The sequence below is a fragment of the Phodopus roborovskii genome, unplaced genomic scaffold, assembly GCF_943737965.1.
Source record: "Phodopus roborovskii unplaced genomic scaffold, PHOROB, whole genome shotgun sequence".
Classification (NCBI taxonomy): domain Eukaryota; kingdom Metazoa; phylum Chordata; class Mammalia; order Rodentia; family Cricetidae; genus Phodopus; species Phodopus roborovskii.
The window spans coordinates 29996270-30126784 of record NW_026126459.1 but is presented as its reverse complement, the minus strand read 5'-3'; the positions used below and the strand labels follow the sequence as shown (position 1 = coordinate 30126784).

The 130515-nt window shown below is 39.5% G+C and overlaps 2 protein-coding genes across 4 annotated transcripts; one reads left to right on the top strand and one right to left on the bottom strand.

The window, feature by feature from the left end:
* The first annotated feature begins 10519 nt into the window (after window positions 1-10519).
* On the top strand, window positions 10520-51458 carry Stat1 (signal transducer and activator of transcription 1). The gene is made up of 24 exons (XM_051190143.1): window positions 10520-10627; window positions 13754-13884; window positions 14329-14473; window positions 19316-19414; window positions 24380-24469; window positions 26673-26751; window positions 28021-28112; window positions 28472-28623; window positions 30902-31060; window positions 31753-31845; window positions 33385-33444; window positions 36217-36246; window positions 36330-36423; window positions 37854-37895; window positions 39532-39615; window positions 40147-40245; window positions 41181-41316; window positions 42959-43008; window positions 43626-43720; window positions 44515-44660; window positions 45930-46115; window positions 47062-47137; window positions 48029-48128; window positions 51270-51458. The coding sequence occupies exons 2-24, from the start codon at window positions 13757-13759 to the stop codon at window positions 51282-51284; spliced, it is 2250 nt and encodes a 749-aa protein (XP_051046100.1). The 5' UTR covers window positions 10520-10627; window positions 13754-13756; the 3' UTR covers window positions 51285-51458.
* Window positions 51459-55609: 4151 nt separating this feature from the next.
* Gls (glutaminase) lies at window positions 55610-122770 on the bottom strand. Of its 3 annotated transcripts, XM_051190139.1 has the most exons (18): window positions 122249-122770; window positions 111378-111474; window positions 110921-111042; window positions 106976-107105; window positions 106124-106203; window positions 104058-104221; window positions 96681-96739; window positions 89113-89145; window positions 88968-89026; window positions 85915-85981; window positions 85372-85422; window positions 82992-83168; window positions 80771-80902; window positions 79754-79846; window positions 61365-61426; window positions 60536-60612; window positions 60385-60448; window positions 55610-58161 (listed from the first exon to the last, which is right to left on the bottom strand). In XM_051190139.1, the coding sequence occupies exons 1-18, from the start codon at window positions 122638-122640 to the stop codon at window positions 58005-58007; spliced, it is 2016 nt and encodes a 671-aa protein (XP_051046096.1). In that variant the 5' UTR covers window positions 122641-122770; the 3' UTR covers window positions 55610-58004. The 3 variants fall into 3 exon arrangements, with proteins under 3 accessions (XP_051046096.1, XP_051046098.1, XP_051046099.1); XM_051190141.1 differs by lacking the exons at window positions 55610-58161; window positions 60385-60448; window positions 60536-60612; window positions 61365-61426 and adding an exon at window positions 76412-78901; XM_051190142.1 differs by lacking the exons at window positions 55610-58161; window positions 60385-60448; window positions 60536-60612; window positions 61365-61426 and adding an exon at window positions 78823-78960.
* Between the last annotated feature and the right edge of the window lie 7745 nt (window positions 122771-130515).

The window sequence follows — 130515 nt, the reverse complement described above, 5'->3', positions numbered from 1 at the left end:
TCCTACCAGAAAATGCTGCATTGGACTAAGAAGTCAAACAGTATTTTAGAAGCTTCTCAATCCCTGGAATTTATCAGAAATATCACAAACTCTTTTCTACCTGAAGACAGAAGTTCTATTTCACATGGCTCCACAGTCATGTAGTCCCAAATAAACAGATGGAGGCTTATATTAATTATAAACTGTTTGGCCAATGGCTCAGACTTCTTATTGGCTATGTCTCTCTTAATTATTAACTCGTTTCTATTAACCTGTTTATCTTCACATGCTCACGGCTTATTGTGATACCTGGGTCTCTTGCTTCCTCAGCAGCTACATTCTCTCTGACTCTGCCTACAACCTTTCTCTATCCCTGTTTGGACTTCCTGCCTGGCTAAATCCTGTCTGTTCATTGGCTGAAACAGCTTTATTTACTCATCTACCAATAAGAGAAACATATATTCAGAGCATACAGAAGGACATCACCCATCACCTACCTAGCAGAGACTGTAAAAAGTTTTCAAAGTAGAGCTTGGTGACAGAATGCCAAGGTCCCCTATGTGTTCATAGCATGTATCATGTGCTGTTTGCGCTGGACTAGATGATACATGGAAGCTGGTGGTTTGCTTTCTTAATAGAGACAATATGAGTTCAATAAGTAGTTATTTTATTTACATCCAGAAAAAATCAAAATAAGTTCTCTTGTTAAGCTTAGTTTGTATTATTTTTAATCATCTGTAGGGCAAGCTTGTATACATATGTGTGAGCACCCTCAGGCTCTCTCTAGGGGTATTGGTCCTCCCTGAAGCTGTGGTTATAGGCAGTTGTAAGCCACCAGGGTCCTTTGTGAGTGCAGTACATGCCCTTAACCACTAGCCCCTAAGACCAAGTTCTTGAGTCTAGCTAGGGTAGTGACATACTTCTTCAAGTGAGGCTTGTACTTCAGAGGTCATCTTTTTTTGGGTGATAAGATTTGGCCAGAGGTGCCCTGGAAATACTTGTTTAGTCCAATTGAAATGGCTACATGAGCTGGAAATGCAATGCAATGGAATGGAATGGAATTTAGACCATAATTCCTTCCACCAAAGACAATCACCACTGAAGCTTAGCGTAGACTGCCATAAAAGTACCATGACTGTACAGCTCCAGCAACAGGAACTTATTTCTCACTGTTCCAAAAGTACAAGATCAGGTATGAGAAAGAGCAGGGTCTTCTTCTTCCAGGCTGCAGAGAGGCAATGTTTTGTTGTCTTGGGTCATCAAACAACAGAGAGTGTACTGGGGGGCTCATGTGAGTGTGACAGTCCCATTCCTGACAGCAGGTTAGAGCCTCTGTGACCAAATGCCTGATAGAAGCATGGAGGAAGTATTTCAGTCCATTGCAAGTGGGGACACATGGGGGGGGCAGCTCCAAAGGGACAAAAGGGCCAGGCTGTTCTCATTGTAGCAGACTGACAGAAGAAAGGACAAGCCAGAGTGAAGAGTAGATTTAAACTTCAAAGGCTGCTAAGAGTCGATTTAGCCTTCAAAGGCTGGAACCTACTTCCTCTAGTTAGGCTCTGCCTTCTAAAAGATCCATAACCTTCAAAACTGTGGCCAGAACCAAGCATTCAAAGTATAAGTCATCGGGGATGTTTCTGACTTAAACCTGCATTTCAGCACATGAACTTGGGAGACACAAACCTTCAGCCCATGACAAGCTGATGGCAAATACGGATGTTTTTAATGAAATAAGATACAGATTTGATTTCAAAATATTTCCCTTCTCCTCTCACTGGTCCCATACCAATAACAGATACACATTTTCCAAATCATTTTTAGTATCACTTAAACTAGGGAGATACTTCAGTCAGTAAACTTTGTCTTGCCAGCACCAGGGCCCTAGTTTACAGCTAAAAATCCACATTAAACACACACACACACACACACACACACACACTCCTCCAACTGCAACCCCAGAGCTGGGGAGGCAGCATCTCTGACAGCCTCACCTAGTAGGTTAACTCCAGGCTATCAAGAGACCGTATCTTAAGGGAAAGATAGGCAGCACCTGAGGAATGACACTCTGGCCTCCACATTCGTGTGTAATCAAGGAGTTTTTCTCCACCTCACATGTTTCAGGAGGCCTGTATACTCACTGAAGTAGAGGTGATAGAATTTTAGGGTCAAGCATAGGACTTTTCTGTACCAGTGAGTAGATAACAACACAGTCCAGACTTAGCAAATTGGGAATTGTTCACACTTGCTCCAATTTCTGACAAAGGGCAGGTACCTTTTAAAAGTTGAACCTGAACATTTAGTGATTCAACTGAGTGCATTTTTTAAAATCTGGCTTGTCAATTAATTACTATACAGCAAGATTTCTTTTTAGTGTGAAGGTGTGAATTCTAACAAATCCATAGAGTCATAATATCACAAAGGGGATGCTGTGATAAAGCTACAAATAATCCACTCACCACAAAAGCCCAACAATCTGAGTTTGGCCCCAAGAACACACATAAGTAACAAGATGCAGCAGCTTGCATCTGTGACCTATGGTGAGACAGAGAGCAGAGGCAGAAGAATTGTGAAGAAACTCAAAGGTCAGCCAAGCTGGAGGATGCAGCCTGGCAGAAGCAAGAAATCTTCCTCAAACATCAGGTAGGAAGAGAAAACTCAGTCCTGATGGTTGGTCTCTGACCTCCGCACGGGCTCTGTGCTCATATGTGACTGCACTCAAACATGCAAATATCATACAATAATAAAACCAAAAATGGAATCCTTTCATCTGGCTTGAAATCTTAGGGTGACTTGTAACACTCCACATTTTTTTTTCTTCAGTAGAGAGATAGAACTCAGGGGCTTGTGAATTTGAACAGCATTAATCAGAAACTGCATTAATCAGGCTTGCTGCTAGAGCCTATATAAGGCCACTCTTGAAGCACTTGCTCTATGTCACAAAGGTCGTTTCAGTCTGGTTTGAGGCATCACCAAGTTCACTAGGTATATTTCAATATAACTGGTTTCCTTTTCAATCTTATGAATTTTACTAACTAAAGACATTATTCTCAGAAGATGTTCTTAGGTTTTGTCAGACTGCCAAAAAGGTCCATAATATAAAAGTGTATTTAACATTAAACTCTGAATAAGGACAGCAAACCTTAACATATCGCTCCAAAATCTGTGAGGCCCATACTACCTCGCCTCCCTCGGCTATTTGTCTCAATTCTCCAGTCTGTGGACCCTCTCCCCTGGATAACGTTCACACATGCTTCAGGCTCCGAATAGCCTTCCAGCCAAATGTGCAGGTGTGTCAGCACAGGGGAGAAGGCCCAGGTTGTGGCTTTTCCATAGCTTTCTCCTAGTCCCCCAGCACATGTCATGTGTCTTCTGCATGCATGGGACAAAGACAGTCCTGTTAGAATGATCCCTAGAGGCCAGCACAATCTAATCTTAATAGACAGCTAATGACACCGTGTTTGAACACAAAAAGAACAATGGCTTCATTCCTTTTCTGCTTCTTGGTTGGCCTGCGAGACCAAGTTAGAATTCTCTATAATATCTACAACCTCTAAACTCAAGGAAGTCTCCTTTACCCACCCTTTCTAACCACAACACACCTGCTTTTCATATAGCATAGAACGGACTTCCTCTCAACTTTTACAGCAAGTTGAACTTTAAAGCTCTGATAATTGATCTAAAATCATATGTGTTATTAACTTCCAACTTAGCTTTGACTTAGGGATCTCCCATGTGTACCTAACAGCCCCCATGTCTGCCCACTGGCAGATGAACCCAGTGTCCCTGAAATATTCCCTAACCCTGCCTTTGTTAAACCCATGCCCATTGCTTTTTGTGCAAGGTGAACACGACTTTTTTCCAAGACTGGCAGTCATTATCTTAAACATCTTACATGATACAAATGTAAAGAATATAGAAACCATAGACAGGCTAAAAGGGTAGTATGTGTTAGGGTGGTACAAAGGACTAGCCCCATTTACATTCTGTAGGGAAGCTTTCAGAATACATATGCACAGCCAGTAAGCCTAAGGGCCTATATAGGGTCTGAATAGTTGAATTAACCCCCAGTGTTAATGATAGTAATGCATTAAAAATAATTCTGAGAACTGCTCTGTATCCTGCCTTTCTCATGCAGGATTTTTCACTTGAGTCACATGGACACAAAGTGATTTCTGTGTCTATTTGCTCAGTTCTCCCATGGTGAGCATAGAGTGTCATTCCATGTATTTACAGGAGAGAAGGTGACTGTTACACAGAGATGCATTGGGACTCTAGGTTTCTTTCATGAAATGTGGGTCAAGCAAAGTTGTAGCACAGTAAAGGTCTCTCCTGAAAGTACTATGCTCTTGTGAGGATAAATGAAAACCGATGATAATACAGAGGGGCAGATTTAGTGTTACCGGGGTTATAAAACGTTATTGGAAGAAATGGCCAGAGAAGGCCTTTCCAAGTAGCTGAGCCAGCTAAACATGGCAGAAGGTCAGTCCATGAACTCAGCCAGTTAGCAGTATCCCAAGGACCGTGAGGTAAAAACCTTGGAGTATTTCAGGAACCCAAGAAGCCAAGGGTGAAGGGAGATGGGCTTGGTGAAGTATGGACAGAGTGAGATAAAATGAGAGAAAAAGAAAAAAACGAGGCAAATGGAACCAAATTATGTAGGGCCCTCTATGGGGAAAACTAAAGGCTCTGGATTCTATTGCCAATGCTGTAGACAAGCTAAGAGAATTAAACGTAGGCGTGGTGGAACAAAATAAGTTTGTGTTCAAACAAACATCTATCAAAGACTCTTATGAAATGAAGACATCCCCTCTCACCCCCACCCTTGTCCTGTCCCGCGTCCCTCCCTGTGGAAAGACTTCTACAGGACAGGACATTTATGACTCTCTTCTTGGGTTGCTGCACAACTGTTGCCTTAAATCCCTTAGTAGGCTTTAAACTTAGTCGCACATTTTCATTTTGCCCTGGGCTCTGCATATTATCCTGCTGGTCCAGTGTTCTAACGTGGGGAAGAAACGTGGTATTGCTTTGCGGGGTTTTATGTACAAACTGCATGTTGGGATGTGGAAATCGGGTGTGTGTGGGGGGGTCCTCTGTGAAGAGGCCTGACGCTGTGCGCCAGTGAGGCAGGTCCTTTACTCTTTCCTAGACTTCTGCCAACTTCACCTACATGCAGAACTCAATCCCTCTGCCTCCCGGATTCAGTTAATTCATAAAAACGGCAGGCAGGGCCCAGTACTTTTTTCTTTGTCAGCCAAAGTCAGAATCATTTCCAGTGACTGAACTATTCTCCCGCCTTTGTTGTTCTTCCAAAATTCTTTTGTGATCACCCTTGGTGTCAGGAGGGGGGCGGGATGAGGCGCCCACACCCCCATCACTGACTCAGGACCTGGGGTAGCCCGTGTGCAGGAGGAGGAGGGAGGGTGACCAGAAGGAAGGACGAGGAGAACGAGCACCCTGAGCTCCCTCCAAGTTCCCAGACGTCCACTCAACCTCGGCTTTGCTCGCACGGGACAGCCTTCCTCGTTCTTGCAAAGCCTGCCCAGTGCGCGTGGTGGCGCATGGCGGGGCGGGGTGGACGGGGTGGGCTGGCTGTGGGAAAGCCCCGGGACAGCGCCTGCGCACTGCCTGCCGCAGGTGCTTTCGCTTTTCGGTTTCCTCTCAGGGCAGCAGCTTCTCGGTGCAGGCTGGTTTCCCCGAAAGCACGTGATGCGGCTGTTCCCAGTAGCCGCCTCCCCCCTCCGCGTGCAGCAGCCCGCAGACCGCAAGGCGCTGCGCCCCTAGCGGCGATCACAGAAAGGCCGCGCAAGGTCCTAAAGCCCGGCCAGGGAGCTGCTTTGGTGGGAGAATTCGTGGACATTTAACAACGTATGTGAACGTGATCCACTACCTTCACATAGCATTTAGCGTATACTCCCTGGGTTTTATTTATTTATATTTGCAGGACCCTTACAATACAGGCTACCTTTTATCCTTTTTTAAAATTTATCTATTAATTGTATGTTTTCCAATGCAATTAGTCTTTGTCAGGATAACTTTGATATTCTGTCACATGAATTGTGCTTTAATTTGTCAGCTAAAAGACTTTTCACTGACGTAAATGGAGCTTTGGCAACAGTGCCCTCCAGCACAAACCTTTCACACATATCTGGTCATTTCTTTATGGCAGATTTCCTGTAAGTCCAAGAATATTGTACAAGTTTTCACAAATTATATTTATTGTTTTTATGTGAGTATGTGTGTTCCTACATGAGTTTATGCGCACCACATGCATGCAGGGCCCTCAGAGGCCAGAGGGTATGGGATTCTCTGGAACTAAAATGGGTTACAGGTGGTTGTGTGTTGCCTAATGTCGGTACTCAAGCCCAGCCTTCCCTAAAGGCAGAAAATAGTCTTAACCACTAAGCCACCTCTCCATTCTCAGCATTTTAATGTTTAGCAGAATTTTGCATGAAGAACCACTTGTAATTAATGAAAAGAATTTGGTTTGGCAGTACGTGGCCATTCTCCCAAAAGTGTTTTAGGAAGAAACATATCGTGCACACACAGCAAGTTTAAAATGTGACATGTACCTTGTATTTTAACAAGTTGCAAGGTACAGGGGTTCCTACAGAGTTGCTATTAGTTGAGAAGGAAACACATACCAAGATAAGGGGCTATGTAAAATCTAAACCCAAATAATTAGAATAATTTTTAAAACAATGTATTTCCATTGTGATCAATTATGTTCTAGACAAACAAAGGGTGCATATCCAAGGAAGTGACATTCTGGGGACTGCATAGCGGCAAGACTTACAGGTGGCAAGGAGACTTGAGAAAGCACTGTCAGGCAATTTTAGGAATTCCAATGGATAGACATTTGGATTATGGCAATACTACTGACGAGAAGAATAGCTTAATTTGAATGTCAGTGGAGAGGCAAGAAGTCTGTGAATATTTTACTCTAATTATTTGTTGGATATTTATATCTGCCATTTTGAAACAGAGGCTGTGAAAAAATATTCCAAACCTAGCAAGTTTTTTGATGAATGTCTTAAACACACACAGGATAAAGCATTCCTTGAAGAGATGCTCCAGGGTAATGCCTCGGGAAAGAGAAATAGGCCTGTTCCACTTGAGAGTTTTTGCTTTAGAATTTAGTTCTTAGGTGTTCTGCTCCTCACCTCTCCATGCGATCTGTATCAGTGATCTGGTATATAACATATGTACAATAAATGCGAATTTTCCCCCAACTAAACATGGCAGAACAGTCATTTACCACTGCTGGATAAAGACTAGCCAATGCTCTGCTCATCTGGATCAGGACCATCTGATCTTGCCTCCTTACAAATCTAAGGCCTAACTCCGGAGAACAGCACGGACCCCACAGTGGCCCATATGGATGTCCTTCCTCCCTCCCTCCAAAGGCTAGCCTGATTTGTCCAGACATAGCAGGGCTTTAATACTATGTAATTCTAGCCTCTAAGTGATACAATGTAGTATCTGTTGCTTAATATTGTTCAAAGCAAGTCACAGGTCAGTCCAGATTCAAAGATTAAGGAAAGCAGTCCCATCTGTCTGTTAAGGAAGTAAGCATACAGCCAGCACTGCAGAAAGAAATAGAGAAGAGGTAAGCATGGTCATAGCTGAAAGTCACACATTGGAAGAAGGACTGTGGAAATGATAGTATCCATTTGCCTTACCTGGTTGCATTTCTATTTGCATGTTTCTATTTCTAGTTATTGTGAAGATGTATTTAATAACTTAATGCTATAAATACTTGGTGCAATAAGATAAGTATAGCCAATTAATATAAGTGGGTGACTGGAGAGTACAGGAAGGGGTGAGTATAAAATAGGAATAATCTTGGTTGTTGTTTTTTCCCAAGGAAAAATGAATGTTCTCCAAATGAGAGATTCAGAATGCTTTCTGAGAGCCTTTCCCCACAACATCAGGAATCATGAGTTATCCCAGTGTCTTCATTACTTGTTGTACAATGTGGGTGCTAGGTTTTTTGTTTTTGTTTTTTGTTTTGTTTTGTTTTTACCACTAAGGGCTTCCTTTTGTCTACATACAAGTTCAGGCATGGTAAAGCATAACTTCACCATTCCCAGTGATTAAAGGAAATACCCTAGCTTTTTCTTTCAAATCCCATGCAAGTATTTGTATTTATTGTTTTAAATTTTACCCCATTGCTAAAATGGCCAGCAGCTTTCTAACCTGTTAACATTAGTTAGAATGGTTGTAAAGTAGTTGTTTCAGAGGGGTGGGACAATCTCAGATACACAATGGTAGTGAACATTGTAGCAGGCTCCAGAGGGTGGCACAAGCCTTTTTCCTGGGTTAGGCTGTAGGAGCAGCTGAACTGGGGACATCATTTCCTGGCAAGGGAATGAGAGAACAGTAACAAATTGATGCTAAAGAGCATGGCAAGTTTCAGGTCCTACCTGGACAGCAGCACTGCCAACAATCCCTTTTGCTGGAAGAGTCACAAGCTTGAGTCAGGGCACAGAGAGGAATGTTCTACTATCAGAGAACCCATGACAAGTTAGGAAGGAAAAAGAAAGATCTGAAAATTATAACTTACCACATATGACATTTTTTTAAATGTCTTTTGCATATTTGATATTTGATTCAGCTTCATGTGTTGAATGCTGTAGGGTAGGTTCTGTTTAGCAGCTGATATCTTACATGGTAGTACCTATAAAATAAGAAAGTGATTTCTCTCCAAAACTGTAACTTTTAAAGATAATAGGATGTGGGCACTTCAAAAAACATGAGAGAGCTAAATAAAATCTTTGAGGGCAAGATTAGACAGATTTACTTGAGTAATTAGACAGAGAGACCAGACAGGAAGAAAGGCAAGGACATTTGTGGAGGATGTCAACTAGGAGTCAGGTCTGGGCTAGCTTTGTGAGGGTGGATGTGTGACAAGAAAATAGGCTAGACAGATGGAGAAAGAATAACAGCTATAATATACATGCACATAGGCACACCCCCAGGAAGTTACTCAGATCCTTGCTGTGCTCGATTCAATTTCCATCTACTGGAAGGAGCCAACTGATTCTACAGGTGAACATTTCAAGAAGATCTAGTTGGGCCTCGGTTATACCTATGTAGAGAAGTGACATTTGATTTGAGACCGTTAAGATGAGTTACCCATCAAATAATTTGGAGAGCACAGATGTTGGCTCAGGGGACTTTCCAAAGAGAGTACTGGTGAGAGGATTGTGAGTTTGGGGAAAGAGTTTGGCTTATTCAAAGAATAAAAACGCTGAAGCAAGCAATGAAATAGAGGCACAAGTTGTTTGGAGAAAGTGATAGGGGAACATGGCTTTATAAAATATATTGAGGAACTGAATTGTATAAGAGCAAGCAAGAAAGGCCATTGTTGTTGTTGTTGTTGTTGTTATAGATTAGAATGACATGATCAGCTTTGCAATTAGATTTTTAAAAAAAAATCACTAAAATGGCTACATGGGGAATGAATTAAGAGGGAGCGAAGAGCTGAGGCAAGGCAGTCTTTTGGGAAACTCTGCAGTAATCCAGGCAAGAGGACAGGGGTGGTGCAAGAGGTAAACTTGGGAAACAGGAGTGAGACCCAGCAAGGCTCAAGGACCAAGCGCTGGGGACAGGGAGAAGGCACATAGCTTCTGTGACTCTTCATACATCATCCCCAAACTAAGAACAGGTATAAGGAGAAAGCTGGTGGCTTTTGTTTGTAATGTAATTGGCTTACAGAGTCAATTACAGAGTATCCGAAGACAGGGAACTGTGAGCTTGGAGGAAAGCCAAGGGTTGGTATACATCCAGGACATGGAAGCTACAGGGGAGAAGGTCCTGACATTGGCATTTAGTGGTTTGCTAAAGGAGATGGGGGTCATAGAGAAGTCCAAAGAAGCACGAAAGGGCAAGCGGTTCTGGGTCATGATGACTAAGGGGGAAAAGCTTGAACAACAGAGGTGTCAATTGTGTTAAAGCTTTATTTTTCATAACTTCTTAATTAGATTTATTCATTTGATTTCATGTGAGTTATGTATATTATGTATACATGCATATTATATATGTGCACTGCATGCATACTTAGTGCCAGTAGATATCAGGGGCACCAGATCTCCTGGCAGCTCAGGTGGGCACTGGGGATCCAATCTCCGTCCTCTGCAAGAGCAAGTTCTCTTAACTGCTGAGTTTTTAAACATTAAGGTTTTTAAACATTAAGTTAAGCTGACATCCTCTGGGTTTAGTGACACGAAGGTTAATCGCTAGTCCCCAGTTCTGTGTTCTCAGCGATGCGGCTAGTTAATGCAGGATCTTCCCTTTCGTTGTTCTCCAAACTTGTAAACAGAACCCCCAGACTGAGGTTCGCACGGCTCAGCAGAGTCCCAGGTTCTCACACGGGGTGGGGAGCTGGGGACAGGAAGGGAGAGCAGCTGCCACGCAGAGCAGAGGGAGGCGATGCGTCCGCGGAACAGCCGGCTAAATCCCGCCGCTGATTGGCTGGTGCGAAAGGAGGCGGGATGCCCTCCGTCCTTTTCTCCAGCTTAGTGCTTTCGTTTTTCAGCACAGTCTGTAGAGTCGGCCGGGCTACCGCCGGGACCGCGCCCCTCAGACCCTCTTGGGACTCAGTTGAGCGGCGCAGGGAGATCTGCCCAGACTCCGGCACCCGCGTGCAGTAAGTGAGCGCCGGGTGCGGTTGCGGGCGGGAATGGGGCGCCCCTCCCATGGCCTGGGGTCTGCTGCCTTTGGATGACCTGTCACCCCACGACCACCGACTAGCCCTTACCCCGGCCATTCGCACTGCTTGCGGAATAGAAATAGACTTGTGCAATAGAAATCTCCCCCTCGGAAGACTCCGCACCTTCCCCCTGAACTCTTGCTCGCCTCACCTCATGGCCACTTTCCAACACTATAACATTTTCTTTTTTCCACAGTTGTATTAGTACTGTCCCAACCCCAGAGCGGCTGCCAGCCTGTGCGTGCAACAGGCACCTAGCTTGCTGTGTGTGGTGGTTGCTTGTGTCTCCAGCTTATATCTGGAGACAGTCCAGTAAGTGTGCTTGGGAACGAATGCGTTTGGAACCCCAATATGTAGCAGCCTGTTATTCAGTTACTGCAGAAACATTAACGGTATAATTATTATTTAAAAATAATTCCTGGGCACTACCAAAGAGTCCTGGGGTAAGTGTACAGGTGGGCGAAAATTGCTTTTATCTGATAGAAGTGACTTGAGCCCTAACTGCTCAGTGAGGATGCCAGACTCAAACTTGTAGGATCATCATGGGGTTTGCCTTTTGCTTTCCATTGCCTACTGAAACATACAAGGTTCAGTTGAACACATTGTTCTGTACACAATAATACTTATGATTTAGGTCATATACCGGGCACTGTTCAGGGTCCAGAGGATGCAAATAGCAAAACTATCCCCTCTGAGGCTCTGATGCTTACAATGCTGTGGGAGACAGCCATATACTACACAGGGAAGACACATGCTCATGTGGAATAGCAGAGCAAAATGCTACAAGGCTCGGCCAAAAGAAGCTAGATGTGGGTGTGACAGACAGCTTTAGGGAGAAGAGTCATTTATGTAGAACTTTGATTGTTGGCAGCAATGTGGTCCAGTCTGAGTGCAGGCTAGATTGGGAGGGTAGGATGTTTGTAGGAGGCATGGAGACAGGAGTGGAAGGAGTCACCCCCAAATTCGGTTTGAGCTAATTGGTTGAGGGTCTTGCCAGGCCCAGGTTTAATGAGACTATGAACTTGATTCTGGGTTTGTTAAGATGAACCTGTTGATGCACAGGTTGGTATCCGGTGCTGTGTATGTTTAGCACACCGAGTCCCAGCAAGCACCTGTGCAGAGGAGTAAGTTGTCTGAGCACTTGGCTAAGAGGTTATACAGGCACTGAGTGAGGCCTGATAGTCCATCACATGTGCTTTAGGCAATGCCCCTATTGTGGGGTGGGTGTGGGGAGGAGGCACTGATTTGAACAGCAATTTAACTAAATAAACCAGATGTAAAAAAATCAAATTGCTATACAGACATGCCACAATAATGGCTTTGAGTCTTTTTAAATGGTATTTGAAATTCATAGTCCAGACATGGAGGGACATTTGTACAACAGGCATGACTATTCCTGCACCCGAGTGTTTGAAAACAGGTATCTATCCACACACCTCCATACCCCACCTGACAACCCTAGAGGTCTGACAGGACTAGATTAGCTTCACCACTCTGAATGTGACAAAGCCGGTGGGCACTGGTTTATGTCCTGTTACATTATGGTCTTGCAAAATTTGTTCTTAAGACTTCTTTCAGCTAGGGATTGCCATAATTTTTAACCTTTAGGGTTCCAATATAAAAAGCGGCTTCATAGCTACCCACTTTATTCTTTCCAATGGCATTTAGCAATGCTGTTTGAGTATTTCTTTTTCTGACACAGTGACTCACTGTGTAACCTATAGACTAGGTTTGCGCTCAGTATGCAGCTCAGGCTGACCTTGAACTCATGGCCTTTTTGGCTCAGCTTTCCCAAGTGCTGTGATTTCAGGCATGGCCATGCAGTCCTGGCTGTTGTTTCCATCTGTGGAGATGGTTTCACTACACCTAGTTCCTGCTTTGCATGCATGAGGGCCAGGGTTTAGATCACCAACACCCGCATAAGTTAACAAACAAACAGGTGTAATGACTTGCGACTATGGTTCAGTGCTGGGGAGCGCATGGCTTGCTGGTGAGAATGTCTAATCAAAATAGATAGCGTTCCTGTTTCCAAAAAAAATGGAGAAAGGATTGAGGCCAATACCCTGGTGTTAACCTTGACCTCTACACATACCTGCCAGCACATATACAAAGGACAGTTTACCTCTTTTAAAACCGGTTTAACAAAAATACTTTACCATATGAATCATAAATAGAAAATACCAACGTAAGTCAGAGAGATGGTTCTGTGGCTAAAGCTCTTGCTGCCAAGCCAGAGAGACTTGAGCTGTGTTCCCAGGACCTGCATGGTAGATGGAGAGAACCAACTCCTGACCTCTGACCTTCAATCACATACAATAAACAAAGTGAAACAACCATAAAATAAAATACTGGCTTCAAAATATACTGTAATTTTCAGAAAAAGTTTTAGGAAGTGCTTCTAATATCTTAATTCTAATAATGTTTTCTACTTGATTGATACAAAGTAGAAATTCATTTTAAAATATTTATTGGATACCCAGTTTGTACCCGACATTGTTCCCTCTCTTTTTCTTCAGGTGAAAAAAAAAAAAGAATGAAGTAAAAAGAAAGAAAATGCTGAGTCTGGGTAGTAAGCACTCTGAAGAAAAATATGTCAAGGGAAGGGTAGTGTCTTCCGGGGAGAGGTGGTTACCTCTGAACTAAGACAGCTGGAGTAGGCTGCCTTGACCTTTGAATGAAGATTTGAGGAAATATTCTGCAAAAGAAAAAATAATAATTCCAAAATTCAATAAAAAACAAATATTGGGTATAGATACCATTCAGGTCATGTTTTTCAGAGACCAACAGGATAGAGCAGTTGTTTTTAGCCTGTGGGTCATAACCCCTTTGCCAATCCTCTATCTCCAAAAATAAATAAATAAATAAATAAATAAATAAATACATTACAATTCATAACAATAACAAAATTACAGTTATGAAGTAACAATGAAAATAATTTTATGTTTGGGGGTCACCACAGCATGAAGAGTTGTATTAAAGGGTCACAGCATTAAGAAGGGTGAGAAGCGCTGGTATAGAAGCTTCTCCTGGAGCTGTTTGTTCACTCGTGTGTTCCTTCTGCAGAGGATGTCTCAGTGGTACGAACTTCAGCAGCTGGACTCCAAGTTCTTGGAGCAGGTTCACCAGCTGTATGATGACAGTTTTCCCATGGAAATCAGACAGTACCTGGCCCAGTGGCTAGAAAAGCAAGACTGGTAAGCAAAACTCACTGGTTAGGGAATGGAGTTTGTGTTTTAAAGATGTTTGTTGATGGACTAACTTGGAGCTGTGTTTACAGATGATGATTCTCCGCGGTGGCCATAAAACCAAATTCATTAGTCATTGTTCACTAATGCCAAAAGTTTTAAACTTTTGAAAGTATTTGACGTAAAAACTCCAGGCTCCTGTTGACTGTATTTCTTTCTGGACATAAATACCAGAATAGTTTTTCTGTACAATCGCTGATGCTTTCTGTAATTTTTCATGTCAGTTGTATGAGATAGAAATACTATGCAAATTGCTAATAGATACAATGTCAACTTAAAGAGAAAAAAAAATGAATCTAAGAAGCTGGTTATCTTTTGATAATCTCAGTAGGGAAAGCAGCTTTTGTGTGTTTGAAGTAGTCTCTAGAATGAGATGTAAATTCCATCTCCTAGGGAGCACGCTGCCAACGATGATTCCTTTGCCACCATCCGTTTCCATGACCTCCTTTCTCAGCTGGATGATCAATATAGCCGCTTTTCTTTGGAGAATAATTTTTTGTTGCAGCATAACATAAGGAAAAGCAAGCGCAATCTTCAGGTATGAACCAGCTTTGTGCTTTACCGGAAGTATCTCAGTGCTTACTTAAAATCTTATTTATTTCCACTCAGCAGATGCTACTCAGTACTCACTCACTAGCATTTAGAGAAGTTACAGGAACAAAGACACTCGCTTTATGTGGCTAATGTTTATAAAGCGTAAATAAATACAATTTAAATTCATTTTAAACACAAGTTTTCAGGTTTAAGTGTGATGCTGTAAAAACTTTATTTTGCTAAAATTTGTTAATTTATATCAAAGCAGTGAGCTATGGAACACATTAAGTCCCAAGAAATTTTAGTGATCAAGTACATCTTAAGCCTTGTGGGTCTAGGTGAAGATATCCCAGGAAGGTTTGGCTCTTGTTTTAATAAAAACAAAAGGTTTCATGTGACACAACCAAACATTTCACTTAAGGTAACTGGAAGCCTTCTCTTCCGTTTTCTTTTTGAACATAGCAGGGAAAATGAAAATCATATTAAGTTTATAAAATTTGCTCTTATTCAGATTGCTTAATAGTAACTTGTTATAAGAACATGGTCACCAGAACTTTGCAAAAAAGCTTTGACAGTAGAAACAGAAAAATTGAGGGAACTGTTTTTATTCTAGTTAAAAGTATAGCTGTACTTCAGTTCCTGTGTTGAGGAATTAGTCGAAGACTATCATGAATAGTTCTTACATCATTTGTAATGTCTCCATATCCTAACATGTTACAAGTAGTTTTCCCACCAGCCTGATCTCAGATCTGTGCCAGCCCCAAATAACACGAAGAGACGCTGTCTTAGATAGAAAACTGTTGGCCTGTTACTAGTATTTGTTATTAGCTAGCTTTGTCTTAAATATTAACCCATTTCTATTCATCTAAGTGTTTCCATGTGGTCTTATCTTACCGAAGAGAGGGTGTGGACCTGTGTTCTCTTGATCCTACATGTTGACTCTCCTCCTACCTCTTCCTGAATCTTCCTTGTCTCCTAGTCTTGCCTATCTCGATTTCCTGTTGGCCAACAGGACTTTATTCATTAACCAATAAGAGAAACATATTTACAGAATGACATCTCCCATCTTCTCCTCTTTTCTGTCTAAAATAAAAAGAAACATTTAACCTTAACATAGAAAAATATATAACAAAACAGTTATCAAATAAGAACCATAGTTAACAATATGTAGTCCATTAACACTTAGCAAGATATAAAGAAAATATTTCATCATTATTCTATCTTTGTGCATCTAAAGTCCTATATGTAACTTATCTTTAATCCTAATTAAGGAAAACTATAACCATAACTATCTGTCTTCAATTCCATCAAAGACCACAGAAGGATAATATGTAAACTCTAGAAATGTCAGAGACAACTCACTGTCTGGTCAGTTACCCGAAGTTCTTCTATAATGTTCCATCTTCAGCCTATAGGCAATAGTGTGTCTGGAAGACTCCTCAGCAAAGCAGGAAACTTTAAACTGTCCACCTGTATTGGCAGTTTGTCAGTCATTTTTCTCTGTGTCATGCAGAATGTCTAGCAGATTCTTTTTCCATGAAGCAAGAATCCTACAGCAATGTCCATCTTGTATCAGCAGTCACTTTCTTGTGGGCCCTGCATGTCCAATTTATACAGCATAAAGTTAAACAGTCCAGACAAGAGCAGTATCTTGCCCAAATGGCTAGTTTTACCATATTGGAAGTAAACTCCATAATGAGTTTCTTCAATGTCCATCTTCCTTTCTGATGCAGGTGGTGTTGCCAGGAGCAGTTATGTCTCCTTGTCAAGAAAAACCCTAAACCATTTTAAATGCCATATTTTGTACGTCTTTTAAAGGTTTGAAGAATGCCTGTTTATCTCAAATACATCTCTGTATATCTAGAAATCCTAACTAACTTAACTATAAGTTTTGACTATTATAGGTAACTATCTATAATCTGTACTAAATTATACATTACATTTTTAAATGAGCTATATAAACACAATACCCAAACTAGAGGAGAAATATACATATCACAAAATTGACCTTAAATTTGTATCAATAAATGAAAAGCCCATTCCAAAACAAAGTATTCATATGTATACCATAATCTCCCTTTTACCTTTAAAGAGATTGGTTGTGGTCAGTAACCATTTATAACCAACCCCATTTAAATGAAAACAAACATTTATAGACAATATTTGGGAATTTTGGCATTGTTCTTTCCAAACTGTTTCTTGCTGGTAGAGAGTGCTGTCATGGGGATCCTAAGAAGACACAGAAATCCTGGCTGTAGTGGTCTGCAAGGCTGCCTTGTCCCAGCTGTTTTGAATGTTGGATCACCTGGGACACTGCTTGGGGGGGGGGTCTTGCTTGATCAAACCATGTTGGTCTGGAAGGAATCCACAGCTTTTCATTTTCTGTGGAAACAAAAATAGAAATTCTTTTCTCCAGTAACCTGTCCTTAGACTTAAATTTGGAAGTCAAAGCATTTTTAAAATATATAAATTGAATTAATCCAACAGAATTTCTTTTAACAGTTGTTGCTATTTCCTTAGTAGTCCAACAACACAAAGACAACAGAACAGTATCCAGACTCTTTTTGTGCTTCCTGTCTTATGGCTTTTTTATTACCCTATTTCTTTTACTTCTGTTTTTTTTTTTTTTTTTTGAGACAGAGTTTCTCTGTGTAATTTTGGCTACCCTGGAATTTACTCCGTACACCAGGTTCAGTTTGAAATCACAGAGATCTGCTTGCTTCTGCCTCCCAGTGCTGGAATTAAAGGTGTGTGCCACCACACCCAGCTACTCTCTTTTTCTTAATTTTTTTTAAACCATTTTATCCTGTTTCCTTTTCTCTCCCAAGCCTATATATGTTTTAAAACACATTACAAACCTTTAGAGGTTTTTCTTAACCTGAATCTGTCTTTATTGTAAATCTTTTTTTGGCCATGAGTCTTTTATCTGCTAAACAACATTGTTAAAATTAAAGCTACAGCTCTTTTAGCCTCGGCCTATCAAAGATGGCAGGGAGTACGTTTACTGCCAGAACTGAGAGCTGTGCTCACTGCCTTGGTCTACGCTACCATTCAGCAGGATGCTGCCAGCTTGGAGATGTGGTTACTGCCATTGCCAGCTCTCGTACATACCATTAAGTTGTTAGTAGAGCTGTTTAAAAGCTGTGTGGTTTTTTGCCGCTTATGCTGAGTCAGGAAACTTCCTTTAGAGGAGCCACGCAAATCTCTGCTTTTCTCTGGCAAAACAAGAGTCCCATCGAGAAAAATGCTGTTACTAAGAAGCCTTGCTTATCTTTGTTCTTTTGTTTCTAAAACCCATTTTTAAGCTTTTGTCAAGTTTTAAGTGAAAGTTCTTGTGTCCCATGGTACAGGCGCCATTTTGTTACAAGTAGTTTTCCTGCCAGCCTTGTTCCAGAGCCGCATCAGCCCCAAATAATGCACAGAGACACTGTATTAGATATAAAGCTGTTGGCCTGTTACTAGCATTTCTTATTGGCTAGCTCTATCTTAAACATTAACCCATTTCTATCTATCTAAGTGTTTCCACCTGGTCTTATCTTATGGGAGAGAGGGTCTGGACCTCTGCTCTCTTGGTCCTACATGTTGACTCTCCTCCTACCTCTCCCTGAATCTTCCTTGTCTCCTAGTCCCACCTATCTTGCTTTCCTATTGACCAACAGGGCTTTATTCATTAACCAATAAGAGAAACATATTTACAGAATGACATCTCCCATCACTAACACAAGACAACTAGCTTCAAGATTGTGGGAGGATAGAAACTACAGCATTTATGAAGAGGTGTGGGTGTGGCTCAGTGGTCAGAGTGCATGCTGGGCCTGCCTGAAGCCCTGGATGTTACACTTAATACTGCCCCAAGCCCTTATGATCCACATGTGAAAATATTTTCCCTTTAAACCAAATTGCTAAAATTTGGTAAGTTAAAGTAATTTTGCCCTAATTTATGAAAGGAGTATTTGTTTTAATAAAAAAATCTATTTCTGAGTGTGGTGGCATATAACTTTAATCCCAACACTCAGGAGTCAAAGGTAGGAAGATCTCTGTGAGTTCCAGGACAGTGTGACTATATAGAGAGAGCCCGTCTCAACCAAAAACCAAACCAAAACAACAGCAAAACAATTCCTTAAGTTAGATTCAGTAGATAGAAAGTAAGTTCGAGGAATAGAAAAAATTGTATTAATTGAGGATTTTATAGACTTTATACTCATGACTTCTTTTTACCCAAGAAAAATTTTTCCACAACTCCATGCATATCAGTATAGAAAATAGTTGTACGCACATCAGGTATTTATTGATGATAAATAAAAACAAATTTATTTTAAAACAATTATTTGATATACTTGTATATTACTATTTATTAAAGATTAAATCAAATTTACCTAGGCATTACTGGAGTCTTTGTTTAATATGATAAAATTCAAAGATCTATTAATTTTATTCAGATTTGGAATGACAATAGGAAAATATCAAAGGCCCTGTTTTCCATAAGTAAGCCATTATGTTACCAAAAGAACAGAAACTGTGTATGTAGTCTCAAACCCTGAATTAATTACATGCAGTCCTCTGCAATCTGAGCCAGGCTATTTTAGACCCCATGGCATATGCTGTGTGGAGACAGGTACTGTGCACAGCACCCATGCTTGTGTGCTCAGAAGCAAGGCTGCGTAGGAGTAGAACGGTGTCACACAGGAAGAGGTGCCAGAATCCACTTCAGATTCGGATGTATCTGACTTTTAACTTACTTGTAGTTTGGGAGCCTTTCACTGTTGCCAAAATGTCTGTAATCCTCCTGTTCTGTTCTGTACAGTTACTCTGAAACATAACTTTTATCCTAACCACCTGTGTCTAGGATAACTTCCAGGAAGATCCCGTACAGATGTCCATGATCATCTATAATTGTCTGAAGGAAGAGAGAAAGATTCTGGAAAATGCCCAAAGATATAATCAGGTACTTTTTTCTAAGCGGGTACTAATGGTTGGATTAGAAACATGTTGTGTATTTCACAGATATTACTACCATGGGCTCTCCTAAGTCACTGATGCATACACGTCCGCCTTTATAACTTCAAGAAGCAGAGATGGTCATATCCAGGACTTTTCTAGAACTATGCTTTAAGAGGTGTCATTGTGTAGTGGAGGTGGTACCCAGTGAAACACACAGCACATAGTGAGGTGCTTGCAGGTAGCGGTGAAGATAGCATGATGCGTTGTGACATGGCTTGGGCAGAGCCTGTGTCTTCAGGTCAGGTCAGGAGTGGAAGCAGGCAGAAGCATTGGGTTCTGGCAGCCTCGCCGGGGTGGCCATGGAAGGTATACTCAGAGTTTGTGAAGGCAGGGCATAGCAGGTTTGCGAGGAGAAGGAAAAATCAATAGGGAAATAAGCTTCGTTTTGAATGGGACAAAGACGCCAGTTAAATGTTCAGATGTCAAGCAGTGGATGAGTCAGAGTTGTAATATTACTGTGTTTGGGGTAATGGCTTTGCTAGATGCCGTGTAGGCCATCCCACCAACTGGGTCAGCGAGGGAGGCTTTGCAGTTATGGCGGTATTTTCAGTCTTTTCTCGAGAAGTGCTGTGGCATGAGAGCAAGGCAGGCAGGCAGGTAGCTGTGGAACCATTGTTGGATGAGTTCTAGCCAAACATCCCAGCCCTAGAAGGAGAATGCAGAGAACAGTGCATTTCACCCACAGATAACCAAGTGAACTGTGCCCCTGTGGGACTGGTGAAGGCCTCTCTCCTTGCTTTCACGAGTGTTTGTCACATTCCTGGAGAACCTGTTCTTTCCTTGGGCATTTAGTTACTATACCCTTATGTCAGTAAAAACACCTGATGTGCTAAGTATGTAAATGTTACTTGTCCTAAACTCAAGCTGGATGGTTCACTTAGTACCTACCCTAATGTATGTCAGCATTAGAGTGAAATCTGGCTTTGACTCCTAGCAGAGAACTCCTGCCTCCCAGCTAGCATGCGTGTAAGAAACCCACAGAGGAAGGTTTTATTTATGTGGGATTCTCATGCAAGCGGCAGCATGTAGTGGGTCTCTTTGTATGTCAGATTCACTGGCTTGGCAGAAGGACAAACTGCCCATCTTTGCACACCGGTACACCACACTTCACGTTTGACCTCTAGTTTAGAGAAGGCATTGCAGGCACCAGGGTCAATCTCTGCACTGCCATACCAGCCCCGCCCTCTAGCTAGTCACAAGGGCATGAAGGCTTGCCCACTTTTGAGCTCCTGTTAAAGTGCATAGGACTTGGGGAGAGGTTCATTTTGAGCCTCCCAGATGACACCTGAGGGTGGATGCTTTGGCAAGGCCTCTTCGGGTGTGAAGGAAAGTCCAGTGGGGTGGGGAGACTTTGGGGAAAGTGAAAAGCACAACAGGCATCGTAGCCATGGCGCTCTAGTCTAACATTTCTTTGCTGTCTCCCCCTTTCTTTTCATTGTTAAGTGTGTATGAGTAGGGTGACCAGTCTGGTATGCGTTTGAAAATAATGCAGTTTGGGAGACAGTGGAATCCGTGGGATGTGGATGAAATGTCCTTATAAGTGTGCATGGCTCCAGCAGCTTCAACAAGTCAAATGTGCAACGTTCAGAATTGTATAGATATATTGTTGTCCCTGTTGTTTTTCTTCTGTGTATCTGTGCCGGTGTGTATATGCCTATGCATGAGCACGTTGAGGCCAGAGGAGGACATGGTAAGTTTTTTGTTGTTGTTTTTTGTTTGTTTTAACCTTTCCTTGGGCTTGGCTGGCTGGCTGTGACTTCTCAGAATCTGCCCTGGGGTTCTAGGAATACTCTGACAGGCCCAGGCTTTACAGTGCTAGGTATCTGAACTCAGGTCCTCTTGCATTCACAGCAAGGGCTTTTACCCACTGAGCCATCTCCCCAGCCTGCCTCACCCTCCCATTGTTTTAGAAAATATTATTTTTAGAAAAACTATTTTACATTACATGCATGTAAATGTTTTATCTTCTGCCTTTGCTGCTTCTGTGGTCACAGTGTCCCTGGGTTGTTAAAAGCTTTAGTTGTCTTAGTGATATTACCATTAAATGAGTGCCAGTGTGGTCCCAAAGAAACAGTGGGGCTAGGGTAGAGGAGTGGAGGGAGGGCAAGAGGGAAATCCCAGAGTCACATGAATGGATTGAGGCAGGAGGGTCTTGGCTCCGCCTCAGTTGCCAGGCTTTTCCATTAAGCAAGACAGTTGTGAGGGAGTGTATCCCATTCTTAACATTTCTGTCCACACCCCAGGTCACCTGACTAGCCTTTGATAGCTTGAGAGTGGACCAGGAAGTCAGGATCCTTCAGTGACTTCTCCCTCCATATGCTTTAGCGGAGTACATACAGCATGGCACCCACATCTGGGGCTTTGTTGAAGGAGATCGAAGCGTATCTCCTCGGGTGGACAGGAGCTTCCTTAGGCAGCTACTCAAGGAAGTGGCTCGTTCAGAATGGAAAGAAGCTCCGTTTATCAGTGTTGCGATGTGACACATGGGACTGAGGACACCAGTCCTTTCCACATACTTCTGATACTGCCAGCAGTCAGATGTTTCAAACTTCTGCTGCGGTGCTTGGTAAAAATAGGGCAGGAAATGGTTACAGACCAGATTTGCTTATGGATGTCGGTGTAATATCTACATGAAAACCCTAAGTAAAAGGGCATGGAACAGAATTAAGTACTGTACTCTAAAAATGACCAAGTAGGATTTATAAGAGCTTACAAAGGTAGACTCTGTTTGGGAAATCTATTAGTATAATTCCCCGACTTACTAGATATGAAGAAAAAAAGGCCTTTGCTTTGCCAAAAAGATTCCAGAAGGTACTGATAAAGTTCTGATCCCATTCTTGATAAAATACCTTATAAATAAGAACTGATGGATTTGTCATTGATACGCATGCCACCGTGTTTTAGGGACATTTCTCTAAAAATTTACAGTATGTCAGAAACACATGGTAAGGGTGGCTGCAGTTTCCACTGTGATCTAGTACCACATGTGTGGTATTGGCCAATACAGTTATGAAGAAGAAGACAATAATTAAAGTGGATGTGGTGGTGTGCAACCTGTGGTTCCATAATTGGGAGAGAGGTCAGAGGGTCAGGAGCACCACACGGAATGTTAAAGGCCAGCCTTGTCTGTGTGAAACTATTCTAAAAATTGCAAAATCAGAACGAAACAAACAAACAAACAAACAAAAAAGCTTAAGAATCAAGAACATTAAATATGAGCTTTCCCTGAGTTAACTAGTAATTTTAATGTGATCCCAGTGAAATTGTAATCTATTTTCTAAAGATGATTCTGAAATCCATGTGAAAAATGAATGAAAAAATAATGGCAAGGAATGGTTGGGAAACCAAGATAGTGAATGGGATAGCCCTGGCAGCATTGCCTGAGAAACCAAGATAGTAACACCCTGGAAGCATACTATAAACCATCCATAATGAAACATGGCTCAGAGGGTCCAGCTTAAGAGTGGGTAATGAGAAGGAACAGGAAAACTGAGAAATAAACTCTGATAGAAATTTGTGTTATTAAGACTTGATGTCCTTGAAGGACTGGGAAATTGCAGACCTCCTACTAGATGTAGTGAAGGTGACCATATGATCACATTAAATGTAAGAATAAACATCCAGTGTGGTGTGGTGGTGTATACCTATAATCTCAGGACTTGAGGGGGTTAGATGGCTCAGGAGTTCAAGGTCATGCTCAGTTACCATTCAAGGCTTCTCTGTTTACAAAAGACTGTCTCAGGACAAAAGAATACATTCCAAATGTTTTATAGATCTTAGGTTTTAAAAGGGCAGCTCTGGGGTGCTGCTTCACCATAGCGTAATTGTTCCATTGGTTACTGTATAGCCCAGAAAGCCAGTGGTGCTAAACTGTACATGAAGCTCAATGGTTTACCAGGAAGAAGTAATTCATATGCTTGCTCTGACTAAAGCACTACACAATGGTTGATAAACTCAAGTGTCAAGTCAGCATCACTATGTGCAATTTTTATGTTGTTTTCTGTTAGTTTAAAAAAGATAAAATGTAAGATATCTTAAGAGGTAATAAATGAAGAACCAGAATCACAAGGGGGAAATATGTTGGCTTACGTCTTTCAACAGGGCCAGCTTTCCTAATGTGAGATAAAGTCTAGGTACAGTTGTGAAGGACATGGCAAGCACGGCTGATGGTCATGGCTTTTGTTAGGATCTCCATGAATGTGGGCACTATTTTACTACTCACAGCTAGGTCCAGAACACTGTCTGGCATTTACCTAGCATAACTATGCTAGGTGAACAACCAGGTTTACCCAAGGTGATGAACAGGTGTGCTGATTTCTGAATCTTCTGTCAGGGTTGGTGACTCCCTTGAGATCCCAGGTCTGTATTTCCTGTAGGTTTTTTACTGAGCAGCAGCTCCATTAGTCCTGAATGGCAGCAGTACCTTTTAATTTTGGTGTACCCCTGAATCGCTAGGATGGAGATTTAGCCGCCAGATGAGGACCTGAGTATGCATTTCCAGAAAGCTGTCAGAAGAAGGTGTTGCTGTTGTAGAGAGATATTGATTCACAAGATCGATCGTGGGGTGCTAGTTATGGGCCATGTGCATACCCTGTGTGCAGATTGTGACAAGTCTGAAGTAATACCTGCATGCTCCATCAAACTACATGCATTAATGGCAACTGCACAAGCCCTTGACGTGGATGTGCTTACACTTCTGTAGCTTTAGTAGTTTATCAGCATCTTTCAGGGCCTTGGGAAAGGAGGGGGTTTGTTGTTGTTTGGATTCCCATATGGGAAATCTGTAGTAAGATTTGCGATGTCTTAGAGGTAGGTAGGCTACAAGTACGGATTTGGTTTTGGAATATAACCAAGTGAGTAAATACAGCAGAGAAAATGATGGCTATTAACAATGCATTTCCCATTCAAGACGCAGGAGGGGAATATTCAGAACACTGTGATGTTAGATAAACAGAAGGAACTGGACGGCAAAGTCAGAAACGTGAAGGACCAAGTCATGGTGAGTACTGCACGAATTCACTAATCTCTCAATACCTTTTGACGGGAAACACTTCGGTTTCTCCAAGTGTAAACCTGCTGTAATAACTAATCTAAGTTGAAAAAAGTGGTTCTAAACAGAAGTAAGTAGATCGGGCAGCTCCAAGCCTATGGCCTCTGTTCTGTCTTCTAAACCCTGAGCTTCTTTTTCTTCTTTGTGGTTCATGCAGTCAAGGTTGACTTTGTCCTCATTGTCCAACAGACTAAGTGTTGCACTCACTGGCCCTTTGTATCCACATTTCTCACAGGGTGTCCCTGGAGTTACGGGGCCTCCCGGGTAAATGTGACCTGTCTTCTAGAGCAGTTTACTCTAGGACTTGGAAGATGAACAGAACCATTTCATTCAAATACATCTCAATACACTGGATGAGAATGAGAGGCCTACAGCAACTTTTAAGATGAGGCCCCAAGACAGTTGATGGAAGAAAATGACCAAGGGGACCCCTGTCTACCCCAGCTGTAAGGTTCAGTAGTGCCATAGGTCAGGGTTACAGGAGCAGAGCCTAGATTCGGGCTTTAGGCAGCATCCTGCTGAACCCCAGATTCTTGCAGCAGCTTTATTCTGTGGTCTGTTAGGGAGTTGCTCCACTGAAGTAGAAATAGAAGACCTTAATGAGAAAATAACTAGGGAAATCCAGAGGGGGAAGATGTAGAAATATGGCCAGATCTCAAAAACTCAAGGCTCGTCTGTAGGGTGAACATACAATTTCTTGCTCAAGCTGAGCTGTGTCAGAGTAGGAGGACCCTGATAATCAAACCAGGACTGCTGCACGCACCTAATCACGACTGCAAGCATACAGAGAAATCAAAATTTAGACCCTGAACCAGGTGATGTAAGTTTGAAATTTTTACATTTATTTTTTTTGTTTTGAGAAATGTTCTTCTTAAAATTATAAATCTCTCTTAATATTAAAATACAAGGGACTGGAGAGCTGGCTCAGCAGGATTAATTACTACAACACTTAGAAATTAATTTTATTTCTGCTTTAGGCTAACTTGTTGTAGGACACTGGGGAAGTATAGAAATACAGCCAAGACCAGCAGCATTCTTTTTGAGGACTTAACACAACTAAAGAAAGGTGCCGAGCAGCTTTCTGGTGGTGAAAGAGTGAGGTGGCTGGTTCTTACTGGAGGTTGCCCTGAAAAGGTGTCCTTACACCCACTGAGTGAAGGGGTGCCCTGGCTCACATCACAGGGCTGCAGTTTCAGAGTTACCCACCGCAATTAATGTTTCTTGGCGTAGAAGCCAAAGGGTATATTTCATAAGAAGCTTCATAATAGTTTGCTTCTTGTGAAAGCTGACACGCCTGCAAGCATTCATATCTCAGAAGAGGAACTCACTCTGAGCATCAGCTTCTTCCCAGGCAGTTCAAATAGAAGTTCAAAAGTTTGGAATTAGATGACCCACTGTTTGCCAAAATCCATAAAGTATTCCCAACAGATGGATCAAGATTAACTCCCCAAGCATTCCTGACAGCATGAAACATATTTTTTTTCTTTCCTTTGGAAGACTGTGTGAGGGTTGACAGCGCTCAGATGAATATAGAACACATTTCATTCATGACATCTCATTCCGGGGTCTGAATACAGTGCTGGGGAGTAATTGTTTTCCCATCTGGGTACTTGGGGTATAGAGGCAATCTAGAATCAAGGTAGCTACAAAACACATGGATGGTGATAGCAGAATTGGTGGGTTGGTCTGTACCCGCTTGTGTCCTTTGAAGTCTCCACTCCTGTTCTGTCTGAATGAACTCATATAGCTTTCCTGAGAAAGTTCTTGGACTCTTTGAAACAAGTATTCCTGATTTGGTGTTGGGTCTAAATACTGCACAATTGTATTTTTAGTCAGGAGGAGCTTGAGCAGGGCAGCTTGTTATAATATGCTCTAATCAACTTTCCAGGCATCTCAGTGTGTATCATTCCAGACATAGCTAAAGTCCCATGCTAGAGCCACATTTCCTGGATTTTGTTTCCTTTCTTGTCTGATGGTTCTGTCAGTATGAGATGCATCAGGCATGATGTTCAGCTGGAAGCCACAGGCTTGTTTCACCCTCTGAAAAATGTTGTTACATTCTTATTATAGAAATATTTTGTATAGAAGATTAGAGTTCTGTAAGGCTGGTTCATCTTTCAGGATGTTAGAAAACTTATATCTCTATTTGCAGTGCATAGAACATGAAATCAAGACGCTAGAAGATTTACAAGACGAATATGACTTTAAGTGCAAAACCTCGCAGAACAGAGGTAAGAATTAAGACACTATCAGTTGGCTGCATTTCTCCCCTGTCTATAGCAGTGACATTTGCCAGATGTTTTCCGATAGGTTGACTGCCATGGGCTCCTTGATGACTCGAGCCAGTATGTTTTAAGAGCTCAGTTCTGCTGACAGTTTAGGCCAGATGTTTGTCTTTGCAGCACTGTCTCATGCCTTGTAGTGTGTTTAACAGCATCTGTGATTCAATCACCAGATGCTCATAGTGCTACCCACCAACCCCCAGTAGTGACAATCAAAATTGCTCCCAGCCATTGTCAGATGTTTTAAGGGAGGAGGACAAAATACTTGTTGGCAAAGGTAGAATGTACACAAATGGAGTTTTTGTATCCCAACACCCATAGACACTGCCATAGCACAGCATTTCTCAAATGTGACAGCAGCATCACCTGTGTTATTGTTACCGCTTTTTAAAAGATGATGATAGAAACTTAAATGGCCCCAGAAGGCCAGTCTGCAGAACACAAGAGCACAATACCCTCGTGATCGTCTGGTCACGAGGGAGAGATTATTAGTGTAGCTGTGAGAAGATGTGTGGGGAAAAGGAACCTGAGCTGCTTGCCCACTTCTCCCTCAAGGCCACACTCATGCTTTGTATTCACTTATGTGAAGTTTTGCACTTCTTTATAATCATTTAAGCAAACTTTGGACCACGACATGAATAGTAGATTTCCAATTTTACATGGAAATTTACAATTTTCCAGTTCACATGAGTTGCTGATACATGGTACTTGGTTAAGTGTGAATGCATTTAACTGTTTTTATACTTAGGCTATTTTTTCCTCATTTTTTTTTCCAGCAATTGTTGTCTTGTATCTTTCCCTGATGCTGGGAGAAAATACTCTAACAAGAGCAGCTTACAGGAGAAGGCCTTTGTTTTAGCTTACAATTCAAGTGCAGTTCTTTACGGTGGGGTAGTCAGTCAGCTTGGAGCAGCTGTCACATTGCATCTACAGGCAGGCAGCAGAGAGAGACAAAAGCATGCTGTAATTAAGTCCCCTGTCTCCATTGTACAGTCCAGGGTCCCTGTCCAGGGACGAGTCTGTCCACAGTCCAGGTGGGTTTTCAGTCACTGTAAACACTAATTCCTCACAGGCATGCAGATTCTGTCAAGTTTAGAATTAACACCAAACAAGAGTCAGACTTTGCATGTTGCCTTGTTTTGCCTAAGTTTGTATGAATCCTGGATTTAGTTGGATTTATCTTCTTGCACGTTTATGCTCCTGTACCTTCATTCACAGAAAGTGAAGCCAATGGTGTGGCAAAGAATGACCAGAAACAAGAACAGCTACTGCTCCACAAGATGTTTCTAATGCTTGACAATAAGAGAAAGGTAGCAACTGCTTCCCACCTTGAAAGAGAAAAGAACTTTCATTCTTCAGTTGCATTGTATGTAGTTTGTGGGGAGGGAGACCAGAGGACGGCTTTCAGGAGTCACTACTGTCCTCCCACTCTGTGAGCCCTGGGAATCAAGCATGGGCTTGGCAAGCACGTTTCCCTGCTGAGCAGACCCATCACCAGCCTAGAAAAATGATATCTAAGACCACTTTGCTTAGAATTGTAGATGTGCTTTGCTCAAAAACAAAACAAAACAAAAAAACCAAACAAACAAACCAAAAACAAAACAAAACCTTTGAAAGTTAAGTAGTTACAAATGCACTTATTTCCCCTTGGTTCTTCCTTTTCCTCCAGGAGATAATCCACAAAATAAGAGAGTTGTTGAATGCCATTGAGCTCACACAGAACAACCTGATTAACGATGAGCTGGTGGATTGGAAGCGAAGACAGCAGAGTGCCTGCATCGGGGGACCACCCAACGCTTGCCTTGACCAGCTGCAGAGCTGGTAAGATTTTCCTGCAGCGGAGTATTGCAGCTAGTAGTTGAACAGACCCTGTCAACACTGCACTGGAGATTTTATGTAGCTCAGCTTCTTGCCCTAGAACATTTGGGAAAGGCTGTTGCCACATGTTCAGTCACATCTGCTTAGTTTGGACGTTCATCATCTGACTGTACCAAGACCCAAATGACGTAGTTGTTGCCTACCCCATTTTCCAACTTGAGACCTGAATCTTATTAAAAGTGAAATATCTTAAGGGCTTTTCCAGGCTTAAATGAAATAATAGTTTCTTATGGGCCATCCTTTTGGTCATCCATCTGCTAAATAGTGTTGACTGGATGGTAAACACTTTTCTGAGATTGGACACCCAAGGAAGATTGATGTTTGGGGCTTTCTTCTTAGAGCTTTGCACTGTCTGAGAGTGAATGGGTACTTTAGGAAAATGGAGAGGAATTTTTTCCAGCAAGAGGCTCATGTGATGGAGGCACAGAAGTCTCCATGGCTCCATGGCTGGAGAGGAGCACAGATGGGCCATGGCAGTAAGAGTTGCTACTGCCGACTCTGGAAGATCTCACCCTGTCTTGAACTGACTTTGCCCTGTTGGCCTTGAAATAAAACAGGCTTCTCCCTTAGGGTCTGCATGTTCTCTCATTTGTTGTTTAGAAAGATCACCCTGGCAGCAGGCTGGAAGACAGAATAGAGACAGAAGTCAGTCAGTCAGTTTACTGCTAGTCTGTAATCGTGGTCCAAGGGATGGCCTTGAGAACTGCTGAGGATGGAGCAGAGGGATCCTGGAATGGAAGTAAGGGGATGGAGGTCTAAGATGGAGGTCTAAGTCACCAGGCACCCCAAGGCCAGAGGTCTAGTGGGGTTATTGTCTTGAGATTGAACTATTTTTTAAGTTAACATGCAGCCATTTATCTTCATCTGTAAATTGTCTGTATATATCCCAAATTGCTTATGGGTAGAGAAGAGTTCCCCCCGCCCTGCTTGGCCCTTGTACCTTGAGGGTACTGCTCCCTAGGCCCTCAGCTGGTGAGCCCTAGGCTCTCTGGAACATAGTGGCTGCCATATGTCCCAAAGCCTCTTTTGGTGGCCCTGACTCTCAGTATGTATATTGCCACTTTCTTTGTGAGTCACCATTGGAAGGGGTCTTCTGAGAGACTCTGGGCAGACTCTCCTCAGCAAGGCACCCAGCCACCATCATACTCTCTCATGTCATGGTGAGGAGCCCCCTGATGATGTGTAAAGCCACCAGGAGAAGTAGGTATTTTCAGTGTTTTTCAAAGATTTTCTGCCCTGGTCCTCTGAATAACGTAGCACTCTAGCATGCCTGGCTAGAAGCTGTGATGTTAGCACTTGACCATCAGGAAGGAAGAGAGCAGTCACTAGCTTCCTCCTTACTCAGGTTTGTGGGTGCAGCCTGTGTCACTTCTCCTTTCTTCCCTCTCTGCCTCTAGGCTCTCCCAACCCCAGCCCTTCATAGTGTCCCTAGGCGACCTTGTCGTGTCTGCCTCCCTTAAAGCACGTCAGTGGCTCCTCAGTGCCTTGTGTCACCTGCAGGCATCTGCTTTGCTGGTCCCCTTTCTATCCTTCATGCTCTATCTTTTTGAAATCTTAGATCCTTGGAAGTCAGAGATCACCTGGAGCCCTGCCTTGCCCTGGAAGACTTGCTTTGCATGACTGTCCTAGGGTTTTTATTGCTGTGATTTTTTTTTTTTAATGACTAAAAGCAACTTGAGGAGGAAAGGGTTTATTTCAGCTTACAACTCTCAGCTCACACTCCATCATTGAGGGGAGTCAGGGCAGGAACCCAAAGCAGGAACCTGGACTCAGGAAGCCATATAGGGGTGCTGCTTGCTGGATTGTTCCCCTTGGCTTGTCAGCCTGCTTGTCATTCACCCCAGGATAACCTGCCCAGGGTTGATACCATCCACAGTGGGCTGGGTCCTCTCACATCAGTCACTAATTGAGAAAAATGCCCACCAGCTTCCCTAGGGCAGTCCGATGGAGGCTTTTTTCAATTGAGGTTCCTTTTCCAAGAAAACTATAGCTTGTGTCAAGTTCACAAAACATCCAGGACAGAGGCTCTCAGAACCATGTTGTAATTCTTCAGTGCATGCTAGTCTTTACAAGTAGCTGTGCTCAATGTTACCACAGGCCTCCATCTCGCATGGCTCCCTGAGTGTGAGGTATAGTACCACATGCCGATTCTGTGATTTCCTTTAAGCCAGGCTGCTTTGGGACTGTGGCTCACTGAGACTCATGCCTTGTACCTTCCCAGGTTCACCATTGTTGCAGAGAGTCTGCAGCAGGCCCGTCAGCAGCTTAAAAAGCTGGAGGAGTTGGAGCAGAAATTCACCTACGAACCGGACCCTATTACAAAAAACAAGCAGGTGCTGTCAGATCGCACCTTTGTACTCTTCCAGCAGCTCATTCAGAGGTAAGCCCAGGAGGGCTGGCTTTGTCCAGAACACCTGTGGCCATTCAGTTTGGAAGGGTTTGATGGGCTGTGCAACTTTTTAATGGCACTTGATTCTACCTGAATGCATGGCTTGTGCCAATACCTCTTCCTTCTTTTGGCTTCCTAGAGGAAATGTAGTAATTTTTACTCCTTCTGCCCCTCAAGCTAGTCTATGTCTAGCCCAGCAAGTCTGACCCCAGAATCCTGTCTTCTTCTCCCTGTACTGTGGCCTCACAGTATGCCAGGCTCTCATATCCAGTTTTGATCTCCCGCAGCAGCCTGCCAACCAGCCCTTCACAGTCTCCCCATCAAGGCTCTGAGACCCACAGCAGGCTTTTGGTCTGGTCCTTTCATTACCTGCTAGCCACATGGATCTCTCAGGCTACACCTTCATTCATGGCCGCTTTCCCCAGTGACCTGGAGGCTGCTCTACACTTAGAGCAGACAGTACTTTTCTTTTTTGTTTTTTCTTTCTTTCTTTCTTTTTTTTTTTTTTCAGACAGTACTTTTCTTACCCAGTTTGTCAGATTCTCAAAATAATTTTCAGGGCTCCAGTGTTTTCAGTCCTTCAATTTTTCCATCTATTTCCTCTTTGGGAAAAGTCAATTTTTTTATACTGCGTTAACTTGTATTGAAATGCTATTTATCTATACTTTGCTGAATGTTGACAGCTCATTTGTGGTGGAACGGCAGCCGTGTATGCCAACTCATCCTCAGAGGCCACTGGTTTTGAAGACTGGGGTACAGTTCACTGTGAAATTGAGGTAATGAAGACATAATCCCATATGCTGCCGGTCCCAGAATTTGTGTCTTTAATTCCGCTACCCCCCTTAAACCCTGACTTGCTTTAGATTATTTAGATTATAAACTCCTGCCTCAGCTTTCTAAGTGGTGGAATAATAGGTGCGTGCACCACCACATCTAGCCCTTTCATTTTCTTTTATAAAATGGTTATATAAAGCACTCTAGAGAATAGTTTTTTAGTAGGCATTTTAATATGAATTCTTACTTTAAAGAGCCAAGGATTATACTCAAAATAGAACTATAACTAGTGTAGCTGCATATATGTGCATGTGCCTATTTTTTTTTAATTGTAAGAGGGATTTGGAATTTCGAAATGTGTATAACAGGCAAAGTTCCCAGCAGCCTCCCCCGTGATGAACATAGGCTCATAATGGAGCTTTATGACTCCGAGATGGACACTGAAATAGTGTGTGTGAGTGTAGATTATGGTATGTACAGTTAGTTTCCTGTGAGTGAATGTATATCCTTCACCAGGCTGAACCAGTGGTCTGTGATCTAAATATCTGTGGACATATGTAATAAACATTCTATGCTTATTCTGCTATAATTTTGTCCATAAATATAAAAACACATGTGTGCACGTTTCACACGCAGACATATGTATGCAAATATATGGCACACAGCATTTCAGTTGTTAAAACTAGGATTACATTTGTATGTCACCTGCTTTTCTCCTTGCTGCGGTTGTTGAGATGCTCTGTATGTGCTTTGGTGTATTCTAGGGAGTGGCTGCATTCAACACGAATTGCTCTGGGGAGGAGCAGCTAGACCCCGCAGAGCTGGCTTGTCTGCTGCAGGGTGCTGCTGTGTGTACATAGGAGCTATTTCTCTGGCAGGCAGTGTCTCAGCAGGCCACATAAGCACAGTGAAACCTAGAACTCACAACTGATAGGAAAGGAAATTCCCTATCACCTGCACCTCATCAGAGGCTGCAAGCTCCCCCACTCCCATAGTCTCTAGCTATCAGAGCAGAGACTCACGGAGTCTCTGTCTACTCTCCTGTTCTACATCACCAGTGTTTGGGTGCCACCCTGCTCTTTTCTGGTTATGGGTGATAGTTGTAATTTACTTTCTTGGTGGTGCTTTATATTTTCTCCCAGTAGCACAGGAAATTAAACACAAGTTTTATAAAGAGTGATGTTTACTTTTTTCCCTATATAGTATTGATCAAAAGTGGGCCCTGGGGTTAGAGCTGTGTTGCTGGGTTACATACGAAAGCACGGCTTTCACTAACGTTTGTTGGAAGGTAAAGTCAGGGCTGTGTTCCGCTAGAGATTAGGGTTAGAATTTGTCCCAGCATCCTCAGCTAGGAATTGGTTCTACAGACCCACGTAAGAAGACGAGCCAATTAGATATACAAACTTGTCAGTTCATTGTGATAACCCTAATCCAAAAGTGAAGAGAGTGTTTATATAAATGCTTACAGTTGGGGAATTTGCATAATAAATAAATTTTAGCCAATATTTTTTTAAGGTAATGACTGTTATTTTTCTTTCCAGATTGCTGGTGAAATTACAAGAGCTGAATTATAATTTGAAAGTGAAAGTCTCATTTGATAAGTAAGATTTCTTTATCTCATCTAAGATACTATTTTAAATATAGGAGGCTTTGTTAACCTACCTACCAAATAAGCAGATTAGAAATTCTTCCCAGGACCCATGACCCAGGACTGGACTGCATGCAGGTCCTGAGACTGGACAGTGAGGAGAGGCTCCTCGTGAGCTACCCCAGGGCCATTCGTCACAGGCCTTCCTAGCACACTTAAATCACTGGCTCCTTTTCTGAGGGCCAAGAGCTTGTGTAGAGCAGGTACTGTCCTGGCTAGAATAAACAAAAGCACAGAGGAGAGGACATTGCCGTCCTCAGGTCTAAAGCAGTTGGACTTTGCACATTGCACCTGTTAGGAGAGCTCTAGAGAGGAGGCCCTTAGTGCAGCACACACCCAAAGAAAGATCCGGGCTGTGGTCTGCACAGTTGGGTTGGGAGGTTGTTTCTGGAGTGACGTGAGAGACATCAGGACTGGGGTGAGGTGGTGCTATGTAGCCTGCTGTATTCACTTGTGTCTCCTCGGGCAGTGGTGGGAACCTAGCAATGGACAGGATCTTTTATGGCAGTCCAAGTGAAGGAGCCTCATCCTGCTTACGCTCAGTTCCTACATCTCAGTTAGCACTGACCCAGCCACACCACTTACACTTAAGAAACATTCTCCCCACCCCAGACACCTACTGCTTTTGTTAGACTGTGTTATGTGCTGATTTACCTTGTTTCAGAATGACTTGTGATGAGTCAAATCAGCTTTCTCTGGCTTTCTGTTTCTTCCCAACACTTTAAGAGCATTCTTCACTGTGCTCTGTGTCTTTCCTTTCCCTGTGGTTATCCTTAGTTTTTCCTGAGTATCAGTCAGTTTTTGCCGTGTAGCAAATCATCCCCCAAATTCAGTGGCTTCAAACCTCAAAGCTTATTACTGCTCACATTGTATATGCTGTGAGTAGTCCTTTGGTATAGTTGGATTGGGACTGGCTGCCCGTGCATGGCCTCCCTACCTATCTGGGGTCTCAGCGAGTGGGACTGACTGTTCTGTTATGGCCTCGTTCCTGTCTGGGTCTCAGCTGGGACTACTGGGTTCATCTTCATGGACCTAACCTTTCTACAAATGGCAAGCATCAAGACCTGTAGAGGTTCACTTGGGAATGTACACAGTACCACTGCCTTCCCTTGTGCTGCTGGAAGCTAGTCTAGGCCCTCTGAGGTGCTGGGGTACTTCCTGTGCCACACACTCTGCTGAGGCTCAGTTCTCTTCCTTGTGTGCCCCTTGTCTTTTCTGTGTAACCCAGTTGTGCTTTTCTTCTGAGACTTCACACGGCAGCTTTGTAGCACAAAGCTTTTTCTGTGCAGAGGAGGAAATAGGTTACTTTTGTAGAACTTTTTATTCCTAAAAACACTGACCTCCTAGTTGAGGTAGAAAGAGTAGTGAACTTTTGGGAGTGAACTGTACATATATATAGTACTTTATACATGCTGTTTGGTGAGAACATGACTATCATAGTCCACTTTGTGTTGCTGTAACAAAATACTTAACTTGGGTATTTTATAAAGAAATGAGGTTTATTTATCTCACATTTCTGGAGTTTAGGAGACTCAAGATCTCATGGCAGGAAACTGACAAGGGCCTTGTGGATGACATCTCATGGCAGAATTGCCTGTGACAATCACATAGAAGAAGCAAGTTGAGAAAGCCACTGTCCTTACAAAGACCACTCCTGTCCTACAATGCAAACTGTGGTTCCCTGGGGCCTGGTGACCTGACCCCCTTTCTTCAGGACCTAGCACTATCACTCAGCTTGGTCCCCGCAGTGAGGACCAAGCCTTCAGAAATGGTCTCTGTAGCAGGGCAGAGCGTGACAGGAATCACTGGATTTATATTTATGTGAACTCTTCCGCGGTTCTGACTTCAGGTTTTAGTGAGGCCCTGAGCTTAGTTGCCAGTATTGAAAGAGAAGAGGGAAAAAATTTAATCTCGAGCTTAAAACCTAAACTGTCCCGTTTACCCAGGTGGTTGAGTATCTTGGTATTTTTTCCAGATCTTCCAAAACAACAGAGAATAGTAAGATAGAGATTGGTCTCTTTGGAATGCCCTCTCGACTGCTGAGGCAGCAGAGCGTTGCTGTGTGTGGATCGCTGGCGCCACAGAGAGAGTCTGTGACGTGCAGAGGGAGTTTGAGATGTGCAGTAGTTTATTGAGTTCCTCACACCTGTTAACAGTTCTCTCCCCTCAATGTGCAGTGGTTTAGGACTGATAGCAGGCTGTGCGAGAGAGGAGTGCAAAACAGTGCCTGCGATCATTCGGCCTTACTTGGCCTCACTGGTGCAAGGGGGAAGGGAATGAGCGAACAAAAGGCCAGGAGACCTGCAGGCATAGAACAGTTGTTGTTCTGTGTGTCTTATATTCTTTCAAGACCAGTTGTGCTTTAATAGCGCAGGCTGGCCTGGAACCCATGGCCTTCCTGCCTCCAGCTTCTGCATGCCACCACCCCTGCTCATACGTGTGTTTCTTTCTTCTTCACTCCTTTTCCTCTCTTTCCCCTCCCTTCTCTTCCTTTCCCCTCCCCTCCCATTCCTGTTTTAGAGGAAGAAGACACACTGCGTAAGCTGTAAGAGGGCAGTGGGCTGGGAAGTAACTACAGTTCTGCTTGCAGCAGCCTGTGCATTGACTTTTTATCTTGTATTTATACATCTGTGTAACCATGTGCATCTGTTTTGTATCTATTGAAACTTATTTCAAATTTACTTGTTTCTGTTTTGTTTTGTTTTGTTTTTTTTTTTTTTTACAGAGATGTGAACGAGAAAAACACAGTGAAGGGGTAGGTGAGACATCTTCTTTGTACCTTGCTGGCTTGTCTAGTAGTTTGAAGCATTTTGAGGACCTGTGTCTTGCATTGTATAGATTCCGGAAGTTCAACATTTTGGGCACGCACACAAAAGTGATGAACATGGAAGAGTCCACCAACGGAAGCCTGGCGGCCGAGTTCCGACACCTGGTAGGCGGGGCACTTTGCCGTCTTACAGCTGCCTCTGGTCCTTTGGAACTCTTGTAGTGCGGTGGACCCTATACGTTCCCTGCTGTCGCACCCTGGTCCCTTGTCCATATCCCACATCTCCTCGCTGTGTTTCTGACAGGCTCTCTCCCAGAAACACTCTTGGGGCTGATCTCAGTAAAGTACTTCATAAACTGGCATACATATTAATTATATAAACAATTGCCATCTCTGTCTGAGGGCCATTGCCATGGCTCCTGCAGTGTTCTCCGGGAAACCATCCCCATGTTCCTCTACACCTCTCCCATCTTCCCAGTGTGTAGCAGCCAGTCCCCTGGTGGAGAGAAGCAGTACTTCCCTTCTGCCTCTGTGAACCCAGTGCTGGGCCTGAGCCACAGACCTCTTCACTAGGGAGCTACAGATGAGGCAAGAGCCTGTCCAGCTTGGGCATCCGAGGGTGTCTAAAATAGCCCTTTAAACCTCAAGGATTGAAGTGTGAACTAAGTCTGCCTGGGGCTCTGAGCCCAGCCTGGGAGACTGAGTGGGCCTGGGGCTCTGAGCCTAGCCTGGGAGACTGAGTGGGCCTGGGGCTCTGAGCCTAGCCTGGGAGACTGAGTGGGCCTGGGGCTCTGAGCCTAGCCTGGGAGACTCAGTCTCCTGGGGCTCTGAGCCTAGCCTGGGAGACTGAGTGGACCTGGGGCTCTGAGCCTAGCCTGGGAGACCCAGTCTCCTGGGGCTCTGAGCCTAGCCTGGGAGACTGAGTGGACCTGGGGCTCTGAGCCTAGCCTGGGAGACTGAGTGGACCTGGGGCTCTGAGCCTAGCCTGGGAGACTCAGTCTCCTGGGGCTCTGGGCCTAGCCTGGGAGACTGAGTGGGCCTGGGGCTCTGAGCCTAGCCTGGGAGACTGAGTGGGCCTGGGGCTCTGAGCCTAGCCTGGGAGACTGAGTGGACCTGGGGCTCTGAGCCTAGCCTGGGAGACTGAGTGGGCCTGGGGCTCTGAGCCTAGCCTGGGAGACTGAGTGGGCCTGGGGCTCTGAGCCTAGCCTGGGAGACTGAGTGGGCCTGGGGCTCTGAGCCTAGCCTGGGAGACTGAGTGGGCCTGGGGCTCTGAGCCTAGCCTGGGAGACTGAGTGGGTCTGGGGTGCCTAGCCCAGCCTGGCAGACTGCTGGAGCAGACAAAGCTTCCTTGTGATCTTGGGGCCATCAAAGAACTGCTGAAGGTGCTTGATGTACCATTGCACACAGATGGGCCTTGGGGCTGGGGCATCATCTGCATCAGCATGCCCACAACCTACCAGGCTGCTGGAAGAGTCACTTCCCTCTTGTTCTATGGAGATGAGCACGTCTTTCTGTCAAGTCCTGACTCATGACCGATTTGTGAATAAAGATATTGACTGTGATGATTAACTTGCCTTTTGTTTCTTCTTTTATAGCAACTGAAAGAACAGAAAAATGCTGGTAACAGAACTAATGAGGTAAGCATCTCTGGGTTGTGAGTGGGTCCTAACCAGACTGATGTGTTTGGAGGGGACACACCACACAGGTCCTCAGGGTGTCTGTGGGGATGGTGAAACGCAGTGCCTTTGTACTTTCTGGGTGGGAGGCAATTTAACCCACAGTCTCATTGGACCCACAAACACAGCCAACTGGATGGAGCATGATGGGCTTTTGTATTGTTCATATCTGGGTGAAGAAATGAGACCCAGAAGTTAGCATGTTTTAGCAAAGTATACACAGAAAAGCTGGAGTGAGAGACTGAACGTGACTATCTTAGTTATGTTTACTAACTATGATGAAACATATGTTTCATACATGATGAAACACCATGAACTAAAAACAAGCTGGGGAGGAAAGGGTTTATTTGGCTTACACTTCCACATTGTAGTCCATCACTGAAGGAAGCCAGGACAGGAACTCACAAAGGACAGAGCCACAGAGGAGTGCTGCTTGTTTCCCATGGCTTGCTCAGCCTGCTCTCTTCTAGAACCCAGGACCACCAGCTCAGGGGTGGCACCACCCACCATGGGCTGGGCCCTCCCCCATTATCATTAATTAAGAAAAGAAAATGCCCTACAACCAGACCTTATGTAGGTTTTTTTTTCTCTCTCTCTCAATTGAAGTTCCTTCCTCTTAAATGACTATAGCTTGTGTCAGGTTGACAGCAAATGAGCTGTCACGTGACTGCTACTGGAGACCTAGTGTTGCAGAGGGCTCCCTGCCACCGTCTCCTCCACAGTAGCATTGCCTTGTCACAGGTCCCCTTTCACAGCCCGAGCCTAGAATTTATGTTTGTGGTGACTGAGAAATGAGAGACAGTTGGGCGTAGTAACGCATGCTTTTAATCCCAGCATTTGGGAGGCAGAGGCAGGTGGATCTCTGTGAGTTGGCCAGCCTGGTCTGTGAAGGGAGATCCAGGATAGCCAGGGTTGTTAACACAAAGAAACCCTGCATCAAAAAAAAAACCACACACACACAGAAAGAAAAGGGAAAATGAGAGATGGATAGATGGCACAATGTGTCTGGCTTGGTTTGAAATTGTCTTTGGTGCACACATCATTTGCTGTCATTCCATGTCACGACCAGTAGAGGTCACTGAAGCCATGAGGCAAATGCTGGACTGTGCAGCATAGACACCTTTGTCGACTCCTAGGTCTAGCAGCTACCTCTGCAATTCCAACATGGTAATGATGGTTACAGGACAGATGTGTACAAAGGCACTTTGAAAACGATTCCTTCCTGCCATACCAATGCACCTATGACCGCCAAGCTTCCGTGGGTTAGGCAGTCCTTTCAGTGGAGGCTCTCACTTGGGAGACATGCACTCTGCCTTCGCCTCTACCGCCACGGGAGGTGTGCGGTCCACGTGAGCAGACGGATGGCTGGAGGGCAAACCCATTTGTAGCTGCCGCTTCCCCACTGCTGCTTCTTTCTCTAAATAGATCTGCCATAGTTACAAACGCCTTTGAAAGAGCACCAAGAAGCGGGGGATGTCAAAATGTGGGGTAGACTATTGCATTCTGGAGTACAGTTGATTTTAGGATCTCTGCAACCTGTTTGGGTTTTGAGAGTTGCAGGATCAGTGATCAGTGTGTTTTCTTTTCCTTTTCCAAGGGGCCTCTCATTGTCACCGAAGAACTTCACTCCCTTAGCTTTGAGACCCAGCTGTGCCAGCCAGGCTTGGTAATTGACCTTGAGGTAAGATTTACAGCTTCCCAAGGGAGAATGCATTTCATGTTTACTTCCACAAAGTTTTGTTTCTCAGTTTTTCTTTCAGAGTTACTTACCTAATTGTTAAAAAAAAAAAAAAAAAAGATGATCCCTTAAAAGATTTTTTTTTTATTATTTTAAAAATTCTATGTGTTTTATGGATAAAACATCAATAGATTATGTATGTATATATGTATACCACATGTATGTCTGGTGCTTGCAGAGCCCAGAAAAGGGTATCAGATTCCCCTGGGACCCAAACTATAGACAGTTGTGAGCCACCATGTGGGGGTGGGAATCAAACCTGGGTCCTCCGAAAGAGCAACCAGTGCCCTTGACTGCTGAGCCACTGCTCACTCCCAAGGTGATCTTTTCCAGCTAATACTAGGTTGACATTAGTGATCCAGGAAAGTAGAGACTTAAATTAACCTTAAAGCTTTATAAAGGGAATGTTCTGATTGAGATAGCCAGTGTTACAACTGTGGTTCAGACAGCCTCATGGTCTCTGTTCACTTTCAGACCACCTCCCTGCCTGTCGTGGTGATCTCCAATGTCAGCCAGCTCCCCAGTGGTTGGGCTTCTATTCTGTGGTACAACATGCTGGTGACAGAACCCAGGGTATGGAAAATGCTTTTGCTTTCTTGCAGTTATCCAGGACTGACACTGCTGGCTGCTTCCGATGACCCTGAGGCGTCACTAAGGAGCTAGAGTGACTGGGGAAGGAAGTAGCCAGGCATGCATGCAGACCAGTGGTTTTCCTCCCATGTGGGCAGCCCACGATTTTATATTTCTCTGGTGTAAAGTGAATCCCTTGGTGCTGCTCGTTTTTAAAATGTATGCATCTGTTAAGTGAGCATGAATGGAGAGCGACTGGTTAGTTGACTCTCATTAGATGAAATACTCCTGTTCTCAAAAGGAGCCAGAATTCCCGTTATACACAGAATCATTGCTTACAGGGCAAATGCAGAGTTCAGCTTCTGTCTGCCTCTGGTCACAGTGTTTCTGTCAGCCCATCTGTATATAACTTCGTGTCTTTCTTTTTAAAGGCACCTGATCTAATGCATTTGTCCACTAGTTAACACTGACTATAAACCGTGCCTGCATGAAGCTTATCTAACACACATTCTTTCTATATGGACCCCTGACTTGCTTGTGCTTAGGCACATCATACCATACACCATTAGCACAGTACTTGGCACCATTTTAAACAATAAAGTCACCAACAAAAAAAAAATCACAAAAATTTAAAAATCAGAGAGGCCAAAATAATTGTGAGCTGCAGTAAATAAAAAGCCAGAACGTTGCTTTGTCCCATCTTGCTTGGGAACACCAGTGTGTGACCACAAAGTTGCCTCAAGTATTGATTTTGGAGTTACAAGTAAATGTTAGTGAGTAAATAGATTCTAATAATCCCGACTCTGGGACGCTCATCCCCAGCTATGACTGCCTGTGTGTCGCATAAGCTAGCGCTGAGCTCTGGGGCGGGCTGCTTCTGTGCTGCTAGTGGCTGGTGGCTTCCCGTGTGACCCCAGCCTCTGGGTGTTTCTTTCTAGAACCTGTCCTTCTTCCTGAACCCACCGTGTGCACGCTGGTCCCAGCTCTCCGAGGTCCTGAGCTGGCAGTTTTCATCAGTCACCAAGAGAGGTCTCAATGCAGACCAGCTGAGCATGCTGGGAGAGAAACTTCTGGGTATGGTGGACATGTTTACCATGTCAGCTTTCTCTTTTGATCTTTCTTCATTCTGTTTCTTAAAGGTAGGCGAATGTTAATGATTAGCTGGCTTTTTAATTACAGCCAGCTATAGCCAAGTGAGATTTAGTGCTTTGAAAATAAAAAGAAATGAAGTCCCAGTAAAGGAGGAAGTGAATCCCCTCCATGCCCTCCCCACCCCTTAACATTTTGAGATGGGATCTTAGGGGGAGTTTTTAGATTATAAAAATATGTTACATGAGCCTGAAATAAGTTATTGATGAGACAGATAAGAGCATACCTGTCCTCAGGGAGAGGAGGACAGTCCCTGACACAGAATAAAGTTCTAAGCTTAAAATTCCCAGAGTCTTGGATCAGGTGGACCCATATTGCAGGAGGCAGGCCCAGTTCTGGTGGTCCAGCTGAGTCTGGACTGTAGTAGGTAATTCTCTTTCAGTGGCTGATGTCAGAGGACTTACTCGTCTTCTACAGTGAAACAGCAAAGACTCACATCACTGACAGACCTTCCAGTGAGCAGGAGTATCTGAACCATATCTACATATTTCCATCGATACTGTTATCCAAATTTGCTGTCTGTGTAGCAAGGTGGCGTAGACTGCAGCCGAATTGGGCCCTTGTCAACCAGGTGGTCCTTAGGAGTGCCTTCTCTCAAATGTGCACGCTAACGAAGGCCTAAGATCTTGTTCTGTTTGATGAGATGCAAGGATTTTTTTTTTTTCCTGCTGGTTGCTTATCTGTGGGTTTCCTTAACTGAAGGCAGTATTCCTAACATAGCTCAGATCATGTACTGTTTTAATTTCTATGGCTAATTGTGATTTTGTTGGCATCAGTCTGAGCCAGTGTCCATTTAGTGAGAGAGTAGAGGGAAATAACTAAACTCCAAAGTCAACTTATGAAATCAAGTAGCAGTTAACTGATCAGTAGGGGTGATCTTGGTCTTACTTTGAACTGTCCAATTAATCTGCAGGGTTTTGGTGGGGGAAGACTTCGTGTGGGCAGTTACAGGAGCAACATGCTGGATGGGGATGAGAGAGAGAGCTTCTCCAGAGAGCCTTGCAGTGGCTGTGGCCACCAACAGATCATGCCAGAGTGAGATCAGCTTGGAAGGCAGTGCCATGTGTAGAGATTTAGTCCTCTCTGAGAAGAGGAGCTAAAAGGCAGCACATGGCAGGGCGTTCTAATGCCTCAGCCTTTTGTGTACTTTCATAGCCAGATGCCCAATAACCCTACCGGTTCCTCCATGCTGCTAAAATCAAGGCAGCAGGCAGGCGAGGTGGTGCCCATCTGTAATCTCAGTGCTGGTGGAGGGCTGTGATGAGTTTGAGGCTAGGGTAAGCTACATAGGGAGATCCTGTCTTACAAGAGGAAGAAATGAGTGAAATAAAACCACCATTTATAGGGTTTAGACTACTTGGTGGTGTCCACTTAGTCTGTGTAACTGATGATCAACTCCACTTAGTGTAGCAGAGACATAGTCAACCGTGAAGTAGTTGCCCTTTGCAGCAAATTTCTTCCATCTTCAGGAGCCACACAAAGTATACAAAGCTGTCAGTCTGGCTAGAGCATCAGATCAATTTCAGTCTGATAAAAAGGCTCTTTTCTTTCTTTCTTTTTTTTTTAGGTCCTAATGCTGGCCCTGATGGTCTTATTCCATGGACAAGGTTCTGTAAGGTGGGTGCTTGCTGCCAGGGTATTAACATCTGTGACCCTGTGTCCTTCCACTCTGGGGAGGCTTTCCTATTTCTCGCTGTGGTAGTTCACTGTTTGCTTGTTCTGCCATGTTTATCTGTCCTCAACAAACTGCCTAGGGCAAGTTGTTTATTTTCCTTCAGTTCAGGAGGTTGTCTCCAAGCAAAGCCCGACAGGACAGGAAGCACCTGCCTGGGCGATAACATTCTCCCACATCCGAAAGTCTTCAGTTCTCAGGCTGCCTCTTGGTCAGCAGGGTTTTGGCTAAGGCCGTGTGAAATGTGTGCAGTGCCTGGTGCAGAACATTGCACAGGATGTTGGCACCCCGCCAGCTGGAGCTGAGCTGCTCACACTAACCTCCACTAGTGTGAGGGCACCTCTAGTTTTCCAGTCATCCGGGAAACAATCCCTGCTGGGATGGTGCAGTTGGGAGAGGGAGCCAGGGAAAGGAAGAGCACCAGTAAGCCAGTCAGAGGCAGGGGACCCATGCGTGCCCCACTCAGGGACAGCTGCCACTAGTGCCTGTGCTGGGGCCTCTTTGGAAGGGGCAGGGCAAGCCACTGCTTTAGTTAACAGGTTGTACATTTGTATACTTGCAGGAAAATATTAATGATAAAAATTTTTCCTTCTGGCCTTGGATCGACACCATCCTAGAACTCATTAAGAAGCACCTTCTCTGCCTCTGGAATGATGGGTAATGGTCACCGAGCCCCGAATGCGGAAACATAGTTTTGGCATGTGCTCTTAAGACTGAGACAAGGTCTGAGCTGGGATCATTATTTGAGAGGAGTTCTGTCTTCCTCACAGAGATGCACACTTACATGGGGTCAAGGCTTTATGAGAGGAGACCCCCCCATGAGATTAAGCATATCTCAGAATATATGTATATATTTTAAAAGCTAAAATAAAAACAAAAGCCCCCGAGTGCCATTATTGTATTCACTTATTCCTACAAAAACTGTAACTATTTACTGAAGGCAGAGGCAGGCTGATCTCTGTGATCATAACAAGTTCCAGGCCAGTCAAGGCTACACAGTGGGACTCTGTCTTAAAAACAATAGTAATAATAAAAGAAAAGGTGTTTAGCTCATTTGTTCCCAGGATCAACTGATACCTCAACAATATCTTTCAATTGATAAGAAATGCTGGTGTATAAAACTATATCAGCCGAGGCTGCATCTCCAGTATGAGATGCATATGCAGACATTTTTCATGGTGTCCAAAATCAGCAAGTAATAGTAGAAGATCCATCATTTATTTATTTATGGCAATGCCATGTTCATCTTGATTCTTAACTAAGCATATCCATGGGTAAGTGGAGGAGGCTTCTTTTAGTCTCAGTTAAGCATTTTGGAAGTATACATTTTAATAATAGGTTCTATTTCCAAGTGGCAGCAGTTTTCTTAGATTGTAAGTAAAAATGAGAATTAGATTCATGATTGAAATACAACATGTTTCCATTTTGTTTTCCATCTCTTGAATGTCCAGGTGCATCATGGGCTTTATCAGCAAGGAGCGAGAGCGTGCTCTGCTCAAGGACCAGCAGCCAGGGACATTCCTGCTTAGGTTCAGCGAGAGTTCCCGGGAAGGGGCCATCACATTCACGTGGGTGGAGCGGTCCCAGAATGGAGGCGGTGAGTGAGGCGAGTGTGCACACAGGCCAGCCTGCCAGGAGTGTCTGAGACACATCACTGCAGATCAGTCCATTTGAGTAGCTTTGGCACTGAAATGGCATCCCCTATAATTACACAGCTAAGTCTCCACGAGAGCCTCAAAACACCAAGAGTACTGGTGACAAGCTGCCTTGGAGCATGCTGTGGAAGTGATGCATCTCAAAGCACGAGGCCGAGTTTTTCCTTTCTCTCAGGTTGTTGCCTGTAGATCAAGGATATGAGTTAACACTATCTGTGCCCAGTTGTTGGAAGAGATCACATGCCCCACAGTGTAAGATTTCAGACTCAACTTGCTCCAGGGTAGTGTGCCTGGGTGAGGTCCTGTAGGTTTCTCCACACTATTACAGGACCACTAGCATGAAGTGCAGCCCCGCCCACCTTCAGGTAGAGGAGCTGCGCATTCTCTGCCTGCCATATATTAGATTTCTGTTTAGCTAAATGACTAAAATGCTTCAAAACCTCAGTGTTACACAGCAGGCTTCCTGTGATAAAAACAGAACAGATAGCTACTTATGGCTTGCTATTGGAGGGTCAGCTGGATTACCCTAGGTGGTGGGTGCTGAGGTCGCCCAGTTTATTTTCCTGGTAGCTCATCTCCCAAGCCCACTGAGAGATGGGGCTAGGAGACTGGTTGAAGAGGAGGACACTTGGCAGCTGGGAAAGCTTAAGCCCAGCAGTGTTGGCTGTAGGATAGTCAGAAACCCAAGGGAGGGTCCAAGTTTGGAGCAGCAGGGCAAGCTCAGAGGCATCCTGGGCTCCAAACACAGAGGACTGGAGCACAGCTTATACCGGGGAGGGGGGGGTAATAGGGAAGAAGTAGCTTGCAGCATCTTTGTTTTGTTTCAAGAGATGTTTGTTTTAATAAAACAGGGTTTTTCAGTCTGAAAGGAAAACTAGGAAGGGAGCCGATCTTTAATAACACGATCTGCAGCCTGAACCCAGTGACCCAAGCAGAGGTTAGTTATCTACAACAGGCATTGCTTTGTTAAGGATGCAAGCTTTGGATTAGAACTAGACCCTGACCAGAGAGCAACAAGTGCAATGTTACCAGTCAAGGCAGTTCTTGCTTTTCCTCCTTTAAGGCAGGATTACTGTCTGTAGAATACAGAGGCCCTGGGTGTACAGACCTTGCAGGCTGTACCTGGGTCTCACCGGGAGCTGTCTGTAAATCTTTAGTCCTCTCTGTGGGGCTAGGTACGCAGTGAGCCTCACTGAATTTTCTCCTTTTAGAACCCGACTTCCATGCGGTTGAACCCTACACGAAGAAAGAACTTTCAGCTGTTACTTTTCCAGATATTATTCGAAATTACAAAGTGATGGCTGCTGAGAATATTCCAGAGAATCCCCTGAAGTATCTGTACCCCAATATAGACAAAGACCATGCCTTTGGGAAGTATTACTCCAGGCCGAAGGAAGGTGAGTGTGAAGCAAGCTGTGGCGCCCCAGTGAGGGACAGTGCAAAAAGGTCCTTCCCGGTGCTCAGTTGCTCCCAGACAAGTTCAGTGACTCACACTTCGTGAGGGCACAAATGCCAACCCATGTTGTCAGTGTTTCCAACCCTTTGTGTGTGAATCGATGAAGCAGGCTTTTAAAAAACAGCATAAACTCAGTAAATTGAAATGAAGTATATTGCTTGGCTTGATGTGGCTAATAAGAAATGAATACACATTTCTATTTTAAGGATATTGGAAAAGTCCATTTCTGGTTTTGTATATTTGTTACTGCTTTTTCCACATGGAAGGGTGAGGGATAAGAACCAAGGCTAACTAATTTCTAGCCTGCTTGAGTTAAATGGAAGAAACCAAGGTCCAGGGCAAGTGAGTGTGGTCCATTCAGGTGGACTTAGTTACTTATTAGGGCCTATTGTCCTTACTATTATGAACAGGAATCCTCTTTGGATACAAATCTGCCTCTCGGTTCATGGGGTTGCATTTGGAAAAACTCAGGTTAGACCCACCCACTTTTGGAACATGCCAACAAAGCTAACAGCTTTTGAAAACTAAAGTCTAATTAACAGAGTCTTAACTCTGAAGATGCCTGTCCCCACAGATGTGCATACCCCCACAGATGTGCATATCCCATTAGCTAGACCAGCAAGGCCTTGGCGCACACAGGCTTCCTTCACCTTCTTGTAGGATTACAACCCTTGGGAAGAGAAAACCGGCTAGATCTGGGCTTTCTCCTGGCTGTTTCTCCATTTCCACTAGGACCTCATGTGACTTAGGCAGGAAGGTCATGACCTCAAAAAGTTTCAGGACAATAAGCTGTCAAGTCAAACATAGGAATGGATTCCTCAGAGTGACTGTTCTGCTCCCGTGTAATTTCTGCTAACCTGAAATGTCCATGATGTGCTTGTTTCCAGCACCAGAGCCAATGGAACTCGATGACCCTAAGCGAACTGGATACATCAAGACTGAGTTGATTTCTGTGTCTGAAGTGTAAGTGAGCACAGAAGACTGACATGTTCAAACCTCAAGCCACCCTCATTCCTGGCTGGGGCCCATTGATTGCACTGGCCTGTAGCTTGCTTTTCTATTATAGTCGATGTTGCCACCACAGTCGGACTTTTTGGAAAGACCCTAACTAGTCTTGGTATGACTGCTTACCAGCATTTTACTGCCTTAAGATAAACAACAACAAAAGAACAACAATAAACAAAATAAAAATAACAAAATTGTATGTGAGGAATATACTTTCTCCCCAAATCGAGACTTTGAAGAAGTATGAATAAAATAAACAAAAATTTATGAGTGGGAAAGTAGTTCTTTTCAACGAAGAAAAGGCCAAAGTCATAACTGAGATACATTTTCTCCACCTGCTTTTGTTTTGTTGTTTCATTTCATAAAAGGTAGAAAGTTTTGGAAAGTCATTGTCAGTTATTTGGCTTGCAGCACTGTCTTGGGGTGAATGGATGTAGCCTTCATGTAAAAACACTCTCTGGAGCAGCCTTATCTGCATACAACCCTCAAGGTAGGGACGAGGGATTCCCCAGACACTTCTCTGGTGCTTAGCTCTGTCCAGGGTAAGCCTCAAGAGTCTGCCATCTCAGGACGACAGTGCACATGTTCACACTGAGGCTTCACCAGGCAGCAGTGGTGTAGGCTTCAGTCTGGCAGCTGCTCACTCATGTCTAAAGTCTAGTGTACCTCCCGGGGCCGGGCTGGGGACATAAACCTCCCATCATCTCTACTCTTTCAGATATACTTCATAAAGTGTGCACTTTTCTGAAATAAAAATATGAAGTGGTCGCTCAATCGCAGATGAAAGATAGCGTCTCTGCTGCCTATGTAACTTGGTATTAATGCTGCCCTTTCCCCTCTCTCTTCTAGCCACCCTTCTAGACTTCAGACCACAGATAACCTGCTTCCCATGTCTCCAGAAGAGTTTGATGAGATGTCCCGGATAGTGGGACCTGATTTTGATAGTATGGTAAGTACTGTGGCAGGGGTATTCCCACCCTGAGAAAGCCTGAGGCAGGCCGGTACTGCAGCAGGTCTGGTCTGTCTGCTTTGGGCTTTTTGCAAAGATGAAGCTGTGTTTAAGAAAGCTGCAGCATCAGCAGGACTTTATCTGTAGTGTTCAGGTGCTCACGTTCCCTTTCCCACACTAAGGGACCAGGGTTTTCAGAGGCAGATGTATTCCTGTGGCTGCAGATTCTAGCTGGAGCCTCGGGAAAAGAGTTATCCTTAGGAAGGGACAGATGCCCAATGGTGCACCGGTTACATACTAGCTAGCAGTGGTGAACAGTTCTGCCTGCTTTGTAGCTCAGGTTTAACTGATGGAGCCAGCCTCCAAAGCTGTGAAGGACGGGCAGGAGGAACAGATCAGGGAGGGAGAGTTAATGGGCTTCACGATCTAAAGAGAAACACGGTGTTTACAAATGAATCTTCTTTGGGGAGAATGTTTTTCAGCAGATCCAGTAGTACCTCTTTCCTTTCAGTCTGAGATCCATCATCCCACATGTTTTGTTGACCAGCTGGCAGTCTTGCTGATGCTGTTTAATTTTCAGCCCCTTTTCACATGGAGTTCTCCAGTTCCTTTTTCAAAGCTTGCTTAATGCTTTCAAAAATAATTCTCTTAGCCTTTGCAGGCCTTTCTTCATTGCTATGTACTCTGTGCCTAGCAAAAAATGTGTTCAGCACTGAGCGTCAGAGAAGGGGGCCAGGAGAGAGGGTGAGGGACGTTCATGTGCTCAGGGATTGCTTAAGGGTCGCCTCATCGATGCCTGTGTCTCACTTGACTTTGACTTTGAACACGTCATGAGGTGACTAAACAGCTTAGAAAATACTTCCTTGGAGCTTCCTGATAGCTGAGAATTGCTCAGCTTGTTAGTGTGATCACAGAACAATGCTGCTGTCTTGCTGAAGTGACCTCCAGTCTTTGTGAAGCAGACTGGAACTGTGAAAAGTGTTCTGTAAATCTCATACATGGAGTAATGGCAAAGATTGATTCAGAAAATGTAAACTAGTCCCAAGGGTCCAAAAATAGGGTTAGCTTTTACACCTCCTTTGTTGCTCAGAAAACCCCATCACATCACTAGCGTCACCAATGATGATAAGTGGCATTTGTGGCACCAGGCAGCCGCTCTTTGCATGTACTATGGTGAAGGCAAGGCAGGGCTGGGTAAGAAGCCTATGACTGGAATTTGGCAGGCAGAGTTCCAGCTGTCATCACCATTGCTCCCTGTGATCTAAAAAACTAAGCCATTAGCTCCATTTGTGCAAGGAGCACTGCTTTCAATACACTAGTGTGGTGATATTGCCGGGGGCAATTTATACCCTCAAACAAATCCCAGGAAGTGGGTCTGTAGTCTTTGGATGCTCCCTGTAGCCATTCTGTTCTAGCAATTTTATTTGTTTGATTTATGGAGGATACATAGGGATATGTAGATATAATAAATTAGTATGTGGTAAATACTCACTTATTATAGTAGTCTCTAGGTGAAACCCCAAGGATCTCAGGGAATCTCTAGCCGAGGCTGACTAGGCAAGGTGAGAAAGAAATTTGCCTTTCAAAGCAGCTTAACTTCACCATAGTGTGCTCCACAGTGTGTGAGGACCACAGCATTCTCAAGCCTTTTCATGACTCCTTTCCTACGTTGACTCTTGGAGTAAGAGCACGAGGGCTTAGTGAGATGGCTTTGCCTGAAATCCAGGCAGTTACAAGGCTGAGGCAAGAGGCTCATATGTTGGAGGCCACATTGGCTGCATAGAGTTTGTCACAAAACAAATGGAATTAGGTATGTGATCTGAAGTGAATTCGACTCTGAACTGGCTTATTTCCACCAAGTGTGGAGGTGGTAGCTATGGACTAAAGAGGTAGTGAGGGTTGCTGGCCAGTCTAGCCTTGGTGCTGAGTGTCTACGGGGGCCAGCATTCCAGGGTTTTCTATAATATGACTTGGGTATTTATGTTCCCATATGAACTGACTTGCCTCTCGGGGCTGAGGTAAAAGCAGTCTGCTTTCCTAGAAGCCTTTGTTCAGACAGAGCTCATACCAACACAGTCTGCTATTTTCTTCTGTGTGATGGCCATATTATACATGCTTCCTTTGACCAAACCAGGGTGTTTGGCGCTATTAGCCAACTTAGGACATGAAGAACTTGAGGTTTATAGACGTTAATAAGCCAAGCACATAGTGATAGGATTTGGATGCAAGTTTTCTTTCTCCCTTTCTCCCCCTGCTCCTACAGTACAGATTTGTGCCGTCAACCAGACTGCAACCTAAGAGGCAAACCCTTCAACAGGCTTTTCGATCTAAAATTGCTTTCTTAGAACTCCCAGGAGGCTTTGTGGTCTAGTGCTGTTTCTTCTGGTGTTTGGGGCTGGCGAATCCATCACCATGGGGCTGCCCTTTATACTGAAGAATGTGTAGCAGTAGCCTAGCCTGGTCCTCACTCTAGAATAGATGACGTCAGGAGCACATGCACACGCATACCCTGCAGTGGCAGTGGCAGCAGTGTCTTCTGAGTAGCCAGGGGACAGACCCATCCCAAAGACAATGGGGACTCACCAACATGGACGTCGGAGGCCTTGGCAGGCCAGTGTAGTCTGATGGACAGTTTACTGACTACAAACTCCTGTGTCCAGGGCAGCTGGGCAGGCTAGGGTGGGAAGCTGAAGTGCTTCATAGTGATTTTACTTCTCGGGCCCACACTGGAAACAGGCTTTGTTTATTTTGTCTACTCAGTAGCCTTAAAGGGAACGTCATCATTTCCCTCTTATCCCTCTCTCCCTCTGGCATATGGCTCAGCATTTCCTCACACTCATTCTGAATGAGCTGATTTACCAGGCTGCTATCCCCAGACTTGCATAACAGCAGAAAGCTTTATATAGTCTGTCTGGGTCCAGTCACAAATTAATCCAGCAGGCCAGAGAGGAATAAACCATCAGGTGATGTAAGCGGCCCTGACTAGTTTGGGGAGGATGGGACATGCTAGCCCTTCTGGCCCATGGTGGTAATTTTCCGTAGGAAGTACCCTCCTGCTCGAAGGGCAGTGGTGTTAGACACATGAATCGCATGTCACAAGATCCCGTGCAATGAACCTAACTGCATTTTGTCTTTTTGCAGATGAGCGCAGTATAATCACGAATCTCTCTCTTCTCTGGAGACATTTTCCTTCCCATCTGTGATTCCCTCCTGCTACTGTTCCTTCACATGCTGTATTTCTAGGGAAATGCAAGAAAGAACAACACCATTTGTTGCACCCTGTTGATAGCAAGTGACTATTTCTCTAATTAGAAACCTGTTACTCTGAAAGACTTCGTGCATCTTACTGAAGGTGAAACGGAAAGTCACTTATGCAAAGTAGATTCTGCGAACAAAAAACAGATCCACCCAAGGCATCAGGACTAGAATGCGAGTGTTTTGGGAAAGGTGAGGAATATAGTAACATCTAGTAAATGCTGTGTAGTCAGTGCCCAACTGCTACACATCACTAAACAGATGCGTGGTTATGGGGGGGCCTCTTGATGTAGGAATATTTCTGTCCTGAAGATACTAGCATATCCCCTCTGCTTTATGACTGGAAGCCTTCCACTGTTTTACCTATAGCACAGTTCAAAGCCAACTTTATGTACGGTGATATATCCAACTATGGTGGGTACCCTCCTCTGAGTGGGTTATTACATCTTCTGCACTGGCCATGTAAAGCTAAAGGCACGGTCACTCTCTTCAGAGAGTCAGCTTTGTTATTAGTTATGGCTAAATGAAACTAAACACCCCTAGAAGAAAGAACATTTCCAAATTCACGAGTAGTTTCTGTTTAATATATACTCCACCAAGCTAAGTGGTTTTTGCTGTCATTTTGGTGGTCACCAGTTGAATAAAACTATCTTTGCACATCCATTAAGGGGCCAGCTTTAAGGCAGATACATTTTTAATACTGAAATTACAGACCTAGATAAACATGGCAGTTCAATTCATGTTCTTAAATAGGCTGTCTTTATTATTTTTTAGCTGGTTGTTTTAATTAGCCATAAAATTAGAGAAAAAGAGTAGTACCTGACTTGAATTGTTAGTCAAATATGAGTATCAAATAATTTCAAAACACAACCTATGTAATGGCACTGAAAACCATTATTCACTGATAAATGTATTTTCCTGACAATTACATTCACGAAAGGTTCCGTGGTGTGTCATGTGTCTTATCACACACCTTTCTGGGGGACGATGTTTTATGGCATGTGCTGTTCTTTCACTTTCTTTAGTGGTACAGCACAGTCCAGTGGGCCAGTCAGGTGTTGCATTGGTTGGCAAGGTTCCTCTGCGCAGCTGTCTCAGACTGCTGTCCACGCAGCTGTAGCTGCCTTCCATTGTCACCACTACAGCTGTGCTATCCCACGATGTTGTTTTACTTGGTGGAGATAAGTCCACTTCCAACCAGTAAACATGCACGGGCCTTTCCTTAGCCCCACACAGAAACGGAGGCCTCCGCTCTTTCTGTGTACACAGTGGGACACAGACTCTTAAATTGAAATGATCAAGAAACAAAAAGTTTAAAAAGTACTGTTTCTAAATGCTGAGGTCTAACTATTGCTTATTCTGTCTATTGAGAATAGTTGTTAAGGTTCCATTCTGCTGAATTGAGAATTTAAAAAATGTTAAAATGGTGTTAGTCTCCTATCGGTATTTAATATAAAAATATTTAAAATGTCTAGTATTGTGAGTTGGTTTAATATGTATCTCATTTATGTATCAGGCCTATTTTAAAATAAGGTTAATAACACTATTGTTTTAGGTGTTACCCTTGCTTACTATCTTGGTAGTCACAGCTAACTATGGCAGTTTAAGGTGGGTCAGTGGGCAGGCCCCATGGTAAGACCACTTGTGAGGAGGCAGTGGCACAAGGATCAGGAGTTTAAAGTTATTCTTGGCTACACAGCAAGTTCAAGGCCAGCCTGGGCTATGAGTTCTTAACTCCTGAAAAAAGAGGGGGAGGGACATAAGAGAGGTATCTAAGTCCGTGGAAGACAACCCATTTACATTCTTGGGTAATTGACTGTTGTAAGAAGTCACCAGACATATCCTAGCTTAAGGATATTTGTGTGTTTCAGTATATCTAGGATAGGATACTAGCATATATGATATATTCTCTAAGAATAGAGTATATATATATATATATATATATATAGCGTGGGATAAACTTCATTTAGGCACTTTCTGAGGTGGCATTACATAAATGAAATCTATTGTCTGCCTGAAAAACTAATGTGGAATGTGAAGGCATGTGTCGGCAAACAGACCAGACCCATGACACCTGGCTGCACAGGGAAGGCGCCAGACAAAAATGGAAAGTTGAAAAGCCCTTTCACTTTTGGAGCTGGGAGGCTGCTCCCCATCTTGAGGGTATTATTTACCTGAAGGCATATTTTGTTTAAGATTCTTTCATTTATTCATCAAATATTTTGAGTGCCTGCTTTGAGCCAGATGTTATTCTAGATGCTTGGAAGACACAGGTAAATAAAACAAGTGTCCCAGTGTCATAATTTAAGATGTTCTCAGACACCAGGCCTAACGCTCATTAGTCACTGTACCCATTTAAGTGTAATGGTTGGTGGATTAGAGCACCTGCTGCTCTTGCAATGGGCAAGGTATAGTTCACAGCACTTACATGGTGGCTCACAGGCAATTCTAACTACAGTTCCAGGGAATCTGATACTTTCTTCTGACTTCCATGGGTACCAGGCACTCATGTAGTGTATATAATCTAATCTCTTCAACTAGTCAACTAGTAAAGTGTACATAAATTCCAAGAAATAGCATTTAAACTGTGTGCAGGAAGCTGGGCCTCCTCAGAATTGCTTTAAAGCCTTGACTGTTCAGTGATAACCAGTGAGACCCAGCATCCCAATTCTGGGAAACTAACTTTGGACTGTGTATTATGTACTCAGACATGATTTATTGTAGAAAAAAAGTAGTGATTTATTAAAATTATGTGTGAGTACACAAAGTAAAGCTACCCAAAAGCTAGAGATGTCACATATCTATCATCAGAATTGTTAATTTTATATTTTATAATGCTGTAATACTCAATTCCTTATTGTTGGAGGGTTTGCAGCCTTCCCCATGCCTTGTACATAAAGTCATAATATTTTGGTGTCATGACTGTCTAGCTGCATAGCTGATCTTCTGCTGATAGTGTGAAAAGGCAGCAAGAGGCATGGCTGCCCCACATGGCCCAGTCAGGTCAAGCTCCAGAACAGAGCCCCCTGAGCAGTCCTAATGCCTTCCAGCCCATTGTCTTAGCTTCTATCACCTCGTTTTAAAACAACTATCTTAATAATTGCTAAGTCTAAACCCTTTCTGTCCCAAAACACATACACCCTCTAGCCTACTAACTCATATCCTCTCATACCTAGATAATTTCCCATTCATAAAAAGTGTGTATGAGCCACCCAGTACATCCATGGGTTGCTTCCTTGAACATCCATGATTTATGAACTTACTCATATTACTATAGGGATTAACAAAATTAACCTAAACTCTTAAAAAAGTACCATAAAAATAGAGTGATCATTACATTAGCAAATACAGTTTTTCACTATTAGGTTACCTGTGGGCCCTGCAATGACACCAAGCTTCCATCTGCAGGTAAAACATATGTGCAGTAGAAGTTGACTGATTGCAAGACTTAATACTGTCATGCTTGGCCCTAAGACTATAACTCATAACTGTTAGCTAATCAAGTAAGTGAAGATGTGTTTTACATGTAACTGCATGTTAGAGTTCAGGGAAAGAATATGGGATTGAGAGTTCCATATTGCAGTCCACTCTTTGGCCCCAGCTTTATCAGTAACAGAGTGGGTTAGATCAGATAATTTCACGTGTCACTTCAAGTTCTAAAATGTCAGTGACAGAGATGCCTAACGCCACAGCTCCTATAACCAAGCAGCTTGGTTTGTGGCACAGAAATCTGATAAAATGAAAATGGAATTGGTGTGATGTTCTCATACCTTCTGTGGTAAGAGAACCAGACACTAACTTTAAACCCAAGAGGACCAGGGCATTCTGGCATTGGACCGAAAGCCACTCCCACATGTGAGGAATTCAGGGGAGCCATTAGCTAGTCCAACTCAGACCCTAGTGTGGCAGCACTGTGTCCACTCACCAGGGAGATTCAAAGGCTCCGTGGGAACATGCTGTTCTTCAAGGCTGCCTGCAATGGCACAGTGCAGCAGGGATCTCCTGAGCACACTAACTGTACAAGCATGGTACCAGCCTTTGGAGAGCTGAACTAGCCTGACCACCACTAACAGCAACAGCTGAGACATCATGGATCTCATTTTGGTCCTGTGGGCCAAACATCCCACGTGACTCCGTATGCTCCCTGGCTAGATGTGAAATGGCTGCAGCCTTACAGCTCTTCAGTGCAGAGAAAACCTTGTTTAGGAAAATGCATTTCTCACAGCTTGTTTTCAACACATGTATTTATTATGCTTAAAAAGCCACACTACCTGGCCTCATTTAAAATAAGCAATTCCCAATTTCAGAATACTACAATTTATAGTTTTAAGATTTCATTTTGGGAAACGTCGGAGGTAAATACATTCATAGCTTTGGACTCCCCAGGAGGGACCGAAATCCAACATCAGGTCTTTTAGTCCCTGGTAGACAGTAGGGACAGCGAATCCAGCAGTGCAGCTAAAGCGCAGCGTGGGAAGCAGTGGGGTAGAGTGTGTCACCAGACATGGGTGTTAGGACTGGGACAGGGAGACAGCAGTGTAAACAGCTTAAGTCAACATGAGCATGTACTGTTTCCATGATACAGAAAAATCACACAAGATTGTAAAGCCAAAACAAAAAAGATCTTTGGAGTTTACTGACGGCAGCAGTAACAGCTCATTTAAGCATTTAACAAAGAGTTCTCATTGTTATCAGCCAATAGCAAACAGTCATATAACACCATGAAGGAAAAGAGCATGTTTAACCAAGCCACAAAGACTGTACAAAACAGCTCTGATCTCAGAAAAGATGACAACTTTTGTTTTCAAATAGTATACCAAGCAATATTCAGAGAAGCCTCAAAGTCACTGGTAATATTGAAGTCACGGATTGAATCACACAAAGGCAGCAGCTCCTGGGATACAGCCATCTTAGTTGATTCCAATTAAAACATGCTCACTCCTTAACTTTGGAGGTGACCGACCACCTGTCCACCTGTCTTGAGAAGCTTGTGGAAGCAGGAATGCAATGGCAGGGCTAGGTGCCCCCCCCATACTTCCCAGTTCTGGAACTTAGAATCTAAACATGTTGGTGGTGCCTGGTTCAGTGAAGGGACACTAGCCACAGTTTCATCAAGGGAGGTGCTGGCTAGAGAATGGGAGGGGTGGTTAAAAAGAGGATCAGAGCAGCTAGAAGCTATTGGAGTGAACGATGTGCTGATGGGCGTCATAAAACTTGGGTGCCACCTGTGTTGATAGTGAGGGTCAAAGGGGATGCTGTATCAATGTGGTAACCACTAGCATTTGTGTAGTTGAGAAGTTTGCTTATTCCACAAGCAGTTTCCAAGACGAGCATTTGTGTGTGTACATGCATGCAAGCATGTGCTTAATTATCAGAAGTCTTCACTAACATACCCCTCATCTCTTGGAGGTACAATAGGTTACAACATGTTCAATTCCTAGAAAATTGTGTTCTTCCTAAGGTCCTTTTTACCTGTTTTCTCAATTAATCAAAAACTACTTTCCAAAATCAAAGCAATGGTGAGTCTAAATTTACAGAAAAGTGACTTCTTCTTACTAATAGAATCCAGACAGGAACAGAGGGAGGGAAATCCAGAATGATGCCTGGCCCTCCAGAAAGGGTGCCAGCTAATGCAGGCTTCTGACAGTAGACTAAAAGCAAATATTACCTGTAGCAGTTCCTAAGTATGTCACTGTAACTTTGGTAACTGAAAGCATTTCTGAATTTTTCTTTATTGTAGAAGCTGAAAAGGAACTTGTGAGTCCACACTGTCTTTACTCTTAAGAATGACGGCTAATTTAGACATCTTAATTTTGATTCATCTTCTCGGCCAAGCTCTATCTCTGATGCTCGGACTGTGAGGCTGGATGACTTGCTGAGGAAACATGAGAACTGCATGGCATGCCAGCACTCACTTCTTTCCCAGCTAAGGGGAAGTGACAGCTAAATACCACAGAGAGGCTGGCCTAAGGACCATAGAGAAAGGAAAGGGTTTAAAAGTGCTAGACTATATTCACACATATGTTTTGGTCACGAAACATATCTTAACAGATTCCCTGATAAAATCTAATCAGAACTGGCAAATTCTATGAACAGCTAGTAGCTATTTTAATATTTAAGGAGTCACACTGTTAAGTTGGGGGTGACAGTCATTTTAAACACTCAACCATGTTAGTGCATATGGTTGTTCAAACATTCAAACTAAATCTATATTTAAAGTCTTGAAAATCACACTGTTTTCATCTAATAACAGCGTTGACCCCGTGGATAGACTGTACAACAAAGCTTAACTCATAAATGCGTATGAGCATATCATCACCCAGGATTGAAAATTTACAAAACACACAAATCCTGAAGACCACACCATCCAGCTAGCATTGGAAACTATTCTTTTACATCAAATTGTACAACGCACGAGGTAACTATTGCTCACATTATGAAGGGAGGTTGTTTTATTTCTATTTTCCCCAAAGAAATCAGATGTGTCCTGTGTGCACAATGAAGGAAACTCCAGTAACACTGACATGACAAATTTGTAAAGTACACATCACTACCAGCTAGAAATATACATGTTCTTCACAATCATGTTCCACAGCTCAGTAGGTAAGTGATTTCAGAGCGTTACAGCAGCCCATCGAGGTTCTTGTGGACAGTCTGACTTTCCTTCCCATTGTCGGGATCCCCTTGGGGTGTGTACTGGACTTGGTACTCCTGGAGGATTTTAAAAACATCATGGTGTCCAAAGTGCAGCGCTTCATCCATGGGGGTGTTGTTCCACCTGCAGCACAGCACACACAGGCTCGTCACTACTACACAAACATGCTTGCCCAGCACCCCCAGGCTCTAAGTCCAGGCCCCATGGCCACTCAAGTTCAGCTACATTAGCAGCATTACAAGTAAGAGCAGCAAAGACACACAAAAGGACTTGAAGTACATTGATCTGAGGGGACCATCTGAAGAGGACAACAGAATGAGCTCGAAGAAAAGACCGTTTCCATATCCACATGCTAAAAGAGGGGCAGACATTTAAAAATCAGGCAGTAACATGCATCACCCTAACCTTTCACAGAAAATGTATGTTCCTGAGAATTCAAAAGTCACAGTAAACTCTAGAAGTCTTCCAGGTTTCTAATGACCTCCTGACATTAAACATGTCAGATAAGCGAGGTCTGTTCAGTGGAAGCAACCTTCTATTATATCCAGAAAGGGCAGGAAGCTCAACTGGCCTGACCAGAGCTCCCCACCCACACTGAGGGGGAGATGGGACTCAAAGACAAGCAGAGAGTTGCCACAGCAATGAGTGTCAACTGAGCATTCTGCACCCCAAAAGCCCAAGGCCCAGCAAACACCACACAAGGCTCCTTCATTACCCATGAGCCCGCCCATTTCTCTCCCACCTCCTGGATTTTGCCTCTTTCCATCATTCAGTATCTATCCTGAACCTTCTTTTCCCTTTTTAATAGGTCACAGCCTAAAACAACAACAAAAGAAGTACTTACTTTAGCATTTTACTTCTTTCTAGTGGTCTGTTCTTAATGTTTAAAATCAGGTAAGTAACACTTTACATGTCTCTTATGTTTCTCAAGACACAGCTGAACCCTTCTGTATGGCTTTCATTAGGAAGTCATGGGCTCTAATGTGACCAAATACTTGTGTCAGTTTTGGGGAGGAACTGCAAAGTCATATTCTTTACATCTCTTCCATTACACAATGAAAAGACCACCAGTAATAAGCACACTGTTTCACTCTTGCTATTTTATAATTTAGGTGATACTGATTCTATCTGATGGGTAAAATACTCCTGGGTGTAGGCTTCATTTCTGGGTACACAATTAAATACACAGTTACTGAGTTATTTAGCTACCTAAGTCTATAAGATGAACACTTGTATTTCCACATTCTTAGAGACCAATTTGGAGTGGAGGAATTCACATAGTAAGTATTTCCACGTGTATTAAATAGTGTTTGAGTTGAGTTATAAACACAGGGAGACACTGTTCAGTCACTTACTCATAAGAAAGAACTACAGTGGGTACTATGCGGGGCAGACAGGAGGTCAACCACCTTGAGATTTTAGAGGACTGCCAACATAACTTCAATCATTCTTTTTAATAACCATTGGAATGGAGAGACAGCCAATATGTTACCACCTCACAAAATTCCTGGCAAATTTCAGATACTTCTCACTTTTTGCAAGCTGACCAAGATTTAGGCACCCCAAACTAAGGCTTAGTAATCAGATCAGCTCCCTGGGAGGTAGTCAACTTGCTCCAAACTTTGTGGTGGCTCTCAAGCTTCATGGAAAATTTTACTCATCCAACAGCACCAAGTATGGTTCCCTTGAATTCTCCTATGCTTCTGTTCTCACCGTGCACTGATGGCTCACATACTCCTCTCTAGGAGAGGATGCTCAAACAGTGGGCACAGTGGTGCACGCTTAGCACCGCCTTCAGCCCCATGCTGGGAAGTGGCCATGTGGGCCAGGAGGGAGCACAGAGGAGCAAGGTGTTTTGGTAGTCCCTCCTACTGCAGGCAGAGTACCCTTCCTCATTCAATGTTTCAAATGTCCTTTCCTCCAATAGGCCACCGAAAATCCAACAGCCTTCTAAAATTAGGTGCCCCAAATCCAGGGATACCAATCAATTCCAACACATTCAAGGTGAATTTTCTTTTTAATAGACTTTCCCATGCTCCTGTGTGTCTGCCCTGTGTAGTTATTCCCATGAGAACATAATTCCTATTTCATCTTTTCAAATACAAAAAGGGCCCTCTTCATATGGGCTTACTGATAGCCCAGCCTGAATTTTCTCAGTAAGATACCACTCATTCTTAGATAAGGAGTTCGATGTCATACAGAAAACAAGGTTTTGTGTGTTGCCTTTGTAAGGCACCACAAATTTAAAAGCCCCTTGGTGGATTCACATGGAACCATGGCTCAACATTACAATTTTGTGTATTCACACTGTTATCAATTATGTTAGAAGGTAATGTAAATACTCACCTGTCCTTCGGGAAAGGGTTTACTTTGCAAGCTTCCAGCAAAAACTTAACAACTTCAACATGACCTATACTCCCCAACACACACAAAAAAAGATTTTAGTCTTGAATAAAATTTGAAACTGTAACAAGTGAGTAAGTGGCTCAAGCATTACCCTCTGCAGCAGCCACATGGAGCGCTGTCCTGGAGTCATAGTCCCGTTGCTCCATGTCCATGGCTGATAAAGCAAACCTGAAAACCATAAATAGCTGTTCACTATACAAGACCAGTTTAATTCAGTGATAACACTTACTCCATTCAGGTCCCATGCTCTACCAGCATCATTAAATGGTAACCAGTTCACCCAGTACAAAGCTATGGGGAAATGCCATGTGGCCTATCTTCCTTAGGTGTGCTACTGTGAAGTAAGAGAAACATTGGCTGTCTCTCCCAGAACTAAGTGTCATTACATTATTCTTTAAACTCAAGAATAGTGTTAAAGAGGCAAAAAACACCTATAGTAAAGCTACATGTTTTCAGTACGACTCCCGTTTTTTAACCTATATTGCCTGGAGTTACACATACTAATAAGTCTTTGCAATAGCATGGGAATCAGCTTAGCCATGACCATGGCTATGCAGTAGTAGTTGCAACTCTGAAAGGGAACTCACACTTGGTGTTCACTGGTCCATGACCTTTCTAATGCTGGTTACATGTACAACACCAAACACCCTGACTCCTATCTCACCAGAGCTCTGTTATAGTGAGCCACTATCCAGTTAGTGGGCCAGTTACCACAGAGACCTGGGCTTTGCTGAAGACAAGAAGCAGGTCCAATACACTGCAAGTGGGACGGGTGGTCTAAGTGGAAGTGGGGGTAGTTTATACCTTGTTTGGGTGACTTTTATTAGAAGGGCGAGCGAGACCTTAACCTTAAGACAGGTGCTTGAGCAGATGCACCTTCAAACACCCAAAGCCACAGCATATCCACCCAGCCAGTGTACCTCCGGAGGGCAGACACATCTCCAGTATACGCAGCAAACAGAAGGTTTATCACAGACTTTACCTGTGAACAAGGAAAAGACAGACATTTGCAGAAGAAAACAAACCCTGAAACCCTGCCACTGCCATGTGGTTCCATGTGCTTTGAACTTCAGCTGTATTGATCAAATATTATCTTGGGTATATATCTAAAGAACACACAAGTACTTTTCTTTTACTAGGACGATAGAAAATGAAGTAAAAAGATATATGTAGAAAAGACTAGATAAATTGGAAGCATGCAACATTCATCTGCAATTAGAACAATTGAAAATTCTTTAAAAAAAAAAAAACTCAGATAGCTTGTCTCGCCATTGTAAATGAGTCTGTATATGGGCAAAAGTCATCACATACTACAACCGACTCAGGCTATATGATGTCCATCCCTGGCAGCATTATTGTCCACACTAGTTACCGACTTCTTTGCAAATCAGAGAGATAAAAGCTAGTGTGTGCCACTGTAAACTTAAGAACAAAACTGATCTTCATTGGAGAGTCATGATTTTTGCCCTGATGATTGCTGTAAATGGGGGCATGCTCAGAACACAGGGCACTGCCTGAAAGGTAAGTCCCTGTGACAGAGTGCTCCAAGACTTAGGTGCATCTGCTTTGGATAGTTATCTGCTTGTTTCTACAGTCAAATGGAAAAGGCTTGTAATTCTAAGACCATACAGCTCTGTTCTATTTTCATTCAGACTATCTATCCCCATGTATTAAAATCCAGATACTACTAACCATATTGCCACTGCCACGTTTACACCCTGTAGACACTGCTTATCATACACTGACATGGTTTACACCCTGTAGACACTACTGTCATATACTGCCACGTTTACACCCTGTAGCATGAGTATTTTGATGACTCAATTGAATGGAACTCAGTGGTAGACACATTAGTCTAATTGGGGCAGTGTGGCCCAGCTCTCTAGGACCAAATGGAAATGCTTCCCTGCAGACATGAACTTTGTTGTTACCTTCACCTGATGGCTCCCTTTCTACAGCCTAGCGACTTTAAAGTCGATAGGTGAACATTGCTGAGCTTCTCGGACTTAGCATCTAAAGTGTATCCTGATCACTAGCCAAAAGATTCTCCATGAAAATTAAGGCCCTACATATGTACTAAAAATAATACTAAATTCTGCTGTTGGAGATTCATGGGCATATGGGACTCTAGAGTCCTGAAGCGTGGGAGCTGTCTAGCTATGAGAATGACCCCTAGACACCACTGCTTACTTGCAATCACCTCAAAAGTCCTCCATGCCTATCCCTTCAGCCCACAGGTTCTCCTTTCTGCCAGCCACCACTGCTGCTGCCAGCCTCTATGTCAATGCTGCTCCAGAGCTGGTGGGGGAAGGAGCTTTTACCAAAATTCTGAAAGCATATTTAACATCACTCCTCCATTTGTAGTTGTTTGACTTCTAGGGAAGGTGGCAAAAGCAGGTTCCATTAGACTCTTGGTAACTTTGATGGCTCTGCTGAGTCTCCACTCATGAATGTCCTGATGTGCCCAGCAGAGGGCATGAGAGTCACTGAAATGAGTTGGGAGTCTTTGGTTGAGTCACCCACAAGGTGCTGTGAATCAAGGGTTTCCTGTGGGAGAGCCATGCTCTTCATGAAGTCATCTCTCCAGCCCAGGACCGGCTTGAATCCCAACTGCCCTGTGCTGCTGGGCCACAGGGGGCTAATCACCTGCCAGATTTCTCATTTCCCACTGTCTGCCTCTGCTCAGTTTCTTTTTCTTCCTTAGTTTCTTTTATACTTTCTGCAGGCAAAGTCCAGGGTTAAAGAACCCCACTGGTGACCCCAAAATAGCTAACAAAGATTACAACTTCATTGACCATATAAACACATTCTTACAACTCCCCTCACTCTTGTTCAAAATACCAGCTTCTCTTCCTTCAATCCCTGCCTCAAACCACAATGTTTCTCACTGAGTTGTTTCTTCACCAACGCATGCAGTCTCCCAGACTGCCACCCTGCTGCTGCCATCTTTGCTTCTAGCATTTTCATCTCTAGCATTTCCCTCCCTATGCCCACTCCCCATGGCCTCATTGTACTCCAAAGGAAAGGCTGTCACCATCCCTGTTGTTAGCAGTGTCCCTCAGATGGGATCATATTCTTCTAGTCAGAATGACTTCCCTATCTAGATCTTTGAGATCAAAGGCCCTACTTCCAACTCTATTATTATTTATTATACATTTATCGATTCCACCTGACTGCCCATCTGACATGTGACATTAAAAATCAGACACAGGCCTGAGTCCTCTGTCCATCTGTTGACTGGCCAGTGCCTACAGGATATTCACAACAGGCACCTCATCGTCATGTCCCAAACAGATCTTGCTTTGTGTTGCCATCCTCTTCTCCAGGCTCCCAGTTTGTGCTGACACAATTCAACACTTGTTCATTCTAAATCCCAGAGGTCTTCAAGAGTTGATACATTTTCTTGTTGGGTCCTCCACAGGGATGGTTGACTGAAACCAAGGAGGGTACCAGCGCCAGCCCTTTCTAGCAAAGTGTCCCTACACACGGTGCACCTGCTGGTGGGAAAGGGGCCTCTTTTACCCAGGCCAACTGAGCGCCAAAGTACGGATTCAGAAAAGTCTATCACACAACACTCCTTTCTGTGCTTACAAATCCTCCAAAATGTTTAAAAACCTACCACTTCTCATCACCCGTCAGTGTGGCTCTAGGTTTGCTTAGGCTACAGCTTTACTTTACATGGAGAAATGCAACAGCCTACCCATCCCTGTCTAACCACTACCACAGGAAACTGCCTTCATCTTACCTACAGAACTTAACTCCACTGTGACATGCAGAATACACATGTTCTATTCCTCTCCTGACAGCTTTACCCCACCAGGGAGGTTTTTTTTGGGGGGGGCTTATTTTTGCACTCAAAGCCCCCACTTCTCCCAGGAATGCTTTTTCCACAGTGAGGAGAACCCTTCATTTTACCCAGGCAACTAGCGCAGACTTACCTACCCTGCCTTTTCTTCACTCCTTGTCCCTTATTTTGACTTTTCTACCCAGGAGAACTACTACTATCTGCCCCCCCCAGCTTATTTATCATCTTTGTCCCATTAAATATAAGCTCTGTGTGAGCAAAAATCTCTTACATTTTCTCTCCTACCTGTGACCTGGGTCCATCATGTATACCAAAGTGGTCACTAATCCTGACTAAATGAATATCCTCTCCCAAAGCATCTAACATTCAATGTTATGACTGTCTGGAGATGAGAAGCTTTGGCCCAGCATTCCAGGTTCTTCAGTCTTGCTAATGTGTTTTTCCCTCTCAGTTTTGACACAACATAGCTAAATGGTTACTTTTCTAAGCAATAAAAATCCAGTTTAGTTACTGCACACATAACTAATGACATGCCTTTGTTCTGGGTTGTGCTTGTTTTTAGTGTTGGGGCCTGAACTTGGGGCCTTGCACACCTGAGGAAGGTGTTCTGCCAGTCCTCCCCTTTTAAAATCCCAAATTTAGACCAAGCATCTTTGAAAGTAGTTTTTGTGCCTTGCTTAGTCACTTCGCCACTGATAAAAAGAAGTACCAAAAGAAATGTTCTTTTAAGGCCTAGGATAGGCTTATCTTGCAATATAATTACCCTATTTGAAGTTCACTAACACTTAATCCTCAAGCATGTTGTAGTTCAGAGACAAATACAAATTGAAATTAAATGAGAAAGCAATGGATATATACATTTATTATTCTAACTAAAACAAATGGCCTGAATTTGGTCCGAATCAGTAGAAAAAGTTTGGCCACAAAGTCTCTCTTTCTCTCTCTTTCTCCAAGACATAAGGCACTAAGATGTCACATGCCTGGGTACCACTTAACAAAACATTACAAATGCCTCTTTATTTCAGACACGTTTTCTATTTTAAAGTCCCTATTTGAAGCCCTGACTTTGAACTCATCCTTCCCTTCAGCCCATAGGCTCCTGGGATCACAAGGAGGTGTCATCTACATCTTGTACCACCTAAATTTAGTTTATATAAATCATGTAATGAGCTGTGGGTAGACGAAAGAGGAGCATCACATCACATCACATCTCCTGCTCTCCTCTGTTAAACTGAAACCTCTATAGAAGGACCATTGTAAGGATGCTGTGTAGCCCTAGTCCACAGCCAGGCCAACCTGAGGATGTGGGTGTGCTAAGAATTACAGAGGTTCTTCTGTAACTCTCCTCTTGACACTAGAGGTCTAGAAAGCAATGGGTTAACAGTAACTGCCAGAGTAAAACCCTCTCTGATTCCTTAGTGACATAGAAACTAACCAAACAAGGCAGGGACAGGAGTGTCTGTAAGTCCAGGCTTTAACGTTTAGTATATACCTCCACACAGTGAAAAACTCCCTTGGGGCATGTAGCCAACACAAGTTTATAAATAAATGCCAAGATCCCTTGTCTTGCATGTTTTCCAGTACTATTTTCCAGGTTAAATCTTTGCCAGAGCTTGCCAGAACCAGACACAGTTATCTTAGTTTATTTGTACAAAGTCATGACAACAGTGGAACAAAAACGTTAAGAGTTCATTCGAGTTCACCTGACTCTGGCATGCTTGGCATGCCCAAATCTCTTTTTCTGCAACAGCTAGAACCATTCTAAAATATGACAGAAATCCTAACACCCCAATGTCTTCAACATCTTCTGAACTCCAGAAGTTCAATTGTGACTTCTGTCTGCTTCTCAAATACTTTGCTAACTGCACTTGTAAGTAGTAATTATTAGAATTATGTTGAGTTTATGTAATGGGTAAATTATGAGAAATTCAACATTTAGTTATTTTTGAATCCTTGACAGGCCAGACTAAAATATGTAGATGGTGACATTTTATTTATTAAATGCTACTGAGACTAATAGTCTTGGCTTAAGGTCACAAGACACAATCAGTGATCAAGTTCAGAACTCAGGCATCTGCATTCTCAATTCTGCACTTGGCCATGACAGAGTCCTTAGCCGAAAAGGAGAAGGAAGTTGAACAAGTTAGCTCTAATTCCTAAGTGACATTTGCTAAATACTGGAGGGAGGGAGCGGGGGAGCTGGGAAGACTGGGCCACTGCTTTAACTTTTACCCCAACTGCATGTCCCAGCTGGAAACTGGTCCCTTCACCTCTTCCTCAGGCTGTGTCTACATGAGCATATCCAGCTCTGTTAGAATGGTTCTAATGAAAGACTTAAGTAGGTGACTGAAAGGCTGTCCTGGCTGACCAACCTGTTCTCCATTTCTGCTCCCTGCAGTATCTGTTGCATGGAATGGATACTTCACCTGTTAAATAAACCATCATGACTGCAGACTCATGACTGCAGATCCTATTCTGTTTTAAAAGTCTCACTCTAAAATTCCCTAGTAGTAAGTCTTGCTTTAAAATGACTACCAGCTACAACAACAACAAAAAAAAAGTTGAGATTAGTCATTACAAAAAACAAAAAACACAAAGCACTTCCTCTCCTTGGCTGACTTCAAAGGCTCTGAGCATGAAATGAAAATAAGTTCTTGGGCTTCTTTCATCAAAAACCTGTATGGTTAAGTGGGCTGAGCGGAGGCAATCTGAGAGGAGGCCACCTGAGCAGGAGGTCACCTGAGCACACGGTCACCTGCTCCTAAGCTTTCAGTGACTGACTCGGATGGCTATTCATGTGTTATATATAGACACAACTAATGCAGACTGACCTACTCGGTCAGATCAGGGGCTTAGACACAATCCTTATAGGATGACTGATGCAGCCATTTCATGGTCATAGTTCCATTTTCCCTGCCACAAAAATTGAAGTTTTCCTATGGTAATTTCAATACAATAAAGAAATCAAGTAGTCAATTTTACTGTAAAAGACAGAATTCCTACTGTTGTAATTTAAGAAAAGCAATGCGCCGGAGAGACTCCATGTGACAGAGTTCAAGCAGAGAGCATTTTTTTTTTTTTTTTTTTTTTTTAAATTAGGGAACGGGATCATAAAAGGAGGAAAGGGGACAGGGATAAGGATGGGGGTCCAGCCTCTGGGAACAGGAGCAGAGAAAAGAGAGGGAGGGAGGGAGACATAGATAGATAGAGGAGAGGGAAAGAGGGTGGGGGGGGGAGGATGGGAAGTGGGCAGGACCCTTTTAAAAGGGGAACATAGTGAATATACATAGGTGGTACTGTTAGTAGCTGCAGCTCAGAGAATAAGAGAATATTCCAAGGACCAGCCAGTACAGATGCCTGAATACTAACACCTACTCTACAGGAATTTCACTTTCAAACCACAAGGCTAAAAATGGCAGCCCCAACTGTATTTTACTCTTTAGCTCAAAATTAAACTGAAGCAAACCAGTTAAAATTTCTCAGTAACATGTAATCGAAGAAGTCTTGCTCAAAAATTACTACCCATTAAATAAAAAATTATGACTTTTTTTTTTTTTTTTTTTTTTAAAGAACACTTCCTCTCCTTGGCTGAATCAAGAGTTTAATTTATGTATTGCTACTAATAGCTAGGCATTCAAGTGACAGGCTGGGTTGGGTATCAGAGAGGCAAGTGGCCCAGGAGACTGCCTGATGCCAGGGCCCTCTGTCAGGCCAAGAGCTCTCCAAGCAAACACTGCAATACCAAGATGAAAATTTGCTGTGATAGGAAGCCAGATATCCTAGTTTTAATTACACTGTCAATCAAAAAAATTTAATGATGTGAAAACAAGGGAAGAATTCAGTTTGAGAGCAAATGCAAAGATGTTAAAGTGTATCTTTGTTCTCTGCATTTAATTCTCTACAAAGTGAAATCTGACTTTTGGGTTAATGTGAGTTAAGAAACATTGGCAGCACTCAAGCTTATCTTGGTGGCTCATATGTCCCTGCTAATGCCAATGACTGGCCTGGGAGATGCAGTGCACCCAGAAGTATCCCCCTTCTATGCTGGGTCATATAAGCAGCCAGCAGCATAACTTTGTGTGCCCTGGGGTATCATACTTAGCAAAGAGGCAGGGGAAAAAAAAAAAAAAAAAAGACATTACTAAGAGCACAGGCAACCTACTGCACTTTCCATGGGGACCAAAGCAATCCTGCATCACTGACACAGTTTTCATTCACTCTCTGGGACTTCTCCACAGGACTGTAAGGCTTCATGAAGACAGACGATATAGGTGTCATAGGTACCATATGTGTGGGATAGTAAAAGTGCTACATTTGTTTACAATTTGTATGATAACCAGAAAAAAAGGAGACCATCAAACCTCCAGAGCCCAAAAAAATCAGAGAGCCAAGGTAATAAAAAGAAGAAATTGTTACCAAATACTTACAGGTTACTTCAGAAAAAACAAAAACAAAAAAAAAAAAAAAAAAAAAAAAAAAAAAAACACAATCAGGGTCATTGAAACCCAAGGATGGCCACAAAGACAGTCTTGGGTAAACTACAAAAACAAAAGGTTCTGAAAAGGGGATGGGGCTGTATTTCTTCTGAGAAAGTCATGGCAATGCTACAGGTAAATGATGGCTTTAATTCAGAATTGAATGGCCACCCTTTCAGAATGTCCACTACACTGACAAATGGTCATGAGTTTCTAGTTACTACAACCACAACACACACTGATTGCATACTGTTCAGCATTAAATGCCTTGACATTAGGGAGAAATCCTAATTCTCACTGATCTACAGAGAACCATACCTGTGTTTCACAATTCTGTGAAAAGTTCAGTGTGTACTTTATGGGTCACACAGAGATGTGACAGTGCTTCTGTAGTGTTCCTGCAAGGCATTTTCATAGCCACTCTGATCTGATCATTATTCACGTTACAATGCCAAATAGTTCATTCATATATATATATATATATATATATATATATATATATATATATATATATATTATAGCTTCTGGATAAAAGGGTGTTTACTGTCAAGAACAAAGTTTAAAAATCTGATAGGTGTATCCACACACATTCTACAATATTTTCCATAAGACTTTATCATTAATTAGCAACTCCCCTTATTATAGCATTTACAATGTTTTTTCCTGCCTCAGCCTTTTAAGCACTGGGATCACATAACTGCCCCAACATTTGGGGCATTCTTCTCAGAATGTTTTTATTCTAAAAGTGAGGAGGTCTGGCATGGCACAGAACTTAGTTTAAGACACAGTCCCCTTGTGAGTATGTAATACATCAATGCCAAGTTCTTTAACCACATTCTAAAAGGGGGGAGGGGGACAATTTCAAAGAAGGTCAAGTATGTCTTTAGTGTGGGAAGAATGTGAAGTAGGTGCCAAAGCCTGCTAAAATCCACCATAAAACTCCTTGTTTCCCAGTCTTCTGTAGTTGCTATCTGCCTAAGCCCTAATTCAAGGTACATTTGCAAGATAGTCAACATGGCAGACTGCTATGGCTACTGTCCCAGCAGTACCTGAAGGACTCCTGCTTTCTCCTCCACATCTGAAATCTTGCAGTTTACTTATAAGTTCATTATTTATTTACAACAGACAGCAGCACCCCCCCCCCCCGTCCTACCCTCCACAGCTCTCCAGGAAAAAAAGCTAACACAACTTCTCAACCCAACCATGTATACAGATCTGCCTCTGCCTTTCCTTGTCCTGTTTTATTGGAGGTGTTTTCTTTCCCTCATCACTACCTCTCCAGGATCTACTTCAATGTCTTAATTCTTGACAGGATCATTTTTATCAGCATCGAAGAGTCCTAAGACTTTTACATTCCAAAGCCTGTAACGCATCTTTGAAAACAGGAGGCAGAGCTAGGTTACCCAGCAACAATAAAAATCTCATTTTTTTAAGTGAAATGGCATTTTAACACCATGTAAGATGGGGTGGGAGAAAACACATGAGCACAAAGCCTTCATCTTAGCTCTCTATTATAGAGTTCAATATTCCCAACTGGCAGAAACACTTGACTTCTCACAGGCCTTGTTTTCTCCACTGGCTACTTTATCCTAGCAAAGGTCCCTTCCACTCTTCCCTGCTCAGAATTTCCTAGGGCTCCAGCTAAGGTCTCCTTAAGCAGTAACTTCAGACCACTCCCACTGCCCTGTCCTAAATGTCCTTATGGCCACATCTGCACCTTCTGAGTACACACCCCACAGCTCAAACACTGCTCATTGTCAGATCAGTATCCACTGGCACCAGTTGCAGTAGCGCAATCTGTTACGGATAGCAATGTGCCCAAATAAAATTGCTTTCTTAGATCTAGTCCCATCACTGGAGTGGAGAGTGCTAAGTGGGTTTCTGAGAGAGCCTTTTTCTAACGGAGATGCCTCTCTTCTCTTCCTGCTTCACCATAAGTTCGAGGCCAGTGCAGCTCAGGCAGACCACCAGCTTTAAGTACAAGGTGACAGGCATGGGTTCTAAGTACTGAGAGTGCTAGTCCTGCCTGGAATGGCTTTTACCCCAGCGCTATTTTAGAAGACAATGACCCTTGTTAGTTAGACTTTACTCTATTAGGTTAACAGTTGAGCTCATTTCTTCTCTCCCAAGATGTGCTTCTGTGGTGTTCTTAGGAAGGGTACCAGCTTTATTCACAATGTTCATCCTAGGCACAGCAATGAACTTAATATCACTCTTCTCATCCACTGGATGCTAAGTCTATCCTTGCACATATCTCAAGTACACTATCCTTAAGTCCTTGGGATGGCATGTAAGATCTGTGTAAATGCTTCCCCAACTACCCTGAGAAATACCTGTGATAGAAGATCTGGAGTGCACAGTAAAATTTACATTCTTTACTGCAGCACTGCGCACAATAGAAAAAAAATATGAAACCTACCTAGGTCCGTACTGATAAAAAAAAATGTGATATGCACACAGAGTATTCATGCAGTCACAGTAAGACCACACCATTTGTGAGAAAATGGATGGAACTGGAGATCATGTTATGTAAAATAAATCAGACACATAAAGATGTGCTTCTGTTTGTTTTCCATACTCAATAAATCATAAGACTAGAAAGGAAATAAACCCTGGGGTTGGGAGAGGTGGACCAGAGGCTGGTTAAGAGCACTTCTTGTTCTTGCAGAGGACACAGGTTCAATTCCCAGGACCAACATGGTAGGCCACAACTGTCTGTAACCCAATGCCCTCTTGACTTCTGATAGCAGCAGGCACATGTGGTGCAGAAGCATATGCAACAAAACACTCATATACATAAAAAAAAAACTCAAGTCAAATAAACAACAAACTGGCTGCATGGACAAGGTTACTTTATATAGATGGGAATTATCCCATCAAATTAAAATAGCCAAACTGATTTAGCTAAATATGTGAAATGCTAAGAGTGATAACATTTCCCCTTTTAATTCTTGATAGAAAAGCTTTAAAAGCTTTTCACTATATATAGGGAACATAATTTTGGACACCGGAAGGGGAAAATATATATGGATTATGTATGTTTCTATGTATAAAAGCATGTATTTGTACTATCAGAAGGAGAAAACACTAGAGAAAAGAAAATTCCTGTTATTTAGAAAGGGCTAAAAAAAATTTTTTTTTGGAAGCTATGCGCCAAGTGAACATTTACATCTCAGTTCCAACAGTCATCACAAACAATTTAGTTCATTTTTTATTTAAACTGTAAATTATGTGCACAAATGTGAACCCAAAATGCATATTCTGAATTTGTAAAATAATAAAGACTAAATTATACTATGCTGAATAAAAAAATTTGGGCTTTATATTTCATGTATGTTTTCTTAATTTTAAAAGGTTAAAAAGAAAAGGAAGTAGACACCAACACTACAAAGAAAGTATATGAGCAACATGGTAAAATTTAAGAAACATCTCATATTCTACCAGAAGCAAATTATGGTAAGAAAACATTAAAAATAAATAGGAATATTTAACTTAAAGGTAATACATGTTGGGACTTTTCAGTCAAGATTTTTGAGCAATAAAGAATAACAGGCTAGCCATAAAATTCAATTAATTATGCATATAATGGTTTTACACATTAATAATTTCATCTAAGGAAACAAAAGTTGAAGAATCAAATTTTATGTCCCATCCATGACTATGAATAGTTATAATCTATGAATTGTAAAATACAACTAGAGAAATTTAACAACTGACAGAAGATTGTAATTTTACAATGGAAGAGTTCAATCGTGATTAATAACATGCATATTGATGTTAAGTAATATTCCAGCTTCCTACTTTTGGTATATAAGCAAGCAAGATTTAGAAGTACAGCTAGACACTTAAGTCAAGATTCGTGTATGGAGAAGTGAACTAGGCAAGTTTCAGTTGAGACTTAGAACCCAGGGAGAGCACACATTCAACACTGTGCTATATACATCTACCAGAACAATAAATACTTTTTGGATAGTAACTAAGTCTTACATTTCACAAGTCAGTAAAATCTTTAGAAAGCAAATGCATTTCAAGTGCCCACTGTGTTTAACATTTTTCCTCATAAAAAATTAAAATTCCCAAACAAAGTAAAGAACTGTTTATCAGATAAAATGCACTAGAGTTGAACAATTTTCCTGCAGCCACTCATAGACACAATAAAAATGAGCAGCAGCTTCTTATTTGACATGTTCCTGGGAAAAGCCAAAACCCAAGGAAAACAACCGTTTGCTTCTGCCAGTGCTACTTTAAATTTCAATAATTTGCACAGTTTTCAATCTTCTTATTTATAGTCAACTCCAATGAAATGTATTTTTAAACCAGTGGTGCAACATTTATTTTTGGAGTCACACTTCTTCAACACTTACTTTTTTTTTGTCAAAGGTTCCAGGGTAGTATTTTTAGTTTTAGAACTAGGGTATAATTACAACATGTATTTCCAACCTGACTGTCTTCTATTAACTGCACTATTACTTAAGAATACAATTAAGTAGCTTTAATAAATGTTGATAATACAATCAACCTGCCTAGTAACTTGCAGCCCCGTAATTGCTAATCATGCTTCTTAAAAAGTCTGTGCAAACAAAATGGGCACTATCCAGCACAACTGTAAACAGAGCAAGCAAGGTATCGAGAGAGTACTTAGCATATGGGTGGGAGCTTATACTTGGGAGCCTAAAAGATTACGTTCAAGATCATCTAGGGATTCTAAACAAATCGAAATGGCACACAAGATCAGAGCAAGTCATAGGATGTTAAAGCCTGACAAAAACTCAACTGATTTTCTTTAGATGTTTCTAGAATACAGATGTAATTATCATATCACTCAGAGTCTCAAGTATTTTACTGAAGGGCAGAGAAGAGTTTCACTATAGAAACAAAAATCACCAGAAATATGATATAAAAGCAAAGACTAATGCAGGTAAAATTTTTCCTTTCAAAATAGGTCATTTTAACCAACCGTGGTATTAGAATTAAAACTATTTTAGCAACGTAAGATCAATACTTTAAAAAAAACAAAACCTGTGTATGTTTGTGTGTGTGTGTGTGTGTGTGTGTGTGTGTGTGTGTGTGTGTGTGTGCGTGCGCATTAGGTACATGCAGGTATCCATGGAACTCAGAAGAGGACACTAGATACCTAGAAGAGGAGTTAAAGTGATTGTGAACTACCAGGCCGAGTGGGGAACAGGTCCAGTTCCTTGGCAAGAGTGGTAAGTACTCTTAAGAGGCATCTCTCTAGTATAAGTCTTTATAAAAAATTTCCCTTTGCCATCAAGAGCTGGCTCACAAAATCAAAACAGAAATACTACAGAAATTAGTGTGGAAAGCACATGGGATTAACTGCCAGAATTAGGAGTTAGATTTTAACCAGGGTTTCATACATTCTACCATACCATAGGTCCCTTAGAATGAACTTTTAAAGTAACAATGTCACATTTGTTTTTAAAGCAATGTACTTTCAGTGTTTTGTAATTATTGTTAGATATAATTTCCAAAGTCAGTTTTAAAAAACAACACACCTAGGTCTACTTATTTTAATTAATGGTAATGGGCTTGCAGAGTTATGCTTTATTTGCATGCCATTTAGTACTTTAAAAAAAATCTAATAACTTTAAAAAAGCAGTAATATACAAACACAATGTAGAAAATACAAATGGTAAACATTTCTTAAATATTTTTCTTCTTCCATCTACTTATGAAATATATACAGAAAAGCTCTATTTACATTAGTTGTTCAAAATTCCTTCAAGTGTGGTATTTTATAGTATTCACATTAGTAAACTATTGAATCAGGAGAAAAAAAAAGAACCTTTCATAAATCATTTAAATTTTTTTCCATTTCTAGGAAATATAAAAAATAATTTTTGAACTGTGCTGCAATTTTAAATATAACATGAATATATTTAAATATATGTTCACACGTAATTACCCTTATCAGAGAACTGTTACATCAGATAATGGTACTGAGTGATACATCTTTTATACTGCATCTTTGGGGGGGGGGGCTCTGGCTCCACTACACAATTAACAGAAGGTGGTAGAGACCTGAGATGGCAACAAAATCACATGTAAGTAAAACTTTTTAAAATTTCATTCTTCGGGGGTCTGGGCCCTGCTCCAAATGATATAAGAGACTTTGAAGGCTCCCAATGGAAGGCCTCACCCTCCCTGGGGAGCAGAAAGTGGATGGGACAGGGGTTGGTGGAGGGAACAGGGGAGGATGGGAGAGTGTGGGAACTGGGATTGACTGTAAAACAAGCTTATTTCAAATTTAAAGAAATTTCCTTCTTCAAGTTAAGTCCATTTAGGAGATAAATCAAGACTCTTAAATTAGTAATATGGGCTGGAGAGATGGCTCAGCAATTAAGAGCACTGACTGCTTTCCCAGTGGATCTGAGTTCAATTCCCAGCACTCCATGGCAGCTCACAACTGTCCATAACTCCAACATCCAATACCTTCACATAGACACACATGCAGACAAAACACAAATGCACACAAAATAAATTATTAAAAAACAGAATAATAAAGCAGATTCTCCTAACTAAAATTTGTAGAACTGAACAAAGACAATCTATAAAGTGAACCATTCAAACTGACATTCTTGCTTTTCCTTGCCCTGGACTCTCCAACTACCTATTCTCTTTTCAGACAGCACTGACAGGGAATAGGAACAGCAACAAGACAAATTACAAATCTTTAAAGTCAACATGAATAGTGACGGATTTTCTTAATTTTGGACTAGCAAAAAAAATTTAGTTCTTTATGGCAAACCCTGGAACAGGAATTCAGTGATTCAATAAGTCATATCTAAAAGACTACATGGAAAGAACAGCTGGTCATTCTCAGAACTGATAAATTTAAATAGGTAAACCTATGAGATGCACACTCACACACTCAGTGTTATGTCAACAGTTCGTTCTACAAATCCATTTATTAAACTACACTGTCCAGATTTTCTCCTTTCATTTTGCTTTCAATGGGTTAAAAAATGTATCTTAAACTTAAATAAACATATCACATGAGCCATACTGAAACTTATTAACTAGTACTGAAAGAAATTTTTAATGCCACAAATGTTAATTAATGCAAACAAAGACTTTCCTTTTCAAAAATCTTAAAATTTAGTAAATCCCTCTAAAATGTGAACAGCAGATCTAGCCAAACAGAAAAATGTACAATGAATGCATACACTGTATGTAATTTGGATTTTACTTTGAACCAAATCGTGTAAATAAAAGCTCGTAAAAGTAGACTTCTGTATGAATCAGTCCACTCCATATAAATTGTACTCTATTGAGAACTATTTTATTCTAAGCAAAGACTATGATACACTATTGGTTTGGCAATGGTTCTCCCCCTTCTAAACAAATAAAATTAATTACATTCTTCCTCAGAAGCAAAAACAGCCTGCAAATAGAAAAAAAAGTGTTTTTGTTTTTTAAGTGATTGTGTGTGGGTCAGGGAGTGGCAGTGGTCAAGTCTTTATTTAAGTATTTCAAATACAACCAACAGAAAAATTCCTCCCTAATATACCTTATTAAAAATAAAAACCCAAATGACTTTTCTAGGCAATCTTCAGAATAGTCAATATCTTCATAAAATTTATTTTCTTCTTAAGTTAAAACCACAAGTGTTTTATGTTATTTTAAATGTCACTGGTGTTTTTACATATAAAAAAAAACAATAAAATCAGCTTAAAATAAATTTATTGTACAATACAAAAAGTAGGCATACTGGAAAATAAAGGTACATTATTAAATATACAAAGCAAATGAAGAAAGCTCAACAACACAAATGTTTTAATCCAAACACTAAGATAAAATGCACAACATTTATGCTAAAAACAAAATATTTTAGGAAGAATATGCATTTCAAATGAAATGTTAATGATGGCAAAAAACAGGAAAAAGAAAAGAAAAATATGCTATTTTGTAAATGCTTGAATATCAAGAATCAATAATGGCAGGAAAAATTAAACCCAACAATACTGGGTACTTCTCCAAGACCTTTATTTGAAAAGAGATTGAGAACACTGAAAGGACTGAGCTACACCTGCAAACTGGCAAAGCTTTCCTTTCCTTTTTTGTCGGCAGACACTGACAATATCTTACCCCTTCTTAGGCTAATATACATTTCTGAATGCGTGTTCACGACAGTGTTCTTTAAACACAGCAGCTGACTTAACCCCACTTCATATTTAAGTGTGAATTCGAGCATTCCCAGAGTTATATATACCAAGTGCCACAAATTGGCAGTCATTTTGAAATTTATACAAATAACCACACAATATGAACTTTTTGTAAAGTAGTTATTTTATAAAAAGTACAGCCAACTTCTGAATGAAACAGCAAATTTTAAGTATAGAGAACGGAGGGAAAAAAACAAAAATCTTTTTTCCAATTAAGGCATTCAATGACCTAAATCATAAATGGTCCCAAGTACAACTAAAAGAAATGCTCAATTTTCACAGGAGGGGCAGTGACAAGACTTTTGAAGCATCCAGTTAGGAAATGCATATGGACACTGGAGCAATACCAAAGCCTTTTCTGAAACTCACTATGTAATCATTTAAATATGAAATTTAATATTAAATTAGCCCAAGGTTTTTAGGTAGCACTTCTGGGAAGAAACTCCTTTTCTTATTGTCATAATGTCCAATCTCAAAACAGATAATCAGGACTTTTCTGTGCTTATTTAGTATCTGTATCAGTTAAGTATTTTTTTTCTGTGCTGTATTTACTTTGACAGAACCTACCCTACTGTGCATATACCATAATTCTAAAAAGATATACTGCTTTTATTCTCAACCACTTGCCTAAAATTTAAAGTTTAAAAATGAATTTCAAAATAAACTTGAAATTGTGAGAAGCAAGATACATGGATGAAGAAAGAATGTAAATGAATTCTATAGAACTTTAATATCACTTTGCCAAGGCATATTTTAAAAATACGTGTAATTGCTCTCAATTGAATTAAATGGAATATGGTTCTCTTGAAAACAAGTTTTGATTCTCAATATTGCATTTTTCAAACAAACAGAAGCATTCAGATTTAACAAATACTTTAGTTGCATATACTTAATACCTTCAGACTAAATTCCATAAGTACTCTAATGAAAGTTTGAAAAGAACAAAATTCATTAGATGTCATAATTTATCACAAAAGAAATATTCATTAGTACTTATGAAACATAATAAAATTACTAAACGCTAAAAAAATTTACCATTCATACTTAAGTACAACAAAAAAAAAATTACATGAATAATATGAAAATACAATCCATTTTGAAGATATTCACTGTCTCCTTTTCTGAGCAACTAACCATTATAGCTTTAACAACAGAACACACCATTCTCACACATCTGCAGTTCTTTGGCTGGACTGTTTCAGTGAATGTGAAACACTCCTAATACATGTGATTCTGACAAAACAGAGGACTTGCAAAACAAAACAAAACAAAGCCACATTTTAAAGTATTTCATAAATTTTAACTGCATTTTAAATACTCAGAGCCAATCTAGCACTGTAAGTGGCATATGTATAAACCAAAGCTAATTTTATAATCTACTGCTCTTTTTATAATTTGGATTCCTTTGCCTTTTTAGTTTTGTATTTAGTATGGAAGTACTTTCTACTGTCATTACCAATATTGCATCAGGATATACAACTGGAAAAGAAAAAAAATCCCAACAATACTTTCAATTTAATATGTAGGTTTTAGAACTAAGGATGTTATCTAACTATCTAGTTAAAATTTTAATGAAGTTAAAAAACTGCATTTTTTTTCACTTTTAAAAAATAAAGCAAATTTGCTTTATTTGTAAATGATCTTCTAAAAATGAACAAATGTTATTTCTTTATACAAAGATTACAAGCAAAAAAAAAAAAAATTTTTTTTTAAGTTTTATGGCTCCAGTACCCAAGGTTCTTAACAATGAAAAACTCGAATAAATACTCAGTTTGGAGGGGGAAAAGCCTAAGGGTGTTTCCGAAGTTAAAAGAAGGAAAGTTTTGCAGCTAGAGCCCATCTCTTTAGCTTCTCTCCCCCAGACTCTCCATTCTATACACTACAGTTGTAGAGGTGTCCTCACTTGACTCAGGTGACACTTTTTTCCACACTGTGTCTTTTAAAGCAAGTTCTTGCTGGAGACTCTCATAGTCCAATGGTCCAAAGGAATGCTAGTTGTTCAAGCAACATACACAATTTATTAGTGCACTTGAGTGATGAAAGGTCCAAGCTATAAAATGGTATTTTTCAATGAAAGTTATTAAGATCCATTAATATCTTCACCCACCACCATCTGACATGTTATTACATGTTATTCATGTTGACTGGTAGGAAATTTCCTACACTGTCAGCTTTTCAAAGTTCTCAAATATTATCAAAGGTCATTCTGACTGGAACTAACACAAATTTAAGCTGGCACAAAAATGTACTCAGTACACATGTACTAGGTAATTTTATTCTTCATATGGGATACAAAGGATGTTATTGAAATTCAACAGCAAGTCCTTTGGTCCAATGAAAAAGAAAATTAAATCCTGATCTTAACACTAGATCTAAAAAAGAAATACTTATACATACTGAGGCCACATCAACATTATATCATTATGTTCTAGAATAAGTGTTTAGTCTTCAGTGGCCTTTTTGTAATGTATCTTTCCATTTACATATCCATCCACAAAGTATCAATTCCAATTACTGACAAATATGAAGAGTAAAAACAAGGCTTTAAAGATTAGATTCATAGTACATAAAATCTTCCAATTTCTTCTTTTAATATAATCAATTATAAAACAATTACATAAAGCAGCAGGAACCATCACTGCTAAACTAACCATTTCCAAGTATCAAAACGATTTTTAATATCAAAAAATATATTTGTGACTGAAAATAAAAATGTCAGAACCTTATTTGAAATTGGCAAAGACATGAGACTATTAACAAACTGAAATTTTATTTAAACAAGTGAGTCTACTTCCTCTATCTTAGAGAACAATGGAAAAGAATATAAGGAAGGACTGGCTTACCCTTTGATCACCACCTTCTCTCCGAGGATCAAGTTTTTTTGCAAAGTGTCTCAAATTATCATAGTTATGGAAGTTACACAGCGAAACAAGATCCTGTAAAGAGTTACAAAGAATACATTTAAGAAATCAGCCTGGCTATGTTTATTCATATTGCAACAAATTATGCTTATACTCTGCAGCTTCACTGTCTCCTAGCAACCACACTGACAGCTAGTCAAACAACCCAATGAGTCAGGAAGAGGGACAGCACCAGGGAAAGACCTGAACATCAAGGCTCAGTTACTTATACTGTCATTTTCTACAACATAGAACTTTTAACAGGTCACATGAAGGCAAGTTATGTAAAATAACTATAAAAATACTATGAGAAAAATCACTTATCCAAAATACAGTGCCATTCTCTAGATGGTAAAATATTTAAGTTTGAACAGTAATCAGAATTTCAACTGTGCAGCACACAAAAGCTGAAATATTACCAAAAATTAGGTGGTAATAAACCAGTAAACATAAAAGCACACAGTTTTTAAAACTTGCTTTAGCAATGCAATTGTTAAAAAGAGATTTGAATTTTAATTCTCTGTTGCTAAAGTTCTTAAAAACTGAAAATAAATTATAATCTGGGAAAGTAAAACATCAGCAGTTAAGAACATTGGCTGCTCTTCCAAAGAACCCAGGTTTGATTCCCAGCACGCACATGGCAGCTCACAACTATCTGTAACTCCAGTTCTAGGGATATGACACTTTCTTCTAGCCTCAAAGGTCACCAGTTACAGAACATATACATGCCACCGAAAGACCCAAACACATACAATAAACTTTTTAAAATGAACATCAAATAAGTAGTTTTCTGAAAGGAAACTAATGGGACCCATTTTTAGGGGTAATTTGAAGGTTCTCTACAACCACCTCCAATGACACAAATGGGAAAAGTCCAAGGGGATTAAAAGCTCCTACACAAAACAGGTAAAAGAAGAAATCAGCTTGCATGGGCCCCCATCACTAAGAAAATCTGCTTACATGACAGAAGTGAATTCCTTTAACACTGTTGCCCATCTTGTCAAGAGGAGGAGACCAGCACATCATGCCCATGACATTGGGGACAACTAAAAGAATCCCTCCAGCAACTCCAGATTTTGCAGGAAGACCAACCTAAAAATAATTTAATAAAAGGTACATACATTCATATAAACATTTTAGTAAATAAAAAAGTCACATTTGAAAACTATTTCACAATTATGGCACATGTAAAACCTTGGCAACCTGAGCTCAATACCTGAGTTGTACATGGAAGGAAAAAAGGACTGACTGTACCAACCTTTCCTTGGACCTCCACAGGGTACAATGACACTTCCAACCTCCCACTTCCAATAAATAAGAAAGTAATTCCCAACCATTCACCTTCCCCAATAAATAAAGAAATGTAAAAAATATTTTTAAGTGTACGCCGAAATAAATGAATTTCTGCATTAAAAGTACTGTATAGATAGGTATTGATATATTTATAATACAGTAAGTGAGGTCAAAAGGAGCTTGGAATATTAGAAAGGAATTCAGACATTTTGTAATTTAAAGTACTTAAAACTGAACTGTGGGACTATGAATGTTATTTTACAGAGCTGTATTTCCTAATGACTCTAAATGTAATAGTCTTTTTTAAAAAAATATTTCATAAAGGATTGCATCTTAAGATTTTCAGTAGTATACTGCCAGAGAAATAGACAAATGTTAATACAAATTAATCTCCTTCAAAATCTTAAATTTATATCATATGGTATCATTTTATAATGGTGGCATAATTACGATAAAGTGCAAAATTTGTTCTACCAGTAGATTACTAAGATTCAGCTATCAAGTGCTTGACAGAAATATACCCCACTGCAGTAATCTTGCAAAAACTAAACAAAAAAAAGCAAAACACCATCAGATCAGATGTGCCAACTTATAAGAAATACACGAGGAAACAGAACAAACACAGAGGAAAATCTAGTCTCAGAAAATATACAGGAATAAATTATTTGATGTTTTCAGGAAAAATAACTAATTAAAAAGAAACTGTGAAAGAAAAAAATAACAATTATGACCTTATTTACTTTCCAGGTCAAACAAAATGTAGAAACATATAACCGTAATTTATAGTACTTTATAAGTAATCTCAACGATTAAATATTCTTATATTAAATTTAGCGCTAATGATAAATAATGACATTAACAGTTTTATATGCAATAGTTAAGTGTCTCTCTCTCTCTTTTTTTTTTTTTTTTGGTGTTTTGAGACATGATTTCTCTGTAACTTTGGAGACTATTCTGGAATTCACTGTGTAGACTGGGGTGGCCTCAAACTCAGAGATCTGCCTGCCTCTGCCTCTCAGCCACAATAGTTAAGTTTTTATAGTACTATAATGCTGGGCTATGTGTTTATAATTACATACTGGAATATAACATAAAAGCAAGTAGGCACACAGATAAAACAATATTGGCCATGTATTCATAATTATCAAAGGTAAATGATGAATAACATGAAATCCATTTCTCTGCTGAACATTTGAAAACTGCAGAGTCAGCAAAATGGTTCAGTATGGTAAAGGACCTGGACTAAATACAATGGCCCAAGTTCAATCCCTGGAACGAAGGACACACACACACACACACAATGGCCCAAGTTCAATCCCTGGAATGAAGGACACACACACACACACACACACACACACACACACACACACACACACACACACACACACGAAGACTATTTCCTAAAAACAAAACAGAAAGCTTATAAAAACAGTTGTTAAAAGGGCATTATGACGTAACAACATAAATAAGATCAAGTAACAAATGCCTACATATTTTACAATTGCCAAATCCTAAGTCTTAGTATTATATACTCTTAAGCAAAAACTCATGTGTGCATTTTCTGAGTTTAAGGGCTTCTTGAGATACGATCCACCATAATGCCAAGCATCACAATGAAAACCACAGCAAGTCAGGACTAATCTTGTACCACGAAATGCTTTCAGAAAAAGAGTGACAAACCTTTATACATTAAAAGTGACTGTATTTTTAAGGACTTCTTGCATACTATTTAACTCTACTCCTTATTCATTTGTAACCAATTAACCTTGCAAACAAGTCTCTCTCCAAAAACAGTACACAGCTTTAGAAGCAAAGTTCAAACTGCATTTTTAAAAGTGCCAGTCTAGACTAGTTCCTTGCAAGAGAAAATTAATCAGCAATTACTTACATGGAAGGCAAACTGCCCTGAGAAATCATACATGCCACAGGAATGCATCAAACTCAGGGTATTTCGAACTGCCTCAGGACTAAGTACTCTTTCACCAGTAATTGGGCAGAAACCGCCATTAGCCAATGTTGCAGCCATCACACTGGCTGATTCACATGTCACTTCAATGGAGCATAGCTAAAAATAAGAAGAAGGGAAAAAAACTGAGTTATAAAACTTAGGTTTATGGTATTTTATCTCACCTACCTTCTATGACAATCTATTTTATCTGATATCGCCCACAAATCTGAAATACAGCTTTGAAAGGAATGATCTCACTCTAAACTTGATGACATTTCTAAGATTTCAAATGATAAAAAGTTCTAGACATTTTAAGATTTATTCAGATTTCTGAAAATTTATAATATTTTGGTGACTGCATTAGGTGAAAAAGAGCCAAATCACCCTAAACACTAAGCTTTGTTACTGCTCTATACAGTATTCAAACTTGTTTAAATATTAATTTTTTTTCTATCCATCATTGTTAATGTAATAGTGAGAAATAAGCCATAATATCTTTTAAGATAAAGCAACACACATCAACAAATGACATAGTGTCAGCATGAAAAATGATGACTACTACTGTATGCCCATAGAGGAGGTGGGGGTGGGACATATGATAATGGTAACTTGACATTTCACCTGTAACAAAGCTTATCATTTCACAGAAACAAATGACAAACAGAAAGAAATATTTAAGACATCCCTTTAAAGCCCCCATCATCATTTGTTATTTATTGTGGACAGCAGATATAGCAAACAAAAAAGGAGGACCTAGGTAGAATGGAATTTTTGAATTTAAACGCCATCAAAATAACAAAAATGAAAGCTGAGGGTGTACTGAACAGCAGCACACTCGCCTTCCACGTTAACAAAGTCCTGAGTTTGATCTCAGCACTGAAATATAACATTAACAGCATTAAACATTTATCTCACAAACTCAAATTTACCCACAAACCTAAAATAATACTCTTTTCATATTTTATTTTTAATTACTGACTTCCCTAAATGCATAATCAAGTGGTTACACTAGCCTACAGAGCAAAGACTTAGTAAATCTAAAATTAAGGTTTAGCCAGGTATGTTCTTACATACCTTTAATCCCAGCACTGAACAGATCTCTAAGTTGGAGGCCAGCCTGGTCTACATTTTAAGTAGAAAGGAGGGAGATTCCCATTATCACTTCCTGAGTAGGGAAATATTTTCAAAAACAAATTTAAATTCCCATGATCGTTTGCTAATATATGCTTAGTATTAATCAAATTTTGCTTGTCATAAAGTAATAGTCACTTAACTGGACAAATGCCAATATACAAATGATTTCCTGACACCTTGATGCTCACTTAGCTAAATTCAGTTCTCCAAAGAAGAGAGCACCTCTATGGCTGTCTCTTTATTTTTTGGACTAAAGAATCAAAATTACATAATACATAGTAGTACTACTTAAACTATAATAAACAAATTATATATGTGTTTTATTGGAAAGAGTAAAACAAGTGACAATTTCGGAAGTCATCACACACATCTTATGCTACATTCAGTATTGTACTTGGTGGTCAATGAAATGGGGCTCAGTTCCCAAACAAGTCACTATTGAAATGAATTTTCTATGTATAGACCGGGTCCCAATACATTCACACTGAGTAAATGTGAATCTAGGACCTGTATTTTCATCAAACTTCATTACCAACCACTCTTAAACATCTTATAAGGACACTAAAAAGTTAAAAATCAAAGAGCCTTCATAAGTCAAGACAAGCACAAAGTAAACTAGAAACCTAAAAATGTAGTCTATACATATTCCTATTACAACTTCATTAGGGAAAACTATATAACCTTTCAAAAAGGTTGTACTAAACAGGTAACTGCACCATAGGAAATTATGTGTGTGGGATGAAAAACTCTTTACTAGAGGAACACACATACTTCATGACATTGCAGGCATGTGCTGAACTATTCTCACTGCCAACTAAACCAGCATCAAGAAGATACAGTGAAAGAAAATGGAAAGATAGCACAGAAGAATGACATTGTGAAATGCTGACAGAAGCTCTCTAAACACTAGTTTTTCGTAGGCAAAATGGAAAAACTAAGAAAACAGGGTAGGAAAAACCAGTTTCTAGAACTGCCCCTCTTTTAAAAGTATTTCTTCACTGTTCATTCTGATGTGTAGATTTTTAGAACATATGGATATTAAGCAGCCTCTCATGATATTTTTTGAAAATCAAGGGTAATTTATTTTCTCATGGCCTAGAGTCAGTGTTTCTAATACTTACATATTTTATAAAATGTAATACACCTATTTATAAAAATAAATTATACAATCAAGAGTAAAAATTACCTGGAAATAAAAATCTAGTATCCCAACCATGTCTGTGCCTTCTGGAAAGCACTGAAAAAAAGCAAAATCCAAATACAGAAAACCAATGAAAACTCAGGCAAACAAAAACACACAAGAAAAGGCATCAATTTAACATGCAAAAAAATGTTTCACTTTATATCAGAATAGTATGGAATCCATAGAGCATAAATATAAAGTTACATCATGTTATATAAATTCCTAAATTCTCTTGAGAAACAGAGTAATTTATAATTTACCATCATACTGAATCAGTCTCTTAAAGTTTAATCAACACTAGTTAGACATTGCATTTCAAAACTAAATGCATCAAAAAACTTTAACCAGAATTTAGACTAATATCATCAAATATTTGAATACTACCAGACTCATAAAATCAATTTAATGTTAACATAAGTCATTTGTTAACACTTGACTCAAGAGTGCTTCAAAAACTTTTCACTTTACATAATTAAAAGCTATTGTTGAGTTCTTATATGTCATTTTATTAAGCATAACTATGAATAGAAACAAAAATTTAAAAACCTTCTTTTCTTTTAAGTAATATCCTATTGCAAAATTTCGGTCCCCACTTTCTCGTTCAGATTGAAACCTAGAAGAAAAAAAACATTGTTTACCTCTTGAATTGTATAGCAAACACAGTATAAAGACGGTGATCTAACACTCAAGACTAATGTTTGCCTCATTTCTCTCAACAAAACACTTACACTGCCTTGGGTATATTGGATTAAACAGTGGCAAACGCCATGAAGCAGAATAAGTACAAAAGTATGAAAGAATGGCTAAGATTTGATGCATCTGGGAAATGGTACATGGAGAATAATGGAGGATCTGCCAGAACCCAGGACAATTTTGGGTGTTTGTGTGTGTGGAAGAGCTGGGATTAAAGGCATGAAGTACCACAGCTTGGCTGTCAAGTATTTTGTAATGTTGTAATATATGTGCTTGGTCTCCATACAGGCTAAAAGAGGTCATCAGGTCCCCTGGAACTAAAGTTGCATATGGTTGTCAGCCACCATGTGGGTGTTGGGAACTGAATCCAGGTTCTCTGGAAGAGCAGTCACAGATCTTACACATGAGCCATCTCTCCACCCCCAGGAAACATATTTTTAGAGGTACTAAATGTTAAAACTGCACACAAAACGCATGCTGGAAGACTTTTAACCAAGTTTCCTTGTCAAATCTGTATTTTGAAAGTATAACAGACACCAGTTGGGGAAAAGGAAATAATGAGGATCGGGTGATACAGCAGACTACTAAAACAAAAGCTGAAGAAGCTACAACTTAAGGAGGAGGGATATGAGAGGAAGGCTGTGATCAAACATGTATATAGCTGGCTGAGTCTGGCACAGGAAACAGAATAGACAGGGTGAAGCCTCGCCTAAAGCTTTGTTAACAATTTACACAGAGAACCCTGGGGGAGCTAGAAGAGAATGACTTAACATGCATACAGATTACACAGTACATTTAAGAGATCAACCTAGAAGACTCCAGAGGCAGAATATTTCTTTCTGCTGAACAGTAGCAGAACTAAGAGTGACATTCACTATTACTGAGATGGACTCAGCACTTTCAACATTTCTATGGTCTGAAAATAATACATATGGAAAAGCTCTTACCTCCTTTCCTTCCTGGCACTAGGAAATGGGTGAGGGTCTCAGGCATTTTAGGGAAGTGGTCCACCAATTACCTATTTTCCCCAGCCCTCCTCTGACTTCTTATTTTGAGACAGCTTTGCTAAGTTATACAGTCTAGCCTTAAATTTACTCTGCATCCCAGGTAGGTTTGAATTAAGCAATCCCCCGGCCTCAGCCTCTAGATAAACTAGGATTTACCTTTGCCACTAGGCTGTTCGGTACCCACCCCCCCCAACCAAAACACACACACACACACACACACACACACACACACACACACACACACACACACCTTATTGAAGGACACAACAATTCTTCATGAGATCCCAAAAAAGCTGCCTGGAAAAAGTTAAACTGAGGTAGTAGCACCTCTGGTCTTTCCAAGGAAAACTGTCTGTCCCTGCTCTGTAAAACAAGCAGTTTGAGCCTTCAAAAATAAATGAATAAACAAAATTACAACCCCACAAAATAAAAATTTAAATGAAAAGGTCTAGAAACTAAACTTCCACTTTAGAGACTAAACATAATAACTGCTAAGTCTGAGCACAAAGACCTGAGATCAGATTTTCAGACCTAACTAAAATCCCAGGTATGGTGGTGCCTGCCAGCCTGTAACCCCAGTACAGCAGGGACAGAGACAGGGAGAGCCCAGAAACTTGCTGCTGGCCAGTCAGCTAACATAGCTGAGTCTATAAACTTTCTAACTTAGTGAAAAACCTTGTCTCAAAATAAATAAAATATAAATATGGAGAGAAACAGAGGAAATATATTCAACATTAACCTCTGACTGCCAGACATGTTCATATATAAGTTCACACCCTCACAAACACATACACACAATGCATAAATTAAGATTTTTAAAAATGAAAAGAAAAACAGAAGAGACAAAACATTTTTAAGTATAAATAAAAGATATCTTTCAACTTTTTTAATAGACTAAAAATTTCAAAATAAAAAGTTGGGGTTATAAAAACAAATCACCTTAGCCAGGCATAGAGAAATGAGGTAAGACAAATATTGTAGCCAAAACAAAATCAAATAAGCCCAGGTACTTTGAGATAAACTTGAGGTCCCTTCTGAGTCTATGATTATCTTTATGTTTATTGAAACGTCTGAAAAGCATTCTTAAATGTTTTTCCTGGATTTATTATTAGTTAATTAATCATTTTCTAGCTCCATCAGTTCCCCTTCTTTCCTCATCTGCTGCCGGTCCCTCTTCCCAACACCTACCAACCCCATTACTCCCACCTTTCTCTTCAGAAAAGGGCAGGCCTCCCATGTAAATCAGCCAGCCATGGTATAGCAAGTTGCAGTGAGACTAAACACCTCCTCTCCTAGTGAGTCTGGATGAGGCAACCACTGGGAGGAAATCATTCCACAAGCAGGTAATGAGTCAGAGACAGCCCCCTGCTCCCACAGTTAGGAGACCCACAAGAAGATCAAGTTACACAACAGATCTATATATATATATATATATATATATATATATAGAGAGAGAGAGAGAGAGAGAGGGCTCAGTCTCTGTGGAGCCCCTATGAGCCAGTGAGCTCAGGTTAATTGATTCTGTGGTTTTCTTGTGGTGTCCTTAACCCCTTTGGTGCCAATAATCCTTCCTCCCCTTCTTTCCACAGGATTCCCTGAGGTCTGACTAAGGTTTGGCCGTGGGTCTCTGCTTGTTTTAAATATTTCATTCAGGTAAGTTAGAACTGACTAATTTCCCTCTAATGACCAATTCTAAGTTAATAAACCATTCACTAAAGTAAGTGCTAGAGCCATAAGTAGACTGTGTGCATATACCTAAGTACATGCACATGTGTGCTTGAATGTGTGTATATATAAGAAGTAAAACAGTATTAAAAATAAAATTCTATAGTCTAATTATCAGGTGACTTTAAGGAAGTCTGATCAACTATAAAAACCCAAGCAACAAATTAGACTCACGTTGCATTACTGAATCCAACATATTCATTACCAGCCATCTTATTCAAAAATTGCATCACCTATAAAACCAAATTAGGAGAATTAGTAACCAAAATTAAGTACTTGAAGAATGTAGTACAAAAGCATGATTCTGTGTTGTACTTACATAGTCGAACTTCTCGGCATTATTTACTCCTTGCTGCAAAGAAATGAAAGGCAAGTATGTTAATACAAACACTACTAAGGTTAAATACAAAGTTAATACAATACAAACTTTAAATCGCTACCGTTGTAATCAATGAACTGCACAGTACTTTTACATCTAGGAAATCCTCCTAAAGTAACTTAGTATTTAAACTTTTGTACAAGTCAACACCCATATGTTGAAAAAAAAAATTACAAAGGGAATATATATTTTAAGAATGCATTTACTAATCTCAGACTTACAGAATACAAGTTACCCTGAACCCCTTATCTTTCATAACAGCAAGTGGTTTGCTAAAATGTTAATTTCAGAGTTTCAAAAAACTTTTTAAAAAATTCACCCTTAAAATATAATAATATATAAAGCATGATTTTCAATTACGAACAATGTATTTTTGAAAAGCAAATTCTAAACCAGTATTAAGTTAGAAATCTTGAGTTGTTAAAAAACTGACTCATCTTTTCTAATTCTGATATATGCAAATGCTGGCTACATTACACTAGCATGGATAAAGTTGTACCCTCAGTAACTCTCACTGGTAAAACTAATTGAGCTAAAAAAAATGTTTATTTCATTGATAGTTCTAAAAACCAACTTCAATTATATTTAACATTATATCAATTCAGAGTATGGAAGATGTATTGTTTCATTACTTCTAGTTCTGATATGTTATCTACCACAAATATTATTAGGAAAACGCCTGTGTAATGTAGATCAGTTCAAGTAGCCAAATGGTTTCATTTTACCTCGGCGAAGTTTACAAAGCAGTAAGCTGTAGATCTGAAATCAAACGTATTAATTGGTGATATGCACCCAACAGAAACAATACATCTCTAAATTTCTAAAACAGGATTCAAATCAAATAATTTGACAACCATCTTATAAAGCAAATTGTTAAGAATCTACCCTCAAAGTCCGAAGCACTCTAATTTGGAATGTGGTTAACAGAGTTTTTTCCAGAGTGTCATCTATTGAATAAGCCAGGTCCATCCTCCCTACGGGAAGTCAAGTTATGACTGACAAATATATAAACCCTACAAATCAAGCTATTTAGAAAGTACAGTCACAAGTACATAATCAGCAATGTGAAGAAACACCAGAGTATGTCATCAAAATTAGACATCAACAAAACTTAAATAATGTAAAAATAACTCAGTAACAGTTAGATTGCAACCCCTCTGTTACATTAGGGGTTATATATATTCTCTAAAGCATCCTGACATTTTTAAAGCTTTCTTATAATATACCAGAATTAAATATGTAGACATATAACTCCAAAGCTGTTCAATGAAAAATAATTAAAAGAAGAAATTACCAACTTCATTGAACTGTTGCGGTTGTCAAAATATTCCATAGATCCTAATGCTGTAAAATATGTAACAACATTTAAGCCACGAAAACCTTTTTAACCTTAGAAATAGCACAAAAAAGAAAAAAAGAGAAAAAAAAAAAGCACAACTGTGTTGTCACATGGATAATCACTTAATCACTGGTCACACAATTAATCAGTATAAAATAAATGAATTACGTTAAACTTTCATTCTCTAACCTAAGTTGTTACCCTGCTTAATACAAGTTTTCTTTGTTGAATTATAAAGTTTAATATAAAAACATTTGAACTCTAGATTTGGTCACATAGTTGGTCTATTTTATGGCTTGCAAAAATTGAATTTTGCTTTTAAATTGTTTTTAAAAACAAATTACAGAGGCAGGTGAATCTTTGTGAGGTTGAGGCCAGCCTGGAGTTCCAGGACAGGCAGGAATATGCAGAGAAATCCTAGGAAAAAAAAATTAAGAAAGAAATAACCTGTCTTTATTGTATTATTTATTGCATTGGGATTCTATTATTACATAATGTTTTTAATAGGGATCTGAAACACCCTAAGCATATTTATGTAAGTAGGGAAAAATAAACTGATGAATGGTTACAATGACTAAAGTGTATCTCTTTCTCATTTAAATGTAAAAACATTTCATTTGTACTTGTTCTTATCTATCCTGCAAATGTGTTTAACTTAAATCTTTACAATTTAGTTGCCTCCCTATCTTTTGGAAAGATTTCCTGTAACAGATGACTAGATCAGATAGATGGGACCTAATTATAATATTGAAATGTTGAGTAAAAAGTTTTTGTGAAAAGCTCTTAGGAGAAAAGCATATATACACATACAAAACAGAGTAAATGTGCTCTGCTGAAGAAAAGAAATACTGAAGAAGAAAAAAACTAATATAGTAAACTCAGAGGGGTGAAAGAACAGATATAAAACAGTAATAACTGAAGCATGGAATGGGTAATTGGGGCTGGTCATTCTATTCAATCAGTTGATAGGAAAATGTTTGAAAGAAGATGTTGATTTGTTAACCATCTTGCACACTGATTTGTATAATTATCTTTTAAATAATTTTCTTTGGTCTTCAAAATCATAACTGATTTTTTTGTTCATATGCCAATTAATAGTTTCTACTGACAGAACATTGTAAGAATTCTCACACCAAAGTTCTGAGAAAGGTTTCTTAATGTCTGTATAATTAATGAGCAGACTGACATGGAACAAGGTTTCATTCTAGCAACATTACTCAATCCTTTACATACCTGAACCTTATCAGATAGTAACCAATATTTACTTGAGCTCAACCTGCGTAAGCCTCATTGTAAGCCTCATTTCAGTTTTGTTAAACTAAACAAAGGAAACAACCTAGAATGCTGTTATTGGTAGAAATAATTTTTACCAGGCATTAATTACTTTGATTTACAGGCTCAATATTACTAACTTCAGTACTTTAAAGTGTTGTCTCATTAGCAAACAAAACTTTTACCCTAAAGCAGTTAACTATAATAAAATATGGAACACATGTGATGCCCTTTCTTCTGCAAAAATGGGAACTACCTAAACCAAAAGCAAATTATTTTGAGAAGGGAACATAGAAAACACATATGGAAAGTAATGTTCTTAAACTACCAATGCTCTTGCCCCTTAGTCCTTCATGTACCAGGGACATATTTATTCCAGCATGAAGCTCACAGTACAAGCACTATTCCGAAAACATTCATAGAAATTTGCAATAAATTGGAAAAACTTTAAAGAAATTAAACTGGGCAAAATATATTTTAAAATTTTAATCTATTAACTAAACAATTTTTTAAAGTAAACCATGTAGTCTGTTTGAGAAGAGTAAAAAGATTGATAGAAAATTATAAAAATTAAGATCTTATATAAATGTGTGTATTAAACTATAGAATTTATACCTCTTTAAGGAAAAGTGTATGTGAAAATTTAACAAAAGTGATAAAGCTTTAATTCCATTAAAACAACTAATTTAATTCCATTAAAACAATTAATTTAAGTGTTAGGGAGGTAGTTCAGGGTACAAAGCTCACCTAGACTCACATCCTATGTTTGATACCTAACATCACCTAAATAAATAAATAAATAAATAAATAAATTGAAGGAGTTTATTGTAACTATGTGGGAATAATTTAATATCTGATTTACAACATATTCATGAATTAATTCATAGCTGTGCAACAACAAATATACTTGGCAACACTAAAATATTTCATTAAACAGCCAATATGTTAATCAATTATTATTATGCAATGTGGTCATAAAGAGTAGACATGCAAGCCAATTAAATTAGAGATCACAGAAGAGGCAAAGAGAGGTTATGGAAAATGATTTTATAAAATAGTCTTTGTGCCACAGAAGAATTTTCTGAAATTAAATGTTACTAAACTACAAATTAGTATTAAAAGTAAAAGGTAACATTGTTCTAGATCTGGGTTTTAGGGCTTTTTGGAGACAGGACCCTATTATTACCTCCAGATGGCCTAGAACTCATGATACACACACGACTGACATCAGACTCACAGAGATCCTGCTTCAGAGAACTGGGATAAAGACATGTGCCATTGTGCCCTGCTGATCTAGTACTTTTATTGATTATCTCTAAAAATAAAGGAACAGAACAATTAACTCAGTTGGAAAAAAACAAAACAAAACTACCTGTCATTAAAAAAAAAAAGAAAAAAGAAAAAACCCCTTATCTACTAATATAAACCTTACATAAATAAACCATTAAACAAACTCCTGTGCTCTAAATATGCCAAGCCCAGAACATCAGGCACTACTGCTGAAAAGTGACAGGCCATCTGAGACGTGGGTTTTACTAAGAAATCTGCCAGACTATGGCTAATATGGCAAATGTAAAAGAGCATATGATGAATTAAACTTGTCTTGAGTTTTTACAGAACATTTCAAAATCATCAATGTTGTAATTTAAAAATGTGATTGCTTCCTAAAACGGGGAAAAATCCCACATAAGCAAACTTGTCCAAGTAATACAACTTAGTATGACCACTAGAACAGATATATATGTTGCTTACTATATCTCTAAAATTAAAATGCAATAGTGACAATCATTTTGTAGTATGTTGCCCTCAGTTTCCTACCCCAATACTCAAGTAGACTTTAACTTTTAAGATATAACTAGGTCATTTTTATCACTGAAAAACAAAAACGTGAAATATCCCTCTTATTCTCATTCTTTCCTTTAAACCACACAATCACACATTATCATCATGAGATAAAACAAGACTGTAACAAAGTATTCCCTTAAAGTTCATAGCTACTAGGACAACAGCGAGTAAGAGTAACCCTTATGTCTTTTAATTATGTGCATTTTAAGTGTAAAATTACATGTTTTTAAAAAGGTATTTACCTATATAGCTTTGTTTAAATTTTTAAATTTTGGAGTTTTCCTATAAGCTTAGTGGTTAAGAATTAATGCAACAGGTTCCTTCTGTCCAAATCCTCCTTTTTCCACAATCTGCTAATCCTTTTGAACATTTGCTCTGCCTCTTCCCCCATTTCCTGAGGATCACCACCAATCCTACAAGGAAAAAATATCAATACTACAAAATTATGAAATAAAGAGTCTTACTAAAGACTCTACTTTTTTTTGGAGGGTGTAACATGAGATTTGTTGCAATGGCACCATAACAAAGCCCCAAAATTTGAACAGAAAAACAAAACAGTCTTAAGGTCAAGACAAGAGCTAAAAGCATCTGGTAGCCATGAAACGAAACCTGCTTTAGGCATTCAAGTTCAAGCTCCTTAGAAGGAGCCTGTTTGCATTCAGAGAGTAGGCACCAACTAGTGTCTAAATGATGATTACATACACCCATTTACAAAGTAGATACAGCTTTTATGGCCAACAAATCACTGTCTATACAAGTGAAAATAATACAGTATTTCTGATTTTATAACTGCTAAAGTCAAAGACATCATTAAGGGAAATAGCAATCCCCTACATTAAATATGGCACAGGTTTTATTAACTCAACTTCAAACCATTACCAATTCATATACATAATTATACAAAGGCAACATACCGATACCTAACAAATCTAAATTTTTTAACCTAAGAAATGTCTTCTTTTCTAGGGCAGTTTTACATTTGTGCCAAGCTTCTACCTTTAAAGATTTACATTATGTTCAGTAAAAAAAAAAAAAAAAAAAAAAAAAAAAAAAACTCAAAAATTTGAGTTTGAACTGCCAAACTTTGCTGGTAAACTTAAATTTTACAAATTTAAAACCAGTCAAATTTATAAATACAAAATGTTGTTTTACTATTGAACCCTGAATTGCATTTATGTTGTTTGTGTGTTTCTTTACTGTTCCTAATTGTTCTCACTAATGTGGATCAATGTGGTTTATGACTTATGACTGACTATGGTAAGTTAAACTAATGAAATGATGGTGTGGCATGACCAGACATGCATTTCCCACATGCAGCATATCAGTGTACTTGACTAAGCCCATAAATCAAACCAAAGGATTTTAACTACATGCAGTTATGAAGGCATTTTGTAAATCATTTACAAAGTGAACCCTACTGGTGTGCCATGTTAATCTTCTCCATGTGACCACTTCCCAACCCTTGTGACAGGATCTTACTTCCTATGGCAAGGTCTCATCTCAAGTGTACCAGTCTACCTTTAAGTCTATGTAACTGAGGAACCTTGAACTCCAACAGTCTCTCCACTGAAGTAGTTTTTATGATGGACTCCATGAATCATCTTCAAGAAGGTAAATGAACCCACTAATATATATAAAATCATGGAATCTGGACATTTTGTAAGACCCCAAAATGGTTTAGAGCCATTCTAGTATTTTGAAAGCTATATATTAACAGAGATTGTAGACTAACTTTCCTTAGTTCTAATTCGTTGCTTGCTCAACTCTGAATTACTAATGAGATTTCTCTCATAATAACTTTTACTGGATTCAGTAATAAAGGCTCATTTAACTATATATATTTCATACTTAAGGACACTTAAAACACAACGCTGTGCCTTGTGTATAACTGCACTGCTGGTTTCTACAATAATTTTCACTATAACTAGATAGCATAAACTTACTAAAACTAGCTACATTAAAACTAGATTATAAAATCTACTTAATTAGTTAAGTGGGCCAATGCTTGTAAGTCATTGCCCTAAAATAAGCATATATTTTAAGATGGCAGTTCTTTGCTTTGAAATGCATTGGCAGTTAATGCAGGATTTCAAATATAGCAATTAGATGAATTTTTGTGAACTGGGCTTAGCCTGAAATTTACCCTTCTGCATTTTGTTTGTATCTGGAGTACCCCATCTACAATAATCCATGTACAAGTTCATGAGTTATGATTTCTTCTAACCTGATATATACAGGCATAAATTTATTGAAGAACATAAATGTCCCAAACACAAAATTCATTTTAATAAGTAACACAACTAGAAATTTAAAATGAAAAGGGTGGGTGGTCTGAAATTGTGTGATATATATAAAAGTCTATCACACAAGAGAACCATTTTGAAATACTTATTTCAAAACATTAGCTTCCAATTATTAAGGCAATACAAACACTAACATAAATAAGTCAACACACAATGCAAACACAGAAACATAAGTAATGTAATAATTGGAAGAAACCTTACTTTTTTTTTTTACTTATGACATGATATAAGTAAAACAAATGAAAGAAATTTAAATGAGAATTGTGATCCCAGCTTATAAGGATAAAAACAATTCAGTTTTTAATATAATAAATGTTTCAAATGCAAATTAGGACATTTGATCCTACATTTACTAATAAAAATATAATATGGTAAATGCTTCTTTCTAGAAAAAAAATTTGTTCTTTCTAGAAGCAAAGAGAAAAAAAAAGTATTAAAAGCTTTAAAAAGAAACACCTCAACTTCCACTGATGTGTAAAGTTCTTAAATCTGTGCCAAAGCTTTACACCCACAAGTTAACTAATGGTTTGGAATTCATGCTGAGTCAGGTATTTTGCATTCTGCCCTTGAAATGACATCACATGGGTGGGGGTGGGGGGGGTGGAGATAAAAATCCTAACCCAATAACAAGACTATTTTCTTAATTCCAAAAGAAAATGTATCACAGTCCTGCATAATCAATCCAAAATAAGTATTTATTCCTTAGTTATTAAATTTTACTAGGTTAAAAGGAAATGTCAACATTTTACCTTTATTAGTGAAGTCACAACAATTGCTCCAGCATTTACCATAGGATTATGTGGTTTATCTGTAAAATATAAAGTGACAGCATTGTTTCAAATACTTGGTACCACTTTCTTGGATGGACTTTTCTGCAGGGAGAATTGTTTGGAGTCAGGTACATTTCAAAACAGCTGTTCACACCCAGAATTCTGTGGTAATCATATAGTAAAAAAAGATTCACACAACAGTCCGTAAAAAGTCATGTTAAAAGCACATCCAAATTTGGTAACCCTGCTGTTTTATTCTTAATCCCTCCATATATACATACATATTGTGTGTGTGTGTGTGTGTGTGTGTGTGTGTGTATGTATGTATGTATGTATGTATGTATGCAGGAACCAAATTTTTATCTCTGATTTATAATGATTGAATATATCGCTTACTGTGATTAAAGCTCACAAAATGCATATACATAGCTAACACCTACTAAGCACTTGAATGATATAATAAAAATATTTGAAAAAGCTCTGTAGCACAAATAATAAAAATTCAGATAATTGGGTTCAAGCTGAAGAGATCAGAAAAGCAAAGCAGCCAACCACTAACTCTTACCTCTCCCAGGGCTGGGGAGATCCTGTCTTCATGGTGGCTGGAGACTAATTGCCATGAGACTGAAAGTCTGCTCTGAGATCCTGCTCCTGTCTTCACCTCTCTAGTGCTAATATTAAAGGCATGAGTTCTGTTTCTCTTTAGATTGATTCACTCTCATGGAACCCTGAGTGGTCTTGAACTCATAAAGATCCATCTGCCTCTGTCTCTAGTCCTGGGATTAAAGGTGTATGCCACCACTGCCTGGCCTCTATGGTTATGACTAGCTTTGCATTCTGATCCTTCAGTCAAGCTTTATTAGATCACAAACAACATATCACCTAAACAATATGTCACCACAAAGCCCATGATGTAATCCCAATTTTACATTTTAAAAAGGTTCTTGGACGTAATGCAAATGTGTGTGTCTATATAGCCACTGAAGACACAAAACATTGATATGTCTAAATAGTAAGATTAATGTATTCTCCATACCTTCAACATTTCCTAGCAGTAAAGGATACATTTCTTTTTTAATGCTTTATTTTTATTTTGTGTGTGTATTTACCTGCATGTATATATGTGCACCATATGTGTTTGATGAGGACAGAGGAGATTGTCCCTTAGAACTGGAATTACATTAAGCTGCCATGTGGGTGTGGAAACTGAACCCGGGTCCTCTCCAAAGCAGCATGTGTGCTCTTAACCACTGGCCCATCTAGCCTCTTTTTTAAAATAAAATTTAACTTTTAAGTTAACCCATAATCCTATCTTCTTCTAATTCCTAAAATGCTATTTTATAGCTTAACTTATTCCAATTCTTAAATTTAAAATTAATTTTTAAATTCTTAAGTTTTTAAGAATTTAAATTCTTTAAATTAAATTCAATTTTAATTCTTAAATGTAAAGGCTTAATTAATAACTCTAATTCTTAAATCAATTTTTAAAAGTTTACTACATTACCATTCACTGCACAACAAATTATGAACACAAAATTCTTACATTAAAAATATCCACTTGAAAACATTTCCAGCAAGGTATGGAGCACATTCTTCTAAGACTAGCCTGGGCTACATGAGTTCCTACCTTAAAACTTCTACTTCTGTGATAATGATTCATTTCCTTGGGATCAGCTTATCAATCTGGATAGTCCTAGCACACACATTTACCTGCACAACACTATTGGGTTCCTTGAATTTAGCAAGCTAAATTCCACAAGACAAGCCTCTAGCTAAATCTGTGAGCTCTGAAAAAGCAGTCAAAATAATAGAGTCAACATGGGACCCAGCCACTCTCTCTCCGAGAGAGCGCTAAGAGAAGTCTAATGTACCATCAGCTAAAAAATAGTTAAACTAGTATTACTCATGATGAAATATTATGAAGAGGAATAAAATTTATTAAGTTGATTACCTTAAACATATTAAGCTGACAAAAACTACTCATAAAAGACCAAATATTAAGTGATCCCATTTATCTGAAGTCTCTCACATAAATTAATCTATAGACTAGGTTCCAGGGTTAAAAAGAAATAGGGAATAACTAGTGAATATAGAATTTGGTTTGGAGGTGGTCAAAGTGATCCAAATATGACTGAGTGATTTCATAACTATGAATATAGTAAAAGCTACTGAAGTGTATACTTTTGCTACTGCTTTTATTTTGGAATAGTGTAAATAACCCAGGCTGTCCTCAAACTCATGACTTTCTTATGTACAACTAAGAGATGAGATCACAGGTCTGTTTATTCCCAAACCCAGCCGCCTCAAATTGTACACTGTCAATGAATAAACTGCACTATTTATGACTTGTATAACTGAAGATAAAATTTCTTCAGCTTTTAAAAAATCATCTGCAAAGTTAGATTTCATGTTGGTGTCTTCACATACATATATTTTGCATTCTTCTCCTCTACTGTTCTCTTCTTTCCCACACAGTAGTCCTAATGATGTCTCACACATTTTAAAACTAGATTCTGCATAACAAAGAGAAACATGTGGCTTTACGCATTTTCCTTTTAAAAAAGAGCAAGAAAGGATAACTGATTGTGTACATCAGTCTATTTCCTTCAATGGAGAGTCACCAAATTCAGAAATCACCTTTTAAAACTGCACATTTTGGATTCAGAAATCCATTCTGAGCACATTTATTCAAAGGAAATGGTAACTTTATACTGTCATTCTTTCGTGTTTATTGTAACATTTATTCACCAGAGCTCAGATATGAGATTGTGTGTCTACCAGTGGATGAATGAATAATGAAAATTCAGTATATAATAAAGGAATATTACTTGGACTTAAAACAAGTAAATATTTATAGTAACACAAATAAACCCAGAAGATATTACAAATAGTAAAACCAGGTACAAAAAAACAAAACATTACACGATTTTCTTTAATGTAGGATATAAAAGTAGGGAACTCATAAGTTCTAAAAATACGGAATTCACAGAAACAGAAAATAGTTGCTACCAGGGCTGTGGGTATGACAGAGGTATGAAAAAATATCAATCAAGGAAAAATATAAGTGAGCAAAATTATCTACTAGATAAATAATAAGGTAACAACAGCTAATGTGTTATAAGCTTCAAAATTGCTAAAGAAACAATTTGTATTCACACTACAAATAAAGTCTGTGAGCAAATTCAAGGCAGTTTAATTTGTACTTTTATGATACAAAGCACATGTTGTACCCCATCAATGCTTATAATTGTACTTAAAAGAAAAACTACATTTTAAATTATTTAATATAGACTAGTTCTAAATGCTAAAAGCCTATTGTAACCACTGTAATTAAAAATTTACCTTCCTCAAAATATGCTGACCAAATGAAATATGCTTTGCCCAAACACTTGCTTTCTCAGAAGACTATATTATGTGTGGGTATGTGTATGCATTTACGTATGTATGTATGCATAAGAGGGAATGAAGAAAGAAGAATACTTACATATACTGACCTGAAAGAAAAATCTCAAGCAAAGGGAAGGCAGAATATAAAAGAACTCAATTGTTAAATTACACTATATATGTACTTATATAAGTTTGTTAGTCGGTCAGGTTTCTTTTGTCTTGTTTTATTTTGTATAGTATCACATTTAAATCCTCAGGACTAGAAGGTAGCAATCCGTATATACTGGTGTTTGATAGAAATATCTGGGCATGATAAATATTGTGCAAATACTACTTAAATTGCATTCAAGACTTTTTCAAACAATAAACTATTTCCTGGCATGTCATCTACTTTGTGTTCTACACCTGTGGTTCAAAAACAAGCACCTAAACCAGAAACTGGCAAAGGAGAACACCAACATTACTGCAATCTAACAGCGACCTAAGTAAGACTTAGGGTATGAAACCTGCTTGATTTCTACTATGAAATGAGTAAAGCAGGAAAGAAGGAACAAATTTAAAATTCCTAAACATTTATTAGCAATAGAAATAACAGTTGTACTACTATTTAAAGTATTCTAACATATATTAGAGCTTGGCATACCAAAAAAAAAAGAACATGAAACATTTGCAATTTATGAACATGTATTTTATTTTAACAAATGTCTATTTGCACTTGGCAATGAAATATGAATGGAATTCTTTCATACTTTTTTTTACTTTTTGAAACTGCCCTGAATAAAGACTTCATAACTGAAAGTATATTAAGTTTGTTAATGCATATATTAAAGAACTAAAAAGCATTTTTGAAGGTGCCCAGTTTAATCTGGATCTTTATATTTTACGTATTATACTATATTTGCAGTACCACAAAAATTAAACCTAATTATCCCACAAAATCATGTTTTCAATATAGTCTACACACAGCTCAATTTTACAGCGCTCACTTGTATTTTCCTCAATAACCCAAGCTCCATTCTTTCTCAGTAACTCAGCTGCCATCTTATATAAAATCAACTCAACTCTTCTTTCTCAAATCCTGTATACGTAACATATTTTGGCTTTGCTGATTTAAGATTATCAACAATATGCCTTCTAAACTTTTGCACCAGAGGTAATATGATTATGAAAAGCTTAACTTGTCTTTTACTATCATGTATTAGCTGTATTATTTTCTACATATTTCAGATTAGCTAAGTAAGTTACCCCAAGAACCAAACCCCTCCCAGCCTCTTGAGCTCATTACTCAACAAGATTTTTGTTGGTTAACTTAGTCACTAGACTAAATATTTGTTGGTTAACTTAGTCACTAGAGGGTAGGTAAGGATGGGGCAGCATAATGGCTTGGCATATAAAGTGCTTGCTGGACAAGCCTGAGGCCTTCAGTCTAATCACTGGAACCAATGTAAAAGTAGGAAAAGACCAGACTCCATAATGTTGTCTGCTGACCTCTGTGGTATGCACATACCCTTCAGCCTACAACACATTTCCACACCATAATAATAAATCAAGAAGTTATTTTTAAAAAGAAAACTTTCTTAAAAGATATTTTCCAAAATTGCCATCTCCATAAACTTGTTTCCTCACTTATGTTGATAGGAAGAATCAGCCAACTCTAATCTCAGAACAAAAATCATTTACACTTCAAACACTTTAAAAATACAACATATGCTTATAAAATACCACTGTTGCTTATCTATCCACCATATTTACATTAATCTTTATTATCATCTTACATAGCATGAATGATACTTGTAACTATATAATGCTGAAATGAATAGATGCACAAACACATCTGTTTATATAGCTTCACTATAATCTACTAGTGAAATTTTATATGAGAAAAAAATCTTCAAACAATTTTGTGTTAGTGATGGTATAAACCATGATTCAATAGCACAATATCCCTTGAAAGCTCAGGAACAAGTAGGGTACTGAACCTTCTCCCTACAATTCCTTAAGATTATTGGTAGACAAGAATTTTTGTTAAATTTGTATTTCAAGTCTTATGAAAAACCAGCACTAAAATCTTGAGTTCTCATCACAATCGTTTTCTTACATAGACTATATCACCAATAAATCACCCTTTTTAAAATCATTCATGAATATGGCAAAAAAAAAATGTATTACTAATTTTAAACTTATTTACCCCAATTCCCATCTTATCTATTTTTCTTCAAGAGGATTTTTAAATTTTTCCAAAGATATTTTGTTATTTTACATGTATGGGTGTTATCCCTGGATGGATGTATGCCTCTGCACAATGTGTGTGCCTGATGGTGGAAGAGGCCAGAAGAGGCTATCAGATCTCCTGGAACTGAAGCTGCACATTGTTAATCCAATGGTGCTAGTCTTAATCCCTGAACCACCTAAACAGCCCCTCAAAAAGATTTCTGACATTCAAATTCCTACATTTGTCTTTAGATCTTTAAATACCTTCCTCCAAATCAACGTATCTGTCAGAATAATTTTGACTATCCCCCCCCTTGCCTTTCAAAAGAAAGTGCTGATTATATTATAGAATATCTTATCATCCAGGACTAACAATGAATTCTTTCATTAAACCTAGGTCAATTGGCATAATAAATATTTTGGAATATGATATCCTCAATGAAGTTGCCAATATATTCTCATTTATTAGCATAAAAATTATGGAAAAAGGCACAAAGATTATGGTAAAACACAGAAGAAAAATGTAGCTGCTCTAACAATATAGTAAGAAAAACATAGAAAATAGTTTTGATTCTATTTGATGAATAAAACAATGAGACATTTCATTTTTTTTAAAAAATTGGCAGAAAGAAAACATAAAAGTTATAATTTTTTCAAACTTCACTTGCTTCCTTCAATTCTGTACCTTAAATCATCAAATAACTTCACATACCTGCAGGATAAACACAGAAGACAATCTACAGGAATGAAGTCAAGCTACCTGTGGCTCAGATTTAAAAATCCTGAGACTGAAATACTGTCTGTCTGTTTTCCTTCTTCTTTGAATGCTGGGACTCAAGTAATAATTCTTGTTAAGAAGTCCAATTATCTGATACAAGTATTTCATCCAAATAGCAAACATGATGAAGGAAAATAACCAAAGTCACACAGAAACAAATCCCACTATCTAGCATTAAAACCACAGTATATGAACATCCTCAAATTCTAGTCCCAGCCCAGTATAGAACTTTCCTCAAGTATGAAGGCAGTATATGAATACACATACATTATGTGAATATGGAAAAAGAGAAACACTACTCTCCATGAGATAAAGCCATGCTACCTCATTTCTGAATGTCTTTTATAGTATATGACACTTATTTCAACAGAGTGGTTCATATATTTTATGGACAAAAGAGGGTCAGAGCCTCTAGTAATGAAACTGCTAAGGAAATGGAATCTAGCTATTTGTTTGTGCCACCTCTACCAAATAGGTGCTTTTAACTTAAATATTAGCAACAGACTCACAATAATCATGACTACCCCAGATCTATGAGCTGTTCCCAGTGGGTTGTTCCTAAGTACATTCTAAGCATTTTCAAACATTAACAGAATCCCTGGTGGGTGAGTATAATGTAAGTTATTTATAAATGGGCAGGGTCTCAGGTAACCAAGGTTACCCTTGTATTTGTTATGCAGCAACAATGTCCTTGAGCTCCTGGTCCACCTCACTCCATCTCCTATTATGCTAGGATTACAAGCGTGCACTATGTCCAGCTGTGGAATGCATCCTTTGCCCTTATCTTGCTAATAGCATAAGATAATCTAAAGTAACCATTTTGAAAAGTAGGTGATTAAACTATCTCTAAAGATCAAAGAAACTATGGCAAATTTTTAAAAACAGGAAAAGGTTTCTTCAAAAGCAGAATTCAAATTACTGATATTTAAACAGAAAAATGAGTTATTTCTTTCTCCAACCAACTTGTAAGTACTCCTTACCATCTTCATTCAAAAACAGTTTGTTGAATCTTAATCCACTTGGCTCTTTCCCAACATAGCGATGCACATACTCAGTTCCCAAATCATTAACAGCAATGGCGTATTTCAGGGGTTTCACACAGGACTGAAGACAGAAGGGAACTTTGGTGTCACCAATAGAATGCCTATTAAAGTAGATTTTAAAAGCAATTAGCATCAACTAGAAACAGCTGCATGATTGAACTTCCTCTTTTTACACTAACTCTAATTTGTATTTTCCCATAATTCAACTACAAATGTTTACTTCAATATAAAAGATGTTTAAGTTTAAGGGCTAGCTAGATGATGCTGTAGTAAAGGTGCCCACCACCAAGCCTGACAACCAGAGTTTAATTGATGGGGATCCACATGATGAGAGAGAACAGACTCCTCTGATCTCCACAAGAATGTGTAACTTTAAACATTAAAAAGAACATATGCTTTTATTATAATTTAAGGATTATTTCAGATTAGATAATTAAGATCACAAACAGACGAAAAAACTTAACTTTAGCTTAAAAAGAAAAACCTAAAAATTATACATTTACCTGACTTATAGCCTTAAACTTTAGGGTACTGCCAAGCATGGTGGCACATGCCTATCATCAAATCAGAGGCAGAGGCATGAAGATACAAAGTCTGAGAATAGCCTAGGCTACAGAGTAAGTTCTAGGCCAGCCCAGCTACATAAAGAAACTGGCACTCAAAATTGGGGGTAGAGTAAAATTCTATCATTAATATAAATTCATCAAGCTGTATGAACAATACAAGTTGTATATATATTTTTATGTTAAGTTGTATTTTCATTTTAAAAAGTAATTTTAAGGAAGGATTTTAAGTTAAGGAAGAATTTCTAAGCTAAGTGTTTTCAGCAGGAAAAACACTGAGACATAATTCTTCGGACATCCAAATTAGAACCTGACAATGACCTTTAAGTCTGACTTATAGCAAAATAAAAATATTTTTGCACTGAGGTATGTATGTGTGCATTTTTGTATATAAGTAGATAGACCCCTGTGTGCACATGTGTGACTAACATCAAGCCCTTCATCCTCTCTACTTTACTGAAGTAGAATGAACATGAAGCTTGCCTATTCACTAGTTTTGTTAGCTCATTTGCATTGAGGATCATTATGCCTCTCTCTCTCTCAACTGCTGGGATTACAGTGAAACTACATTTGCCTGGGATTTTGTGCCAGAGACCAACTCTGGACTTTATACTTGTATACTAAACACTTTATCCACCAACCTATTGATGGGAGATATCATTCTGTAAATATGTTTCTCTTATTGGTTAATGAATAAAGCCCTTTTGGCCAATAGGAAAGCAAGATAGGCGGGAGTAGGAGACAAGGAGGGTTCTAGGAGATGTAGTAGAGAGGAGTCAAAAGGTAGTACCAAGAGGACTAAGAGGTCCGGACCCTCTCTCTGGTAAGATAAGGCCACATGGAAACACTGATAGAAATGAGTTAATATTTTAGACAGAGCTAGCCAGTAAGAAGCTCTAGCACTGGCCCACAGCTTTATATCTAATACAGTGTCTCTGTGTGTTATTTTTTGGCTGATGTAGCTCTGGGTCCAGGCTGGTGGCAAACTGCTTGTAACAAGCCATCACCTCCCAAGCACTGACCCTCTCATCCACCAAAATAGTTCTTGAGAAAACATTCCCATATTTTAGCATTTTTTTTCCCAAAGCTCTTTCTTAATTGAGATTTTTTAAAATCAAATCATTTTCTTCATAGTTCTCCCACATAACACTTTCTGATAATTCTTCAAGGATCCTTTTTTTTTTTTGTCAGTAGCTTGCTTAAAATACAAACACTTCTCAAATATGGTTTTCACGAATTTATAAAAGACTGTATTTTGCAACTATTACTTTGCAAATTTTTGATGGATAAATTTTAATCCCAACACTTGGGAGGCAGAGGCAGGTGGATTTCTGTGAGTTCAAAGCCAGCATGGTCTACAGAGTGAGATCCAGAACAGGCTCCAAAGCTTCAGAGAAACCCTGTCTCAAAAAACCAAACCAAAAACAAAACAAAACTTACCTTTGCCCATCTACTGTACAGACAGATACACCCCACAAATCAGGACTGAACTTGGCCAGCTGAGGAATATAATCAGCAACCTACCCAAAAAGGAAAGAGTTTAAGAGACACAAGATAGACAAGACAGGCAATATGTTTTCTTTCACCAATGACTACTCACCAATGACAGACTTCAGTCTGTCTTTTAATGATATATATAAAATACACTAATACATAACTTTGAGTACCAGCATGACATTTGGTGACTTGTCTACCAATCTCTAATTCCCAATGCTATCTCTCTTTGTAAACATGCAGACTCTAAAAAAGAATTTAAAATCTAACACTGAGATTATATAAGAGTCTCTGCTACTGCATGGAATACTTGGTTGGGAAGACTAATAGACCTGCCTTGTTAGGGCTGGCATGTTACAGATTCCTCTGTAGCACAGGCTCATATACTGGGCTCATACTTAATGACACAGTAGAGTCACCCCTCTAAATTCCTGACCCTCATTTCTCTACCTCCAACATGCTAGGATTACAGGTAGGCACCACCATGCTTGACTTTCCCTGGATAGTTTTTAAAACCTAGAAATATTTTACTTTATATTAACGGATATCACATCTGCAGAAATGTCAGTCATTTTTATTAGTTAAAATAATGTAAAGCCACTTCAGTCATTTTACAAATTAAATTTTTTTAAAACTTGGTTTCACTGTAGGCAGAAAAATAATAAAGAGTAAGTACTTAACTAAAATCGTTTAAAAAGCATCAAATATAATGGCTAGACTGAGTTAATTCATAAAATATCCAGGTTTATTATTTTGCATTAAATGTTTACATTAGGAAAATATGTGTATCAACCTTACCTTCCCGCCAGACTGCTTTTTAGCACTTTCATATAACTCATCAATGTGTGAGGTAAAAGACATAAAGTCAGGAATGACAAACTTTCTTCTAAAGGCTTGTGTCAACAAGACAATGTTGCTTTGAACACACCTGCAGAATGTGATAGAAAACAGAGAGGACACCTTTCAGTTATCAGCTAATAATAAGTTACCTGCTAAGGCACTACTCAGAGGAATATAACATTTTCATTAAAGAAGATTCATTATCCAAGTCAATTTTAGAACATACTCTCCCTATGTGACTTTCTTTCCATCCAGCTTATGCTGAACAGATTAGAAATAAATGTGTTTAAAATTGTGACGGATACTAAAATGGCAGTGCATTCTTTGAGGTATAAGTATTAGATAGAACAAGTTTTATATCCTACTAGAATTGATAAATACTAAACATGAGATTGTTTAACAAAAATCAGCCTTTAAAACACCTCAAATTATAAATGTTTTTCAATATTAAATAACCTTCAACATATCTGTCTTAGTGCCTTTATAACTACTGGTTAGTAGTTCATAAATAGTTAAAATAATTGCATATATTTCCCCTGAATAACACTTTGAAAGCCTTGTAAGATAAAACCAATTTGGTTTGGTCAACCTCATCAGTTATCATGAGTGAAAAAACATGTTAAGATGTTTACAAATGTAATATATACTTTATAATAAGTTTCTTCTGAAGGAGTATAACCAATTTTATATCATCAAAAGCCAAGCTACATGTAAATGTAATACATTAAAGAATAAAAAATGCTTTGCTGTTAAAAACCATTTCAAAGGCACAGGAAGTACTCAGGTGCATTTTAAATTCTGAGCTGGAGATTATTAAGATTTCTTTCTGAGTATTATTAACACAGTCATCGACATAGTCTGAGTATTGGTAACTCAGTCTTTAACTGACAAAAGACAACTTTATATACGTGAATGTCTAGCTACAACATAAACTATAATAAATACTTTAAGGCAAGGCCCATAATACGATAAAAACTCTCTGGTGGTCCTGGTGCATGCCTTTAATCTTAGGACTCAGTAGGCAGAGGCATATGGATCTCTTGAGTTTGAGGCCAGCTTGGTCTACAGAATAAATTCCAGGATAGCCTCAGCTCCAGGGAGAAATCCTGTCTCAAAAACACCAAAAATAGATAGAGTAGGTAGGTGATAAATAAAAAATAATAATGTCTAAATAAGACCTTTGTTATGAAAAGATAGGGATTCCTCACAAATAAATGGTAATACTAAATCAGCATGCTTTGAAGAAAAAGAAAAACAATGGGCATTATTAATGATCATGTTTAACCTTAAAAATATCAATATTTTCTGAAGAATCTCCCCAGTTCACAGATAAATGTAATTAAGAGATTGAGTAATATACCAATTAATATTATCATTGATTAATACATGTACGTGGTGCACAGACATACATAAATCTCAAAGTAAAAGAAATAAACTATTCAGCACCTTTAAAGAGGATTTATAGTCAACAAAATTGTACAAAGAATTTTGGGTATGGTGCTTGTTCTCGCATAAGTTACCAGCAAAAAACTATGTGGAAATACCCTTAAATGGTAAGTTACCATGATACACAATCAGTCTTCTAAAGAATCCAACTACATATAATGATGGGTGTTTAAATAGTAAAGATTTCCTTGGAAAATCTTTTAAAATAGATGTCATCAGTGTACTATAAAACAGAAGTTGTTTAAAATTAATTCTGAGGAAAATATACTTTTGCCTTTCAGCAGGTAAAAATCTTTCTCTGTGCTTTGTTCAATCACTTTCTTGACATGTAGGCTTTACAAATACAATGCACATTAATGTATTACAAAATTTTTCCTCAGAGAATTTTTCATTAATAAATAATACATAAGTTTTTAATAAACCAAATAATTATAAAATGCAAATCATTTGCTATTTCTAAAAACAAGTCCAAAAACTATGAAAACAGTTCTTTTATCTATGGTCTAAAAATGAATGAGTGAATAAGGAATTGACAGCACAAATATTTTCTTCCTCTTATATTAGTATAAAAACATTGACTCTGTAAAGAGATATAGGCAGCCTCCAACCTTCAAATGTTAAAAATTCATTTATCCACGTTAAAAAGGTCACATATAATACTTGTTTCTCTACTATAACAACTAAGTAGATATATTTTAGATAAAATAGCAACATTTTCCCTTAAACCTGAATTAGCTCTTTATAATTTCTTTATATTTTCTTCTCTCTATATATAATCTCTTTATAATGTCTTCTCTCAGAAGAAAGGAATTCCATGTTTTAACAACTTCTTTCCAACAACAAGGAGATAAGGCTGTTTAGTTTTGGCACCCTAACTAAGTAACATTGTATACTTGAAATCAGAGAAACAATTTCCCTGCAGTAATACCTTTCTAAGTGACCAAAACAGCTGACAATCAGAGGTTTTGAATTATCTCATTCTAGAAATGAAAAGTAAAATTTTGAGTATAACTCACTACCCAGACTACTGTGTTTCCGTGTCATGTTTGGGACTAGCTATATTATAATCAGATTTTTAAAACTTGAATTTATGTTTAAAGTTATAATAATTATTATATATTAATTCAAATAGAATTTTGTAATTGTGGTTCTTTGGGTTCATAACTAAGAGATTATTTAAATTGCTTTTAATTTTATAATGAAACAATGTTAATAAAGCACATTTTAAAGCAGGTTTAAATATGCAATTCAGTGCTTTCCCTTAACAATTGCAAAGCCAGTTCCCTATACCTATTATTCACACTCCAAACTACCATCATTTAACTATACTCATAGATAAACTAAAGTAACTTCCCCGAAAGCACCATAATCAAGAAAGACTACTTTGGGGCTGGAGAGATGGCTTCAGCCGTTAAAGGCTAGGCTCACAACCAAAGACATAAGAAAGAGTACTTTGTACAGAACAGTTCATAAGACAAATCCTTACTCCAAAGGCACAAATAAATCTGCAGGTGAATTCATTCCCTTCACAAAAGAAACAAGTCAACAGACTCAAATTCCTAATACCAATTGCAAAGCAAGCTTAATATAATAGCTACACATTAATGTTGTCTGCATTATGAGAACCAAGAGCCTGCTGATGAGAATGCAGAACTGGAGAAGTATCACAGGCATGGCAGAAACTTCAGAGAACCTCACTTAAATACTTATCCCTCCTTGGGATGCTGGAATACCCCCAGGAGAGATCTAGAACAAATCACCCAATCCACCAGAAAGGAAAGGTAATTAAACACAGACACACACACACACACACAAAATGAACTTTTAAATTAAATGTTGAAATTCTTTGGATCTACCTCAACTTAAGCCTTGTGGCCTAGGGGGAAACAAAACAAAACAAACAAAAAAACCCCACTATGTCTTACAGGTGTTTATAACTTTATGCTGCCTTACAAATACAGTAAAGAAGACTAAGAAACAGATATACAAATTCAGCAATGTCAAAATACTCACTCAACCAAATAAAGGTTTTAATCTTCAAAGTTGTCTTTAGTTCTCACCGTTTTGCAAAACAAAAGACAAGAGCCTAAAACTAATTCATTTATACATTTGAAAAAGAAAATTAGTTGATGCAAATATATATATACAGAGCTGTCTGAAGTCCTCTCATGTTCACCTTCTAAATCAACATATGGAAATTAATTTACATACCAAATAGAAAAGGTCAGCACATCACTAAGAATAGAACACCCAAACAGAATATAATTTCTAAGTACAAAACAACATATATGGCTACCTTTCATACAACTGATTTAAATCCAGTATATAATAGAACTTTAATGTAAGCCATCACTGTTTTTCAAAAAAATATTGACAAATGCCCTTTCTTGTGTTTTAAAAGCAAAATCAGCATACAGAATAGCAAATCACCATTAAAGGTTTGGCAGAAATTTTTACTTTTTAAAAAGATCTTTGTCTAGCATGACACCATCTGACGTTGTCTGAAGAGTTAATCTTAACATATCCATACACTCTTTCAACCTGGGATCGGACGTGCGCAATCCTGTAGATTTGAGTGCCTGTTTTTAAAAAAATAAGAGTTTGTAAATATACAGCACAAATAATGCATATGCTTATTCCAACTATAAGTTTCATTCCTGTACATAAAAATTTCTACAAAAGACTTGAACATGTGGTATTTATATTACTCCTATCCACTTTCTAGACAAGTTTCTCATTTTTTTTTTTTTTCCTTTCATTGATTACCTTGAAGTGAACATGGTAAAACTCTGACAAGAGAAACACTGTCAGAACTTAAAGGTCAGATAAACATTAAAACTATATATGAGCAATAGTATGCGACTGACTCAGTACTACTTCTTTGAAAGTTGAGAAAAAAAACATAAAAACTTACTGTAATAAACTTGTGAACAGGTATCTTTTCTTGCCCTTCTGCAATTGTATAGAACAGCAAATCTTCCAAGCTAGGTAACAGACCCTGTTTTATTTTACTAAAAGAGAAGGAAAATAATACAAAATTAACCTTGTGTGACTATTCTGTCCATTATTAAATAACCACTGTACCAAATATAGCTGAGGTGATAAATTCATAAATACTATAGCCATAATAAACACTGATTCACCTGTCAAATCAGTACCATTAGAAACCACACTGGAGAAAAAAATTCATTAATAATTTTCAATGCCAGATAATTTTTATTATCACGTATATAAAATTTTAAATCTAGGTTCTGTTTATGAAAGAAATATATATCTCCTCCTAAAGTATGGCTTATTTAATTTAATGCTTTCCAGTTATATACATTTTCCTGTAAATGATTTCACTGTGTTTTTTTTAGCTCAGTAGAATTCCACATATATGCACACAACATTCCCTTTATCTACCTGACAGGCATCTACACAGTTACACTTCCTGGCTACCAAGAATACGACAGTAATAAAACCATGGCTGTGCTGATTCTGATAGACTGTAAGCATGGACTCTGATAGAATATAAGCACTCAATTGATAGTAATTAGCTGTTCTTTTTCTTCAAGCACTTGTACGTGTGCAAGCACCTGCAGAGGCCAGAAGAGGGCATCAGATATCATAAAACTGGAGTTAAATTGGTTGTAAGCTTCCTGACTTGCATACTGGGAAACAAACTTGGGTCCTCTGGAATAACACCAAATCCTCTTAACCACCACTAGGTCATCTCTCCATCTCTTGTAGTTATTTCTAAAGCAATGCACACTTACATTAAAAAAAAAAAAAAAAAAAAAAAAAAAACTTCATAAGTTAGAGGATTAGAAAAAAATTTACCAGCAATACTAAAACTCTTAATAAGCTAATATAAAAAAAAAAAAAAATGTAAGAGTAAGAAAGCAATTTTTCCTATCTATTGAATAGCATTTAAGTACACTATCATACACCAATTTAATGTATTCTTGAGGAAAGTTTTCAGAAACTCAAAACATACTTCTTCATTCCAATGATCAATCACTGTCATAAATATAATGGTAAGAATAGCAGGTCTCAGCAAGGCATAACTAGCACCTGCAACCTCAGCCCTGGGAGGCTCAGATAAGAGAATCTCCCTGAGTTCAAAGATAGCCTGACTAAAGATGGAAATCTAGGCCAGTATAGGCTACAATTGAGAACCTGTCTCAAACTAGAAAAGAATCACAGGTCTAAGGCAGACCAACCCCCTGCCTACCTAGTAGGATTCATCAATACACACATACACATGTAGGAAAAATATATAATTATGCTCCAGAAAGCCAAAATAGGTAATAGAATACTAATTCTTTAATGTCATCAATTCTAGACTAGTTGTAAGTACAAATAGCAACTTTTATGGGTATATTTTCCACATTACTTGTTTAAAAAAAAAGGTCATGTCTGTTTATAACTGTTTCTGTGTTGAAAAGACCTTTTCTACATGTCTAAATGATTCCTGGATTAAAGATCGCCTAACAATTCTGAACTTTAATAAAAGTTTACTAGTATTTCATTATTTCCTAATAAAATTACTTCCCAAAGTATTACTGTGATATACACCAACACACATTTTAAAAGACAATAGCTGACTTATAAGCATATACATTCATACATAAGACATAAAAAATTTCTTCTAAAATCATGTTTTCAAAACACTGTTGTACCAACCTTGAAGGTTTTTACATTTTTTTATTAATACCGTGTATGAGTGCAAGCAGGCATGGGGCATGAGGGAAGTCTGAAAACAACTTCCAGGAGTCAGTTCTCTTTCTCTCCCTTAATGCGGTTTCCAAAGATCCTACTCCAGTTTCTGAGCTTGGGTGGCAAATGCTTTTATCAGCTGAGCCACCTCACAGACCCCAACCTTCCAAAAAAAAAAAAAAAACCTAAAAGTACATCAATTTATAAATACTAGTATGTTTTAAAAATTAACCTTTATAAAATGCTAATGACATGACATAATTTTGACCTTAGAGAGCTGTTTTTAAAACATACCTATGTTTTAATAATAACTGTGCTGTTTTATAAACATTCTTATTTAATCCGTTCTAATTTATGAATGGTAACAGAAATATAAGTATTACAAAAATATCACATAATTTCTGTTACAAATTTACTTGCTGACAAAAATGAGTAACATTATCTCTGACCACAGAGGGAGAAAGATATTGCACTCAGAAGAGATTAAAAACCTTCCTAAGGTTGCACAACAGCAGAAATGAATTTTGAATGTCTGTTTCATTGAATGTGGGGTTCAAAATACTACTACACTACTGGGTCCTTTGACTTATTTCCTACTTGCTTCTTTAGCAAGGCACAAGCATGTTTTCTAAGTTTTATCCTGATCTAATAGCCTTAAACAAGAGTTCAGTAATACTGACGGCCCAATATTTAAAGAAAATTGAACCAGCTGTCAAGATCAGTGAATAATAACATACCAATTATTTACAAAAAATGATCTGTCAGATAAAACTTTAGATAACAGCAGTTTATTACTTTAAAAACTGCAGAATAAGCTTTCTACATATTTATCACACCGGTAAATGGTATTTACTTTGTCTAAAAGCTATGTAAATACACTAAATATACACTTCTTTCACTTGTGGTACATAGTGAAAAAAATTAAAATGGTCTTTTATTACCACAGCTAGAAAAGTGAGTAAATATTTACTTGCTTAAAAGAGAAGAAACTAATTTTGTCCATAGGAAAAAAAATGTAAACCACGACTAAGGTACATGATCATTAAACTGTAAATATTGATATGGCAACTCGTAACTGTAATCCTTGCACTCAGGTCAGAGAAAGCAGGATTCTAAGTTCAGGGCCAGCCAGGACTACAGAGCAAGCCTCTGTCAAAATAAAAATAAAAACCACAGAAAATAGCTTGAACTCAAACTTTCAAGAAAGCAGAAATTATACCAAAGAGCCTTCTTGCCTTATACTTCTCTAAATTATTGCCTTTATGATGTCATAACCATGTATTTTACTTTTAGAATTTAAAAGTTAAGCACTATTTTTACAAACTATGTGCTAGACGACTTTTCTCCTGCCTTCTCATGGTTTCAGCTGTCAACCAGACACAAATCTAGAGTCACCTGGGAAGAAAGACCCTCAACTAATGAGCAGGTCATGCAGTTGTATCTGTGACGCATTTTAATTGCTAGATGAAGTAGGGGGTGCCAGCCTATCCTGAAAAGCCAGTAGTCTTCCTCTGTGGTTTCTGCTCTAAGCTCTGGCCTTAACCTGTAAGATAACACAAACCCAATTTACTTCTGGTTATGGTGCTTTGCTGGCTAGTTGTATGCCAACTTGACATAAGCTAGAGTCACTGGGAGTCAGAAACCTCAATTGAGAAAATGCCCCCTACTATACAAACCTACTATACATTTTCTTGATTAATGGCTGATGTGGGAGGGCCTAGACCAATGTGGGTGGTGTCACGCCCTTAGTGCAGGTAGCCTTGGATGCTATAAGAAAGCAGTCTGAGTAAGCCATGAGGAGCAATCCATAGCAGCACTCCTCTATGGCCTCTCATCAGTTCCTACCCTGACTTCCCTTGATGATGAACTGTATGGAAGTATAAGCAAAATAAACCCTTTTCCCTCAAGTTGCCTTTGGTTGTGGTATTTTATTACAATAGAAATCTGAACTAAGAAATGTGTCTATTACAGCAACAGAAACCAAACTAAGAATCTTTTACAAAGCAAGGAGATGATTTTAAACAAATACTACTTTGGTGGTACTTTGGTACCACTGTAGATGACTTATTCAAAACTAATTTATAGGGAGAAGTAAGGGAAAATTAAATCGCTCTGAAAATATAATGAGTGGCCCTTTTCAGGCATGAACTCTTGTCCAAGTATTTAAATAGAGGTAACAAACAACCTTTACAGAACGTAACAGAAGGGGGGGACAGCAGTTGGAGAGATGGAATTTTAAGGTCTCTCCCAAATCTAAACCTAAAAAAGACCAACAAATTCAATAAAATGCTTCACAAAACTGTCCATAGCATTTGGGGGGGGGGGGTGTACTATAAACTTGGTTAGCTAATTTACTCTTCTGAGATATTTTTTGAAATATATACAAAACAAAGAATTAAATCAACTTTGAAGTCATTTTCCAATTCCAATTACTAATGTGCTGCTAAAAATGTCATAAACTCTAATAAAAACATAATTTTACTCACTTAGTATTTACAAATACATTCTTAATTAAAAAAAAATGTTACTGACCTGTATACCTAAAACTGGCGAAAATGATCAACTATGTTTTTTTTTTATTATTATATGTTTATTTTACAATTTAAAAATTGGGTATAGAAGGTAAGTCAAGGAGATTATTAAAATGAAGAGGATAAAAATTAATCTATCATAAGGAAAACCATTTTAAATGGAGCAAAACCAATCAGTACCAGAGAATCCTTTATACTGAAATACATTTAATGCAGGGGTAAGCAAATTACAGTGCTGGTCTCTCCTTTCTGTAAATAAGTTCATCCACAGCATTGGAAAAGAGAAATGCTTGTTCACTTACCTACTATTGATAACTGCTTTGTACCATGGCTGACCTGGGAAGCTCTAAGAACCAGAGTTCAAGAAAACTGGGACTCCACATTATTTTGCCTTAATAGAAGTTTATCAGAACTTGTCTTAAAGTATCACTCTATTAAATCACAGTATAGTATTGCTTCCTTATACAACAAAAAAGTCATGAAAACTATTTAAAACTTTGTTGTTTTAATATGGCATAGAACACTGCCAAGGAGACTTATACCAAAGTGAAATTAGAATTTAGATATTTGAGGATTTTAGCATGTATGACTGGGTAATATGTGAGAAAAACAAGCAGCCCAAATCCAGTATTAATCATTTTATATGATTTTCTCAGTGTAATACTTATTTATTATTCTTATGCTACCAGAAATGAGATATCAGAATAGGAGTACCAGCAGGTTCCAGCAGGTTATTAAAAATTAACTGATAATTTTTTGTTTTTTAAAGATGTTTCCATTCACAGGAGAAATCCTGCTTAGACACAACTATTAAGAGGTGGAAAAACAGTGTCCATTCTCATAAGCACAGCTAATACTGTCATTTTTTGCTATCTGTCTACTACTCTTGCTAATCTCTTTAAAACTTAAGATCATACAGTTCATGGAAAATTTTGTATTCTTAGTACTCCATTTTCTTATAGCTTTAAGAAATGATTTACTTAACCATGCCACTGATACTGAGAAAGGGAACTTATTACAACTAACTACATTTTAGCACAGGAGTGAATAAACTACAGGAGTGGTCATCCCTTTCTCCAATACGTAAGACACTATATTAAAAATATTAGGGAATAAACTTTTCTGTATTTCAGCTTATTTTGTTAGCCTAGATTCCTAAAACTATGAATAATTTATTAGTTCCTCATTGGTTAAAAAATATTCTCCAAAAAGTCTGTACTCCTTTAATAGTTCCTACAAAAAACAAACAAAAAATTCCAAGGAATTTCTATCAAACTATCAAGACCAAGATTAAAATCTTTAAAACTGTACCAAAAAATGAGTAGATGAAAATGCACTCCAAATCCTGAAATTACCAATTTGGTATCCATTATAACAAAACAAACTATGCTTTTTAAAAATACTTTCACGTAAACGTTTCTTTAGAAATAAGTAAAGACTACTGAATGCCACATACCAGACAGTGGACACCTCTCCAAGGAGACCATTTTATTCCTACTTTGTCATAGTCAGAAGGCTGTCAAGTTCAGACATTATTTCTATGTACTATTTAATAACCAAATCAATTTTACAATGGAATAGTCTAGGGAAAATTTGGGAATAAACGTCTGTGTGCAACTGTATGCAACACTGACAGATATGAATAATCACAAAACTTTAAAAACGTATTTATTTGTTCCTTCAGCTTTAAGCATTCTCTTACTAGTAGGTACATTAGATGAAAAAGTCCACATAAATTCAAATGTGCCCTTGATTTATACAGGATTTGGTATTGTTGAACTATTTAAAGAATGTTTTTCACCTCAAATATTACAATAGAAGAGGGCATTTGTTTTGTTTGGTTTAGTTTTTTAAAGCAATTTTAAATGTCTTAAAAATTGTAGAAATCCAAGTATCTTCATAAACTTGCTCTTCAAGGTGACATTTACTTCTCAGAATAAAACAATATCCTTCCCCATTTTTTGGCTAGGTATCACTGCCTCATTTAACAAAAATATGAAATTAGAGCCCTAGAGATGATGGCTCGGTGATAAAGAGTACTTGTTACTCTTGCAGAGGACCCAGGTTCAATTCCCAGCATCCACAGGGTGGCTTACTCCAGTTTCAAGATATCCAAAGCCCTCTTCTGACTTATAAAGGAACCAGACATGCATATGGTATACACATATACATACATACATGAATGCATGCATGCATGCAGGTAAAGCACATTAAAAGATAGTAATTTTTTAAAAAGTGAATACCATTTGGTAGCTCCCTACATTTTGTAGATGGCAAACTTCTCAATGAAACAAAGCTGCAAGCAAGAAGCTAATATTTCAGGACTCAAATTTCTGTATTCATTGAACTTTATATAAATTTGTTCAATATTATGAGTTACTTGCAGATTATATACAGGTTTATCAATGACTACGAGATGCCTGGTTTAATGTAAATATTAGGGTTCAAAAATGTGACATAGTTACTGATACTGTTTTCACTTCCCATTGAAACAAAGAGGGTTGAAAGGTAGTTTAGCAGCGTAACATGTGCAAGTATGTACAAGGTCTAGGCTTAATCCTCTGCATTGCAAAAACAAACATGACTTGAAAAAGTTTATTCCTAGGGAAATCACAAAACAATGAGAGAAAACTAAGAAGCACAAAATAAAAAATTAGATACTCTTTTAAAAGATTATTAAGTATGAGTCGTCTATGCGAGTAATATGTGCTCATGAATGTGCAGGTGTCTGCAGAGGCCAGGAGTGGGAGTTGGGTCTTCTGGAGCTGGAGTTACAGGGCTGGATATGATGCTGTGATCTGAACTCTGATCCTCTGGAAGAGCAGTACATACTCTTAACCACTGAGTCATCTCTCTAACCCTGAATTGTAAATGTTAACCTTTAGAAATTCAAAGTAGATGCAATTCAGGAGGATCATGAAAGTATCAGTCATCTATTTGAGAAGTTTTTATTATCCAATATCAAAATATATTATCTAAATCTGCCAAATACTGTCTAAATTTCATTTTCAGTACTGTTTGAAGTATGTATTATTAGATCTTACTTTGAAATTCAATTTTCACAAAAGACAATGCAATAATTTTTGTGCTCCTCACATTCCACATATTAAATGTAGGAACTATGAAAATACAATATATAACACCATTGAAACTAGATGAAATCACTTCTGTGTGCATTTTATTTTTAAATTTAAACTCTTGTGTAACTAAAAAACATATTTCTAAAATTTCAGACTTCCTGGAGACATGCAAACATAATTACTGCACAAGGGGCATATAGTTGGTTTGTTTGTTTATTTAACAACTACCAAACTGCTCTCCAAATAGTGAACAAATTTATGCCTTTAAACCAGCAAGGCATTCTCTTTTCTACCACTTTGGGATCACTGCACTTACAACACCTGTCAAACTGATGGGAAACTGGTCTCATGGCTATTTTAATGGAATGTTTTCATTATTGCATCCTGTAAAAATTAGGTTTCGTAAAAAATACATACTAGCATTTCATCTCCCTAATAAAAGAAAATGTTCAAACCTAAGGTAATTTAATGTACACAAGCACACATACACACCCCAGCCTCTCCTAAGGATCATTCACCAAAATAAAGACATTTCTGGGCTTTGCTGAAATTAGTTTTAACAGAGAAGATATAAATCTGATTTCTTTTTTTAAATGTTAAGCCAGCAAGCAAGTTAGCCAAAGCTCTTAATGCCACAACACATTTGTAATTGATAATGTTCATTCTAGCCCATGTTGTTTTCTGAAAGTCATAAGCTACAGTGTGTAAAACAGACAATCAGGGTTGGGGGGGGGGAGAAATGATTGATTTGGCAACACAAATATAAGGACAGAGCCTGGCTTAAGAACTAAGGTATTATCTATACAAAGCTGAATATCAGAGTAAAAGGAATGGAAGTCCTGTTGAGAAGGTAAAGTGGGGAAGGCAATAATGACTTCAACGAGGAAGGAAACCTCGGAGCGGCCACAGGAAAACAGACTGAACAACTGTTTTAAAATGAAAGGAAGCAAGCCAAGCAGTTTGGTTTTTAATGATGAAATGAACAGTGATAACAAAATTAAGATCACTACAGAGAAAGCTTGAGCAAAGATCATCATGCTTATCTCTAAGCTATTAAAATGTTAGTCATATAACAACCTTATCAGACTGAAGGTCTGTGACAATATAGTGTAAGGTGATATGGGTTCAGAGTTTTACTGGTTTTTGGAAAAAAAGATAGACAACTTGATTACATTCCAACAGCTACAGTTTACAATAAGGTTAGTAAAATATAAGGTCTGAACCAAGGAAAGAAAAGCACTATGAACTAATGAGAGTGCTGTGGTTAAGCATTAAGTTTGCTCCGACCTTATTTCCCAGCAAAGTTTAAAAATGTAAACTGCATAAAACACACAGCTTCATGTAAGACATGTTTCTTTCAAGACAAACTTTCTCTGGGAACTAAAAATAAAAACTGTCACATGAGTCTGAAATTCAAAGATCAACACCCACAACAGGATTTTAAACTAAAAGAAGAAACTTGTATTTAGTGAATAAAGTGTAGTTTTTAACACATGCCCAACACTGTTCTAAGCCTTGTATAAAGAACAGCAACTATTAATTTTTACATGGCTATTTCTTAGTAACCTTATAAACTCTGGCAGTCTTAAGAGTGCTGGCAAACAAGATGGACTGCTGACTGAGAAAGACCTATGCTTAGGAGGGAGGCTGAACATTTAGAAATGATAAAGCTTAGAAAGGTCAAACATGAGCTGACTTAAGAGTGGACCGATTTAGTTGTTATCTAAATGTTGGTACAAACACATACTCTCACACTAGTCTAGTCCCTTAACTAAAGTAAACAAGGTTATCTTATTGGCACTTAACACTCTCCAGGAATCTGAGCAAATCTTGGGGAATTCCCTCCCTAAAAACTGGTTTCTGCTGGGCAAAATGAAGGGAAACAGGATGGGGTATTAGCCAAAACAGCGTTCCTAAGTTACAGTTCTGAAATGACTTATTAATATTATTAATAGGGCAATGAAACCAGAAACTTCTGGGGAAATAAGACACAAAAGTTCATTTTCCTATCTGACTTTTTAAAAAAGGGCACTAGAGCCATGTGGGATGGGGGGGTAGGTCACAGAACCAGCTGTACTTTTAACAGAAAGCACCTGTAAACTGTGAATATTAACTATTAAATGGTAGTAAATGCACTCTGCAATTCTGTTAAGTATAAACGTGTTTTGTGTCACAAGCCTGGTAAGCCAGATGGTAAGGTGAGCCCTGTATGTGATTAAACATACATAATAGACAGTCTACTTTCTAAAAAGAGGTGTAAATTTAACCAAAGTCTAGGTTTAAAAAACAAAACACTAAAAGGGATTTGAGTTACCTAAACCAACACATTTCAATGTGCTCATGATCATCAAGCTAGTTTGTGGCACAAATTTGTCCATCATAAAGTGATTTTCGCTTGTTTTGAAATAGCATTTCCCCCCCTCTGGGAAAACAACCAATAATGTCTTAGGAAGGTCCCGACATCAATTACAGGAAACATTAAGCAGGCCTGAGCTTGAGGTTTTAAAATTCACACTTTCAGTTTGACTTAAGCTATAGTGCAGAGCTGGAAAGAGAAGTAAAATGCAAAAACAGGACACACGGTGTCAGTACGAAGTCAGAAAAATTGGATATGTCTAAAAGTCAACGTTTACCTAATTGGAAAAACTAAACTAAATCTGTCATATTTAAAAAAACCCAATTTTGTTGAAGCTAACACACGATATATACGAGTCAACATCCTATCATAATTAAGTCCCCTAAACTACTTAAGATATTTGCGTGCTTATGTCACCCTTTATTTGCTTTAAAAACAAAAACCTGTCACTGTCACATTAGACATCACACAAGCCATTGCTGGTCCCTGTAGGAACAGGTGGTCCGTGCTGCGTGCCTCATCCTCTAGGCCACATGTCCCTATTCCGCCTAATCTCATTTCTCAAGCATTATTTCCGGTGGCCCAGATGGCTCTACGCACGCCAAAACGTTCCACCTTAGAAGGATTAAGGGCCCTCTGCCACATCTGGCATCCAATGGGATGGTGGCAGAGGCTTAGAGGCGGCAGGCAGGGGCAGTGCGGCCCGTAAAAAGGTGAGTCGGGAGGGTAGAGGCTCCGCTCTACGCCCGACTCCTCAATGTCACTCGCCAGAGATGGATGTTGGTGTGGCATCACCCTCGCCAAGCCCGGAGGCGGGTCAGGATTGCGGCCGCGAGCCGGGGGGCGCTGGGCACGCGGCGCGGGCCGAGGGCAGGGGCGGCAGGCCGGCTACCCCGCCGGTCGTCCCGGGGCGACCCGCGCGGGCGAGGAGGGGAAGTGGGAGCAGGCGGAGGGGCGCGGGCGGGGCCGGGCCGGGCCTAATCACATGGCGCAGGCAGCCGTCGCCGGCCGCCTGGCATCGCTTTCTTTCTCTTCCGCGAACCCCGGCTGCCATGCCGCCCCGCCGCCGCCCACCGCCCCGGGCCCGACCTCTCCTCGGCTCACACGCGCCACTCACTTGTCGCCCGCGGCCACCATCTCCTTGCCCTCGCTGTTACCGAACGCGTCCGTCTCCCCCGGGCTGTCCTTGGGGCCCGGCGCTGGCGGGGCTGCGGGCGGCGACGCCCCGGGCTGCTGCTGGGGCGGCGCGCCTCCCTTGCCCAGCTCCTGCAGGATCTCCGAGGGCGAGCTGGACAGGCCGCCGGCGCCCGGGCCCTTGGCGCGGCCGCCCCCGCCCCACCACGGGTGGAGTCGCGCGGTGGCCACCAGGCCCGCGGCCGGCCGGCTCCCCGTCCGGGGGCGCCGGCACAGCGTGCCGAGGGGCTGCGCGCGCCGCAGGGCGGCTCCGACGGCGGCGGGCGGCCGCAGGAGCAGCTCGCGCAGCATCGCCGAGCCTCGCAGCCGCATCATGCCGCCGGCGCCCGCTCGTCAGCAGAGGATGCTCCGGGCGTGGGCGGCCGCGCTCTTCCCGGGATGGTCTCACGCGCGGCGGAGAGAGAACTGAGAAGAGGACGAAGGGTCCGCGGCGGGGTGTGGCTCCTGCTCCTCCTCCGCCTCCGCCGCTACCGCTGCCTCCGCCGCCGCCGAGCCTACCGGTTGCCGCCGCTCCTACAGCCGCCGCGAGCACCGTACTGAGGCGGACGCGCAGGGGAGGGCTAGAGACATTCCCCGCTCACCGCCCGGGGGCGGGAGGACGCCAACGGCCCGCCCCCTGCGCGTTCTTCCATTGGCTCAGTCTGCCGACATCGCTCCTGATTGGCCAGAGAATCTGTCAAGTTCGTCTCGGCGCCCGTGCGCAGTCCCCGGGTCCCTGGAGGGCGGGGAGAAGGGAGACTGACGTGCGTGGCCGGCAGACCAAACCCCGCCGGAGAGGCTCGCCTCTCCTCAGGCCGCCTGAGGCCACGCTAGGCGGGGACCGCGCCTCCGGAATCTGGGCGCTCACCAGGCAGGTGCGCCCCCGGGATGCGCGTCCTTGAGCTACCGGGAAGCCGGAGCGCGCCAGTCCGAGCCGCCCAGGACTGGAGCAAGCCCGGGCGGTGGCAGATCTCCTGGTCCACGCCCACTGCTCGCCCCCCAGCTAGTGATGGGGGGGATGTGTCCGCCCTTCTGAGGGCATCGATCCTGCCCAAGCAGCCCTGACGTACTCCATCCCTCTCACAAATGTGCTTAAAACTTTCCATGGCTGGCTACTACCCAGAAGTGAAATGCTTTGGAAAAAATGAGCAAAAATCCTTTCAGCGATGCATCTGAAGACATTTAGAACGTTGACGCGTAGGGCAACGAAAAGAGAAAAGGCCAGAGTAGGGTGTCCCTCCTCTCGGGAAATTATTTTTTTCACGTACACCAATTTTCCAAAATTTTTTGAACGGTGATAATTTCATTAGTGCTCGTTGGCTTGAAAGCAACACTGCAGATACTTTTTTTCTATTTTAAAAGCGGTTTCGCTGGATTAAAATAGAAGCGTCTGAATACCAGTTCTCAAAACCGGTCCAGCCCAGCATCACTTTGTACATTTATCCTTTTAGATCTGTGGGTCAAACAGTATTCCCCAGGCCTGCTCACACATTTCTCTCCACACTAAAAAATGTTTTTAAACTATTTCCTGAAACAAATAGGTTTAACAGGTTATCTAAGAGGGAAAAGGTGCATCATTAATTCACCAGATTTAGTAAACAGATGAAGCTTTAAATGTTGAACTAGATTAGTAACCAAAGAATCTGCCTGTACTCACATGTTATATAACACTGGCTTGCCATGCTTAAGCCGGTTTTGTCTTGTTTTTGTTTTTGTTTTGTTTTGTTTTGTTTTTTCAATCTGCTCTTTAGGTGGAAAATGTGAGGAAAGTGACCATGCAGGGGGAAAAAAAAAAAACACGAACTGCAAATGACTTGGTTGGGTTTTATTATTGCTTAACGTGAATATGGTAGTTTGAAAGAAAATGGCCCCCAAAGAGAGTGGCAGTACTAGGAGGTGTGGCCTTGTTGAAGGAAGTGTGTCATTGTGGGGGCAGGCTTAGAGATATCTTTTACTCAAGCTTCCCTCCTTGTCACAGTGAATTGACTTCCTGTTGCCTCTGAGTCAAATTGTTGCACTAACAGCTCCAGCACCACTTCTGCCAGCACACCATGCTTTCTGCCATGATGATAATGGACTGAAACTCTGAAACTGTAAGCAAGCCACCCCAATTAAATATTTTCTTCACAAGAGTTGCCGTGGTTATGGTATCTTTTCAGTGCTAGTCACTCTGGCTGAGTTGGTAAGTTCCAGAACCTCTGACCTTCACACAGAGGCAAGCATAGTGAAACACATGTGCACATGCATACATTCAGCATAGGAAAGGGGGGGGGTAAAAGCACCCATTGGTAGATTATTTTCTAGAGTTTCTACTTTCCAGAACAAACCGATGAGAAAGGACAAATGTTACTTTTAACACTCAGAAGACCTGAGGCCAATGAGATTTAATCTCTAATAATAAATCAACCAACAAAAAAGCTACAGCAGATCAAAACTACTACAAATCGAATAAAAATATGGCAGAATACTTTGACCCTTTTCTTCATTTTATTTATTTTTATCTTCAATGGTATTTTAAATATACAACTTTGGATATAGTGTTCCTATTACGTTCAAGTTAACCATATCACCTTCAAACCAAACTATCCATTATCAAAACACTTAATATGCATATAACAATCTGAGAAATACCTGCAAGAAGAAACATTCTCCAGGTTAGTGTGTGGTTAGGCTGTCTGAGACACTCTTGGACCTCCACCTTGCCAAGTAGGATGCATCTCACAGCCCTGGTGATGTAATCAACAATCCAAGGGAGAAACTGCAATGTGTGTACTTTATTTCTGCCCTAACCTGAAGAATGTTGCGCTTGCCCCTGGGCATCTGTGTCTTTCATGGTAAAGAAAAGCTAATGCCTCAAGATGGCAACATAACTTCTCTGCACATATTTGATCTACATCTTCGCAAACATCGAAGTTAGCGTTTGTTGCCCAAGAAGAAAACAGTAAGTGATTCTCTTTAGACCAGTGGATCTCAACCAGTGGGTCACATCCCTTACAGTGGTGGCGGGGAGTGTCAGACAACCCTATCACAAGAGTCACCTAAGACCATCATAAAACACAGATATTTACATTATGATTCATAACAGCAAAACTACAGTGATGAAGTAGCAACAATAATAGTTTTATGGTTGGGGTCACCACATCATGAGGAACTGTATTAAAGGGTCGCAGCACTAGGAAGGTTGAGAAACATTGCCTTAGATGAAAGCTGAAAAGACCTGTCTAACATTCTTTCTATTGGTTTGTTTGAAATTTTGTTGAAGTGTAAAAGGCTCAGGAAACCTTTCTGCTGCTACTTCCTGCTTTTATCAGGCCTCCCTAGGCCTTGCTAAAAAACCTGTGGAACATAACTGTTTTTTCCTGTGCTGAACTTAGAGCTACATTAAGTGTTGTAAATCTCTTGTTTATAAAATGAGGGTAACACTAGTGTTTGTAGGATTGTTGTGAGGATTAAATGGAAACCAATGTAAGCACTCAGGAAAATACCAATAATGCTCTGTTAGCCATTAATGTCCCCTGGTGGTAAATTGTTCTGCCAAGTGATCAGTTCTTTTGTCCATTACTGAAAAGCCCAAAAGGAAATTATTTTAAATTATCATACTATTTTGGAAAATACTATTTAAAGAATTAATACTAGCACTCCTGAATGAGATCATTTACTTTCTTTTTAGAAAATAAATTTCAAAAGATAGGGAATGCTGCAAAGATTGATTTTTATTTTCAAGCTGGACTTGGTTCCCGAGGTATCAGCTACTTACAAATAACCTAAAAATTAAAGAAGAATCACTAGGGAGGAGGAGGGGTAATCTACATGTTATGTTACATGCATGTAGCCATTACATTTTAAAATTTGCCACTTTAGGCTTTTTCATTAGTCTTCTCAAATATGTCATCCATATAAATGAAATTACACCTTCTTAAAATTGTAATAGCACACAAAAATAATGGAATTCTATTAAATATGAGTGGCATATGATGTCAGTCTAGCTGAAAATACCCTCTTTTTGAGGACCCTCTGGTGGCTATAATAGGAGTTTGGGGAGGAACAAACAATTAATTCAGTGATATGGTGAAGATATTGGTTAGTTGAATTTGTAAGTTGGTACTGTTTGTACTTAGACCATATTGGAAACAATGGAACCTCCAATTAGTCATTAAGCTTCAAAGTGGTTTTCTTAGTTTTCCATTGGATGCATAGAAAATTTAAATCAAATATCCTCATCCCAGAGATAAGACAGTCTTCCTACTTATGCATTAGCATCTGCCTGTGGCTTTTGTAAATAGTCCAAAAGTTAGTCAAGTGATTTCTGCTCAAGAAGAAAATGTGCTCTGTGACAACTCTCTAACAAGTATTATAAAATGATAGGTTAATAAAGCTACTCTTGAGTTTAATTTTGCAGTCAAGGCTGGGGTAGTAAAACTGGTAAGTGCCTCAGTCATGAGTAGGTACTAGGATAGAATGGTAAAAGGCTCAGAATAAGCCAAAAGAAAAAAAGGACATCTGAGACAACAAACAAGATTATCCCTTATGGAAGACTTTTTTATGGAGCTACATTGTAAATATATTTCAAGAGGACAATTCATATGAAACTATGTTTCAATGGCAGATTGTATACAACATACAACAATGGTATATATTTAACTGAAATTTTTGTAGAGGAAACTATTAATGGCTAGTTCAATCATTAAAAAAACAATTATTTCATCAATAAAATGTGAATTAAAAATCCATTCTTTAAAGGTTGAAGGTTTAATTTAGCTTTGTAATATTCCAGTGGCACATGTCAATTGCTTAATTTTATGACTAGAAAAATTATAAGTTAGTAAGGGCACATGGCTAATTAACAATAGAGTTGGTGAAGCCATACCTTCCAGCTAGATCTGGCCCTTGACCTCATTTCTTTTGAACCATTGAAGAAATGCCTACACAAGTTATGTTTAGAGACACAAAAGCACCTAGGGCTCAGAATGTGTTCTTTGATAGTAATTTCCTCAAGTGTGGGACTAGGTAGGTAACCTGAGCAAAGCAGACCGGGGTAGCACACTAGGGAGTAGTGGTACTGCAACGGGTAGGATTTGGGAGTCCCCATCGAAAAGGTAACAGCTAATCTAATCCAGCAAGATCTAGCTAGCATGGGCACAGTTAGCTAGACCTTTGGGTTTCCTAAATGATGCAGATATGCAAATTTTAAAACTAAAACACATTCCACGGTCTTTTAAATGCAAGAGTTCACTCATTTTGGGGGTAGAGTGAGACAGCATTCAAAACATCTTTAATAATAATTTGGCAAATGGGGACATGTTCTACTCTACCATGAATAATCTACATGGTAATAACAACATAACATTTTTTAAATGTGTTTCCCAGAATTGATTTTGCTTCCCATTATTGGTCCTGACCAGACACCAACATTGAATTCCTCTGAATCTACAGCTACCATCCTGCTACCAGGAAGGGATCCCACCTCATAGCAAACTCAGATCACCAAAGCCAATTAAAGGAAGAAACAGAAAAAGAACTTGAAAGCTCCATGGCATTCTGTGGCCACTGACCCAAGTCTGGGACTTCTTCTTACACATGAAACAACACCTTCTTATTTAAGTGAATTTGATTGAGTATGGGCTTTCATTAAAGATATCCTACTGATTCAAAGCCACATCTACAAGTTTCTGTGTCTATTTCAATCCTGGTTGGCTTTGGTCCCTCCGATATCGTTGATTAGCAATGAAAATGCCTCACAATCATGCCATCCTGTCAATCTGATCAAAGCAAGTAGACATCAGTTCTTTAGTTGAGGTTCCCTCCACCCAGGTATGTCAAGTCAGCAGAGAAGATTAGCCATCATGGTATCTGTGTCTCTGCTTGGTTTAAATAGAATTTATTATAGTCTCTTACCCACACCTTTAAAAAGACTTGTATTAATTTCATGTGTAAGAATGTTTTGGCTGCATGTATGTGTGTGTTCCATGTGTGTCCTGGGGTCTGCAGAAGTGCCTACATTGAATACCCTGGAACTGGAGCTATAGACAGTTGTGAGCTTCCATGTGGGTGCTGAGAACTGAACCCCGGTTCTCTGTAAAAGTGGTAAGTGTTTTTAACTGCTAAGCTCTTGCTCCAGTCCCTCATACTTTTTTTTTTAAAATTACAACAAATTATATATCTGTTTCAACCAGTTTATGCTTGATGACTCTCAGTTGTTTAGCGATCACATATGATACCTTATAGTATTTAAAAACAGAGATTTAATAGGAGACACAGTAAACATCATAAAACCTAATTAAGCTTATGTTTGAACACAGAGTGACTCCTCTAACTTTGCAAATGATTTCTTTCTCTCCCTGCCTCCCAACAAAATGTTGAGCTACAACTGAGAAGAGAATAATAAGTTTTCCTCTGCCTTATTTTTTCTTTCATCTGTGAGTCCTGAGCCCTGTATGTCCAAGGTAACTTTATGGATTCAAATCAACTTCAAAACAGTTACTTAAAATGTGATCTCAGTTTGCAAGTGAGAAAATTGACAAAGAAATGTTAAATCCACTCAACAGTTCAGGGATTTATTTTAAAAGCACCATACATTTCTATACCCTATAGCTTTAGTACCAGCTATCTTCCTTTATCATACCCACTTGAATATAACTTCTGTATCCCATGACTCATCTCAGATGCCTCCTGTTGCAGGAGTTCTAATTGGTCTTAATAACAAAAACCTGGAGTCAGATAAATGGGTAAATGCTGAAAGATCAGAGAGAAAAAGGAGCAAGCCACAGCCACAGCTTACCTTGTCAACTTCTCAGCCAAGGAGCTCCTGTCTTCTCCTGGCTTATATTCCTCTCTCTGCCCAGCCATATCACTTCCAGTCTATAGGTGCAGACCTCCAAACCTCTATGGCTATCTAGTGGCTAGCTCTGCCCTCTGACCTTCAGGCAAACTTTATTTGTTAGAGTACAAACAAAATATCTCCACATTTCCCCTTCTATCTCTAAAATAAAAGAAGGCTATAATTAACATAAGAAAAACTATATACAATAAGTACAATGACTATAGACAATATATTGGCAATAAATACACCAACAATGTCTAGTCCATTAGCAATTGACAAATTAAGAGAAAATACTCCACACTATCTTATCTTGGTGAATCCAAAGGGCTGTATCTAACTCACTTTCTATCCTAACTTGCATTACCAACTCCAAACAACCTTTTTATGTCTCTCAACCTTATACACTTTACATTTCTTTAGTGAATTTCTTTTCTGAATCTGGTAACAAGGAAAAATATAACTATAATATCTTCAACTCCATCAGAGAACTGAGAAGGAAATAATAATACCTGAGTAAGTAGGAAGTGCAAGCAAGTGAAACAATGTGAAAAAATGACAGAAACAGCTGGCTGCCTGGACAGTCACCTAAGGATCCTCTGCAATACTGGGGCATCCATCTTTAGCCTACAGGCCTAGCATTTCTGACAGACTTTTCTGTGAAGCAGGATATTCTTAAGGGCTGTCTTACCTTGTCTAGGTAAAGTTTAACAGTCCTTTCTTTTATATCCTGCTAGTCCAATTTGGACAGCACACTGTCAGCAGTAAAGGCAAGGGCAATTTCTTGCTCAGTGACCAACTTTTGCCACAATGAAAGTAAATTCCATAAGGAGTTTCTTGGATGCCCATCATGTTCTTTGAAGTAGACTGCTGCTGCCAGAAGCAGTCATATCTCATTGTCATAAAAAAATAAAAAGAACCTATGTCATTAAAACAACTTATATGTCATATTCTGTAGATCTCTGAAGTGTTTGAAGATGACCTGTCTATCTGAAATATATGTTTAACCTTGAAAACATACCTAATATGACTATGTTTGATTGTAATAGGTGACTAATTATTAATATGCATTTTCTTATTATCCTAAGTAGCTGGTAATAACTTTCAAGGGCTAAAAATTTCATTACATTGTTAAATGAGTTCCATAGGCACAATACCTTGAATAATATTAGAAATGTATGTACAATATATTCCAACAAAAATAATCTTAAATTTGTATTAATATATAAAAATATCCAAGCCAATATAAGATATTTCCTGTGGGTCCTGCATGCCCAGTTTATACAGTATAAAGTCAAATAGTCTAGACAAGAGCAGTATCTTGCCCAAATGGCTAGTCTTGCCATATTGGAGACTTCAAAGGTCACTGGTAGGCATGCCCATAGTTCACTGCA

What these genes read in the sequence shown, in the direction of transcription:
- Gls (XM_051190139.1), bottom strand. Translation starts at nt 122,640, where the DNA reads ATGATGCGGCTGCGAGGCTCGGCGATGCTGCGCGAGCTGCTCCTGCGG. An exon ending in ATGGTGGCCGCGGGCGACAA is followed by an intron (nt 111,475 to 122,248) that starts GTGAGTGGCGCG and finishes CTTCTCTTTTAG; the next exon opens with TAAAATAAAACAGGGTCTGT. An exon ending in TTGTGACTTCACTAATAAAG is followed by an intron (nt 89,146 to 96,680) that starts GTAAAATGTTGA and finishes ATTTCTTTGCAG; the next exon opens with CAAGGAGTAAATAATGCCGA.
- Stat1 (XM_051190143.1), top strand. Translation starts at nt 13,757, where the DNA reads ATGTCTCAGTGGTACGAACTTCAGCAGCTGGACTCCAAGTTCTTGGAG. An exon ending in CTGGTAACAGAACTAATGAG is followed by an intron (nt 37,896 to 39,531) that starts GTAAGCATCTCT and finishes TCCTTTTCCAAG; the next exon opens with GGGCCTCTCATTGTCACCGA. An exon ending in TTACTCCAGGCCGAAGGAAG is followed by an intron (nt 46,116 to 47,061) that starts GTGAGTGTGAAG and finishes GCTTGTTTCCAG; the next exon opens with CACCAGAGCCAATGGAACTC.